The 136,153-nt window shown below is 40.9% G+C and overlaps 5 protein-coding genes and 1 long non-coding RNA gene across 14 annotated transcripts; 4 read left to right on the forward strand and 2 right to left on the reverse strand.

Moving 5' to 3' along the window:
- The first annotated feature begins 2,704 nt into the window (after positions 1–2,704).
- LOC130545368 (uncharacterized) lies at positions 2,705–4,433 on the forward strand. The gene is made up of 3 exons (XR_008961638.1): positions 2,705–3,164; positions 3,557–3,592; positions 3,887–4,433. It is a non-coding gene; the product is annotated as an uncharacterized LOC130545368 (long non-coding RNA).
- Positions 4,434–15,230: 10,797 nt separating this feature from the next.
- plcg1 (phospholipase C, gamma 1) lies at positions 15,231–63,343 on the forward strand. 4 transcript variants are annotated; one of them, XM_057320033.1, is made up of 33 exons: positions 15,231–15,608; positions 16,008–16,285; positions 32,968–33,120; positions 33,241–33,334; positions 33,885–33,932; positions 35,534–35,618; positions 35,944–36,027; positions 36,381–36,403; positions 36,663–36,732; positions 36,988–37,089; positions 37,324–37,442; positions 50,706–50,791; positions 50,989–51,109; positions 51,197–51,365; positions 51,455–51,577; positions 51,658–51,759; positions 51,966–52,153; positions 52,578–52,778; positions 53,211–53,330; positions 53,418–53,598; positions 53,723–53,800; positions 53,895–54,001; positions 56,059–56,152; positions 56,506–56,572; positions 56,851–57,014; positions 57,139–57,235; positions 57,339–57,563; positions 57,647–57,795; positions 59,312–59,426; positions 60,917–61,078; positions 61,242–61,330; positions 61,434–61,678; positions 62,039–63,343. In XM_057320033.1, the coding sequence occupies exons 2-33, from the start codon at positions 16,072–16,074 to the stop codon at positions 62,076–62,078; spliced, it is 3,915 nt and encodes a 1,304-aa protein (XP_057176016.1). In that variant the 5' UTR covers positions 15,231–15,608; positions 16,008–16,071; the 3' UTR covers positions 62,079–63,343. The 4 variants fall into 4 exon arrangements, with proteins under 4 accessions (XP_057176016.1, XP_057176017.1, XP_057176014.1 ...); XM_057320034.1 differs by having other exon boundaries at positions 53,898–54,001; XM_057320031.1 differs by having other exon boundaries at positions 15,232–15,608; positions 61,242–61,348.
- A 111-nt stretch (positions 63,344–63,454) lies between these two features.
- Positions 63,455–81,518, reverse strand: zhx3b (zinc fingers and homeoboxes 3b). The gene is made up of 3 exons (XM_057320036.1): positions 81,362–81,518; positions 65,363–68,651; positions 63,455–64,597 (listed from the first exon to the last, which is right to left on the reverse strand). Exon 2 carries the CDS (start codon positions 68,511–68,513, stop codon positions 65,388–65,390), a length of 3,126 nt encoding a protein of 1,041 aa, XP_057176019.1. The 5' UTR covers positions 68,514–68,651; positions 81,362–81,518; the 3' UTR covers positions 63,455–64,597; positions 65,363–65,387.
- Positions 81,519–82,556: 1,038 nt separating this feature from the next.
- Positions 82,557–85,422, forward strand: rab5if (RAB5 interacting factor). Its single transcript, XM_057319453.1, has 4 exons — positions 82,557–82,785; positions 83,067–83,170; positions 83,268–83,397; positions 84,098–85,422. The coding sequence occupies exons 1-4, from the start codon at positions 82,678–82,680 to the stop codon at positions 84,137–84,139; spliced, it is 384 nt and encodes a 127-aa protein (XP_057175436.1). The 5' UTR covers positions 82,557–82,677; the 3' UTR covers positions 84,140–85,422.
- A 456-nt stretch (positions 85,423–85,878) lies between these two features.
- On the forward strand, positions 85,879–102,695 carry dhx35 (DEAH-box helicase 35). Of its 3 annotated transcripts, XM_057319190.1 has the most exons (22): positions 85,879–85,955; positions 86,242–86,369; positions 87,933–88,025; positions 88,128–88,205; positions 88,292–88,396; positions 91,125–91,186; positions 91,614–91,683; positions 91,766–91,825; positions 92,047–92,159; positions 92,538–92,634; positions 92,772–92,930; positions 93,081–93,291; positions 93,940–94,064; positions 94,676–94,730; positions 94,796–95,004; positions 95,080–95,157; positions 95,825–95,954; positions 98,967–99,048; positions 99,165–99,236; positions 99,311–99,422; positions 101,441–101,518; positions 101,666–102,695. In XM_057319190.1, exons 1-21 carry the CDS (start codon positions 85,916–85,918, stop codon positions 101,477–101,479), a joined length of 2,118 nt encoding a protein of 705 aa, XP_057175173.1. In that variant the 5' UTR covers positions 85,879–85,915; the 3' UTR covers positions 101,480–101,518; positions 101,666–102,695. The 3 variants fall into 3 exon arrangements, with proteins under 3 accessions (XP_057175173.1, XP_057175172.1, XP_057175174.1); XM_057319189.1 differs by having other exon boundaries at positions 101,441–102,692; XM_057319191.1 differs by having other exon boundaries at positions 94,796–94,986; positions 101,441–102,690.
- Positions 102,696–126,858: 24,163 nt separating this feature from the next.
- On the reverse strand, positions 126,859–135,005 carry LOC130544903 (uncharacterized). 4 transcript variants are annotated; one of them, XR_008961602.1, is made up of 5 exons: positions 134,741–135,005; positions 134,096–134,266; positions 133,368–133,786; positions 130,962–131,842; positions 126,859–127,839 (listed from the first exon to the last, which is right to left on the reverse strand). XR_008961602.1 is itself a non-coding variant. In XM_057319072.1 (4 exons), exons 1-3 carry the CDS (start codon positions 134,602–134,604, stop codon positions 130,977–130,979), a joined length of 825 nt encoding a protein of 274 aa, XP_057175055.1. In that variant the 5' UTR covers position 134,605; the 3' UTR covers positions 126,867–127,839; positions 130,962–130,976. The 4 variants fall into 4 exon arrangements, 2 of the variants coding, with proteins under 2 accessions (XP_057175054.1, XP_057175055.1); XR_008961603.1 differs by lacking the exon at positions 134,741–135,005 and adding an exon at positions 134,568–134,582; XM_057319072.1 differs by lacking the exons at positions 133,368–133,786; positions 134,096–134,266; positions 134,741–135,005 and adding an exon at positions 134,568–134,605 and having other exon boundaries at positions 126,867–127,839; positions 130,962–131,363; positions 131,442–131,842.
- Between the last annotated feature and the right edge of the window lie 1,148 nt (positions 135,006–136,153).

The raw sequence follows: 136,153 nt of genomic DNA on the forward strand, positions 1-136,153 counted from the left end.
TTATTTAATCACTTATATAACCAATTCTTTCTTTAATCACTTATTCGCCGATTTATTGTTTTTATTTACTTATTCATGCCTTTATTTATTCACGCATAAGATACGTGTCAACATCATAAAAACATGTCCAAACATGATCTCCGGAGAAGAGAGAAAAATGTTCGGTAACCGTACGGGCAAAAGTTCAAGAGTTCAACTCCAGACGTGGGCAATCCCTCACGACGTGGACAGATACTGTCAAAGGCCAAAAGTTCAACACAGGGGGGCAGTCCCTCGCAATGGGGCGGATATGGTCAAAGGTCAACGCAAAGGGGGAGGGGCCCTCACTACGTGGGTGGTCCGGAAGTAATTCAACCCCCCCCCGCAAAGGTCAATGACCCCATCAATCATTTTGACACTATGACCCGCATATATACTACTATCCATTCTAAATCATAAACATCTTACAGACATCTTCTAGATGTCTATATGACATCTGACAGCAGATGTCTCCGAGACATATTCCAGATGAGCAAACTTTATCTCTATATATCTCTAATCTAGATCTCTGCTTTATCCAGATGTAAATGCAGACATCAAAAAGGCTAGACGTCTGCCAGATGTTTGTGTGCTATCAGGCAAGACACTTGTGATGCAGAAGAGTGCACTGGTTAAAAAAATGTATGTCCTTCACTTTGTCTGTGAAGTATTAATTGTTGTGTGTGTGTGTTTTTTTTACTGTTCTTCATCTTGAACGTTACAGCTGATGAGAACTTCCATGCAAAGCATGCTGTGACTCTGTAACCACCAGAGGGCGCCTCTGAAAACCTTTGAGAAATCAATGAAGAATGTGCAAAGCTAAGAAAGATGTTGTGTCCAAAGCAGGGTGATTTCATGGCAGACATTTCGAAACCTTGATCCAACAACAAATATTCTCATCCTATCTATGTTGTTTGATGGAACACAGGTCTCTACACTTGGTCTTGTTGGAGTGTGTGATGTGTGACTTCTGTGGGTTGTGTTGTGGGCGGAGGAGATGATGACAGTAATGCTGAGGCCAAGTCATAATCATTCATTCCATGCCTTTTCAGAAAAATGCTTTTTCAACAAATGTTTTGTTTTATTGTAAAAAAAAACCTTAAATAACTTGTGTCATTGACCCTGAAATATGAAATATTTTTTTCTTCTGAAGATGCATGCTACTTGATGAATACTGAAGACATTGTATTAGTAGTGCTGGGTTGTTAGACCTCCCTTCAAAGAGGGGAAAAACACGCAGACGGGAACAATGGCCCAATCTGGCCTATTGTTTTCCTCATGTATGTAATGTCCGTGGGTAGGAATGACAGCGGGTTTTGGGTTCCTTCTGCCTCTGTGTCAACGGTCATCGGCTCACCTCTGGGATTATTTTTTGGGGGATAAACTCCCCGCTATGACACAATAGAGCTCTCACCATATTACATCAAAATGGGAGAACCCTTTGTTTTGGAAAGCATGGAAAAATATCCCTTTGACCTGTATCTGTACGATGCCTGAAGAGTTTCCAGAATCCAGAGGGCTATTGACATGACCGATGAGAAGTTTTAAAGCATTCGGGTATCATTGTTCTTTTGACGAATGGTTATCCGGAGTGAGAACATCAATGAATGATTGTTCTTGATTAAAGGGGTCATATGCAAAACGTGTTTTTCTGTGTCTTTGGTGTGTTATAAGTTGCCCATGCATGTATTAGACATGTAAAATTGCAAAAATTAAAAGTGTCGGAACAAAAGATGCATTCTATCTAAAAGCGAATTCTCACCCAGACCTGCCTGAAACGCCTCGTGTAACCACAGCCCCACAAATCTATGTCAGTTCGTGATATGATTTGACTAAGACCGCCCAAATGTACACGCAAGTAAGGTGGCGTACCTGTCAGTACAATTGCTTTGGAACCTTTGCTTTGGAAGGCGTTACATTTCCGTCACATGCTTGATGCACACACACTGGTTAACTGGACAAACATAGCACACCTAGCTTTTCAGAGCCATGAGCTTTGCAAAAAATGTGTGCGTTTCAGAGAGGCGGATCAAAGAGGAGATACAAACATGCACATTATGTGGAAAATACAGCGTTTTTCAATCTTAAATCCTGTATACACATTGCATTACATCTAAAACAAACCATACACAGTAAAAATAAAAGGTTCCTCAAATATCCTGTTGTGTACTCAAAGAACCTTAAACTGTATTTTAAGTGCTCCAAAGCTCTTTTTCTCAATAAAAGGGTTATGGTGGAACCATCTATAGTCTTTGTGGTTCTTCCAGGAACCTAGAAGATTCTTGAATAACCCCATATTCAGTTGTGAAGTTCTGGAGTCACCTTTTCACTACACTGGGACCTCAAAGTGCTTTGCGGGTTATTGAAGGAACTCAAATTCTAAAAAATGGTTCTTGTAAGATCTGTAAACTTGTAAGTGGTTCCTGGAGAATCTCTCTTGTACAAGACAGTATCTAGAGGAACCCCACAAAATTCTGCATGAAATAGGGATTTTTAGTGTCTGATCATTTTGATGTTTTATGAGAATAAGAATAGTCCAAAGTTTGGTTTTTGGCCCCTGCTAAGTGAACACAATTTAAAATCATGCACGTGATTAGAAAAGGCTAAATGTTATTTTGAAAAATTTCAGCAAGCTTTTTAATTATTTTATATTTCTTACTATTTGTATTATATAATTAATTATATTAATATATTATAAATAAACATTTTTATTCTATAAGTAGATCCTAAGTCACTGAAATCTTTTGAAAATGTAAACGTTGTTGTGCTTTCCATCCAAACAAACTGCAGCTGCTCTGTGTGTTTATTGTGCAGTCTCGCCCTCCACAGTACTGTGGCGCTGTTGGCCCAATGTCTCAGCGTCAAGGCATGTGCCATGTGGCGCTTTCGTTAGTATGTGTGTTTAACTTTTTCCAGCTCTGCGCAGACCGATCACTTTATGACAAAAAGCATACGGACTTAGAATAACATCTCTAAAGCATACAGAGCAGTCAGTTCACAAATAGCTCTCACTGTGCTTTGATGTCGCCGATCCGTCTGCGATCAAACATCAGTGGCACGAGTGTTCACCGGTGTTGTTCCGCTCGCGCGACAGGCGGGAATTCAAAATAACGGATCGCAACAACCTCTCGACTGTCCCATTGGATGTAAGTAAAGTCAAAATATATAAATAACTTAAATATACTAACTATATACTATTTATATAAATGTATACTCTGACACGTCTAATTGTATGGCCGCTTTTGGCTGTTTAAACCATTTATTTACACAGTGTAGGCAGCGCATGTTTTAGCCGAGATGCTAACGAATATAAGTTAAGATGAAGCTTGTGGGGCTAACGTTAAATGGGTAACGTTAGTGTTAATGACAAACAATGACTTTTAGCCACTTTTAGCTATTATGTTCACTTTTAGTGAATGTATAGCTCTTTTTTAACTTATTGATGTTTGTGTTGAATGGTTTTCCCACCCATGTTACATAAATTGTCTGTAATTAAATATTTGTATCATTCAGTTCTGTTTTTATCCTTTTAACTCAGAATTTTCAGTATTTTCCAGTTGAGCAGCAAAAAAATGTAAGTATTATATTTATTGTGATTTTTTAATTATTATGTTATTTGTTATATTTGCACATGTAAAAATACTCATTGACAATGGAAAATCTGAATAAAGTGGATTATTACAGTTGTTGCTATAAATAGCCTATTGTACTCCTTAACCATAGACCAAAACAGTGACTTCCAGGCATTGTAATATTTTGTTTATTGTTACATTTGTAAACCAATTTGTGATGTGCTAAATGATTAAATTTAATGTTTTATGAGACGTTATCTAAATCCCTCTTTTTGGTCTCCATGTCTTATTCGCAGGGGCAACCAAGGCCAACAGACCCAGCCCACCCTGATGCTCATCCTTGCACTGCCTGGGACACCTAAGGCCAACAGGCGCAGCTCCTGTTCTCTTTTTGCCATAAATACATATCTACTTTAGCAATGCAAAATTGTGAAATGTACTATAGAAATAATTTTGACTTTGACTACATGGATCCTCACACCACCTGGTAATAGCAGGAAACCCATTTGGAGAGAACAGCATTGTTTTCTCTAGCTCGCAAGGATTTGCTTTTTGGCAAATTACAACTTTACCATGGGTGTAGGCCTTGCTATGAGAGACTACTTTTTTGCTGGACTTTTTTACAATTGTACATTTGTACAAAGTACCTGAAATATTTCTGTATGTACAGTATATTTAAAATTAAGGCAAATTATTTGGTTAGTTTTGTTAAGATAAAGACTTTTCATTTATAACAATATCACCAACACAATATTAATTATACATGTGATTTCATGAATTTAGGATGGTAATGTTCAATATTGACCATTCTGTAAATATTTATTCAATGTAAATTGTTGTTGTTTATCAATAAACTTGTATTTGATTTAGTATTTCTGCTTATTAAAATATTGTGAATAGCAAATATAAACTGAAATGGTGCCTTGAAGCACCCAAGATGGTTCCAGACCATTTAAATAAAAGGGATCCCCAAGAAGCCTTGGAGGGTTCCTCAGAGAACCGCCCTTCATGAAGCGGTGCCTTGAGTTTCCCCTGAGGGTTCCGCCGGCGTGGCAATGTGAAGAACCCCAAATGGTTCCTCAAAGTACCTTTAATTTTTACAGTGTAATATTCATTTTAGCCGTGCCATATGACCCCTTTAAAGTATGTACCGTGCACAGGAAGACTAGAGAGTTTCTCAGTAAATCAAGTGTAAGTCAGGCGTTAACATTTTCGGCTGCAATATGAAATACAGTTTATTTTGAAATTCAGTCAGAGCCACCGGCTGCAGATTATTTTAGTATCAGAAAGAATCAGAAAGAGCTTTATTGCCAAGTATGTTTGCACATACAAGGAATTTGTTTTGGTGACCGGAGCATCCAGAACACAGAAACAGCAACAACAGTACACAGAGACCATAACAATAGAATACAGTACACAATGATTTAAATAAGGGCCTATGGGTATAAAAATTTAAGAAATACAATACAATAAACATAAGATAAAGATATAGAGAGTGTAAAGCTATGTATGTATGTAAATATGTACAAGTAAAAAATAAGAATAGACTATTGTAGTACAAGGTATGTGCTATATACAGCAGAATGAATGAAATATAATTTACAGAAAAAGTTGTATAAAAAATATACAACTTTTATAAAAAAAATGTATCTACAGTATTACTGTATAACAAGCAAGTTAAAATAGCATAAAAAAGTTTGACCTGGAAGTATAACCATACGAGGCGAATGTTGATTTTGTTTCGCATTCACGTAATAGAAACCCAGTCAGTCCTTTCGTTTTCATACAGAAGTTTATGTAATTATTATGCTAATTATGCTAATTATTGTTGACAGTTTCACCATTAACCTTTTCTTTAAAATAGCTGTAGGTGAGGTGGGCTGGAACATATACATTAGCCATTGTTTACAGTATTCTTATAAAACAGCTAAATAATTGAATAATGTGTGTTTATACATGCACTGTAAAAATTAAAGGTTCTTTGAGGAACCATTTGGGGTTCTTCACATTGCCATGCCAGCGGAACCCTCAGGGGAAACTCAAGGCACCACTTAATGAAGGGCGGTTCTCTGAGGAACCCTCAAGGCTTCTTGGGGATCCCTTTTATTAAAATGGTCTGGAACCATCTTGGGTGCTTCAAGGCACCATTTCACAGTTTATATTTGCTATTCACAATATTTTAATAAGCAGAAATACTAAATCAAATACAACAGTTTATTGATAAACAACAACAATTTACATTGAATAAACATTTACAGAATGGTCAATATTGAACATTACCATTCTAAATTCATGAAATCACATGTATAATTAATATTGTGTTGGTGATATTGTTATAAATGAAAAGTCTTTATCTTAACAAAACTAAACAAATAATTTGCCTTAATTTAAAATACTGTACATACAGAAATATTTCAGGTACTTTGTACAAATGTACAATTGTAAAAAAGTCCAGCAAAAAAGTAGTCTCTCATAGCAAGGCCTACACCCATGGTTGTAGTTTGCCAAAAAGTTGTAATTTGCCAAAAAGCAAATCCTTGCGAGCTAGAGAAAACAATGCTGTTCTCTCCAAATGGGTTTCCTGCTATTAGCAGGTGGTGTGAGGATCCATGTAGTCAAAGTAAAAATTATTTCTATAGTACATTTCACAATTTTGCATTGCTAAAGTAGATATGTATTTATGGCAAAAAGAGAACAGGAGCTGTGCCTGTTGGCCTTAGGTGTCCCAGGCAGTGCAAGGATGAGCATCAGGGCGGGCTGGAGCTGGGTCTGTTGGCCTTGGGTGTCCCTACTCCCTGGTAATAAGACATGGAGACCAAAAAGAGGGATTTACATAACGTCTCATAAAACATTAAATTTAATCATTTAGCACATCACAAATTGGTTTACAAATGTAACAATAAACAAAATATTACAATGCCTGGAAGTCACTGTTTTGGTCTATGGTTAAGGAGTACAATAGGCTATTTATAGCAACAACTGTAATAATCCACTTTATTCAGATTTTCCATTGTCAGTGAGTATTTTTACATGTGCAAATATAACAAATAACATAATAATGAAAATATCATAATAAATATAATACTTACATTTTTTTTGCTGCTCAACTGGAAAATACTGAAAATTCTGAGTTAAAAGGATAAAAACTGAACTGAATGATAAAAATATTTAATTACAATTTATGTAACATGGGTGGGAAAACCATTCAACACAAACATCAATAAGTTAAAAAAGAGCTATACATTCACTAAAAGTGAACATAATAGCTAAAAGTGGCTAAAAGTCATTGTTTGTCATTTAACACTAACGTTACCCATTTAACGTTAGCCCCACAAGCTTCATCTTAATTTATATTCATTAGCATCTCGGCTAAAACAAGCGCTGTCTACACTGTGTAAATAAATGGTTTAAACAGCCAAAAGCGGCCATACAATTAGACGTGTCAGAGTATACATTTATATAAATAGTATATAGTTAATATATTTAAGTTATTTATATATTTTGACTTTACTTACATCCAATGGGACAGTCGAGAGGTTGTTGCGATCCGTTATTTTGAATTCCCGCCTGTCGCGCGAGCGAAACAACACCGGTGAACACTCGTGCCACTGATGTTTGATCGCAGACGGATCGTCGACATCAAAGCACAGTGAGAGCTATTTGTGAACTGACTGCTCTGTATGCTTTAGAGACGTTATTCTAAGTCCGCATGCTTTTTGTCATAAGGTGATCGGTCTGCGCAGAGCTGGAAAAAGTTAAACACACATAGTAACGAAAGCGCCACATGGCACATGCCTTGACGCTGCGACACTGGGCCAACAGCGCCACAGTACTGTGGAGGGCGAGACTGCACAATAAACACACAGAGCAGCTGCAGTTTGTTTGGATGAAAAGCACAACAACGTTTACATTTTCAAAAGATTTCAGTGACTTAGGATCTACTTATAGAATAAAAATGTTTATTTATAATATATTAATATAATTAATCATATAATACAAATAGTAAGAAATATAAAATAATCAAAAAGCTTGCTGAAATTTTTCAAAATAACATTTAGCCTTTTTTAATCATGTGCATGATTTTAAAATGTGTGTTCACTTAGCAGGGGCCAAAAACCAAACTTTGGACTATTCTTATTCTCATAAAACATCAAAATGATCAGACACTAAAAATCCCTATTTCATGCAGAATTTTGTGGGGTTCCTCTAGATACTGTCTTGTACAAGAGAGATTCTCCAGGAACCACTTACAAGTTTACAGATTTTACAAGAATCATTTTTTAGAATTTGAGTTCCTTCAACAACCCGCAAAGCACTTTGAGGTCCCAGTGTAGTGAAAATGTGACTCCAGAACTTCACAACTGAATATGGGGTTATTCAAGAATCTTCTAGTTTCCTGGAAGAACCACAAAGACTATAGATGGTTCATAACCCTTTTATTGAGAAAAAGAGCTTTGGAGCACTTAAAATACAGTTTAAGGTTCTTTGAGTACACAACAGGATATTTGAGGCACCTTTTCTTTTTACTGTGTGGTCTTTGATTATTATTCCTAATGCTATTATATAATGAGTATGGGTTTGAGTATTACTTTTTATATGTAGTTTTATCAAAATTATGAATCATTCTGAATTGTATTTTTTAGTTTTTAGTTTATATTTTAGCAGTAATACGTGCTTTTGTGATTTATTTTTTAATGTCAATTGTAGTGTATGTTTCAGTATAGTTTTCATTTTCAGTTAACAATTGCATTGCCTTTACTTAAACTATAAATAAAATGCAGATATTTAGGCCTGTATTTTATTTTATTTTATTTATTTGAACATAAAAGTTAAATAATAATCCTGACACACACAAACAAATAAATAAATAGCCCCATCATGTTGCAAAATAAAAAGAGTGCAAAACTATCAAACAAATGCATGAAATCAAAACAAATAACATAATACCTTTATCTATAAAAGGTTTTTCTGAAGTAGACATTATAGACTGAAGGTTTTGATGTCATATGCACACAAGCCTCGTGCTCTGAAGCTAGCAATCTGCACCTGTGGTTTTGGTTTATAACCTCTTTCTGTATGTAAGTTATAGCAGGAGTGCTGTTTGCAGAACAATATAAAATTCTGACTCTGTCTGGTCTGTCGAGTACCTAAAGGTGTGAACTGAGGTGAGATTTCCTGGGTAAATCAGACAATTACCAAGAAGCTAATGTGGGATTGAACATTGTTAGAAACCATTTGACATGTGACATATACCCATGTATTATAGGGCTGCACGATGAATCGTATTTTAATCATGATATCATGATAATCATGTTCTTAGGTGAAATATATTTTAAAATATATATATATATTTTTAATCATTAATTTTAGCAAAATAATTATGATTATCATTTGACCCATTATGGTGTAGCCCAATCATCAGCTCTTCATTCAACTGTCAAAGCATGTAATGGTAGCATTAATAAATAAGTGAATTTAAATTTAATACTGTAGTATACATGAGGGTTTACTAAAATTAAGTTATACTTTAGTACTATAATAATACTACTTTAGTACTATAATACAACAGTATACTAAATTAACTACAGTTTACTTTAGTAAACCCTCAAGTGTACTACAGTACACTTTGTTGTGTGTGACGTCACCGAGGCGCCATTTTGGAGGTATCGCTGCATTGAGCAGTGAACTGAAAGTATACGGAGCGGTACAGTAAGGACCAATTAAACCGTCATATTGGAGAAACAGAAGCAAACCAAGTACATACAATAACGAAATAATCTCACCAAAGATATCAGGAACCGTAATTTATATAATTTGTCATTAATTAACAACACAGATCCATACTACCTGGCCGCAAAATAGTCAAGTGCCCCGGTGTTGCTGCCTCCAACCTCATTTTTGTTTATTACGATCTTCTTTACGGTATAAAAACTCACATTTACTTATACTTAATTATATGTACTGTATTTGTCTACCATTTATTTGCACACAATTGTAAGCAATATACATTATGCAGGGCTCTAGACTAACTTTTTGCACTGGTTGCACTGGTGCGCCTAACTTTTTTTCTTATAGGTGCACCAGCACAAAAGTTAGGTGCACCCAAATTTTCGACCGCATCGCATTTAACACCGCAGTTTTACCAGTTCATAGGCAAAATTGACTTGTAAATGATTAACTAACAACCTGGTCAACATAAAGTTCTTTATTTGAAGCACAATTCTACAAGAAAGGTAACTTACTGAAAAAGTGTTGGTGCTTAAAGTGCTTCACTGAACTGAAACTTAAAACATCTCAAGATAAATGGACCAGGGCTTGACATAACCTGGGAGGTTGATGGCTCCGTGTCAGAGCATTGCTTATGATTTTCGGACGGATCAGGCCTTAACTTAATATTATTCACGAAAAAGTTGTCAATCGTTATTTTCATCATCCACTCTGTTTAACTGATGGGCCTATAGGCTCCTCCCCTCTCTGTTTAACTGACGGGCCTATAGGCTCCTCCCCTCTCTGTCTGACTGCAGCACACGCATTTTCACACGTACACACCAGAGGTTGCGCTAGACTTTTTTATTGTCCGTCATTTTGACTGACAGGCTCGTAAAAAATCCGTCATAATCTATTATTACCCGTCACTATGGTGCAAGGTGGCGTTAGGTGGTAATTAGTATGTTCGTGACGTCATCACGCTGTACTTGCGTCTCGGAACTTGTTGTATTTTAATACAACTGAATGCCCAATAAAGCCGTTGTTGTTTATATTCATCTATATATTTAATGTTTTAATGTTTATGTTCATATGTGATTCGATCTGGGAAAACCCAACACATGGTGCAAATTTATATATTACAGTTTTTCATACCAAGCCCTTTCCAAATCAGTTTTTATTTTGCTCATTGTATGTATGTAACAAAAGTTATGGCTGAGGTCGGCTGAAGCGCTATGATTTTCAGGAACGGAATTTGGAGGAAAACGGGTTTAAAGTTAAGTGATGAAAATAAAAGCACAACAGTCCAGTATCACAAGTAAAAGTCACTTTACAGTGGTGAAAGACTTACTCTAATAACAATTTAATAAAAAAACATTTCCTAGTGTTGAAGTCTATAAAAATACTGTACAAAACCGTTTGAATAAAGGTGCAGGGCACACTTAAAGAACGAGAGCTCTGCCGTTATCACTACATGAGGAAACTAGCAAACATTACGGACAACAACTAATAAGCAGTGAAGCAAGTTTTACCTTGTTTATCATGTGCATAGTGTGTGGACTTTTGATCATCCCTTGTATGTTTTGCGATCGCGGTCCGGCTCGCATGAGCAGCTCCCGGTGCTGCAGACGATCCGCCATCTCACGAAAACATTGTATGAAAAAAACTTTGCATGCCGTAGTTTACACAGGACTGGCGGGAAATGTGCATTGATACTCCTTCATTCTTCATGTTATGTAGTTTACTTTGATAGGTGAACTGTCTTTCCCGCGTCCCAGCGCGACATCCGACGGGTTTTCTCAGATCGCATCACATATGTCTAGTCGGTAACAATGACGGGTGAAAACACGCACGTCCCTTCGCGAGCATATCACGCTCTAATGAAGGGAAACGGGGAGTTACAAATTGCCATCATTGTAATCCGTCAAAATAGCTGACGGACGGACGGACGGCGTTCAGATTTTTCCGTCACTGGTAAACATTTTTTGTCAATGACAGAGAATTTTCGGTTAACACGACCTCTGGTACACACTTACAGGAAAATCTGGACCACGGCCAATCAGAGGGGCAGTCCGCCCTTCACTATCTCTGATTGGTTTAGACCACGATATGGGCCTAATGTGTGTCTGTTGAATCACAGGAGACTTTTTTTCTCCCTCGAACGGCTGGTTGCACCGGTGCGACCTCAGATTTTTCTTAGTCGCACCATTGAGAAATCAAGTCGCATGTGCGACCAAATTGGTCGCACTCTAGAGCCCTGTTATGTGAGTCTCTAATGTTACCAATAAACCTTACCCTGTTTGTTCAACATTTTCTGTAATTCATTTGGCTGTCAAGTAATACTGATAACAATCAGAAACACATTTATGAAAATTCCATTGTACAAACTTCTAAGCAACACTGGGTTCAAATCAGTTTTAAATGCATAACAGAATGTGTTATTACATGCTGTCCATAATCTTTCTTCCAAGTGGGAAACCTAAACAATCTTTCCTAGTGATGAAGCTTTCTACTGTTTCTATCGTGTGTTTTAGTATTACAACATATTACACAACAAGAACGTACCATTTTATCTCTGAAATGAAGTGAAATTGAATAAAGTAGATAGAACATCTCGATTCTCGACGTTGATACCTTACAAATGGTGGCGATATCCACAATGCACTTTGATTCTCGCGAGTGTGACCTCACCCGACAATGTGCGTACACCACTGCCGTTACAATGGCTGTGTCTCATTTCGTAAGGCTGCGTCCTTCGAGGTCTCATTTGAAGCCTGCTATGTCATTAAGGCTGTCTCGTTTCATAAAATCAGGTAGGACTCTCTGGAGGCACCCTTCAAATGCGACCTTCTTTGACAGGAATTCGGAGGAAAGATGAGCTGTATCCTTCGTTGTTAGAGATAACCCACAATTCTTTGCATCGGCCAACGTCTGTTATTTGAATAAACGGCAACAGCTGCACATTCAATCAAATATGTGGTGTTTAAATGTTAACAGTTTACAATTTGTCAGTCTTGTATAAAGTACTTGAAAGCAATACTTGAGTAAAAGTACACGTATCTTACCAGAAAATGACTTTGGTAGAAGTTAAAGTCACCCTTTAAAATATTACTTGAGTAAAAGTCTTAAAGTACCTGACATTTAGTGTACTTAACTATCAAAAGTAATTGTCTGATATAAAATGTGCTTAAGTATTAAAAGTAAAAATAAAGGTATTTTTAAAAAAAGTGAAAGGTTAGAATTTTGAGGTAATTAAATCAAAGCAAATCTCAAATTCAACAAAATGCATGGTGCTTTTGAAGACGTGAGTAATCCTGAACGCTCCTCTGTAACCTGCCATTAATTAGCCTAATGTGGTCTAAAAAAATCCCCCCACCAGTGTAACGCTAATTTACCTAGGAAATATTCGGCCGCCACTTAGGCTATACCAGAAACCGTTATTAACCATTTCAGTATTATGGTCATGTCTTCAAGAGTTTTGTGTTGAATTAATTCGTAGGGAAAATCATTGGTGTTGTTAAATATCTGCACATTAGCTAATCAAGAAAGTTAACTAGCACACGTTAGCATGGCCATCACGTTAGGCAGATATCTGAACAGGCTTATGATAACTAATTCATGTTAAATAACGTTAACATTAGCTTCATTGAATGAAAATTAATTTAACCTACCTCGATGTGCTTCTTCAGGTTGGACGGGGAGTTTTTGAATGCCAATATAAGGCATAACAAGCCGGGTTTCCATCCAAAGTTGCCAATTTAGCTTATGCGCAAAATTGGAATATCGCATGAAACATTTGCGAATAAGCACCGTTTCCATCCAACTAGTCAACCGTCACTTCCTAATAAACTGGCACTAAATATCAGTAAGAAAAGTAAGAGAAGCCACTGAATATAATAGTTTTCATATACTTGCGCAAGCAGACGATTAGGAAACTCAATAAATGCGGTGCTTTTGTGGATGCCTGCTGTTCGGGAAACACAGCCGTGACAGCTAGTTCTAAGAGGCAATTACAGAAATACTTGACGACTTTGCTCAGGCGTTTAAGAATGACCATCACAACATTTCTGATGCTGTGTCACAAGATCAGTACTCTGGTTAGTCAGGTTACGCAGTCTCATAGTGCAGTTACGGACTTTTTGGAGGAATTTATTCAGCAAATGCGTTTCCATCTCCCATTATTCGCATTAACCCTTTTTCGCAAAAATGAAAAACCACCTCAAGCGAGCGTAAAAACTTTTTTTGCGAATTAAGGGTTTTTAATTCGAAATTTGGCGTTTCCATCACTCGTTTCTGATGCGAAACTTCAAAATGCGAATAAAACCAGTGTGATGGAAACCCGTTTACAGGCACTTAATCCGGTAGGAAGAATTTTTCACTCCAGTGTACGAAAATATTTCTTGCAAATACGGACGGGTGTAACGTTATCTTCGTCACCACCATCGAGTTCACAAAGTTCGCCAAGTCGAAATGCTCGTTATCTGCTACCGGAGTGGTAACGTTAGCAGCAGAGCCTGGTGCTTCCATGATGGCATGCCCGGACAAGCAGGACTTCTTCTTCGTGCTTGGCGGTTGACATGACAACAAACAGGCATTCCGTCACCAACTCAAATTTCTTCTGATTTTAATTTGTAGTAACAGTAACGAAGATGGTTAGGAGAAATGTATCGGAGTAATAGTACACATTTTATTTAGGAAATGTAGTGGAGTAAAAGTGAAAGTTGTCAGAAATATAAATAACGAAGTAAAGTACAGATATGTGAAAATTCTACTTAAGTACAGTAACGAAGTATTTGTACTTCGTTACATTACAACACTGCAATTTGTGTCACGTTTTTTTAATCTTAGCAGGCGTATGTAGTAAATAGGTTTACAACTGTTTAGTGGTTTTTAAACGTTTTGAAACAGTAAGGCAAAATTTTATATTTGTTTAACTCTTTTTGGCATTGTTTAGTGTAGAAAGTAACCAACTTTTTACCTCTTAAATCATGTAGAAATCATTTTAATTAATTTGACAGGTGTGCGAGTGCAACGTGTTGTCATAGCAACGTGGTACTTCCTGTTTCCTTTTCTACCAGTATCAGAATCAGAATCAGAATCAGAAGAGCTTTATTGCCAAGTGTGCTTGCACACACAAGGAATTTTCTTTGGTGTTGGAAGCTTCTAGTACAGACATTTAACACAATGACAATACAATATAATATGATTTACAGTCTAAAAGATTCTAAATTGTGCATATATAAAATAAAGACTATTTTACAGAAAATGGGGGATAATAACATATAAGAGACATTGTACCGGGTAGTATATAGTAGAATAAACATATTAACAGATTGTATGTACACTTGTGCAAATGGATAATTTAGTAAGTAGACGAACAAAAAAGACATAAGTACTAGAGCACTCCAAACCGAGGCAGCCATCCGCGGCGCCATCTTGGATCAACAAGGTACATATCAAGTATGTTCTACGAAGGATGTCTCGTTTAATTCCAAGTTGAGAATCCTCCGTATACCGCACCCTTTAGAGGATGATACCTCTGGAGGACACAAGGAAGCAGTCGAAACGAGACACAGCTAATGAATGGCGGGGAATGCAACGCTCAATATGGCCGCTCTAGCGAAGGAAGTCCCGCCTTCCAGTTAAACGAGCCAATCGTCAATCAGTAAAGACTGACGATTCTCTGGGGCGGGGCTGTCGTGGTGCGCTTGCCAGCCTGTGCGCAGGCGCAGTAGATGAGGCGACCTCGAAAAAGGTGAGTTTTAAAGCACTTTTAGCTTAGCAAACCAAAGTTATGATACAGTTCATGTCATGATTAATTATTGATCGGAAATATGCTGTATAACTGTGATTTTTACTAGCGGTTTTAGAAATATCGGCCTTCCCCCATTCAAGTAGTTAGGACAGTGGACTTGCTCTGACGTAAATAGCTGCCCAGAGGCGTCACAAACATGGCCGCCGAGTGGCACGACTTCCGTAAACGGACTTTGGTAGTGGTCAGAGTAGACCGGGCACAGAGTGCGTAGGCGCATTTAAAGCGAGGCTCTGTGTCTTTAAGAGGCCGTGCGCTGTGTTGTGCAGCGCTGCGTTGTGCTGTAGGGATCGGCTGATGGGGGAAGGGCTTTCACTCACACACGTCGACTCATGGCGGAGAGAGAGCAGCAGATATCAGACTCGGTCCGATCTCCACAGCGCTGCTGAAGCGCGCGCGTCTGATCATGCGGACAGGACGACATGAGCGCAGCTGAGATTTCAGACGGAGCGCAGCGCGTGTTTTCTGCGTTTATTGAGTCGCAGCTGCAGCCGCACACGGTAAGACAAAAGCCAAGCTTTCAAACGACACATGATCTCGTCTGATCAAACAATATCAACGTCTGTCGTGTTCGTGTTATTGTAAAGACTCTCGCTCTGGGTTATTTTCCGCTAAACAGCGTCGCAATATAACGTAAGGTTAGTGTAATGTATTACACATATTCCGAGTTTACAGTAGGACTGATGCCCTGTGAGATTTGTGTGCCTATACTGCTAATACAAATACTGATTCATACACTCCTTATCAATACATTCAGCAGAAAATTGCTAGATTTCTCAGATCATTCCAGTAAATCAGGACACATGTGAATGTTACAGCAGGCCCGTGTGTGATGCTGCCATCATGTCCCGCTGCTGCGCTTTGGTGTTTTTCAGACGCGATGTTTTCTTGTCGTGTAGGTATCCCGCCAGGCCCGGCAGGGTGGGAATTATTCTGAAAGGAACTGAAGAACAAACAGGGGAAATGGCTGCGACCGCCGGCTTCTCCAACGGACCGGTGCCCTGGACGCTGAGCGACACTGAAGTCAACAATCTGTACCGTGATCTAGAGCTGGGCACCGTATTGACTCTCTTTTACGCCAAGAAGTCTCAAAGACCAGAGAGAAGGACGTTTCAAGTTAAGCTCGAGACCAGGCAGATTATCTGGACAAGAGGAACGGATAAAATCGAGGGTGAAAGTAAGTGACGACTTCAGATGACATTATGACTTCAGCTCTTACATCCTCCAAATGTGTTTTTGGCTTTTCTCCTTCAATTTAAAACCTAATCTTGTCCTAACGTATTGTGTCGAAATGACACAAACATTCACTGCCGCTTCGTTCTTTACATACTTAACAATTCACCTGCCGTTTTCACCTTGGGATTTTCACTGGGACGTAACATACTTTTTATTCGATGTTGATAGTTGAGCGTAACACGGTTCTGTCTCAGCTGTATGTCACAGTTCATTCAGAAATGAACATGACTTTTTTTATCATTTCTGACTCTTTCTTCAGTAGAACACATTTACAGCGCCTTCCACTAATATTGGCACCCTTGGTAAATAAGAGCAAAGAAGGCTGTAAAAATGAATCTGCATTGTTTCTCCTTTTGATCTTTTATGCAAACAAATCTACAAAATTCCAAACAACTCATTAAAGTAAAACAATTTGAAGTGGGGGAATATCACATTGTGTGTTTCTTCCATACATGATGGCCACAATTATTGGCACCCTTGTATTTAATACACTCCGCAACCTCAATTTATAAGAAAAACAGCTGAAAAAGTCTTCTCTTGTATGTCTGATGAGGTTTGAGAATATATGGCAAGTCATCAGAGTCCATTCCTTCATACAGAATCTCTTAAGATCCTTCTAATGTTGGTGCTCTTATCGTCAGTTCATCCCACTTATTTTCTATAGTGTTCAGGTCAGGGAACTGGGATAGCTATGACAGGATCTTGATTTTGCGTTCAGTGACTCATTTTTTTGTTGAATTTGATTTTTATTTTGAAACAATGTGCCGATGGAAGATCTAATCGTGGCCCATTATAAGATTTCTATAAGAGCAAGTCATGTTTTGATTTTTATATCTGTTGGTATTTGATATAAAACACGATGCCATGTATCTGAACAAGATGTCCAGGACCTCTGGTATAAAAGTAGGTTCACAACAATAAAGATCTGCTGACATATGTAACTGTGGACATGAGGCATCCCTGTGTGCACCAAACTTATCTTGTGTTATTGCTTCCAAACAACTCCATAGAACCCAGTCCTGTTTGAAGTTCAAGTATGGCAGATTAATATAGTGGAGTTTATTTTTGCATGAGAGCAGAAGATTTGTTTCTTGAACATTGTCCCAAACAACTTGTGCTGATGGAGGTGCAGTTTTCCTTTATTTTTATGTTATTTTTCTGACACTAAAATTCAACAAATTTCTGCAATTGTCCATCTGTGATCTTTGAAAAGTCTTTTGCCACTCAAAATATTCTCTTTGCTGTGCATTAAGACAATATAGACACACATTCTCTTTCAGGCAGATTTGCAACATCTCCAGTCCATTAAAATTTATGAATTATTGCCCTATGCTTCCTATTGGAAATGGGAATTTCAATTTTTATTGTTTCAACCATTTCCTTTTAAATCCACTTTCTATTTTGTGTAGCTCAACAATCTTTTGCTGAACATCAGGGGGCGTATTACAGAAAGATCGTAACTTGAAAATCTTATCCGTGTTTGGTAACCATGGTAATTTCAGTTAGGACCTCATTTATGACAAAAACCATTACAGAACAGCACTTCCTAAGTGCATAATCTTATTTTAACTACAGATAGGAAAGGGGTATTACAGAAGCGTCTTAACTTGACAAATAATCTTTGTAACGGTCTTAACTTTAGGACAACCCCACAGCTGTCCTAACTTCAAAATGATTTAAAAACGAACAGAAAAACTGCTCACAATTGCACTGTCCAACAATGGCATTACATTTATGAATCATTCAAAATGAAGACCGGAGATGTTTAATGGAAGAAAGACTCTTTGAGGACCCTGAAGATGGGTTACAATTTGATAACAAAGCACTTATAAGTAACGTTTTAGCATTGTGTTCGCGTTGGCGTTTGCTTGTTCCCCCTTACGTTTTCTTCATCTCCCTTGCCTGTAGGGCCGCTTTCTTTTTTGTTTCGCTTGCAAGGGTGGTCAACTTTTTCTTCATAGCCTCAGCTGTACGGTTAATGCCGGACACTGCAGACACATTATCCACAACTCTTGCCCATCCCTGTCGTTGTCTTCGTGAGTGAGCGAGGGTGAAAACTTTCCAAATACTATCTGCTTTGCCTTTTCTACCAAACTTATTCAAGTTTCTATTTCCTCGGCACTAAAATGAAACGCTTGCCGGTTTTGTTTTTTATATTTTGTTTACCTCATCAGCAGCTCGCAGTGTTGGTTGCTTGGTAACAGAACTGAAAGTGGATTGCCGAGCTTGATGGGATTTCCTAACTAGAGATAAGATATGATTTTGTAAGATAGGATAGGAATCCCAAATCAAGTTAAGATTTGCTTCTGTGAAAAATCCTAATTTAACGTATCATATCTTAAGACCTCAGATAAGAAACTTTCTGTAATACGCCCCCAGAACTATATTCTCTGCTTTTACCAACTGTGATGAATGATTAAGGGGATTTAGGCTTTGTGTTACTTAATATTATTCTCCTGTGCAACAAGAAGTCATGACTGGAAAACATCGTGTTGGTGTGCTCAGGAAATTTAAATATTAATGGGAATATACTTGGGAAATATTTTACTCGTAAGAATTTCTAGGGTTGCCAATAATTGTGGCCAGGGTGTATTACAGAAGAAAAAAAATCACTGTGATATTCCCCCCACTTAAAATTGTTTTACTTGAATGAAATGTTGGAATTTTGTGGATTTTTTAAATAAAAGATCAAAAGGAGAAACAATGCAGATTTTTACAGCCTTTGCTCATATTTACCAAGGGTGCCAATATTAGTGGAGGGCGCTGTATGCATTTAGCAGATGCTTTTATCCAAAGCGACTTGCAGTGAATTCAAGATATACATTTGTTTTGTATCTTGTGTTCCCTGGGAATCGAACCCACGACTTTTTGGGCTGGTAACGCAATGCTCTACCATTGAGCCACAGGAACACAGAACACAAAAGAAAGAAACTCAAGACAGGTTTGACACGAGGATGAGTACATGATGACAGAACTGTCATTTCTGGCTGAAATATCTCTTGAACATGAGGTGGGTTGGAGCGCAGGAAACGTTGCACCAGCTGCATTCTGCTCCGGATGCACCAGCAGCCACATGAAAAAAAAACAGCCAGTGAGCGTCAGCGTGGTGCGCATGTGTGTCTTTCTCTCAAATAAGACGTTTACTAGATCTCCTGTAAACAAAGCAGACATTGGGTCGATTGATTTTTGGTGAGCCACGTTGATGGGATGTCATGGATCTTATGTAGGGCTGAAACGATTCCTAGAGTAATTTGAATAAAAAAATCATTGAGGCAATTTTTGTTGCCTCGAAGCCTCGTTTAATCCATTTAACTACAGTACACATGGAGCACTGCGTTTCCCCACGGACCGTTATTACTGACGCACAGCCCGCTAAACTCTATTCATGTTACAGGGCTCTCAAGTCTCACGCATTCACCGTGAGACACACGCATTTTACTCTGTTCACACGCTCACACGTGTTTCTCATGCTGATAAATAACTGATAGCTTATTGAAATGGTGAACTGCTATTTTGCTTAGTTTTAGTTAGGGCTGTGCGATTTGGGGAAAATATCTAATTGCGATTTTTTTTGACAGACATTGCGATTGCGATTTGATTTGCGATTTTAACTTTTCTAATTCAAGCTTCAGCTCAATATTGTTGTGTGGAGCACAGTATGGGTATAGTTACCCTGCTGAAAGAAAACAACAAAAAAAATTACATAAATTCTAATTGTTTCCATTAAAACCATTACAAAATTCATTTTTGTAGTGTGTTTTGGGCATTATTCAAATAGGGCTTACTGTTGTTCAATTGGTTCCCAGCTTCAAGATTACATCACACCAATAGAATCCAAATACCAGTGTACACTATTATAGTTTCCATTAAAACAAATACAACTCCCATTGTAACCCTTAAATCCATAACATTTTCTATTGTGTTAGTGAATTATTAAAATAGGTCATAGGTTACATAGGCTGATTTATTATTTTTTAAGTATGTGGGATTTTTTAAAACAAGTAGAAAATGTGCTGAATGTTTAATGTCATCCAAGTGAAAAAACAGTTAGATAGAATTTACATTTGTTTGAAACGCGGAGCTAGGCGTGAGTTGACACAGGGTGCGCGCGTGCGTCAAGGCAACAGGCTGTGTGTGCGCATCAAGTTTAAACGGCTCGTCCACGAGACGCGCACTGTGGGGCAGAGACGCGCGAGTATGAAACAGGCTATGTGTGCGCATCAAGTTTAAACGGCTCGTCCGCGAGACGTGCAACGCGGGGAAGAATCACGCGAGTATGAAACAGGCTATGTGTGCGCATCAAGTTTAAATGGCTCGTCCTCTAGACTCGCAACTCGGGGAAGAGTCTCGCGAGTATGAAACAGGCTATGTGTGCGCATCAAGTTTAAACGGCTCGTCCGCGAGACGCGCAATGCGGGGAAGAGAGCGAGTATAACACAGGCCGTGTGTGCGGTCTTCTGAATTGGATGGTTCTTTAGTATTTATTTGCCTAATATGATCGATCTGACTCTGCAGATGCCATAATAACACACACACTCTCTCTCTCTCTCCCGCTTTCTGTTTTTTTTTTTTTGATTAGGCATAACGGAGGTGCGCTCACTCTGTTGGTTAGCAAGAATGCCACTCAAAGCGGGCTTGGAACAGACGCGTTTCCTACATTTCACATCGTTTCCACATCGCAGCCTCTTGCGATTAGCAAATCGCAACGTCTCGCATCGCGATTGCGATTCGATTTCGATTAATCGTTCAGCCCTAGTTTTAGTCTATTTTGCGAGTGAAACTTGTTGTCCGGCTGCATTGAGTCCATAAAACTAGATGCTAGTGGATGCCAAATCCTGTTATTTACACATGCCATCTGTCTGTTCTGCGTGTCTGAGTGAATGAACTGCACAGTTTAACATGCTAAACGCGTGATGCTCATGAATTTGTCTGCGTCTGCGCTTTATGAGGACATGAACACATGAACTTCATCTCCAGAGTTGCTCTGAGAGTTTATTTCAGAACATTTTACTGAGTGAAGCTAACACACTAAAAAATAAGCGTCTTGCGACGACTTGCCAAAATAAAAGTCTGGTTAACTCTGTATTTTTATGTGGACAAATATATTACTATTTAATATTAAAAAAAGAAACTAAAACTAATTTAGATAAACTAAATGCATCATGCATAAGCTGAAGTTAGTTGTTTACCTTTGAAATGATTCTTTCTATTTTTATTAATGTTTCTTATTTATACATTTGTATTAAGCCTATATTGCATTTTCTTTTCATAGAGAAGCGGAGTGTGTTCTGCAACAAACAAAATCAACCCTCCCCATCGTGTTTTCAGACAGTGTGTCTGAATGTTTTCTTTAGTCCTGTTGTATTTGTGAGGAGGTGATGTGTTGGAATGTCATTGAACTGTAGAGATTAGTGTAACAGACGGTGTAGAGGTGACGTACAACACTTGAGAGGTTCTGTTGAACAGCACATTGAGTTCAAATGTCAGCGTGACTTTGCTCTCATTTGATCTTATTATTAAAACATTGTATTGTTATTATATCTGTAGCCGTTATCGCTGTGACTTGTTTTTTTGTCCGGTAAGTTTGGTTTTTGGTTGGTTGGAGAGCAGATATGAAACACCAGCGTTCCCACAACTCCCTACCAAATGTCTTGCCCAAAAGTTATTTTTGCTTGTTCTAGTGAATCACAAGTTTAGAAATTGTGTTACAAGCTCTTATGGCTATTTCCTTAAGGTGTGTGTGTGTGTGTGTGTCCTGCTGTTGTGTGTTTGTGAGACAGGAAGACACTCGGTAGTGCTGTGCAGTTTTGTGTTTCCTGCCGCCCTGTTTGGAATTGTCAAGCCGTTCTCTCGCACCCGGCCCAAGCTCCTATCTCAAGCCAGCTGCTTTTGTCCTGTGTGTGTTTTTCAGTCGGTGCGGCTTCCTTCTCACCAGTGTTGTGTTTGTACTCGCAAACCTTATCACAGAAAAAGACATGCACCGTAACATTCATGAAGTGTTGTTCATGTAGGAGCGCAACCGTTCTGTTTCTTGAAGAATCTTGCTGCTTGACGGTAGCTTTTTTGGGATTTTTTTTACAGAGACCCTTTTGAATAAATGCTTAATAAATGGTCATATGAGACCTGGAAATATCTGGATGTTTTTTATTGCATTTTATGGTCTCGAGAAGTTTTTACTCGTAAATAATTTACTCGTTTGCATGTCATCCCAGATGTGTTTGTCTTCTTTTCTTCAGCCGAACACAAACGAGTCTATTTTTATAAAAATGCCACCTTGTTATCTTCTCATACAGCTTATATAGAAAACATGAAAATGATCATTCTTAAAATCTTCCTGTTTTTTTATTTATTAATACAGACAGTGTAGAGCAGTAAGAAAAATATAGAAATCTGTTTCTTCTGTAAAGTTGCTTTGCAACGTTGCAAAACTGTTGCTATAGAAATCAATTAGAATTGAATTGAATCATACACTCAAAAAGGCAATAAATGTCCTGTGACATTCGTTTGTGAGAGAAAACCATTCATATGTTCAACTTATCTTGCGATCACACATCCGTGGATACGTATACATCAGCGTGGTCAAATATGGCGGCAGCGGCACATCGATAATTCTGGATTTCATTGGTTCTCACGTGTCTCGTGACTAGTCATATGTGTCTCTCGTCACCCGACGACAACAAGAACCTGTAAGATTTAAAGGTATCGATGTGCCACCATATTTGGGTTGACTGCAATAACATGACGGTATTTTAATAAAAATGATTTGTTTGTGGTGTGTGGAAGAAAAGAAGTCATACACACGAGGGTGAGCTAATGATCAGAAAATGATTTTTGAGTGAACTATTGCTTTAAAGTCTGTGGATTATGTCATGTCTTTCTTTTTGCACAATAACCCCCTTTTGATCTTATATTTATCCATGTGTTTATTTTCTCTGTTAACTGTCTTGAGACGGACACTTGGTTCAGCTGCTCCGTGTCTCTCTAGACTTCAGTGTTAATGTCAGAATCCACAGCCATCTCTGTTATGATGATGAGGCATACAACATCCTCCAAAAGCAACACCACTGATTCTTTAAAAGGTTGAAGAGAAACCTGATGATGATGATGATACGTAGTGTGCCTGTCTGTCTGGTGTTGTGTGGTTCAAGCTTCCAGCCTGGCTTTAACAAATACTATTCTTGCCATGAAGAGGCAAACTTTGTAGTGTTTTTGCACCTCTTATTTGTCAAAAGATCAAACAAAATTGGATTCCTTATGTCTCAAGCTCTTGTTACATGAGTCAGATCAGTTTCTCAAGCAGTGAATCAGAGGTTTTCAAACTTTAGAATGCCAGGTACCCTCCAATATGACAAACCTTTTGGCAGGGCCCCCTTCATAAAATGCATGTCCAATAGGGATGTGCATTTTTGATCAAATTTCATTTCGAGTACTGGACAGGTTTTAAAAGTGAAGCGGGGCATTAGAGGGTGCGGGGCGTGTCCCACATGGTGACAGTGAAAAGACTTGAATTACAACACTGACACAAAAATGACAAGATTGAGTAAATAATGAATTGAAAATTCACTATCAATGTTTTTGGAAATACAGTAAATGTACACATGTAGTGTGAGCGCGAGGTGGGCCTGAGCACGGTGCGGTCGGGCTCGGGAGCGTACACATGTAGTGTGAGCTCGAGGTGGGCCTGAGCACGGTGCGGTTGGGCTCAGGCGTACACATGTAGTGTGAGCGTGAGGTGGGCCTGAGCATGGTGCGGTTGGGCTCGGGCGTACACATATAGTGTGAGCGCGAGGTGGGCCTGAGAATGGTGCGGTTAAGCTCGAGCACGGTGCGGTTGGGCTCGGGTGTACATATGTAGTGTGGGAGAGAGGAGGGCCAGAGCACGGTGCGATTGGGCTCGGGCGTACACATGTAGTGTGAGAGCGAGGTGGGCCAGAGCACGGTGCGGTTGGGCTCGGGCGTACACATGTAGTGTGAGAGCGAGGTGGGCCAGAGCACGGTGCGGTTGGGCTCGGGCGTACACATGTAGTGTGGGAGCGAGGTGGGCCAGAGCATGGTGCGATTGGGCTCGGGCGTACACATGTAGTGTGAGAGCGAGGTGAGCCAGAGCACGGTGCGGTTGGGCTCAGGCGTACACATGTTGTGTGAGCGCGAGGTGGGCTCGAGCACGGTGCGGTTGGGCTCGAGCATACACATGTAGTGTGAGCGCGAGGTGGGCCAGAGCACAGTGCGGTTGGGCTCGGGCATACACATGTAGTGCGAGTGCGAGGTGGGCCAGAGCACGGTGCGGTTGGGCTCGGGCGTACACATGTATTGTGAGCGCGAGGTGGGCCAAAGCACGGTGCGGTTGGGCTCGGGCGTACACATGTATTGTGAGCGCGAGGTGGGCCAAAGCACGGTGCGGTTGGGCTCAGCCGTGGTACACATGTAGTGTGAGCGCGAGGTGGGCCAGAGCACGGTGCGGTTGGGCTCGGGCGTGGTACACATGTAGTGTGAGCGCGAGGTGGGCCAGAGCACGGTGCGGTTGGGCTCGGGCGTGGTACACATGTAGTGTGAGCGCGATGTGGGCCAGAGCACGGTGCGGTTGGGCTCGGGCGTAGTGCTGGTTGGTATGACCAAAAATTTATATAACTGTATTTTCCAGATTTATACCGGTTTCCTGGTACATGGCGGTATTTTATTAACCACTTTTTTTTACTAATTGAAAGAGGAAATAGTGCTGTTGATTGACTTAAAATGCCCTTTTATACTGTCATGGTTACAGTGTATCCTATAATAACTGCAATGTTTATACTTCTTTAACAACTGAATAGCATGCAAAGGTAACTTGCATACATAATATTTAAGCAAATAAATAGAGAACAGGGCTCGAAATGAACTTTTTTTCCGTGGAAGCACTGGTGCTCCCAACTTCAAGAGTAAGGAGCATCCACCAAAAAATTAATAGTTGAAAACAAAATAGTAACAATTATACCATTAAAACATGCAAGTGATGTCTGTTGTGTTTTACATAGTCACAATGGCTTCATGATTTCCTGAAATCATATTTTTTAATCATAAAACAAAGGCTTAATTAGAAACTGAATCGCAAAAATAATGTTGATCATACAATAAAACATAATGTAAATGTGCATCAGTCTCCTGCGGCTCTGTTCACAGCTTTAAACTGCACCTTGACGGTTGGCCTCACTCACCTCTTTCCATCCACTGCTCTAATCTGTCATTTATAACTTTGTTTCAGGACTTCATGAGATGATTTCATTCATTGGTGGACAGAAAACACAAAGCGCCTTAACAAACTTAAATGTTCAGCGCAGTGTTATGTGTGTGCGTGCCGGCTGCGTCTGAGTGCGCATTTCCTTAACGCGATTGTATGCTTAATTTTCTAAACAAGAACAAGTGAAATAAATAATATAAATATGATAACCATATGTAGAGTCTAGTGTTTATTTTCATTTTGTACGTTGATAAGGACAGCCTGCTTTATTAGCGGTAAAGCTAATATTTCGCTTTGCGTGAAGTAAAATGTTCTCTCTCTCTCTCTACTGCTCACGCGCAGTACCTGATGCATTCTCAAGTACCGAAATTTGGCACAGATTGATTTAATGTGAATTGATACTCTGTAGTACCGACGTCCGGTACCCAACCCTAGTGCCCGCCCGGGTGTGCATGGTAAAGAGCTATGTAGGGCTGAAACGATTCCTCGAGTAATTCGAATACAAAAAATCATTGAGGCAATTTTTGTTGCCTCAAAGCCTCGTTTAATCCATTTAACTACAGTACACATGGAGCACTGCGTTTCCCCACGGACCGTTATTACTGACGCACAGCCTGCTAAACTCTATACATGTTACAAGCTCTCAAGTCTCACGCATTCACAGTGAGACACACGCATTTTACTCTGTTCACACGCTCACACGTGTTTCTCATGCTGATAAATAACTGATAGCTTATTGAAATGGTGAACTGCTATTTTACTTGGTTTTAGTCTAATTTGCGATTGAAACTAATTTGCGATGTCACTGTGACATTACTTTGTGACCACGTTCTGAGGACGTCTTTGCAACGTTACGTTTCTTAAAATTGTTGCGTATGTTCCAGAAACGTCCTAGCCACGTCCACAAATAACATCGTGAATTAATCCCATGGATAACGTTTAGCAACGTGATGTACTGGTCTTCAGATATCCTGAACACTGGTCATTTAATTGTATCTGGTCATTGTTGCTAACGTTCCAGAAACGTCCTAGCCACATCCTCAAATAACGTCGTGAATTAATAGCATGGAGAACGTTGTAGCGACGTGATGTACTGGTCTTCAGATAACCTGGACACTGGTCATTTGATTAATGAATCTGGTCATTTCTATTTATTATGTTATTGTATGGAAAATTTATGATCAGAGTAAGATCTGTTATAATGTCAAGACGAATGTAATAAATCCGAATTCTGACAGCTATTAAACAGGAGTTTAATTCGCTACCAACTGCATTTCTATTTATTTAGTGCTTGCGTCTGATATGTGCGCGCACGCGCCTTTTCTGTTCTGCAAAGAGCCGCGCGCTCTCATCATTTAAACGTTAATGGTCATTTCTTTTTTCGTCACTGCCTGATATTCCTTTAGCGGTTTATTAATATTCGTTCTTTACTTTATACCTTACAGATGTGAGCGTAAATACATATTTTAGTGATTTTCGGTCGATTTGGCGCATTTAAATGAACGGACCCTGATGTTTGTGAATGTGACTAAAGAAGCTTGATTTGTTTTTAAAAACGGACAACCTGCTAAACTTATGTGGTAAGACAAGAATATAATGTTAAGCTTAAACATAATGTTTATTCATCTCTTTCAATAAATATCTGCTTTAAATCCTCTATATTGTGTTGAAGTCTTTGATTTTTTTATGTCATGTACTACAGTATAAATAAAATATCTGATTGTGATGTACAGTGCTGTGTTAAGTTATAATCGTTATACTGTGCTTTATACATATTTGAATAGAGAAGTACTCCAATTGTGCATAAAATTGAATCTTTAACGCACAGATTAAATCACAAATTACTTCAATCCTCCATGTGAGGGATGATAATTGTTTAAATTAAATAAAAAATAAAAAACGATTTTAACAAGGTGACTGTTTGGTCGTTAGGACATGCTCATCACGTCCCAGAAACGTTATTTGGTACGTCGCTGCGACGAATATGGTACGTTCCAGGTATGTCTTCAGGAGGTAATCACCACATGTCCCAACAACGTCCAATGTTACGTCGTCACGACGAATGTGGGAATCACAAAGTTACGTCGCTGGAACGTTATTATGGTACGTCGTGGAAACGACTATGGTCCGGTCCTGGTACGTCATCACAACGTAACTGTCAGGGCTCTAGACTAACTCTTTGCACTGGTTGCACTGGTGCGCCTAACATTTTTTCTTAGGTGCACTAGCACAAAAGTTAGGTGCACCCAAATTTTCGACCGCATCGCATTTAACGCATTTAAAATTTAACTGGTTTTACCAGTTCACTTTTTTTTTTAAATGTCCATATAGGCAAAATTGACTTGTAAATGATTAATTAACAATCTGGTCAACATAAAGTTCTTTATTTGAAGCACAATTCTACAAGAAAGGTAACTTACTGAAAAAGTGTCGGTGCTTAAAGTGCTTCACTGAACTGAAACGTAAACTTAAAACATCTTAAGATAAATGGACTAGGGCTTGACATAACCTGGGAGGTTGATGGCTCCGTGTCAGAGCATTGCTTATGATTTTCAGACGGATCAGGCCTTAACTTAACATTATTCACAAAGTTGTCAATCGTTCTTTTCATCTTCTCTCATCATCCGCGGCTACATCCACTAACTGACGGGCCTATAGGCTCATCACATCTCTGTCTGACTGCAGCACACGCATTTTCACACGTACACACCAGAGGTTGCGCTAGACTTTTTTATTGTCCGTCATTTTGACTGACAGGCTCGTAAAAAATCCGTCATAGTCTATTATTACCCATCACTATGGTGCAAGGCGGCTTTACGTGGTAATTAGTATGTTCGTGACATCATCACGCTGTACTTGCATCTCATATTTTAATACAACTGAATGCCCAATAAAGCCGTTGTTGTTTATATTCATTTATATATTTAATGTTTTAATGTTTATGTTCATATGTGATTCGATCTGGGAAAACCCAACACATGGTGCAAATTTATATATTATAGTTTTTGATACCATATTCAAGCCCTTTCCAAATCAGTTTTTATTTTGCTCATACCTTGTGTATGTAACAAAAGTTATGGCTGAGGTCGGCTGAAGCGCTAGGATTTTCAGGAACGGAATTTGGAGGAAAACGGGTTTAAAGTTAAGTGATGAAAATAAAAGCACAACAGTTCAGTATCACAAGTAAAAGCCACTTTACAGGGGTAAAAGACTTACTCTAATAACAATTTAATAAAAAAAACATTTCCTAGTGTTGAAGTCTATAAACTGTACAAAACCGTTTGAATAAAACGAAAGTAAGAACGAGAGCTCTGCCATTATCACTACACAAGGAAACTAGCAAACATTACGGACAACAACTAATAAGCAGTGAAGCCAGTTTTACGTGGTTTATCATGTGCATAGTGTCTGGACTTTTGATCATCCCTTGTATGTTTTGCGATCGGATAACTCCCAGTGCTGCAGACGGGGAGCTCTGTCATCTCACAAAAACATTGTATGAAAAAACTTTGCATGCCGTAGTTTACACAGGACTGGCTTGAAATGTGCATTGATACTCCTTCATTCTTCATGTTATGTGGTTTACTTTGATGAGGTGTCCCAGCGCGACATCCGATGGGTTTTCCCAGATCGCATCACATATGTCTAGTCAGTAACAATGACAGGTGAAAACACGAGCATATCACGCCCTAATGAAGGGAAACGGGGAGTTACAAATTGCCCTCATTGACGGACGGTCGGCCTTCAGATTTTTCCGTCACTGGTAAAAAAATCCGAGAGAATTTTCATTTAACTCGACCTCTGGTACACACACGTACATGAATATCTGGACCACGGCCAATCAGAGGGGGGTCCGCCCTTCACTATCTCTGATTGGTTTAGACGACGATATGGGCCTAATGTGTGTCTGTTGTTGAATCGCAGGGAGACTTTCAGAGTTGCGGAGACTTCTTTTCTCCCTCGAACGGCTGGTCGCACCGGTGCAACCTCAGATTATTTTTAGTCGCACTATTGAGAAATAAGGTCGCATTTTGCGACCAAATTGGTCGCACTCTAGAGCCCTAAACTGTGTTAGGGAACTTGTTTTCTGGCTGCATTGAGTCCATCAAACTAGATGCAGACTTGTGGATGCCGAATACTGTTATTTCAGGGTTTTTCCTAGATAGAGAAATTGGAGGTGGCCGCCTCCGTCAAATGTGGTGCTACCTCAGGCTCTCGCCAAAATTATGTTGTGAGTCTTCACAAGAAATGCTGTGTGCATTTAACAGACTGTCATTTGTAACTGCAGTTGCCACATTACGCCACAGTGGAGGCGCTGTTTCGTTATCAGCACACTGAGGCGCTAATAAGAGTTGCAGAACAAGAGCCAGCCTGTGTTTCACGGCTGTTTGTTTTGCATCCAAGTACGTTTCATTTCTTGAAATTTATTAAACTAACATGACGCACATCATTGTAATGTCTTTAGCTGTGCAGTTGGATCGTTGAATCAGCATATACTGTACACAGCGAGTTCGCCAGTATGAACGCACATTGCGTTCAGAACGACTCGCACACGAATGACTCATTTGAACCGATTCATTTAAAGAGATCATTGAATAATTTAAAGTGAACCACAGAGAATGAAAGATGTGAATGAGCTTAGCTCATTTAGAAAGACTGGTTAATTCAGTTGGCTATTGTGCGCTGAAAAGTTAGTTGAAAATGATAAAAAGCTTTACTTTTATTCAACCAAACAGAAATGTTTTTTTAATCAAATAATGTTTTATATAACTTAATAATTGTCATTTTTATCTAATTTTATTAGAACTTTTAATATGTCAAACTGAAAGTCACTTTGGTTAAGCCACTTAAAGGTACGGTAGGCCTACGTGTGTGTGTAAAAGATCAGGATGGCACCACCTCAGTCTCATTTTGAGCCAGGAAAAACCCTGTATTTACACATTTCATCTGGCTGGTCTGCGTGAATGAATTTAACGTGCTACACGCGTGATGCTCATGAATTTGTCTGCGCTGAATGAGGACATGAACTTCACCTCCAGAGTTGCTCAGAGTTTATTTCACGAACATGTTATTGTTTGAGTGAAGAAACAGACATACTAAAAAATAAGCGTCTTCCGACAACCTGCCAAAATAAAAGTCATAGGCTATATATTACTATTTAATAGTAAAAAAAAGAAACTAAAACTAATTTATATAAACTAAATGCATCATGCATAAGTTGAAGTTAGTTGTTTACCTTTGAAATTATTATTTCTATTTTTATTCATGTTTCTTATTTATATATTTGTATTATATTGCATTTTGAATGTAATATGGCAATGGAATGTACTAAATGGGTTTAGTTTTCACAGATATTATTGTATGCAATTTCAGCAATAAAAACTTTAATTGTTATGAAAAGGAAACAAATGAGTTGTTCATTTTAAGAGACCTGTCTTATTTTCTCTTGTATATTTAGTATTGCTTTTTAATAAAGAAAAAGGACTTACCCGATTAATCGATGGAAAATCAGTATAATACTCGAATAGTAAAATAATCAATAGCTGCAGCCCTAGAGCAATGTGAGCGCAGGCCATCGGGGGAGTGGGGAGGGGGGCAATCGCGCTCAGGCACAGTTGAGAGCAACCGGGACAAGTGAGAGTAAACCCTAAAAGTCCGGTAGTAGTTTTATGTGGACAAATATATTACTATTTAATAGTAAAAAATAAAAAACGGAACTTTGAAAAATTACAACTAATTTAGGTAAACTAAAGGCATCATGGATAAGCTTAAGTTAATTGTTTACCTTTGAAAATATTATTTCAATTTTTATTTGTTTCTTATTTATATACAGTATTTGTATTGTATTGCATTTTGAATGTAAGATGGCAATGGAATGTACTAAATTGGTTTAGTTTTCACAGATATTCATGTATGCAATTTCAGCAATAAATATTGTAAATGTTTCTGAAAAGGAATTCATCCACTGTTAATTTCACTTGCAACATTAGCCATTGTGTTTATGTGAACCTTGTGTTTTTGGCATAATCTTGTGTGCGTTTGACAGCTAAATAGCTAAGATTGGAAAGAGAACTTTGTTCTGTGTCTGTGTGCTCGTGCGTCTGATGTGCGTGGCGCGCTTTTATGTCAGAAGAAATGTCAAATCGCTTGAAAGTTCAAACAGGCACAACTTTAAAATGGATGCAAGTAGTAAACTTTCGTGATGACGAATAACTGCAATGTCTGTGATAGATATATATATATGCTGTTAAATAGTGGAGATGTGGACGCACCCGTGCAGTCATAGAATGAACTGGAAAGAGAACTTTGTTCTGTGTTTGTGTTAGGGCTGCAGTTGTCGATTATTTTACTAATCGAGTATTCTACGTCTCATTTCTGCACAAACAGTGTCTCACAGAAGTGAGTACACCCTCTCATTTTAATAAGTATTTTATTTCATGTGACAACACTGAAGAAATGACACTTTGCTACAATGTAAAGTAGTGAGTGTACAGCTTGTATAACAGTGTATATTTGCTGTCCCCTCAAAATAACTCAACACACAGCCATTAATATCTAAACCGCTGGCTACAAAAGTGAAAATGTCCAAATTGGGCCCAATTAGCCAGGACTAGGTTTTCATTAAGAGTACGTCTCTGTTCTTTGTGCCGTTGAGCATTCCTTCGGTCCCTGCTGCTGAAAAACACCTCGCAGCGTGATGCTGTTCCCACCACACTTATTTACTGTAATGAGCAATGCTTAGTTTCCTCCGGACATGATTCTCTGGTCTGATGAATCGTAGTTTCAAGCATCTTGTTTCTGATCGTTTGAAAGTGTTTTTTTATGTGTCTTGACTGAGGACGCTTGAGTTTGGCCACTCTTTCATAAAGCCCAGATTGTCCTAGTTATTTTGTTTTTTTACTTTTTTTACTTTGTCATTATAAAAAAAGTAATTTACTGCAGTTAGGGGTTAGGACCATAAGGCAGCAACATAAGAAATGAAGGGCATGAGTACTTTTATAGGCACTGTATCTGAGTGACGGTGATAAATGAACACCGGCTTTGACATGTCTCACTAAATGACTGTATGAGTTACTTTCAGCTCCATGCGTATGATGAACATCTCCTGAACATGGCTGCCTTTTCTACATGATTCTCCATCAAGTCATTGGTTTCAAAGCATTTTTTAATAAAACTTCTAGCTCAACTGTTCTCCACACAAGTAATCATAAGGTTCAGATCGAAAGATTTTTTAAGGTCATTTCAGTCAAGTAAACCCTTTGAACGACAGCGTATGTTTGATTAAATCAACAAATAAGAACGCTGGATTACAAGGTATCAGAGTATTTCAAACGTGCTTTTTTTGCAGCAGTATTTTACACACACACACAAACATTCATCCTGACGTCTTTGTGGTGTTTGCTCTTCAGTTGATATTCGAGAGATTCAGGAGATCCGGACGGGACAGAAGTCACGTGATTTTGAGCGATATGTGGAGGACTCGACCGCCCGGCTGGACCAGGCCCACTGCTTTGTTATCCTCTACGGGACCGAGTTTCGGCTCAAAGCGCTCAGTCTGGCAGGTAACACACACACACACACACACACACACACACACCTAACACTTGAAAGGCCGGAGTGTCTGTACTCCGGGACACACCTTCACCTGTGGTGTCATTCTGTTGCTGTCTTTGGTTTGCCAGCGACCTCAGATGAGGAGATGGTCATGTGGGTGAAGGGTTTGACCTGGCTGGTGTCGGATACGTTACGCTCCCCCACGCCCCTGCAGATAGAGAGGTGACCTTTGACCCTTATTCACAACCTGCTCTACAGCCCATTAGATATTGATTGATGATGTCCATTAAGAACACGTGAACTTCTGATCTGTTTTTTGTGGTTTCAGCACTGGCTGATAATAATTTCATAGTAATAACCGCGTTTACTAATATTGGGAAGATTTGATAGAAAACCCATTGTCCGTAACCGTGATGATATATCATGTGAAGAATACTCGCACATTATAATATGGTAAATAACCCAGTGAATGTAAGCATGGAATGATTACAGATATTGTGTTAATGTCTACTGTAATACTGCTTGTAAACAATCAACAGCCTCTAGTTTACAATCCAACACAGTATTTATTTCAGTAAAGTTTCCTGAATCTACATCGTATCAAGATAAACACGACCATATGTTATAATACCATGATTTCTGGCTTCGTCTTATGGTTGGTTTTGCAACCATGAAAAGAAGAAAAGTGCTATATTAATGAAACCGAATTGATGTGTGATGAAGTCTGGACATTAAAGTGAGCGTTGTGTCTGTTGTCTTTGGACACGTTCAGGTGGCTGAGAAAACAGTTTTACGCAGTGGATCGCAACCGAGAAGACAGGTATGTTTGTACAGTATTGTGTTATGTCACGTTACGTATGTTTGCTTCAGACTGTGGATTCCACACATTGATCTAGTGCAGGGAATAACGCCACCGCAGATCACCGTGGCCACACGAATGATGCATCCGCTCGATGATGATGATGAAGCCTTTGTGTATAAATCGAGTTCATGTGATGAATTCAACGTGATGTATCCCATTATAACCCAGAATCCTAAAGAAACCTTCTCCAATCAGGGAAATGAAATCTGTTAGTATGAGAACTTGCAGCGGCGTAATGAGCAACTTATTACTGTAATTACCGTAAAGTCGAGGGATTACATTTTTAAAGAGACGGTTCACCCAAACATTAACGTTCAGTCATCATTTACTCACTCTCATGGGGTTGTAAACCTGTATATGACTCTTTTCAGCGGAACACAAAGGAAGATATTCAAAATGTTTTCTTTTGTGTTCTGCATAAGAACGTCGTACAGGTTTGACATGACACGAAGTTAAGAAAGGAATATTGGAAATTTCTTTCATCCTTTTAAGTCATTTAATTACAGTCACTTATGATGCTACATACTGTATAGACTTTCAACATTTAGTCAAGATTGTGGTGAAAAATGTGTTTGAAATGAAAGTAAGTGTTAGTAAATTTCAAAACGTAAAGATTGAAAAATGTCTTTAGTCCGTGTGGATTCGAAGAAGTAGTGAAGTAATTCATTTACTTAGTGAGTCATTTGAACTGAAAGTTGACAGTGTACGTAGTAGTAAATGACGTAACGCTCAAGTCTGACAGTGTGGTTTTCATACAGAAATGTATTTGCAATAATAGTGTGGTTTTTTTTGAATGAAGATGTAATGAAACGATAAGCGTCTTGATGACATAATTCACAGATATTTTTAACATTTAAATGTAAAGCAAACAGTTCAGTTTAATAGGCCGTCACTTAATATCAGAACACACGGAAAGGTGTGTGTGTGTACAGGTGGCTCCATTTTCCTGTTGTACTGGTGTTCATATTTTAATTGACCTTTCTGTGTGTCTTTGTTACGGTATATGTTCTTAAAGGTGTCTGACTCACAGCCCAAACACACACAAACACACTCCTGTTGGGTAAATAGAGCTTGGAGACAGAACATCCTGCGACAGGAAACAGCCTGTTTGTGTGTGTGTGTGTGTGTGTGTGTGTGTGTGTGTGTGTGTGTGTGTGTGCGCGCGCGCGGGCACTCCCACGCACGCACGCACGCACACATGCACAGAAGGTAAATAGAGAGAGACGCGGGAGGGGTGGAGAGACTGGGTTTGAGTATTCGAGGTCTTCTGTGGATAACACACACAGCCGTGTCAGTTCAGAAAACATCTGTGCTGAAATCAAACACATGACACTCTACACAATGAAACAAACATTCATACAAAAAATACACGTGTGCCTCAGAAACACATTACATGTGTCTAAAACATGAAACGACATGATGACAGGCGCACGTAATATACTTTAACTGTATAGATGTGTGGTTTGAATAAACGTTGTGTGTGTGATTGATGTAAGGTGACGTTGAAGACTGCTGCAGCACACTACAAAGTGTCCTAAACATCTCCCTTTCTCCTGCAGAATTTCCTGTAAGGATCTGAAGAGTATGTTGTGTCAAGTCAACTACAGAGTTCCTAACATGAGATTCTTACGGGAGAAGCTTCCGGTAACTCACTTATTTTCCATGTATTATAGTCCAATGGATACACACACACACACGTTAAACATTCACTTTCAGATATTTTATTTGTGGCATTGTCGACGGTGTTGCTTTCCTGTGGCTCAGTGGTTAGAGTGTGGCGCTAGCAACGCCAAGGTCATGGGTTGGATCCCAGGGGATCGCACATACTCAGATACAATGTATAGTATCATGCGATGTAAGTCGCTTTGGATAAAAGCGTCTGGCAAATGCGTAAATGTCAATGTTGCATCAACCAGAATTGTGTTTGTGTTCATCTGCTTTTTGTATACCACTTCATTTTTTGTGTTAGGATGGAGAGCTGAGGAATGGAGATGTGTCGTACAGTCAGTTTGCTCAGTTGTATCGCAGTCTGATGTTTGACGCACAGAAATCAGTAAGTAGCACTTTGGTGTTATTGATGTGTTATCGTGAGGTTTGAAGCCTTGCTCTGTGAACTCTGAATCACTTTATGCCCCACATCTGTCCCCGTTTGCCCTTCGTCTCAAATGGCCTTCACGTCAATACTCCTCCTTTTAAAAAGCCGCAAGATCACTCGGCTAAAAGCTGTTCGACCGCACACACACCGATCACAGATGACCCCTGCACTCGCGCGCGTGTGTGTGTGTTGATCACTCAAGTCGAGCTGATGATCGGACAGTATATGAATGTGATGTGCTTCAGTTTGTTTACAGCATCACCCATTAAATGTGATTGTCATAACTAACGTGTCTTTATGTTTTCATATAGATGGAGATTCCACTGCTGCAAAGGTATTCTCGCTCGCTCTCTTTTTATTTCTCCCTCTATTTCTCACTCCATCTGTTTTTCAAGAGGTTTAGTTTAAATGTGATATTGATATATTTTTGTAATGTAAAAACACTCAGGGCACAACATTAGCATTTGATTTCATTGTAGAGTTTTATCAAATACAATTTCTATTTTTATCACAAAAAGGAAAAGAACCCAACTTTGTACAATTGAAGACGTTTGTGTCTCAGTTGACTCATGTCTTTGTGGATGTTCCTGCAGGTTTATAGACCGAGCCAATCAGAAGATCTCACTGGAGGACTTTCAGAGTTTTTTAATTGAACATCAGAAGGTTAGCAGGTGTTCTGCATGTGTGCTGCATTCTGGGAAAGTCACACTATTTTAAGACGAAGCATCACTTCTAAACAAATAATGTACAGAGTGTTTGTGTGTTTACATTATAACGGCGGCCTGGCTTTTATTTCATATCGCAAAAAGAAAAAGTTATTGAAAATAAATGTTCCTCTCACACGTAAATAATCTAAATCTTTTTCAAGGAGTTAACATGAATAAAATCATGGTCGGTCACAAGTGTTTGTGTGTTCAGGAGCTCTGGGCCACAGACAACAACAAGGTTCAGGAGTTCATGTTCAACTACCTGAAAGATCCTCTGCGAGAGATCGAGCAGCCGTACTTTCATCAAGATGAGGTTCGTTTACAATTCAATTCCATAGTGTCTTACAAACGCTCATCATCATCATCATGTGCGTTCTCTAGCAGCTGAGCTACAGTCATGTTCAAGAAAGCCACACCACACACTTGGACTTAGATTTCATGTAGAGAACCGCACATGACTAAAAACTGACTTGACAATATAAATGAGATCAAGACTTTGAGTTTCTGTATATGTGCGGTGTTTCATTTGATGTTCTGTGCTTGTCAGTTCCTCACGTATCTGTTCTCGAAGGAGAACATGATCTGGGATTCACAGCTGGATCAGGTGCGACCGGAGGACATGAACAACCCGCTGTCTCACTACTGGATCTCCTCGTCACACAACACGTGAGTCCATCTGAAGAAACATTTCACCTCAAAATCTACTCGGTTCAGTTAGATTTCAAGTCTAGCACTTTTCACAATTTTGCATTGTAGTTTTGAAAAACCTTTCCAAATTTACGTTTCAAATCATGATCATTCCAGTCCAGTGTCTGTTGAATTTTAACAAAAAACAAAATCAAACCTCACTCAACAGCAATGTGAAAGACTGACAGCATGACAGGACCAGTGTTGGGTGTAACTAGTTACTAAGTAATTAGTTACTGTAATTTAATTACTTTCCCCTTGAAAAAGTAAAGTAAGGGATTACTCTTTTTTTCTGTAATTTAATTAGTTACTTCTGATGTAATTAAAGTAAATACTTTGTGTAATATATGTGTGTGCAGAAGAGGAATTTACATCAAAATTCAAAGTCTAACTTCAAAATCCGTGCTTTAATGTATAATTCTCACATTTGTAATTAATAATAATACTTTATTTAGTTTTATATTATTTATTTGAATGAATTAAAAGAGCCGTTTCATGTCTATCCTTGAATCACTTAACTCATCAAGGTTGATGTAGGATATAGAAAGTAATTAGTAATAAGTAATTAAATACTTTTTGAAGAGAGTAACTTGTACAGTAATCTAATTACATTATCGAATGTGTAATTTGTAACTAGTAATTAATTAATTTTTCAGAGTAACTTACCCAACACTGGACAGGACACATGAAAACTGTGAGGAAAATCCAGCTTATCACATAAACAATTATTTAGAACATTTCCTAAATACAAAATCACCTGTATTTTCTGAAAATAGAAACAATATTTTTATTTGGGTCCTTTTATCCATGAATGATGCCGAGAAATTAATTCATGCATTTATTTTTTCTCGACTTGATTATTGTAATGCTATGTATACTGGTTTGCCTAAGGGCTCTGTAGCAAAGTTACAATTAATACAAAATGCAGCAGCATCTGAGTATTCATGAAAACAAAAGGGAGAGATCTTATTACACCAGTTTTAATGGAATCACACTGGCTACCAGTCCACCAAAGAATAGATTTTATTAACCTAAATTAATAAAATTGTACTAAATTCTATTATAAGTCTGTAAGTCACTGCATAACTTGGCACCTACATACATTTCCGATTGTCTGTCGAAATATATTCCAAATCCTACTCCAAGATCCTCTAGTGCTGGTATTTTAGAATATCGCACGGTCAATTTTAGGCCAAAACATTTTTTTTTACCAAACATTTTGTATTGTCTGCCAAATGAAGTGAGAAGTTTTAAAAAAATTCTAAAAACGGCTCAAGACATATCTCTTCAAAATTGCCTATGCTAATAGTGGTCGAAGCTGTGTTTAATCCTTGTCTGAATTGTTACTTTTTCTTTTATTTACTTTTTTGTATTATTATTATATTATGTCATTTGTAATATTTTACTGTTTTTGCACCTGTGAAGCACTTTGAGTAACATTTTATGTATGAAAAGTGCTATATAAATAAATGTTTATTATTATTATTATTTGGGAGGAAAATCGTTAGAAGTTCACAGAATGAAAGAAAAAAAAGATAATTTTACCCAAACACACACCTATAATGAGTACATTTTAAAATCAGAAAAATGGTCTCGGCATTTTTTAAGAGGCTGTGTATATATAGAAAACATAGAAGACGTAAGTGGTAATGCATGGTATTGTCTCAATCTGATGTCCTTTAACTGAAGTTAGTGACTTCAAAAATGTTCTATATGTAGCGGCAGCCATGTTTGCGACTCCTCTGGGCAGCTATTGACGTCATAGCAAGTCCTCAGTCCTATCTACTTGAATGGGGGAAGGCCGATATTTCTAAAACCGCTGGCAAAAATCACAATTATACAGCATATTTATGATCAATAATTAAACCTGATATGAACTGCATCATAACTTTGGTTTGGCTCTAAAAACCACCTTTTTCGAGGTCGCTTCAGCTACTGCGCCTGCGCACAGGCTGGCAGGCGCCTCACATAAGCCCATTATCCATTACTTTCTTTCTTTCTTCCATATTGAACGTTGCACTCCTTTCCATTCATTGTAATGACAGTAGCGCATCTGGTTAATATATATATATATAGATTAATATAAAAATAAAATAAAAATATATATACACTCACCTAAAGGATTATTAGGAACACCATACTAATACGGTGTTTGACCCCCTTTCGCCTTCAGAACTGCCTTAATTCTACGTGGCATTGATTCAACAAGGTGCTGAAAGCATTCTTTAGAAATGTTGGCCCATATTGATAGGATAGCATCTTGCAGTTGATGGAGATTTGTGGGATGCACATCCAGGGCACGAAGCTCCCGTTCCACCACATCCCAAAGATGTTCTATCGGGTTGAGATCTGGTGACTGTGGGGGCCATTCTAGTACAGTGAACTCATTGTCATGTTCAAGAAACCAATTTGAAATGATTCGAGCTTTGTGACATGGTGCATTATCCTGCTGGAAGTAGCCATTAGAGGATGGGTACATGGTGGTCATAAAGGGATGGACATGGTCAGAAACAATGCTCAGGTAGGCCGTGGCATTTAAACGATGCCCAATTGGCACTAAGGGGCCTAAAGTGTGCCAAGAAAACATCCCCCACACCATTACACCACCACCACCAGCCTGCACAGTGGTAACAAGGCATGATGGATCCATGTTCTCATTCTGTTTACGCCAAATTCTGACTCTACCATTTGAATGTCTCAACAGAAATCGAGACTCATCAGACCAGGCAACATTTTTCCAGTCTTCAACTGTCCAATTTTGGTGAGCTCGTGCAAATTGTAGCCTCTTTTTCCTATTTGTAGTGGAGATGAGTGGTACCCGGTGGGGTCTTCTGCTGTTGTAGCCCATCTGCCTCAAGGTTGTGCGTGTTGTGGCTTCACAAATGCTTTGCTGCATACCTCGGTTGTAACGAGTGGTTATTTCAGTCAAAGTTGCTCTTCTATCAGCTTGAATCAGTCGGCCCATTCTCCTCTGACCTCTAGCATCAACAAGGCATTTTCGCCCACAGGACTGCCGCATACTGGATGTTTTTCCCTTTTCACACCATTCTTTGTAAACCCTAGAAATGGTTGTGCGTGAAAATCCCAGTAACTGAGCAGATTGTGAAATACTCAGACCGGCCCGTCTGGCACCAACAACCATGCCACGCTCAAAATTGCTTAAATCACCTTTCTTTCCCATTCTGACATTCAGTTTGGAGTTCAGGAGATTGTCTTGACCAGGACCACACCCCTAAATGCATTGAAGCAACTGCCATGTGATTGGTTGATTAGATAATTGCATTAATGAGAAATTGAACAGGTGTTCCTAATAATCCTTTAGGTGAGTGTATATATATATATATATATATTAGGGGTGTAACGATACGCGTATTCGTATTGAATCGTTCGGTACGAGGCTTTCGGTTCGGAACGCATTACAAACCGAACGGTTCGTTTGACTAATCCTAAAATAAAATAAAATTGCTTAAATTGTGTGAAATATGATTTCTCCGAGCGACTTCTCTCAACAAGGCAACCCAAACGACGTAAAAGGCAACGTGCTGTCTGCCACTCCCACCCACCCCAAAGAAAAACAAAATTACACTTAACCGTTACCCCAGTCAGGCATATTAGCGCGTAGCAATATGGCTAGTAACGTGAATGCGATTACCAGACCAGAAATAGAAGATCCTCCAAAAATCAACAGGTCTGGTTTTTGGGACCACTTTGGTTTCCCTGTAAATTATGAGGGGGGTGGCAAGAGAGTGGTGGATAAAAACACTACGGTATGTCGCATCTGCTACACGACAATAAGCTACATTAGCGGGAATACTTCAAACATGTCAACTCATTTACGCCGACATCACCCCAGTGTGTCAATAGCTGGCAATCGACGAAAACAAGGAGAAACACGCACGCTACAAACTATCCCCGCAGCATTTATGCAGGCATTTCCAACCGATTCGAACAAAGCAAAACAAATCACTGCGGCGATTGGTACATTATAGCCGCGGATATGAGACCTACTCTGTAGTAGAAAACGGGGTTTTAAAAACATGCTTCATGTAATTGAGCCCCGCTACACTATTCCTTCACGAGGCCATTTCAGCAACACGTAATTCCTGCTTTGTACAAAAAACAAAAGCCAAATAGAGAATCAATTGGCCGAGGCACAAGCGGTTGCCTGACAACTAGTGATGGGTCGTTCATGAACGATTCGTTCTTTTTGAACGAATCTTTAAAATGACTCGGGAGTAACGAGTGTCTCAGCGAGTGATTCGTTCTTTTGTGTTGACCGCGATGTGCAACATTGTACCAGAAACAGTAAGAAGTTCGTCTCTCGAGTCATCGGGTCCGAGTCCTTATACCGGAAAGAGAAATGATTAGTTCGTCTCTCGAGTCATCGGGTCCGAGCCCTTTTGTTCTTTTGTCAAATGGTAGCTCCGCAGGCAAACCTGCAGCCTGTACCGGAGTCTTCGAGTCCGAGTCTTTAACGTTACGTGACCACTTCCCGATCATCAGTCAAATGCATGATGTACGTGTTATATGTTGTATTATAGGAAAAATATAAAATGATCAAAAGATATGTGCAATAAACATCTTCTCTAAAACGTACTCGTTCTGTTCTTTTTTCTGTCAGTATATTCATAAATGTTTCTTGTGGATTTCTGCATGTGTTTTTAATTTATCTTAATAACTAACTATTTTGCATAAGAACTGTGCTGGCAAAATATAAACATAAGCAACACTAGTAAAGTCAGTGTTTATGTCTAATGCATATATTACACAAGTGATCTCTTATTAAATAATTGCACATTTAAATGATTTCAATAGCCTATTATTATATACTTTGCAAACTGCATGAGACTTTTAGTAAAAAACAACAACTCTGTAAACCTTATTGCATACCTGAGTGACCCAAAATTGTTAATGAATTATAAATACATAACTTTACAGAAATGCTGTTAGGAAATAATTAAATAACTGTTTCTCATAACGTTGTCCCTATAACTACAATATAAGTTATTTCTTATTATATATCTGATCAAAACTAGCATAAATAAACGTTATGGGTAATTTGGCTATTAACATGCAACATTAATTTAACTCTGCTCGAAAGAATGAACGAAATGACTCGAAAAAAGATTCGTTCATTTTGCTGAACGAGATTCAAACATCCGAATCGCAAAAATGACTCGAACTTCCAATCACTACAGACAACGGACGGCCTCTGTAGTTACATGACTGGCCAAGTAAAAAACACAAATGTGGGATAGACTTTAAAGTTTAAAAGTTTTATATTTTATTATGATTATACAATTCCTTTGTTCAGTTCATCTTTCTGGAAAAACCTAAAAATTGAGTAAAAACAGATATAAAAATTGTTCTTTACTTTGTATTTGTGTCTGTCTACAACAAAATTACATTTCATTTTTTTGTTTTATATGCTGCTGAGAAAACACCACAGACGATGGGTCAAGTATAGCTCATTGTTCAAAGTAAAAAAATCATACTTTATGATGTTAGTTTTAATAAATAAAAATGTGAAAAAAATCAAGGAAATTTTTCTGGCATGTCTTCCTTTTTGCTGTATCGAAAACGTACCGAACCGGGACACCACTGTGCCGTATCGAACCGAACCGTGAATTTTGTGAACCGTTACACCCCTAATATAAATATATATATATATATATACTGTATATCATCTTTGGTAGATCAAAATTTTCGTGAAAGAAAGATTAGTTATTCTCCCAGTAAACCTGAAATGAGATGGACCCTTCATGTTTCCTGAAGTCATGTGAAAGTTTTGTGTGATGTAGCTCCACAGCAGTGGATTCTCACCATCAGGAAATCAAACCCACAGCCTTTGTGCTGTTAACCTCGATGCTCTGCCAGTCGAGCAAAAGCAGCGTGTTTAGAACAGTGGCGTAGCCAGAATTTTGTTTTTGAGGGGGCCTGTCTGTAAATGAGGGGGCCATTTTATATATGTATATAGCCATTTATATTTTTCTATTACTAAACTGATACACCTATATTATACAGCACATTTCACCATTTTAGCAAACATAAACATAGCCTACACTGTAAAAAAAACATGTGTAATATACGGTAAAATACCGGCAGCTGTGGTTGCCAGAAGTTCACCGTAAAATATAAGGTTACAATGTGGAACACTTTACAGAATGCTTTTTTGCAACCGTAAATTCTACAGTAGCGAATTGCTGCTTGTTTACGGTACACTACTGTTAAATAAAACAGATATAATGTAAACCTGTTTACAGTGATTTACTTTAAAAATAGCAGTTGCAAGTGTAAATTTCTTTAATAGTAATTATAGTCTATCTCCGTAATAAACACAATTCAACCGTATGAAATATTATAGTATTTTACTGTAAACTTCAATTTTACAGAAAATTACCGGCAGCTGTGGTTGCCAGAATTTCATCGCAAAAAATACGGTATAACACAAAAGGCATTACAAGTGGTTGCCATAGATTTTACAACAGTCAGTCAGGTTATTGTAAATTACTAAATGAGGTAATAAATGCAGTCAATCAACACACAAATTATCATTAACAGATCATTAACAGTATGCAAAAAAAAAACGTTTTTGCATACTGACACTGTGTTAAAACAGTTTGAGCTGATTCAATAACTTGCAGTGTACTCACAATGTTGAGCTTGGAAATAAAATGTGTCCATATATAAAAGTAAACCAGGGCCACTTGCTCTGTTTGAACAATAATAATAAGTCCACACCTGACTGAAGACATGGCACTAAATCAGTTCGAGAAACTGGAAATGTAGTAAGTACTGCATGGACTGCCATTTTCTTCATCTTTCTGCAGAAAAGAGACACAAAGACAAGTTAGTCCATGAGCATTACAGTATACAGTAAGCTCACAGTATTTTTTTACTACACATAAGCAAGCAACACTCTGGAATTTCACAGGCCACTTTGATAATTAATAGATCAGGGCCTGTGTCACCTATGCCACAGGCCGGTCCCACCATACACAATAGCATTTACACTAGTGTAGAGATCTACTTCAACATACTTATGCTGCAAGTCCACAGGGGTAAAACAAATTATAATGACAACTAATCATTTTCTAGCTTTTGCCCTGACACTCAAGTCATCTTTAAGATTTATACAGGTGGCCTGTGTACCTGAGAAAGATGGATTAAGAGGTTCGAATTAGGGTGTGCGATATCATGATTTCTGAACGTGGATGTTTAAAATGTCTCCACAATCTGCTTAATACCATCATGCAGTGCTTTCTGCAAGTTGTAGTTTTGGCGCTTCTGTTTTAACACATTGTACAAAGCGACATACATTCACATCACATGTTAATACAATGTTAGAGTTCATGTCACAATCATGTGACACTGGCATTCATTGTAAACCAGTAAAGTTAATTATTTGTGCATGTTCTGAAGCTTTGGCGGTTAAACTTTATCATTCATGTGCTTGGAATAATTCACCCCAAAATGAAAATTCTGTCATCATTTAGTCACTCTCATGTTGTTACAAACCTATTTTAATTTCTTGTGTTGAACACAAAAGATGATATGTTCAAGAATGTGGGTAACCTAACAGCTGGTCCCCATTTATTTCCATGGTATAGTATTCCTATTATGGAAGTCACTGTGGACCAGCAACTGTTCTTCAAAATATCTTTCATGTTCAACAGAAGAAAGACCTCAAGTTAGGTTAAAAACAATGTGAGGGTGAGTAAATGACAATTTGACAATTTATTTTTTTGATTAATTATCCCTTAAATGTAAATAAACACTCACTGCTCTTGTCTGAAGATCTTTAATACAGTAGCTTTAATAAGAATAAATGTTTAATTTATACAGTACGTCTGTAAGTATAGTATATGTAATGTTTTATTTTTACATTTGTTAATTAAATTTCTTACTTGATTGCCACTATTAAATACACCTACTGTAGCTGAAAAAAATAAAGCCCTGTTTATTTCATTTGTGTATTTGTATTGTGTATCTTGTTTTAATGTTCTTATTTTTAATAGCAAAGATGAAGTGAAACCTGTAAAAAAATAGATATTTTATATTTTTTACCCCTAGTTTGAATTGAGAGTTGTGTTTTAATCTATGTACTGTTTGATAGACTGAACAATACTACTACTTACCATTAATTATCCTTGAGGTGTCTGAATTACTGGGTCCAGACTTGACTGAAGAGAGGTGGGACAGAGTCTCTTGCAGACAGGTTACAATGATCAGGTGTTGACATGATCCTCTTTGCAGGAAACAAAGAAACAGAAAAGAATGATAGCAGTAATAGTAACTAAAATTATATGACTACTTAGCATTTACACATTAGCTACAGTAAGTGCTTCACTTAGCAATATTGAGCAGATTGTGTTATTTCTAATTTAATAAATTAATCATTATGTAAACAATGTACATAATGTTTTTACAAATTCTACCTCAGAACTTTTTTTGTTACATTTACATTGAGTCATTTAGCAGACGCTTTTATCCAAAGTGACTTACAGATGGGGTAAACAATGGAAGCAATTGGGACAGCATAAGGACAACAAAAAGCATAAGTGCAATCAAACAAGACTGGTCTCATAGAGCCTACCACAGTATACAGAGCTAAGTTAGAAGGTTCTTTTTTCTTTTTAAAGAGTAGAAAAGAAATAGAAGTCAGAACTGATCGGTAAGGTGTTGACGGAAGAGATGCGTTTTCAGACGATTCTTAAAGATGGCTACAGAATCTGCAGATCTTGTAGCAGCGGACAGTTACAGTGAACTGTTTTTACATACAAAGTTCACTAAGATGACAGAATGTGGTGAATAAGCATTGGTTTTGGTAATATATTCCAGTAATATTAATCTGTAAAAGTCCAAGACAACTTTACTAATGTGATGTTAAAAGTTCAGATGTTGATCATATGGTTTTATGTTAGCATAAAAATTAAGCATAAGCATAAGGACAAAATTGGGACATCCACTGTTATACAAGGAAAGATTGTAAACACATTGTGGTTGTAATGAATTACTCTGAAAATTGTAGTTCTGCAATTTTGTTATATCAATGAAAAAAAAGAGTTAGAATAGTTGAACAATCAAGTGGTAGCATGAATGATCTGATAATTATTGATGCAGGGCAGTTTCAGTTCAAAAGCANCTGTAAGTATAGTATATGTAATGTTTTATTTTTACATTTGTTAATTAAATTTCTTACTTGATTGCCACTATTAAATACACCTACTGTAGCTGAAAAAAATAAAGCCCTGTTTATTTCATTTGTGTATTTGTATTGTGTATCTTGTTTTAATGTTCTTATTTTTAATAGCAAAGATGAAGTGAAACCTGTAAAAAAATAGATATTTTATATTTTTTACCCCTAGTTTGAATTGAGAGTTGTGTTTTAATCTATGTACTGTTTGATAGACTGAACAATACTACTACTTACCATTAATTATCCTTGAGGTGTCTGAATTACTGGGTCCAGACTTGACTGAAGAGAGGTGGGACAGAGTCTCTTGCAGACAGGTTACAATGATCAGGTGTTGACATGATCCTCTTTGCAGGAAACAAAGAAACAGAAAAGAATGATAGCAGTAATAGTAACTAAAATTATATGACTACTTAGCATTTACACATTAGCTACAGTAAGTGCTTCACTTAGCAATATTGAGCAGATTGTGTTATTTCTAATTTAATAAATTAATCATTATGTAAACAATGTACATAATGTTTTTACAAATTCTACCTCAGAACTTTTTTTGTTACATTTACATTGAGTCATTTAGCAGACGCTTTTATCCAAAGTGACTTACAGATGGGGTAAACAATGGAAGCAATTGGGACAGCATAAGGACAACAAAAAGCATAAGTGCAATCAAACAAGACTGGTCTCATAGAGCCTACCACAGTATACAGAGCTAAGTTAGAAGGTTCTTTTTTCTTTTTAAAGAGTAGAAAAGAAATAGAAGTCAGAACTGATCGGTAAGGTGTTGACGGAAGAGATGCGTTTTCAGACGATTCTTAAAGATGGCTACAGAATCTGCAGATCTTGTAGCAGCGGACAGTTACAGTGAACTGTTTTTACATACAAAGTTCACTAAGATGACAGAATGTGGTGAATAAGCATTGGTTTTGGTAATATATTCCAGTAATATTAATCTGTAAAAGTCCAAGACAACTTTACTAATGTGATGTTAAAAGTTCAGATGTTGATCATATGGTTTTATGTTAGCATAAAAATTAAGCATAAGCATAAGGACAAAATTGGGACATCCACTGTTATACAAGGAAAGATTGTAAACACATTGTGGTTGTAATGAATTACTCTGAAAATTGTAGTTCTGCAATTTTGTTATATCAATGAAAAAAAAGAGTTAGAATAGTTGAACAATCAAGTGGTAGCATGAATGATCTGATAATTATTGATGCAGGGCAGTTTCAGTTCAAAAGCTTATAAATTAATTGTACTTACTAAAGCTCAGAAACTTGCCAATCCTGTGAATTTTCCAGCTGTGCCAAGTTAAGGAAAGGGATAATTTATTAGTATTTTCAATACAATAACATTTTTGGTTAAAAGTTAAGGAATTAATGTATTAATTAACGTATCTAATCCAAATAATAGACTCACAAGAAAAAGAGATTGATGAGGTCCCTGTCGCATACAGCCTCTTGTAACATAAGAAAAGGAGATAAAAGAAAATACATTTGTTCCTGAATAAGACCAAATTCAACAAAAAGTTCAACAAAGCATATACGGCAAAAATATGTCTTTAAAAGTAATTAAAAAATCTCACCACTCTTTGATGTCACATGAAGTCGATGAAGTTTAAAATGAAGTACATACCCCCTCAATGATTTGACCGACTTGCCACAGAAATTGCAACTAAACATAGCCAAAACTGGTTAAATAACAACAACGAAAGGAAAATAAATAACTTTAACTTTTTAGTTTGTAACAGTATTGTTTGGCTTACCTTGAAAAGAAATGTTGAACTCCCAGAAATCAAAAGGATGGACGAGGATGGCGTATTCCAAAAGCAGCTGCTTGGCGCGCTAAAATGGCGCTGACTGAAATATAAAACGACATCGACCGTTAACGTTATTAATGAATTGTCGTGCTCTCTTAAGCATTTTTAAAAGTAAGCCAAGAAATGGATTAAAAGAAGATTAAAAGACGTCAAAAGTACACTTTGCATTAGCAGTGTATGAGTTTTTAAGCACATTTTTCATTAGCGAGTTACCACGTAACCTTAATTTAAGTGATTTGAAAACGCAAGCTTAAATGCAAGTTGACAAGGCATCAGAATTACACTTTGCGTTAGCAGTGAGCTTTGCAATTTGCAAGTTACCCCGTGGAAAAGTAGCCAAAGGAGTACTCACCACTTGCTGCATGCAGGTCGCGCTGCGCAATTCACAGGCCTAATCTTAGAAGCGGGGAGACGATCTTCTTCCTCTTGTGTGTTTCTTCGTTTGTTCACGCTTTTTATTATTATTTCAAATGCCATTTCGCAAGCACCACTAATAAAAACACAGTTTCATAATTGTTTTAAAATGGTCAAGTTTTTTTCTTATGTTTGAACATTTTTGCTTTGTTCATCCTATTCATAGTCTAGTTGTGGTAATTATGAAATAATGTGGAAAATATCTTTTTAGAATAGCTATGATAAAATTATTTCTTGACTTTCTTCAAGACATTCGTTTTGTCTTCATTGCAATTAGCATTATCAGATTAGATAAATAAAAGAACAATACACAAAAGTACAGTAAATTACAGAGTATTTAAAGTTTTAACTAAAATTGACAAAAAGATAAACATATGTTTAACATCTTGTTACTGTAGGATTTAAGGTATGTGTTTGTTGGATTTTAAACAGTTTTATATTGTATATTCTACAGTACACATTAAGAAAATGTGTAATTTACACAGAATAATACCATTGTTTTTAAGGTAATTCCTTGTTTGTAAAGGCTCAGTATTTTCCCATTAATTTCACCAAAAATTTAAAATTTTACTGTAAGAATCTGTGTTTTTTACATATTAAGAGAGTAAAAATAAAATGTATGTACTGTTTCTTAAATTATGGTAATTTAATGTATGCAATACAGTGATATACTATTTAGCTTTAAAAAGTATTTTACTGTTGCTGTTTTAGAGTTTTTTACTGTAGTTTTCACAGACTTTTTTTACAGTGTAGCAGTTCTTAATCCTGGTCCACGTTGATTTAAATCACCAGCTCGCTAGAAGAGCGTTCCATGAATAAACTGTGTTCCCATTGACATGGTCCCTACACACTGCTCTCTACTCCCTGCACATAGGAAATCAGCTGAAGTTACTTCTGAAGTTAACTTCAGTTCAGAACACGAATTTGCGCTACACGATTGCCTTCACACAGGGACAAAACTTACTATGGAAATTTGAAGGCTTGTTTAACCGCAATCATGAGATTTGCGTAGTAGTCACGGTTCGTGCACTTCAATGCCTTTTATGTCCACTTCGCAAACCCCTGAAGCGGTGAGAGAAGCATACAAAATATGCAGAGCGGGGGGGGGGGTTATGGGATCAGTATTGAACCGCGGTAGCGCGGCGGCTACCAGTCAAACCATTGGCTTACCTTTTACATGACAATGCGGCGTGTTCGAGGGTGAGAAAAGTTTCTGTTGAGAAAAGTCTTTCGACACTACAAGTCATATGCAGTGTAATCGTTATCTCTAGCAGTCTACTCATTTTCTTCTTGCTCATCTTTTCGTAATATATATAAAAACAGACTAATGTGCCCCTGCCATCGCAGCGTATAAATTAAACTCCTGACGCAAAAGATGCTACGCACAACACGTGACATAATTAAACCAATAACTTTGAAAACAGCGGGGAGCACTGATTGGTAGATCAACCAGAGTAACAAATCAACAATTCCTTATTTTAAACTATCAAAGATCTGAGGGGGCTGTACATGTAAATGAGGGGGCCTAGGTCCCCTCAGGCCCCCTCGTGGCTACGCTACTGGTTTAGAATCAGATGATGGTTGTGAGAAGAGCAAAAGTGAGGAAAGACTTCCGCTTTCTCTCACGACCCAAACTCTAGATGTTTGTCTTTGGTTTTGAACTGGTATTACTAGATTGTTGCAGGCATTAGTGAAAGAACTCTGAGAGAACTGGAAGAATTTGTGCCGAGCATCCGTGCGGTGCGACGGTTGATGAGTGTTGTGTGGTGTATGGTAATGCAGACAGGCCTTGACATGACGTTTGCGTTTCTAGTTATCTGACAGGAGACCAGTTTTCCAGCGAGTCGTCTCTGGAGGCGTACGCCCGCTGTCTGCGCATGGGCTGCAGATGCATCGAGTGTGAGTGTCGCATCACAACACGTCCAACACTACTTGACATAGTAGACATATTTACAAATGCTTGCTTTTCTTTAGTAGCGATTTTAGCTAGTCGTGTTAGGTGTAGCAGTGTTAGATGTATGCGATGGACACCCGTGTCTCATTTTAAGGCTTTGTCTGATGTTTTTGTGAACTGGTCCGGCGTGTGTTGTTTGCAGTGGACTGCTGGGATGGTCCCGACGGGATGCCAGTCATCTATCACGGTCACACACTCACCACCAAGATCAAGTTCAGCGATGTGCTGAACACCATCAAAGAACACGCCTTTGTCACGTCTGAGTGAGTCCGTCCTCTCTCTCTCTCTCTCTCTGCGTAAGACGCTCGTCTGTCGAGGAACTGGGTCGAGTTGTGTGTGTTTTTGTACAGCTATCCCATCATCCTCTCCATTGAAGACCACTGCAGTATTGTCCAGCAGAGGAACATGGCCACCTTCTTTAAGAAAGTGTTTGGAGAGATGCTCTTGACCAAAGCGGTGGATATCTCGGCGGACGGGCTCCCCTCACCCAATCAGCTGAAGAGGAAGATCCTCATCAAGGTAAGAGCCCGTTACGGCCACGGGGGGAGGAAAGTAGGGTTTAGGGATTGTACATGCGTCTGCTCATGGCTGGATTTATCTGTGTTCAGCACAAGAAGTTAGCCGAGGGAAGTGCCTACGAGGAGGTCTCGTCTTCGACTCCCTACTCGGAGAATGACATCAGCAACTCCATCAAGAACGGCATCCTGTACCTGGAGGACCCCATCAACCACGTGAGCATGTCGCCGCACGCTCATCTTGCCGTATGCCCTGAAAGGTTCTTTGTCAATGTGCATGACTCTTGTCTCTGCAGGAGTGGTATCCTCACTTCTTCGTTCTGACCAGCAACAAGATCTATTATTCTGAAGAGACGTCCAGCGATCAGGCGAACGAAGATGAAGAAGAACACAGAGACGTGAGGAAATGCATTGGTGTTTGAAGTAACTGTAGTGAATGTTTCGTTGAATTGAATTGAAATGGTCTTCTCAAGCACTCGTGTGCATTGTGTCATGTGAGAATCAGGTGCTAAAGATTGCATTGAGGATAATAACGTCACATTTCCACAGCTCATAGAGTGAAGGGTAAAGAAAAGCACTGTGAACTGTGTCTGTATACCTGTAGATCAGTAACGGTATGGACCAGCACGTGACGGAGAAGTGGTTCCACGGGAAGCTGGGTGCCGGACGTGACGGGAGACAGATCGCTGAACGGCTGCTGTCGGAGTACTGCTTGGAGACCGGAGCGCCCGACGGCTCCTTTCTGGTGCGGGAGAGCGAGACGTTTGTAGGGGACTATACGCTCTCGTTCTGGTAATGACACTTGACTTTACCCTGATGCACAAGTCATAGAAACGCATCCGTTTCATTTCATCTATTGTTGTCAACATGTTAGGGGTGTAATGATACGCCCGACTCGAGATATGTTGAATACGTGAAAAAAAGGGTTGGATTTAACATTTGTGTTAGCCAGTACAGTACGTACAAGGTTTAATTGAACCTGCGGTATGTAAGTTGAAAGAAACTCAATAGGTCCGTCACTGAAAAATAAAACAGAATTTCAAAATGAAGAAAGGCGTGTGAACGTCTTGAAAAAACATGATATGTGTTGTTGACGCAGGTCTACCACTTGGATTAACGCATCGCCATAGCTCTATGACGCATTGTCTTGATGTGTCGCAACATGTGTTTTATACCTGTATGTGCTTGGCTGTTCCTGTGTCTCTCCTCTGCTCAGGCGTTCTGGTCGAGTTCAGCACTGCAGGATTCACTCTCGACAGGAGGCCGGCAGCCCAAAGTTTTACCTGACGGATAACCTAGTGTTTGACACGCTCTTCGCTCTCATCACACATTACCAGCAGGTGCCTCTGCGCTGCAATGAGTTTGAGATGAAGCTGTCCGAACCGGTGCCACAAACCAATGCTCACGAGAGCAAAGAGTAAGAGTCGCTGCAGGGAACACATCTAAGCTCTTCATTTCATCTGTTGTTGTCTTGTATAAGAAGCTTGTCAGTGTTTACACATAACAATAAAATCAACATCCCAGGTACGTCTGTAAGACGTCTGCTAAAGATCTGGAAGACATCTGCTGTGTAAAAACATCTGCTAAACATCTTGCAGACATCTAGATGTCCATGTGACTTATTTGTGAGTATTGCAGATGTAAATCCAGACATCAAATAGACGTCTTCCAGATGTTTGTGTGCTATCAGGGATCGATTCTAAACAAAAACAAGCACATTATCACAAATTACAATGAATGTGTTTACAAATAAAAAATCCCTGATGTTTGGAAAGAAGAACCACTGTTAAAGGAATGAGTTGAAGAGCGTCATGATATGAGTTTGTTTTGTGTGCTGTCTTTCGGGCAGGTGGTACCACGCGTGTCTGTCTCGCAGCCAGGCTGAAAACATGCTGATGAGAGTCCCGCGCGACGGCGCTTTCCTTGTCCGCAAGAGAACAGAATTCAACTCATTCGCCATTTCCTTCCGGTAAAAGCCCCGCTCCCGTTCTGCTGCTTTTTTTCTCCCTGTGAGTCTGCTTTTTCTTTCTCACTGGTTTGGTTTGGTTTGGGTCAGGGCGGAGGGGAAGATCAAACACTGTCGCGTGCAGCAGGAAGGACAGATGGTCGTTCTGGGCACCTCAGAATTTGACAGTTTAGTGGATTTAATCAGTTACTATGAGAAACACTCTCTGTACCGCAAGATGAAGCTCCGCTACCCCATCAATGAAGAGACGCTGGAGAAGATCGGCACCGCTGTGAGTTTACACCATCATCCCAAACAGCAGTCAGACGCTCACAAACATGAAGCGCACTGCTCTTTGTTCATTAGGGATGTTTTAGTGATGATTATTGGTCGTGACGTGTTTTCCCTGTGTACAGGAGCCTGACTATGGATCTCTATATGAGGGACGGAACCCTGGATTCTACGTGGAAGCCAATCAGATGCCCACCTTTAAAGTAGCTGTACTCTTTATACATAAGGAGCTGTTCTCATATCGTTTGTGTCCGTAACGCCGGAGTGTAACTGTGTGTGTGTGTGTGTGTGTGTAAGCAGTGTACGGTACGGGCCATGTATGAGTACAAAGCCCAGCGAGACGACGAGCTCTCCTTCAGTAAGAACGCCATCATTCAGAATGTGGACAAACAGGAGGGAGGCTGGTAAGACACATCTTACTGTTCAATATCATTGAAACATCACACAAGCCTGGAGACCACTGATGACCTAACAGAATCTCAAACAATTCAGTTCTTATACAAGCATTTCATACAGGATCATATCTGGTGATTTAAGTTCCTAGCTTAACTTTTCGTCCTTTGAAGGAATGAAGCAAGGAATTATTTGTGTTAAACATTGCAGAGCACCTGTCAGACTGACGCTCATTGTGTTTATGTTCCTGCCATGAAGCCATCAAAACCAAACGATGTCTCATAGACACGCAACAATAACGCAGACAGACAGTTTACAAGCTATCAGTGTTTGATGGTGAAAGTTGTTGAAAGACTTCAGGGTGCGCTTTCACAGACAGAGGCTTAGCTTTAGCCAGGACTATGCCTAATTGAAGTCGCTGTTATAAAAATACAATTCAATCTTATTATTATAGAACTATTCACAATTTCCGGCTTTACATACATCATAATTACAAAAGGGACAAATTAAAGACAGTATATGGTATTAAGATACATGATATTATGATATTATTGCAAGTTTTTCTCTGTGATGTACACTGATGAAACTTTACTGAAATAAATGCTATGATGTCAATCGAAGTATTGAATAGTCAATATTATTATTTAAAATGTTGTTATCAGGACTGGGAACCTAAAGTTACAATTTGCAATAATACCAAAACGTGCGGAAAGAAAATATTTGTTAAAGTTATGTTAACGCGCAAGTATGTTGTTAAACGAAAGTCGTTTATGGATTAAACAAAATAAGCGGTATCCCAGTGAGCAAGCCAGTGGCAACGGTGGCAAGGAACCAAAACTTCTTGGGAAACTGTGAGATTCCATGGGAATAGTTAGCCGGGCTGGTGAGTGGAAAGACGAAAGAACTAGTGTGGATAGAAAAAAATGGATATTTAGGTCTGTCCAATATTATTCTGGTTCTGTCCAATATTATTCTTGGCTGTAATTGTCACCAAGTGGATTGCCCATCATCACGAGCGTCTGGCTGGACTGGGATAAAAACATTACTGGGGGCGTATTACAGAAAGTTTCTTATCTGAGGTCTTAAGATATGATACGTTAAATTAGGATTTTTAGGAAGCTCGGCAATCCACTTTCAGTTCTGTTACCAAGCAACCAACACTGCGAGCTGCTGATGAGGTAAACAAAATATAAAAAACAAAACCAGCAAGCGTTTCATTTTAGTGCCGAGGAAATAGAAACTTGAATAAGTTTGGTAGAAAAGGCAAAGCAGATACTATTTGGAAAGTTTTCACCCTCGCTCACTCACGAAGACAACGACAGGGAGTGGGCAAGAGTTGTCGATAATGTGTCTGCAGTGTCCGGCATTAACCGTACAGCTGAGGCTATGAAGAAAAAGTTGACCACCCTTGCAAGCGAAACAAAAAAGAAAGCGACCCTACAGGCAAGGGAGATGAAGAAAACGTAAGGGGGAACAAGCAAACGCCAACACGAACACAATGCTAAAACGTTACTTATAAGTGCTTTGTTATCAAATTGTAACCCATCTTCAGGGTCCTCAAAGAGTCTTTCTTCCATTAAACATCTCCGGTCTTCATTTTGAATGATTCATAAATGTAATGCCATTGTTGGACAGTGCAATTGTGAGCTGTTTTTCTGTTCGTTTTTAAATCATTTTGAAGTTAGGACAGCTGTGGGGTTGTCCTAAAGTTAAGACCGTTACAAAGATTATTTGTCAAGTTAAGACGCTTCTGTAATACCCCTTTCCTATCTGTAGTTAAAATAAGATTATGCACTTAGGAAGTGCTGTTCTGTAATGGCTTTTGTCCTAACTGAAATTACCATGGTTACCAAACAGACAGGATAAGATTTTCAAGTTATGATCTTTCTGTAATACACCCTCTGATGTACATCTTGAGACAAAACACTGTCACGGATGTCAAATATATATACTGTATTAGGGCAATTTATTTACTGTTATGACAGATTTTAGTCTGGGACTAACCTTAAGCCTGGTCTGTGAAACCGGAGTCAGTTTTGGTCCGGTAAAGTGCGTGTTCTTCACTCAGGTGGAAAGGAGACTGTGGAGGTAAAAAGCAGCTGTGGTTTCCTGCAAACTACGTGGAGGAGATCAGCCCTACAGCTGCGGAGCCTGATAGATCTGTGAGTGTGTGTGAGTGTGCGTGAGTGTGGGAAGGGTAAACCCTACGGTATGGGGACAAAATGTCCCCACAAAGATGGCAATATCCAAAATCCTTGTCCTTGTGGGGACATTTTTTGGCCCCCATGAGGAAACAAGCTTATAAATCATACGGAATGAACTTTTGTGAAAATCTAAAAGAGCAGACTGTTGTGTGATTGTTAGGGGTAGGGAATATGATATACAGTTTGTACAGTATAAAAACCATTGCGTCTATGGAATGTCCCAATAAAACATGGAAACCCAACGTTTGTGTGTGTGTGTTGTGTCAGAGCTGACCTTTCCCCTCTCTCTCCGGCACGTGTACACTCGGCAGGCCACAGAAAACAGTCCTTTGGGAGATCTCCTGAGAGGAAGTGTGGACGTGTCTTCCTGTCAGATCGGTGTGTTCCCTCCACACACACACCACATTAAAAGAAACAACAAGTATTCCTCCTTGATTTTACAGTGAATTCACGGTCAGGCAACAACTTAACAAAGCCAAACTAGCAAGCCCTGCTGCCACTGAAATCATTTTCATGCTTAATATTTGTCTCGCTTGCTAGCTGAAAACAAAATGACCCAAATCAAGGTTTTTAACCATATATATGCGTGTCTGGAAGTGCTAGTGTGCTGGATGAGGAGGATGTGTTGTGTGTGTAAACGTGTTGATCTGTTGCAGCTGTCAGACCTGAAGGGAAGGGCAGCCGGCCGTTCGTCTTCTCTCTCATTCCAGTAGCGTCTCCTCGCACCGGTCCAGTGCTGGACATCGCCGCCAGCTCGCAGGAGGAGCTCAAGGACTGGGTGGTGAAGATACGAGAGGTCACCATGACCTCTGAAGCCAAGGTCAGTCCATCAGCTCAAAGCCAAGCACCAAACAACTCTGCTGTCTCCTGTCCAAGATATTCTTATACGTCCTTGACGCTGCGTGAGAATGTTGGAGAGCTAATGATGGTTTGTCGTCCATCAGCTGGAGGAAGGTAAAATGATGGAGAGAAGAAAGAAGATTGCTTTGGAGCTGTCGGATCTGGTGATCTACTGCCGACCTGTTCCTTTCGATGAAGACAGTAAGTCTGAGCCCAATGAGTTGAATTTTACCGCTTTGGATCTGATGTCGCAGCCAATCATGAACTATGTTGTGTGACACTACCTGCCCCCCCCCACTTGCAGAGATCGGGACGGAGCGGGCCTGTTTCCGGGACATGTCCTCTTTCCCGGAGACCAAAGCGGAGAAATACGTCAACCGTATCAAAGGAAAGAAGTTCCTGCAGTACAACCGTCTGCAGCTGTCACGGATCTACCCGCGCGGTCAGCGGCTGGACTCGTCTAACTACGACCCCTTACCCATGTGGCTGTGCGGCAGTCAGCTGGTGGCCCTTAACTTCCAGACGGCAGGTGAGGACGCGTTTTGTCGGCCTTTGGCGCTCGTCCTGCTTCCGTCTGCTTACGTGATGATTTCTGGCCTGATCTCCACTCAGACAAACCCATGCAGATGAATCAGGCGATCTTCATGCTGAGCGGCAGGAGCGGTTACGTGCTGCAGCCACCCATCATGAGAGACGACAACTTTGATCCTTTCGATAGACATTCTCTCAGAGGAGTGGAGCCAATCACTTTGATCATAGAGGTAAAACCCACGAGACAAATAGAGTAAAACTGTCCCAACATCCGCCGTTGGTTACATGTCATCCTTCTGAGACTTTCACAAAGTTGGACCTCGGTCATTGATATGTGCTTACTCTGATGTTACATTTCTGTCATCATTTCCCACTGACTCCCATAGTAGGAAAAATGGGTTAGGTTGGGTTCTGTTGAACACAAAAGAAGATATTTTGAAGAATGTAGGACAGCAAACAGTTCTGGGGCACTTTTAACTGCCATTGTCATTTTTCCTACTATGGGAGTCAATGGGGGGAGAAATCTTGTCTGGTTATGAGCATTCTTCCAAATTCAACCAAACAAAGAAATGTAAACAGGTTTAGAATAACTAGAGAGTGAGTCGCTCATGACAGAATCGCTTTAATGATATCAAGGTCACACGTGTTGAATATATGCATCAATATTAATAATGTGCTTTATTGCTTTTAAATTCATTGCAAAACCCCTTCACTTAAACGATTCGAAGCGACATGCAACCATTTATGAAACAGTGACTTTAATAGACATAATGGTGGACACCTTGAGTACAGCAGAACACATCTGATCGGATGATGTGAGTTTGGTGTCAACGGCTTACGGCTTTTCCTTATAACATCGAAGCATAAAGCAAAATGATTGTATTTTATGTTCTGATGAAGTGTGTATGATGGGAATTTTAGGCGTTAAACCTTAACCATTAAACGCACCAGATTCAGCTAATCAACATCTTGAGGATTACTAGAAACTTCCAAACAGGTGTGTTGGAGCTAAACTGTGCAGAGCTGCGGCCCTCCAGTTTGACACCTGTGTTTTAAAGGAACAAGCCCTTTAAGAATCGGATTGCGTTCCATTCCCTATGCCCTAAGTCCTTCGAAGAGTTTATCCTCCGGAGTGAGAGCTTCGAAGGGTGTCGGGGACCAAACAACTGTTTTTTTTTTTTTTAAGTGCCCTTCTGCGTCATCCCGTGCCCATAAGGAGGCGCCTTACACAAAAAATCTTGGAAACTTGAAGTGTCCATCAGTTGTAGCCTTCGAAATCCTTCATTCCGAAGGGCCCTTCGAAGTGGCCAGTTATGAGCACTTCGGTTTGGAACGACCCTTCAATATGGCAGCCACTACGATGTGCCCTGTTTGGAACGCACCGTCCATGTTTGATAGCTAAAGCATCACTCTGTGTGCCCAGACCTTCAACATCCAGGTCATCATCATCCCATCCAATAACTTCTGTGTGTATGTTTGTAGTTGACAAATACACCGTACACGCGCGTCCTATGTTGTGACGAGCAACATTTTAGAAATCATACAGTCAATTATATCATATTTTATATGAATATTTCTAATATGAAATGACATAAGAGAGATTCATCTTCATTGTCTAGAGGACCCATGTGCACTGTGTGTTTCTGGCTTTAGTTGAAACCTGTGACTGTGAAGTGATGTTTCTGCAGTTTATTAGCACTGTTTCTTACAAGTGTTGTGTATTTAGTGATGTGTTTGTGTTTGAAGGTTTTGGGAGCTCGTCACTTGCCCAAACATGGCAGAGGGATTGTTTGCCCTCTCATCGAGATTGAAGTTTGCGGAGCGGAATATGACAACAGCAAGCAAAGGACCGACTCTGAAGGTGAGCTTGAAATGTGACGACAACACGAACACGTTCATGCCACATACCGTGTATACCACATCATAGCTTTGTGTAGGGGGCGTTACAGATTCAATAGCTTTATCAAAAGGTCGATTTTGCTCTGTTGCACACACAAAACTGGAGCTGGGTAGGGTTGCACCAGCCATTCGTAAGTTCTTTCTTAAAGGAGAACGTAAAGTCCACACTTGAGGCTTAGTAACTACTAGCTAGTTTGTAACTATATCTGTATGTTATTCTGTTGCACCATTTGCTCTTAAAGCAGAACGTAGCTAGTAGTTCGTAGTTGACGTTTACCTTCTATAGTCCAGTAGCAGCCTTTAAAGGGGTCATATGGCGCAAATCTGTGTTTTTCTGTGTCTTTGGTGTGTTATAAGTTGCCCATGCATGTATTAGACACATAAAACTAAAAAAATTGAAAGTGTCGGTACAAAAGATGCATTTTATCTAAAAGCGAATGCTCACCCAGACCTGCCTGAAACGCCTCGTGTAACCACACCCCCACAAATCTACATCAGTTGGTGGTCTGATTTGACTAAGACCGCCCAAATGTATACGCAAGTAAGGTGGTCGTACCTGTCCGTACAATTGAAGAGGAACCTGATGTTCCAAATATGGTAAGAGGCGTCACACGCTTGCAGTATTCCACCAATCACTACTTACTGGTTAACTGTCCAATCACAGCACACCTCGCTTTTCAGAGCCATGAGCTTTGTTAAAAATCAGCGCGTTTCAGAGAGGCGGGGCAAAGAGGAGATACAAACATGCAGGGTGTGTGGAAAATGCAACGTCTTTGAACCTTAAATCGTGTATACACATTGCATTATCTAAAACAAACCATAATATTCCTTTTAGCCGTGTCATATGACCCCTTTAAATTCGTGATGAAGTGAAACTTATTTAACCTCACATAGTAACGGTAAAATAAGTTTTATTAAATATAAAACTACCTAATCATAAGTAACATAATATGAATTTGATTAAATATTTTAAGTTAAACAAAATTAAAAAACAAATGCTGATTAAAAATAATACAACATAATACATGACATGTAATACGGGTGATTTCATTTTACAGTCAACCGCCAATGAAATATTTGTTTTATTTTGATGTGCACAACACAGGCAGATTGATGCACACACACGGAGGAGCGCTAGGATGGCGCTAGTTCTTGTTAGAAACGCTAATAATGTTCTGTTAAAAAGGTGTGTGACTAAATGTCAGCTTTATCATACATGTTTAAATATTGAAGAATATTGAGTGAAACTACAGTTTAGTTAGTTCAGCGAGTCTGCAGTTTTATTCCTACAGTTACTCCTGACGAGAGGCTTCCGTAAATACTTGGAGATGATGTCGAGATCCTTCTCGCGGTGTGCTCAAGGCTCACCACCTCTACTGTTTCTCAAGTGATATTCTGCTGCAACCTCTTCTTGATTGTTCTGGAGTTGATCTCTTTCTGTCCATCTTACAGCTGACAACGGTCTGAACCCCACGTGGCCCAGAAAGCCCTTCCGCTTCACTGTGTGCAATCCTTCCTTTGCCTTTCTGCGTTTTGTGGTGTATGAGATCGACATGTTTAACGACCAGAACTTTCTCGCCCAGGCCACGTTTCCCATCAACTGCCTCAAAACAGGTACCGTCACACCCGCTAATACAGCAAACGTCCATGGTGAGGAATGTCAGTGAATATGATGAAAAATGACGCACGCTCTCTTTCTTTGTGTGTGTGTGTGTGTGTGTGTGTGTGTGTGTGTGTGTGTGTGTGTGTGTGTGTGTGTGTGTGTGTGTGTGTGAAGGCTACCGGTCAGTTCCTCTGAAGAACAGCTACAGTGAAGATCTCGAGCTGGCGTCTTTGCTGGTGCACATGGACATCATCAGAGGAAGGGTGGGCTATGAGATCATAGTATGTGGATAAATGCACCGCAGTAATGTAACATACCGTCCACCTGTTGAATGTGCTGTACTGTAATGGTGGTTGTTCTCGGCAGCACGAGAACGGCGAGATGTTGAGTCCCCTCTCGGCAGCAGGGGCCACGGGCATACAGGTGGGCCGGGAGCGAACGGGCGAGACGGGCTCCGTTTCCTCCACGTCCTCCATGTCGCCTCTGCCCTCGTCTCCGGCTCAGGCCCTGGGATGCCGCGGTCGGGAGGGATCGTTTGAGGCGCGGTACCAGTCTCCGCTGGACGACTTGAGAGTGTCGCAGGAGGTGCTGTTGGACCACGAAAACAGAAGGTACGACTGCCTTACGACCAATGATAATCTGCAGGTCAACCATCGCTCGTTTTGACCAACATACGGTGTCGTAACACTGCAAACTCTCTTTGGTTAAAACTGACTTCTGTTCAACATGTTTGACTTAATCTGGAGGTTTAGCGGTCGGTTTCACATTTAAAATATACTCAGACTAGAGTTTGGTTTTATGTGCAGAATTCTAAATGTCACTTTTAACGTACAATTGTGTTAAGTAAAAACAAATCATGCCTGCCTGTATAGGGCACAATAAACCTAAAACGTTAATGCTTCAGTACGGTTTAATGTCGATGGACAGGTGTTCATTTTTTTCATTGGTATGCTGTCTCTTTGCTCTTCAAGGTTGCGCAGGGCTCGTGTCAGCGCCGACAACCGTGCCTAAACCGAGCGGCCGACCGCACGACATGGACCGAAGAAAGCAGCCGCAGGCCTCCTTCAGGGCCGATGATGTCAAGGACAGCTGTTTCTATGGAAATCATCCGGCCAGTATTTTAGGACAGATCTCCCTCTCTCTGTGATGAGCGGCGGGGGGAGCGCGCGGCTGGTGAAGGAGCCACAGAATGAACGACTATCTGCTTAGCTACAATCTGAACCTGCAGCGGACGGGACGGGTGTGTGTTGTGATGCAGTGTCAAACTCGAGGACAGCACTCTGATTGGCGGAGAATGTTTGGCTGTTGAGTGGTGACTGTATCACTCATCGCTTTGAACTCGATCCCAGGTTAACATTTCTGGAGTAATAATACTCACTTTCTTTACTCTGTCTCTCTGGCTTATATTCCAGTATGTAAACGTGTGCGCATGCGTGCGCGCGTGTTCCGGCCTTAATCGGAAATCATCTGCTCTCAAAGAGCCGCTCACTCACAAAATTGTTTTATTTAAACTTTTGTTTTAAACTTTCGTACTGTTGTTTGCTTTTTATGTATATACCAATATGTTTCTAACATGAGGGCTTGGCCTTTTTAATTGTGTTTTCTCAATTCTGTTTTGGACTGAATGTTTTGGAGATCTGTTCCAGGATGCACAAGTGGACTTGAAAAGAAAATCCGCTCAGGTTTGGTTCACAAGACAGTCTTTGGCCATTTGGTTTACGGAACAGAACCGAGGGACCATCTCGTTTCACAATGCTTATCCCTTATTCAATATCTGTGACTATTATTTTATCTTTCTGTTTTAGCACCAATGTTATTCCTGAGATGTTCAATACATGCGGTGTCTGTTTAAAGAAAGCCAAAGGTTAGACGGTGACCAAATAAGTTTGGAGTTGAACCCATGTTTGTGATTTACTGTAGCTGTGGACGAGAGTAAAGGCATCGAGTGGTACAGTTGTAGCTTTTCTTTAGATACGTGCCATGCAGTCGTGGTCACTTTGCCGCCATATCACACACCAGTTCATGTGGAAAATCAAGGCCATATTTACTGCAGGGGCTCTGATGACTTCTGCTGTTCCCATTCAGCCAGTAGAGCTCGGGATTTCGCCCAACCGCACACAAAAATCTTTTCATCTTACGGTCAGTTTTATGAAGCAGGTCGACTATGGTGGGATCAGCGTCATAGCGTTTGTGTCGTGTGACCATCAGGCAATGACACACAGGGACCATAATAACTTTCAAAAGAAAAAAGGCCAAATTCCTCCAGAGGGATTTCAGACCATTTCCCCTGCATTTATTCCCTCGAGTGTTACATCTCTACACTTCCCTTTGTCCTTCTGTAAATGACTTTCTGCTTTCCCTGCATCATCTTTCATGTGCCTTGGTGTATGTATAGTTAAATACATCAACAAAAGACATGTATGCCTTTTCTAAATGCTTTCTTGCATCGATGTTTTGTTACCAATGTTCTTATTTACAAACCAAGCCTTTTCTGTAATGTGCCTATGCTATACTGGAGGAAATATACGTTTTAATTTCGCTTTTCATATGAAACATAATCAAGCCTGAGAATAAAGTACTTATTAAACCAAAGCTGTGTTTTCTTCCTGTCAGTCCTGGGGCCTCATATATAAAACGTGCAGACGCAAAAATCCATGGAAACATTATTTCTAAAAACATTTTTTTGGAGTCTGAGCAGACATACAAACGTTTGCTGGCCCGAGCGCTGCAGGTTTTTGGAAATAGAAGTCATTCTAGCCAGTCATAAAAGAGCACCTGTGAATGTAAATTATATTAATCGGACATTGTTAAAAGGCGTTTGTTGTATGAATATGCACTTTGAGAAATGATCGTAAAATCTAAATCAGGACAGTATCTACACAGCATTTTATAAAAGAGGCCCCTGGACCAGTTGTTTTTCTTTTTATGACTTCATACATTTGCATTTATTTTATATACAATATCTATTGCAGAACAAGTCAAGATGTTCACAAGGGTGAAAGTTTGGACACTTCATAATTATGGTTTTATTTTGCTCTCAGTGATGACATTTCAGAAAAAGCGTTCTGTGTGCTACCGAAGCAACTCCTACAGCATACATCTAAACCTCTTGAGGTGCAATTTGGTCAGTCATAGTTGAAGAATTACAAAAGGGCTCAATAAGAGCTGTGCAGTGTTCGGTACCACTATAAATCCCCTAATGAATGTCACTTCATTCACACTGACACTGTTAGAAAATAACCATTCAGTAAGAACTTTACACTCCTCTTCTTCTCAGATGTCTTGCGGATTTCCCCCTCTGTCCTGTGAAATAGTCAAAGCAACTGGTTGTCTTGTACAGTGAGACCGCTTGTAATTCCAAAGTTAAAATTGTTTTTGCAAAGGTATCCTCCGGTGCTTCTTTTTCAATTTCATCGGATGTTGCCAAATATAAAAGATAAAGGCCACATGTGCTGTAATCCCATTGGGTGATATCCCTTTGCACTTCCAACACGTCCATTTAAGCCTCTGTTCTCCCCTTTAGTCGGACCCTATGGACAAAACACATGTATTACACCAAGGTTAATGATGTGAATGAAATCTAAAATGAACAGAAATACTCATTAAATGTGTTTGGGTTGCAGTGTGGCATTACTGTAACAAACATTGTTAAAAGGATACTCCACCCAAAAATGGAAATTCCGTATAAACTTCCTTGTTTGGTTGAACACAAAGATATTTATAAAAATGTTAGTAACTGAGCTCTCTGAGGCACCATTGACTACCATAGTAGAAATAAATGGTAGTCAAAAGGTGACCCAGAACTGTTTGTTTTCCTAAATACTTCAAATGATCTCATTTTGTGTTTAACAGAACAACAAAAAAAATCAATGTTTTTTTTACTATGGTAGTCAATGGTGCCTCAGAGATCTCAGTTACTAACATTTTTCTAAATATCTTTGTGTTCAACCAAACAAAGAAATGTATACAGGTTTGGAACCACTTGAAGGTGAGTAATTCATGACAGAATTTGTATTTTTGGGTGAACTATCTCTTTAACAGGTTGGCCGCAGATTTTAAGTGCAGTTTCACACAAGATACAGTGAGTGTGACATAAAATTGATTAAAAAAAGTTTTATTTCATTACCTAAAAAATAACAAACGAACATCAGGCTTATCTGTAACCAAACTAAATGTAAACTAATAAGGAATAAAAAACTAAATGAAAAGGTTAGACATTTTTAAATTAGTTCATAAACACAACCTGAGTTCCAATTCATGCATCCAAACAGAGACAAGATGCTATAAAAAATTACCTTGTTTGGTAGATACTTCATTTGTTCACTCTGTGGCTTGATCCTTTGAGATGAGGCTACTTAGTAACTGCTCCACTTCTTCTGGATGCTGGGATTCCAGAGCGGTTTCAGTTGGGCTGGCCGCAGTCAATGACCCAGCCTTACTGTTCTCTAGAAGTGGTACCTTATTCACAAACCACCGTCGGATCGACTCCTCACCTAAGCCACTTGATTTGACAATGTCCTCCAATTTACTCTCATCTAGCTTTCCGTAGGTGTCGAGGTGCTCCTTCAGCACACTGATGTTGGCTTTCTGGAAGTCTTCCTCATCTACCATGGCCTGGTAACTCTCGAGCCACTTGAGCTGACCGTTCTTCGAGACATAACGGCAGTCTCCAAACCAACGCACCACCTCTGGTCGCAGTAGGCCCGTTTTAGCAATGAGCTCATTATACTGGGGACAACTAGGCCAGTGCGTGCGTGCAAAGACTTGTTTCAGCAGGTGGAGCTGTTCGGGTGTTTTTTTCCCCCGGTATGAAGAGGCCTGAGTAACCATTGCCTGAGAGCCGGAAGGCAGCACTTTGGTAGCCTCGGTGGGTTCACTTCCCTCCGGCTCATCTTTTCCATTTGATTCAGTAACTTTCAACATTTTGAGATTGATCTTGATAGGGTTAACTTTTGGCTCTGTACCAGTCTCTTCCTTCTGTTTTTCAGACGGACTATCAGCTTCATGCGTCTCCTCAGTGCTTGTCTTCTCCTTTTCTTTACCGTCGTCGTCATTGTCCCTTTCTGCCCTCTCGGCTTCCTCTTTCTTTTTCTCTGCTGCCACCCTCCTCCGACGCTCAGCAAACCAGCTGTGGATCTCACGGCGAGTCATTTTCGTTTCTGCCCTCAACCTGTCAACTTCTTCGCTACATGGATCTGGGTCTTGCGCAAAACTGGCCTCTAAAGCACGCACCTGGTGAGGTTCCCGCTCTTTGTACCGTATAGCAGTAAAATCTGGTGACGGGGGTCGAGGAGGGCGTCTTGTGGGAGTTGGTGGGGATGTTGTCTGTGAGGGACTGATGGGTGTCTGCTGGGGGGTTTTAGGCCTCTCGGGGGGGGTGCTGTTTTCTGACAGGTCCACAGCAACAAGCGCATCAAACTGGGAACCGCTAGCACTTGCTGCTGCAGTCTGACCACCTGCACTCATCCTCGAGCCCTTCAGATTACGGAAGTGGTACCGTCGATCACTGAACCACTTCCGTACCTCACGCACAGTCAGACCGGTTAGGCCGATAAGTCGATCCACCTCCGCCTGATTGGGAAACTGGCTAACAAGGAAGCTGTCTTTTAAGGCTGCCAGCTGTTCCTGTGACTTCTTTGTTTTGTTAAAGCTGGGGTCCAGAAGGCTTGCGGTGGAGAACATACGAGAGTTCATAGAGACATGACGTGGGGAGTCTGATTTACTTGGTATTGTGCAATCCGTGGTAGTTGTGGATGTGACGGTGGCGGCTGGAGTGGTACTAGCAGCTGCTTTGCCATTGTTCCTGCAGTTACTACTGCTTTTATTATTTTCACCGGTACTTTTTACACTATTGCCGTTGCTTTGAATGCAAGTGTCATTAGCACCAGGCGTATAAGCCCTAACGTCACTGTCGCTGTTCGACTTCGCAGTGCCGCTACAGTCCACACCAATTACGCAAGCCTGGCTGTTTAAGCTGCTTGTACTACTAATACTGCTAGAACTGCTTCCAGTACTAACGCTACTGCTGCAATTTCCACTACTGCTGCTACCAACCGTGCCCAAGACCATGCCGATTCCTTTGTCAGCCACCAGGGCCGCAGCGGGCCTGGCCTGCATCATGGGCTTCGCGGCAGCCTGAGGCTTAGGTGTTACAGCGAGCGTAACAGGGGCACTGCTGACCTGAATGCCATTAGTTATCATAGGCTGGGTGACAATCACCCCTCCTTGCCCGACCAGGCTACCCTGTAAAATCTGAGGGATGCCAGTTGTGCCCAGAACTGTGATAGTTTGCTGAGAGGTGGTCTGGTGGGACAGACGCTGCTGCTGGCTGGAGGAAGGTGCAGTTTGAATGATTGTGTTGAACATCTTCCTGCGGGCATCCTCTATCTCCTCTGGAGACCAGCTGATTCCTTGCTTCAGTCTCTGTGCTGTAAACCAAATCTTGATCTGCTCCTCGGGGTACTTTGTGACTACTGTAAGGTAGCACAGCTCAGCCTTGGTCGGATAAGGGAACTTGCTAAAGGACGTCTTCAAGAAACTGCTATTGTCCATGGATGCGTTGTAGGTAGGAATGCTGCTAAGAGGGATCATTACTTTTGGAAGATTCTTGGTGCTTGAGGATGAGGAGGGCGATGAGGAAACAGCGATGGGCGCAGACTGTGGGTTGACACTTCTATTTTGCACGACAGACACAACTTGTGTAACAGCGGTCTTGAGCAGCGGCAACACCCCAGAGGCGTTAACAATCTGTATGGCTGACGACAGGGCAACCTTGTTGGCTGCTCCATTGTGTACAATAGTGGGAACGTGGGTAACTGTCACAACAGGAGTTTGGGTTTTCTCCAGTGGTTTAGTAACCGAGGAGGAAGGGTCGTCGCTTGCGGGATGAGAAATGACAATCCTTTTGGGTTCTGATTTACCCTTCAGCATTTTCATGATTGGTGTCTTGGAGATGGAAATCTCTGTTTCTTTCAAGCTATTGCTTTCACAAGGTCCTGTGACGAGGCTCTGTTCTACCGCGATCTTGTTGTCCTTCCGTTTTAGCTGAAGCGTGGTGTTCATTGTGCTGTGATGTACACGGGCATTGTGCAGTGCTAAGCCTTCGAATTTGGCAGCCCTTACCCCACAATCCACACAAAGAAAACAAGGGTCAACGCGGAAATCTGGGTGTCCACTGTAGACATGGTCGAGGAAAAGGTTTAGGTCCTGGGTCTCAAAGTTACAAGGCCTACAGGTGTAAGTGCCAATGTCTTTTTGGATATCGCCTGCTTCCTGGCCAGACGAGTTCCCCAAACTGGGACTGCCTATTTTACATGCTTCCTCCCTGAAGGAGAACCCAATGTCCTTGGACAAAGGAGATCGTCTTTCCCGTTCAAGGTCATCCTGAAGATGCATGGTTTTTACAGGAATCATGCATGGAATGGTGGACTTTCTCTTGCTAGCCATTGCTCCTTAAAGGCAGTGTCCAGTAAGACGGCCAATTAAATACTGCTGTTATCCACTCCTGTAGACATCCACTAAGAACCTGGTGATGGACATGGTCATCAGTCCATCCTCAGAGGTTTCTGTGATGATTCTATCAACCTGTAAAAAAAAAAAAGCTTAACAATGAACTACAGATTTCTAAATGAATTAATGCTTTAATGTCTATCTCTGAGGACAGAGGCACCTTTCACACCCTTATTGCCTCTTTACTGAGCAAGGTGGAGTTAAGTTTTGGAGTTAAGTAAATTACATACTCATTTAAACCGGGTTGAAAGCTGAGCTGAAAGTCTAATAGGGGTTTTTAAATGTTCCAAATGCTGTATTGCTGCTATGCATTTGTCTTGACAAAAAAAACAACTCAACTGCTTTCCTGTCTCTATAGGCTCACTAACAGCTGCTAAGACCTACAAGAAATATAGGTCACCTCACTCAAATGCTCTAATCCTAGACTGCAGCAACTAAACATCCAGGAATGGGCCAGCACAGTTTTCAGCTTGTAAGAATATGGCTATTGGGGACCATGATGAGAGGTCTACGGCGATGACGATGAACACAGTATGTCACATAAAAGAGTGACAAAGCATAAAGGTAATTAATGCAATATGCAATAAATGCAAATGATATCAATGTAATTTTCTGGTGTTCTTTTCTGTGATAATAGACAAAATGACTTGTTAAAGATGGGGTATCATGCTATGTCATGCATTCTGAGTTCTTTACACTGTTACTGGCTTCTCATGCTTAACATGGTCAACTTGCTAAAAAACTGGAGTTGGACGTATGACGTAGTATTTCTGTACTTGATACACTCTCCCAGCACTCCAATTTGTTTCGGAAAGTTTTTTTTATAAGTCTGAATCCCTGTTTCGTAACACGGATCGTATTTTTTTTATTGGGCAACTCTCCCGGAAAAACACGCCCACTCCAAGGCGAAAGAAGAGCCCACCCACGTGCCAACCGACGAGCATAGGAAGACCCGCTTATCAAGATTGGCTGCACTGCGTTAAGACTGGCCTGCAGCTCGTTACTCTTGCGATAGTGAAGTTTAGGTGTGTTTGTTTGTTCACGGCATTTCAGTGATGGACATTATATAAACGGTGGATATAACGCTGGATTTGGAGATGGTCTGAAACTGATGGATGGCGCATTAATCACATTTCAGTGCTATGGAAATATCAAAATCAATAAGTAATAATAAGGCTATTTTCTATCCTGGTTTTAAGGCCAGCTGGAGAAACGCACTTTTTTATGGGTGTGCCTTATTGAAGACTTGGAAGTAGACGCTCACTGCTATGATTGGATAGCAGTTTGCGTAGTAAACTTAAGTTGGAGCCTTCTGTTAATTTGGTTAGACACGTAACGGACTTATTTCCCGGATGTGATGGCAAGTGTTACATTCTGGGAAAGCTTTGCGTATAGTTAGTATAGCCTATAGTTGTATGGTGTTTAATTATATATGACCGTACCTGTCAGCATTTGAGACTCGTGATCGCGAACCGGACAGAAGATCACCGCGATCGTGGGTCTCAAATGTTACGAGAGTTTCCATGATAAATAAACAAACGGGAGACTCCCGTGCCAAAACGACAGTGTTGGCAGATACGGATATGACCCAGCACCCGAAATAATACCAAAACAATTCAACACAGCCTCCATTATTCGCAAACGGTGGATAAAACCTTGAAAAATTATATATGAGCCCACCAAATCACAGAGATGCCGATTCGCACGGGCTTAAGATCACAGACAACCTCTGCAATTAATACAAATGACTAGAGGTCCCCAGGTAATACTAATCCCGCGCGAATAAGACTATCAGGGCATATCAAGCGATCTCTAACAAAGCAATAATGATGCATAGTACAAAAATGTTTTACTCACATAAGATTGCTGCGCCATTCCTATCAGATCCAATACTGACTTTACAGCACTGCTTTTTAATTTTAGTCTCTCCACAAAGCCAGCATCGATCTGTGGCTTGTTCACAAGGGAATCTGCGGTAATGTTTTACCCACGTGAGCTGGAACGTCTTTAAAAATAAACTTCAACCACGCATTACTAATGTCGGAATCCGAAGGAAAATTATGCAGCGACTGTGTTCTTCCACAACCAGGCACTGACTGCGCAATATTGTGCGATCTTTAACAGCATGTTTATTGCTTGCTTGCTCCATCTGGATCCGCGCAACTTGTGTTACTTCAGTACTATCATGCGCGAACCAGTGGGCGGGCCTAGAGAAATAGTCATTGATATTTTTCTGTGGAGGCGGTGTTCAACCTATCTATATCTATCTATATAGATAGGTGGGCAATTCCAACGTTATGGATGTGACATTTTGCGTTATGGACGTGACATATAAATGCTCAGAGAATGAATCTGTTACGAATATATTAAACCATCTGTTTATATTTTACTGAACCCTTGTTGACAGAGTCTAAACATCAAAAAATGTCAGTCTATGAAAAAAATTTCCATTTAAAAAAGGGAAATAAACATGCGTTATCGATGTGACAAAAAAAGGACGCGGTTTTTGGGAGATGATAAACTTTGTAGGATTTCTATAAAATAAAATGCACAATCCTGAAGCAATAATACCCAATGAATGGAGAAGGGATGCCTCTTTATAGAACATAAAATAGTTACTTTATATTAATTTTCATGTGTCCATTTATGAGGAATATGTAGCGTTATGGATGTGACGATCCTGAAAATGGCACTTACCTGACTATGAAAAATCATGCACTAAAAATAGGGATGCACCGAATCTAACATTCTTGGCCGAAGCCGAACATGATGTGAAACACTTGGCCGAAGGCCGAATAATACCGAACACCGAATATGGTTTTTGCATTTCTTCTATTTATTAAGCTATTTTTTCACTATTGCACAAACTGAATAGTCAAAATTTGCTTTTAAAAATTTGTCTTGCTTTTCAATAAAATACAATACAACTTAATATAAAATAGAGCAAAACAAAATACATTAAAACAAAAAATTTAATAGCCTATATTAATTAGGCCTATAACTGACTGGTAAAAGAATGTAATGTAAGTTACTCTGTACCCCTACAACAAAACAGTTCATTAAAAAGTGTCATTCCACATTAGGCCTATAACTAAAAATACGAATAAACTAAAACTGTTGGATTATTATAGGCTACGTTGCAAAATGATTGTAAGAAAAAAAAACATCGAACGCAAGCTATTCTGACTGATGCTGACTGACAACCATATCAGTTCACGTCTCTCCTGCAAACTCCGCCCACAAAAGCTGACTGTTCTCTGGTGCACTCGTGGCCGGGATGCACAGAACATACTTTGACAAGTTGTTTAGTACAGGGAACTGTGTGCGCGCGACCACTGTATGATGTCAAAGGATGTCGCGAGCGGCGGGGCTACTGTCAGACAGCCCGCTCCCGTCTGAAATAGCCACAAGTTACCGACCGGTAAAGACGCTTTCATTCGGAAATTTACTTCCGTGCGGCAAGTCCCGTGCTGTGTCTTTCTCTGACACCTTAAAATGCTCCACACACACACTGCCAAAATGTTTGCGGCATTAATAAAGCGCACGTCTCTCTCTCTCTCTCTCTCTCTCTCTCTCTCTCTCTCTCGCTCTCTCGCTCTCTCTCTCTCTCCGCTGGTTGCTAGTTGATCGTTTCTCGAGTCATGTTCGGTAAAATTATTCGGCCATTTCACATATTCGGCCGAATACCGAACATGCGTTTTTTGCTATTTTCGGCCGAATATATTCGGTGGCCGAACATTCGGTGCATCCCTAACTAAAAATAAAACAAGTGCTTTACAAATTTGAAGAGAGATCTCACATGGGTATTTGAACCACCAAATGTTAAAATCTGTGCTATTACCATAGTGAAAACCGCTGGTAAAAACTTTCTTTTTTCGCGGTAAGGTTGACATTTTCACGGAATTGCCCAGGTGCATTCCAGGACCTGGCGTTCGCTGGGCCTGGTGTCAATAACAGTTGTTATTTCAGTAACAAGGGCGTTTTCAGTTCTGACAATTACAGGATGTTCGCTTGAATACGATTCCCTCTTATATAACAAAAGCTTGGGTTAAAATTGAGGTCTTAATTCATTGCCCCTTTAAAATTAATGATTGATGACGTTGTTGTTATTATTAGGGCCTATTTACAGTGGCAAGAAAAAGTATGTGAACCTTTTGGAATTTCATAGTTTTCTGAATAAATTTGTCATAAAATGTGATCTGATCTTCAACTAAGTCAAGGGTATTGACAAATAAAATGTGTCTAAAATAATAACACAACATTTTTTTGATCTTTCATGTCTTTATTGAGAACAACCAAAAAAACCTGGTAGTGCTTGTGGAAAAAGTATGTGAACCCTTGAGTTAATGACCTCAAAAAATCTAATTGGAGTCAGGTTTTAGCACACCTGGAGTCTCGTTAAGATAACGAGATAATAAGTTTAGAGGTGTGGACTACAGCTACTTTGACTGATAAAAACCCTTAAACTTTTGGAGTTCGCTCTGCACAAGAAGAACATGCTTATGTGAGCCATGCCTCGCCAAAAAGAGCTTTCAAAGGATCTACAATCAAGAACTGTTGATTTACATAAAGCTGGCAAGGGTTACAAAGTTATTTCAAAGACTTTAGAAATTCACCAGCCTACAGTTAGGCAAACAATCTACAAATGGAGACACTTTGGGACTGTTGCTACTCTACCAAGAAGTGGGCGCCCAGTCAAAATGACACCAAGAGCACAACGAGGTAAAGAAACAACCCTGAATGACAGCCAAAGATTTGAAGGCATCATTGGAACTTGCTAACATCTCTATTCATGAGTCTACAATACGTAAAACACTGAACAAGCAGGGTATCCACGGCAGGACACCACGAAGGAAGCCACTGCTTACTAAAAAGAACATTGCTGCACGTCTGAATTTTGCAAAAGAGCACATTGACACTCCACAGCGGTATTGGCAAAATGTTTTGTGGACTGATGAAGCTAAGATTGAACTATTTGGAAAAAACACACAGCACTAGATCTGGCGTAGAAAGGGCACGGCATATCATCATGAAAACATCATCCCAACTGCAAAGTATGGTGGAGGAAACATCATGATTTGGGCCTGCTTTGCTGCATCAGGGCCTGGCCAGCTTGGAATCATTGAGGGGAAGATGAATTCACAAGTATATCAGACAATTCTTCAGGATAATGTGAGAATGTCTGTACGTCAGCTGAAACTGTGTAGAAGGTGGGTGATGCAACAGGACAATGACCCAAAACACCGGAAGCAAGTCCACAACAGAATGGCTTCAGAAAAACAAAATCCGCCTTTTGGAGTGGCCAAGTCAGAGCCCAGACCTCAACCCAATAGAGATGCTATGGATTGACTTGAAGAGGGCCATACACATGAGACGTCCAAAGAATATGACCGAGCTAAAGCAGTTCTGCCAGGAAGAATGGGCTAAAATTCCTCCTCAACAATGTGCAGGTCTGATCCACAGCTACAGGAAGCGCCTGGTTGAGGTTATTGCTACCAAGGGGGGTCAACCTGTTATTCATTCTAAGGGTTCACTTACTTTTTCCACTGCCATTTTGAATGTTGAATGAGTGTGTTCAATAAAGACATGAAAGATCAGAATTTTTTTGTGTTGTTATTTTTAAACACATTATGTTTGTCAATACCCTTGACTTCTACCCTTGACCCTTGAGATCAGATCACATTTTATGACAAATTTATTCAGAAAACCATGAAAATCCAAAAGGTTCACATACTTTTTCTTGCCACTGTATAACATTTCCATCTATATACTGTATTTACTTAATAAAAGTAAACCAAATAAATGCATCATATATAACAAATCTTTATACAGCAAATACCTAAATAATTTGGGTCATGTTAAAGGAACAATACAGGGTTTTTAGAAGGATCTATTGATGGAAATGCGATATAATATACAAAACTATTTCTTCAGAGGTGTATAAAGACCTTACGTAATGAACCATTATGTTTGTAATTAGGGCTGTCACGATTATGAAATTTGGCTGACGATTAATTGTCTAATAAATCATTGCGATTATGACGATTAATTGTCTGTTTTAGAGCTTTGACTTTTAATTCTCATACATTTTTTATTCAGCTTTGAAACGACCATATTGTTCTGAATATAAAGACTATGTTCTTTTTCTTGGAAATACATAGGAAAAAATTGGGTCATCATACTGAAGGTTTAGGCTTTTACCTGTCAATAATAATACAACCACCAAATACTTGTAAATGAAGTAAATTGATCAGGAGTGAATTGAAGCCACCATTAAAATGCTATCAGTCATAGAAAAGCTTCTAGTCTGTTTTTTTCTCACTTGCAAGACTAGAATAAAAGTTTACTTCTATGTTAATGAGATTTTGGTAGACTGGTTTTCACACTGAAATAATATTAAATTGTACTGCAGGTTATTTTTATGATATATGCTTTAGTTTTTTTCAAGTGATTGTGTTGTGGTGGTACATTTTACAAGTATTACCATGCTTTAGTTACAATATATATAATAAAATATGCAATATGCAGATGCACTACAGCTCCCCCTAGTGTCTTCTATAGAGATGTGCAATAATTGCGATGATCTGAAACCATCGCGATGAGGTCAAACAATCGCGATGAGACGATTATTTAATAATCGTGACAGCCCTATTTGTAATACCTTAGAATAAGCTGTTTATATCTACATACAGAGCGGCCCTACATACATTGAATTCGCCGCCATGTTTTGTACAGCAGCCCTAAACGGACAAACAACTCTACAACGCGCGTTTCCTCTTCCTCTCCGCTGCGGTATCGTGGTGAAACAGAGTACTCTCCGGTGCGGAACGCATGTGACCCGCAGATTAACTGAAAGTTTATTCATCATTGAGTAAAAAAGTAAAACGCGCTCTCGCTCGCTCTCCAGTTTCAGCTCCAACGCTCTCTCTCCCTCCACGAATTTCAGGTAATTCAAATAGACCCACAATTTTAGGTTAAATAAAAGGCCTCAAGCTGGAGGTTCAATCTGGGCTGTTTTTATTTTCACCTTTTTGAGTGGTAGATCTTGCCTTTCATCAATTCCTTCAAAAATGTTGGTGACCACTGGTATACAGTAGGTACTCGAGATTAATATGAGATTGGCAGAAACTGCGTGTGTTACCCCATCTTTAAGAACAAATTTGATTAGAAAAAAAACAATTTAATATTATTGTAGCCACTAGACAGCATGCTTTCTTAACCCTTTAGCTGTCGGTACCATTTTTTTGAGTGTGCGTCTTAAAGGTGATTTCCACTTTATTATTATTACAATTAGTGTAACTCTGGAAAGCTTTGGTCTAGACAGCTAATTTTGGTCTCATTTTAAAGAAGACACTTTTTTATGAAATTTAGTGCATTTGAACAACATGCACTAAAAAATGTTATAGCAGTTTAAGTTAATTTGAATAAAAAAATTTTTTTTCTAAAATTAAAAAAACTTTATTCCTATATAAAATATATATGATATCCCCTAAAAATGCCATAATATCAAAGGCACGAGTCTTATCATGTTTTGTTTCAAATTTGAAAATGATATCTATAATAATGAAGTCACTATGATATTTTAAAATTCAATACAAACGTTTGCCACTAGGTGGAGTTCACGCCTAAATGGTGAACCAGAGACACTTGGATACCATTTGATTTTACAACATGTTGAGACATTTTTTTATTCATAGACTTGAACACAGGTTTGTAAAACATTTCAAAGAGGGTTTACATAGTTTTTACATGAACATATAATAGTAAAACAATTAACTAATTATAATAAAACCAACTATAATAACTAATAAAGTTAAAACAACAAACTCATCAAACAAGTATTTCCACATCTTTTTACAAAACTATTTACACACTTTTACATTACATTGTAAAACTACAGTCCGAGTGCTTTCCTGTGATATATAGTTTGTCAATATTTATTTAGTTTTAGAAGAGAATATTACAGTTTTTTATTTGTAATACCATGTTTGGCCCACCGGTGGAGCAGGTGACATTTCAACACAGTAACACTTTTACTACGTTTGACCTATCGCAAAAAGGACAAAGGATTTGAAAACTAGAGACATACAGCTTTCCAAAGATATATAATTTGCCAGGGTTCCTTTATGTTTTCAGTGATGGTTTGTCAATATTTATTTAGTTTTAGATGGGAATATTATTCTTTTTTTCTTTGTAATAACACTTTTGGCCCACCGGTGGTACATGTGACATTTTAATTAACACTTTTGCTATGTTTATCCTATCACAAATCGGACAACGGATTTGAAAACTAGAGACTTTGAGCTTTCCAATGATATATCATTTTCCAGGATTCCTTTATGTTTTCAGTGATAAATGGTTTGTCAAGCTTTATAGTTTTCGTGGAAAATCAGTGTTTTGTTTTGTAATAACACTTTAGGTGCACCGGTGGTACAGATGACATTTCTACTAACACTTTTACTATGTTTGTCCTATTTAAAAACGCAACAACGGATTTGAAAACTAGATACTTACAGCTTTCCAAAGATATATAGTTTGTCAATTTATTCAGTTTTAGATGGGACTATTATTGTTTATTTCTTTGTAATAACACTTTTTTGCCCACCGGTGGTACATGTGACATTTTAATTAACACTTTTGCTATGTGTATCCTATCACAAATCGGACAAAGGATTTAAAAACTAGAGACTTAAAGCTTTCCAAAGATATATAGTTTGCCAGGGTTCCTTTATGTTTTCAGTGATAAATGGTTTGTCAATATTTATAGTTTTTGTGGAAAATCAGTGTTTTGTTTTGTAATAACACTTTAGGTGCACCGGTGGTACAGGTGACATTTCTACTAACACTTTCACTACTTTTGTCTGATTGCAAATCGGACAAAGGATTTGAAACCTAGAGACTTAGAGCTTTCCAAGGATATATAGTTTGCCAGGGTTCCTTTATGTTTTCAGTGATAAATGGTTTGTCAAGGTTTTTAGTTTTGTAGAGAATTAGTGTTTTGTTTATAATAACACTTTAGGTGCACCGGTGGTGCAGGTGACTTTTTTACTAACACTTTTACTACGTTTGTCCGATTGCAAAATGACAAAGGATTTGAAAACTAGAGACTTACAGCTTTCCAAAGATATATAGCTTGTCAACATTTTTTTAGGTTTTCTATAGGATATAGGGTTTTTACGATATAAAAACACTTTAGCCCATCTGTGAGTCCTTAACATTTTCTAAAGTAACTCTCACTACGTTTGACCTATCACAAAACGGAATAATGATCTGAAAACTACAGTCTGAGAGCTTTCCAATGATATATAGTTTGTCAATATTTATTTCGTTTTAGAAGGGAATATAATGTTTTGTTCTTTATAATAACACTTTAGGCGCACCGGTGGTACAGGTGACATTTTAATTAACACTTTTACTACGTTTGTCCTATTGCAAAACGGACAACGGATTTGAAAACTAGAGACTTAGCGCTTTCCAGGAATATATAGTTTGTCAAGGTTTCTTTAAGTTTTGGCATAGAAAATTAGCAATTAAAGGGAAAAAAGGGTTAAAATGTACCACACGTGGGACACCGACAGCTAAAGGGTTTTAAACATTAACCTCTTGCAAAACTAAACCCCATACCAAGCCTTATTTGTGAAAAGTGGTGTTTTTTCAGCCAATTTTGTTGACTACACAAATATGTTTAAATACGGTCACATTTTCTTTCCTAAAATATGGAAATGTAGAAGCACACGTCACGCACACACACACTGCCTGCATGTCCACAGTTTCATTTACAAAATCAGTGGGCATGAATGCCACCGTGGGAACGCAGTTTAGTTTGATTTTATGCACTGCTGATTCATTTAAAGTAACAGTAACAGCCTGCTGGAAATGTGACTTTTAGCCAGTTTCTGAGCTGCATGTGAACAAACACACGCAATCATCCATAGTGTGGTTTTTACGTCAACTAAAATCACACTGTCTGCTACCCGTTACTCAGCGCTGCTGGGTCAACACCGAGTTTGTGCAGTAGGCAGGACCTGGCATCCATCACGTGGTTTAGGCCCTGAAGATGGAGAACCGATGACACGGGCGGGTGGGGGGTTCGAGGTGAGTGTGTGTGTGGGGAAGTCTGGGAGGGGTGTAACTATTGCAGGATGCAGTGAGGTGTTTCAGCGAGGGAATTTTTTGCCTTGATACTAAACCCCCCCATCCCACACACCCTTTTTCCCCACCCTCACCAACAATCAGACAACCGTAACCCCCATCTCCTCCGCTCACTGCGAAGACTCAGGAATGTTCCAACACGGGCTGTTTAGCAAGTGGTCAATCTCAGAGCTGAGCTTCCGTTTGCCTTCAGCGGCCCTGCTCTGTCTCTCGAGTACTACAAAACCCACCCTGATTAATATAGGAAAATGTAACCAAATACGGGGATGTAAACTTGTAAGAACTGGCAACAGACATCTTGATCAGCTACTGATCAAGATCTAAACCCCTAAAAGTGTTTTGCATGCAACAGCAACACTAATGTATGCATATTTGTTTTTCTCTTTTTGTTGGGGTCTTCTGAGCAAACGATAGATAAGTGCTTGAAGGCGGAAATAAATGAGTATTAAAGGTGTTTTAAGAGTGTACAGACAGTGATTATCTCTGTTTCTCTGGAGGACGTCACATCACGTGTCCAGTGCCTGAACTGACCAGTTCTTCTAAACCATGTGCTCACAGAAAAACTGTTTTCACTCAAGAATGACTGGCTGTTCTCTATCCTTGTTTTTACACTGCTTTGGCGAAAACACATGAATCCCACCATCAGTGTGCCTGCTCGCCTTCACCTCCCCTCCCCCACTCCCTCCCTCTCTCTCTCTCTCTCTCAACAAGTTCAGCCTAGCCTGCAGGGAGACGGGGTTGTCAGCACCACTGGTGTGTTACTATCCCCATGGCAACACCCCTTACACACACAGACACACACGCACACACACACACACACACACACACACACAGTGGTCAGCTCACAGACAGTGTTGGGTTCCTGGCTCTCGCTGGCTTGTTTTTTCCGGTCGCTGCTGTGAGAGAAGGCCCTGATCTCATTTCTCGGTGTCTGATTGCGTCGTACTCCTCGTTCCGGTGTGGCAGATTTAAGAATGTTGGCTTTTTTGGACACAAGCATATCTTACTTCAGACCGGTGAAACGCGACTTTCAAGAGACTTTGTCCAATTTGTGTTTATTTCTATTTGCTAAATATTGTTTTCAAAAACAAGATCCCTTGGTCAAAGAAAACGAGTGGCGTGGACTGTGTGTGTGTGTATAAAGCTTTTTGATAAGCTCTGATTGCTCAATTCAGTTTTCATCGAAAAAACAACCCCAACCGTTAAAAGTTGAAAAGTGCCAAACAACATTTGGCTTTTTCAACTGCGGAGTGACGTGACCAGCACTTAAGGTGTTAAAGCCCAGTTAAAAATGGAAGCGCAAGGGGGAGAAAAATGGCAGCACACGGCACGCTCTGCTGTCCAACTTAAAATGGCTGACATCACAGTGAGTTAACCGGCAGCGAGGCAGTGCGATGCCAGCTCCTGCTGACCAGAACCGCTAGAACACGCGGAGCACGGACCTGCTGCCCCGCTCCTGGTTTCACACCGCTGCACGCTCATCCTGAGCCAAAGGGTTCGTTTGGGAATAGTTTAGCACCTGGATGCTGGGAGAAAGACAAGTCAAGTAACAAAAGAAAGGCATCCTAATGGACCATTTCTCTTGGTTTCTTATCTATGGCCCATCGCTATCGTATTGTTTTCTTACGTCTTGATTAGACCTTTACACATGACGTATGGTTTTATTTCCTCCTACAGCAGAGAAATGTACATGAAACATTGAGAGACTCAACATAATCAACTGCACTCACATTCATTTCTACCCTATCAGCAGTGAAATGCAGAAAGAGCCGGGTTTCACTAAACAAGACCCTTTGCTGACGTGAAAAGAATCGAACATGATGTTCACCTCACATAGGATGGGGAAGTCACTTCATGGTTTGAGACATTTATTTCTTTGTATATCGCTTTCATATGCCGTACAACTACAACCCAATTTAACTGTTAAAGGTCATTCATACAGTCCTGAACTACTGTCCAATATAGGCTGTTCGCTGGATGATTAATGCCAGGACTGTTATCTAGAGAGCTGTGTGACCAATGACTGACATATGTAATGTTGGGTTGTTCACGTAACTTCATGCGCACTTCATCTGTTGAGCAAGCATTAGATTCTGGATGTGACAAGGGGGAAGAAGTCACATTTTGGTTATTCGGACATCCGGGCAAAGCATCTCAAAAGGATCAGGGCTCCTCAATTTCTGTATGATTATTTACATGCCTATTTATTTCCACTTTCTGCCTGATCCTATGAACCTCGTTTTCACAACAGTGTTTAAAATGACTGACCATTTGGACAGTGTGAACATGTGACCTGGGACACACGCTATAACACATACATACTTTAATGATCAGTAACTATAATGTAAATTCAACTATAACGATAAACCACAAATGAAAACCACAGTTACTTGTTGTATGAGTCTGATAACACATGTGACGTCTTACTGATCAACTTTGAACGATTCTAAATTTATACAGTGTAGCTGCAGCACATCATTGAACACCACAAACCCAAAGTACTCGTGTGGCCATCACACACACTGACAGAGCAAAAGTCAATCACCTGAAATGTATCAATTTAGTTTAACTGTAGACGTGATGACGATACATTGTAACGTTGATGTGGAACAATAAGTCAAACACAAACTCACCCGCGCGCACGAGCACGATCCCGCGTCCACACGCACAATGATTCACAGTAATGTCAGCGTATGCTGATGAATGTAACACAAAGGCCTCGCGCTCTTGTTTATGTCCACTCGAGCTCAGTCAGTGTCTGTGTAGCTGTGTGCGCGTGTGTGTTCAACACAGACGGGCAAAGAAACTCACTCACTACGTCACCATCAGCAGTGTCATGTGACCCTACGCGTCACTGGCGTGCGTTCCTCTTTTAAAAAAGGACATAACTTACACTGATGATTATTTATATTCAAACACATAATGAAACAGTCAATTAAGTGCAATTTGTGTCACAAAAAATACAAAGAGATAAAGTTCAAAGTCGTTTCATAATCATCCACATATAGCCAGATTTCATCGTTGCCAATAATTATAACGTTACTCCAAGAACCTAAAACAATCGAACTATCTACGGCAAACGCATTTGAGCAGTGGAGTCAAGTTTAGACCACTTTAACTTAAGATACCATATCTCATGAAGCATCGGTGTACCGGCCGTGGTCATTATATATATATATATATATATAACTATTATATATATATATAATATATATAATATATATAATACTACTACTAACCCTATATATATACATGTTCCGCATTAAGTGTGTTATACTGCTCAGGCACATCTTGACTTACATGGCTTTTAAAACGTGGTGGGGACAAAACCACGCCTGTGCCGATCTCACAGATGTATGTGGATTTATTGTGTAAAGAAAAAAGACATCCCTGTCAGTCTTTTCCTAAACTGGAAATATCTGATTATTAACAATCTTAATTAAACGTGCTCGGAGGAATTACGCGAATATAATGAGCTGCTTGTTATACTTTGTACAAAATACATATTTGGATAGTAGTCTATTTAAAGATGAGAGAGCATGGATTTGTATTGACTGACAATTAAATAACATAATAACATATTACACATAAAAAAAACACCCAAAGACATAAACACAGACGTATTTACAATACTTGTATACAATACTTGTAACTTTATTCATTTACCAACATTGACTGTCTCGTGTTGCCATTGCCATCACTCACCTGCAGATGGCACAACTCGATTAGACGCGAGAGCCATTCTGCGTTCTCATTGGCTGAACGTGAAGACGTCGCATTTACTCATTGGATGCGCTGGCAAGGTCATGACTCCTGTGCGCATGCGCATCGTTACTTTCCCGAGCCGTGTCAATGTGGGGAGAATCTGATCGACAGCAGATCTCACAAAACACATCAAGACTTGATTCAATAAAGCGTGTGTTTGACTGACTTTATACAGACAGCAGACATGACGAGCAACCAGAAGCGGAAAGAAGAGCTGCACGTGTCTAACGGAGGAGTGAAGCAGTCCGCGTGGAGTAAAGCCATCAGCTGTAAAGCAGTATGGGACGAGAAGGTCTGGCACACGCACACACTCGCAGCTCTTTAAAGGATTACACTTCATTACTACTTTCTACTGTTAGCTCTTTTGTGGCACGTCACACAGAAATATCACGGTTCTTTGCTATATTATACCATATTATTCCACGACACTCGAGGGTACCATACTCCTCACATCCACTCGAAAGTATTTACTTATTCAGTGTAGACGTTGATTTTTATAAGATAAAAACGTTTTGATGGTTTGCTTTGGTGACAGATCTCTTCATTTGAATGCATTTTTTCACACCTCCACAGGATGAGTTTTTAGATGTCGTCTACTGGTTTCGACAAATTATCGCCATCATACTAGGGCTTATATGGGGCGTTGTGCCGCTGAAAGGGTTTCTGGGTATAGCCATGTGAGTACCCCAGTCCTCCGCCTCAACATGATCTCATTCGTTTGAGTCGTCTTGAGTGATGTTTGATCTTCTGTCCGTCTGTCTTTGTTTCCTTCAGATTCTGTGTCATCAACGCTGGAGTTCTGTATGTGTACTTCAGCAGTTTCCAGCAGGTGGATGAGGAGGAGTATGGAGGAACATGGGAGCTCACCAAAGAAGGCTTTATGACATCCTTCGCTTTGTTCCTGGTAAATATCTATTTACAAACAATCCGAATCAGAAGGAGTTTTATTACCAAGTATGTTTACACACACAAGGAATTTGACTTGGCTGACAGGAGCTTAGTGCAGAAGAAAGTGTACACATGGTGCAAACATGAAATCTGAAAATCAAAACGGAAATCTGCTACGACAGAGACACAGTGTAGTATTAAGAATGGACTGGGGTTGCTTAAATTCTTGTCACGATATTGTCACAGTGAATAAAACCCAGAAAACTTTGTCAAATCTTACCGCAAATTAATAAAGTGAAGTGGATACATAGAAAACATGCACTGTATGGACGAAAGTATCGTGACGCCCCCTTCTAATACACGTGTGTCTGTTACAGCATATAATACTATATGAAGGAATTTTGTTTGTGTCTTTGTTGCAAGGGTGTTTTTTCCTCTTGTGAAATGACCCTAGCCCTGTGTACAAAAAGTCATTGATGGGCATTTGGCTCAAAGGTGTTCAGCCAGGTTCAGGGCTTTTATTCGGACCAGTCATGTTCCATGCCTGGGCATTTGCCTTGTGCAGATAGGTGTCTAGAAACGTGTGAAAGGCATCAGGAGAAACCGTATCAGCGGTCGGTTGGCTGACGCACAATGTTACTGGGCTTACCTGTGGTAGTCCGTTTAACACATTTCCAGTAATGTAAACCCAGTGCTGATTTGTGTTTTGTTGTCAGGTGGTTTGGATAATATTCTACACAGCTCTACACTACGAGTGAGGATGTGCCGTAGACCTGGCGAGAGACATTTGATGTAATGTTATACGGAAGGGCTGGAGCGTTAAGGCACTGCTATGTTACCAGCAGCATGGACGAGCCTGGAAGAGCTGGTGCATAGTGGCTACATGTGAATAACCTTCCTCGACCCAGGGCTCATTGAATTTTAAGCTAATCTTGTCCACTGCACTGCCACGGCTAATGGGTTAAAGCTGTTATTTCTGTTAACTTCATTTTATGTTTCACGATTAGCTTCCAACACAAATTGTCTTACTCTGTTTTGACTAGTAAATCAAATAGTAGTGTGTAAATTCTGTACAATTTCATTTTATTCAATCCACAATGTATTAAAGTACTGTATGCATTTATTATGTCATCGTCGATGTAACATACTTCTCAGTATTTTATAGCGTATTCACGGAAATGTGAATGTTCTGTATGCTTGTTATGATTCATAAGACACAACTGAGGCTGTTGAGAGACTATTTTCTGGCTGGAATGTTTTGAAGAATAAAATCAAATTTGGGTACTGTTTGCCCCAAACTTTTCAGCTGATGATCTACTGATGTGCTGCTTTGAACTCTTGTTAAACGTTTACAGTAGGGTTGTATTTGTAACATTAATAAATGCATTAACGCTTCTGTTATGTGCTAATATCAGCAATGATTTAAAGTGCTAGTTCACCCAAAAATAAAAATTCTGTCATCATTTACTCACCCTCTTGTCATTTCAAACCTGCTTGACTTCCGCAGAACACAAAACAAGATATTGCTTGTTAACTGGACACCATTCACTTGAATTAGGTTTGTTTCCATACGATAGAAGTGAATTGTGCTGTATGGATACCTTGTTTTTTTTTTTTAATATCTTCTGTGTTCTGCGAAAGTAAGAAAGTCATAAAGGTTTGAAATAACAAGAGGGTGAGTAAATGATGACAGCATTTTCATTTTTTGGTGAACTATCACTTTAAAGTGCGGTTATCTTGGCCCCACGAATGTTTTAATGTGCGATTAAATACTCAAATTTAGTTTGTTATTTTCTCACATTTTACCCATGTAATATTTAAAATAAAATAAATATTTTTAATATTACCACAAAACTATTTATTTGTAGTTACATTGGGTTGTTGTGAGTTCTTGCAGAACCTTCAAGCTGTCAATTCTCATAGATTCTTGAAACCAAAAACCTCACGCCATCATCATGTCCTACTGAAACCTTGTATATCCATTTTTTTGTTGTTGTTGCCATAAATCATTATTATTATCAGTCAGCCTTTATGTTTGTCGCTGGGTTTTGCAAATAAAAAGTGCTTGTCAACTTTGATAAGGCAGTATTATATATCATTTGTATAATAAGTACAGTGTTTTTTCCCATTCACTGAAAAACAGTGAATTTGGACATACAAGGCTTCAGAAGGACAGCGACTGACTATTGCATTGGGGACAATTTGACCCCGTTGTCTAAAATGATCACAATTTCTTTCCCTGAAAAACAAGCTGTCCATTAGCTGTGCGTTTTTATGCAAACATTGCATAATGTTGCCTGTTTTTTTTTTCTCTCAAACAATTCAATTCAACATAATTACATGTGTAATGAAGACAATACTGATAAAACTAACAACATAAGTCATATTGAATAAAGAAAAGAAACTAGGGTTTCAATGATGAAGAATGTTACTTACGATCAATGAAATGAGGTGATGAGATAAGTGGTCTATGTCGCCCTCTCGCGCTCGAGGTAGAATGTAACGCTCTGGTGACGTCAGTGACGTATAGCATCATGGCGGCGCCCCACTCCACCGTGAAATTCTGGAAGCCCGGTAAAATTCACAGCACATCTAACACAAGCGCGATGTTTTATCATTTGTGTTTTCTTGATGCGGCCTGCGCAGATAATGTTAGTGTGTGTGTGTGCGTTGCTGCAGTAGCACAGTAACAACATCCAGATCCGTTGTGCTGTCAGCCTTTATCATATTTCACCATCATGCATAAACGTGTATGAACCTTGGGTTTACGATTTCTATTACCATACGTTTACAAATGTTCGTAACGGGACTGAATGGCACATGGTGCTGTTGGCATTGTTTTGATTGATGGTTTTCACAGGCTCTGATGCTCCTGGTGTGCGCGAGGAGAGGGATCTGTCCACTGAGACCACCGGATCTCCCATCATCTATAATCCACACACGGCTCTCTCAATAGAGAAACAGAGGCAGAGACTGCCGGTCTTCAAGGTACCGCTGACATCTTCACAGCATCACACAATGACACAATGTTGTGTATACGACTTATGGATGGTGAAATAAAATGAAAAGAAAAACAAATCCAAGGCCAAAAGAAAGGTTTGCCATGGTTAGCTAAATAAGGATTTACGCCAAATCTCGTGGTTGATATTTGAATAAGGATTTAAACAAGTGAAACCTTTAAGCAACTTCATTATACTGTACTGTAATAACACCATTTACATAATTTCTCTGAATTTATATTTACTTCTAAATCTACTGTAAGTATTGTTAAATTGGTAGTACTGAACCATTTAAAACTAACTAGACTGTGAGTAATTAATACAACAAAACAAACATCAATATCTTAAATATAAATGTACAATTGTATCTACCAATTTTATAATCTAAGAAATCTTCTAGGGTAAATCGTGAACATAAATTGCATTTAATTTCGAATATAAACCAGACAGTAAACCTTGGCACCACATTGTCTGGGCATTTCTGTGTGGCTGCCTGCCGAGGTGTTCTGACTGAGTGTTTTAAATCAAGGTGGTGTCTGGGTAGGTCTGGGTGTTTAGCTCACCCCCTGCTGAGGTCGAATCATTTCGAAAAATATCACAAGCCAGCTGTGGAATGGATGATTTGTGATCAAGCTACAGCTAAGAGCTCTATCACCTGGGCAAGAATTCATTTCAATTCACGGCACCCACCACAGCTGATGCTTATTTTTGCTGAATCAAAACGTTCTGTGACTCTTATCTTCATAAAGACAGAAGGATGACATTTAAAGACATTAATGTACCTAAATAAAAACAGAACGTCAGTGTTTTCGGAAGAATACGGTGCCCTCCACTAATATTGGCAATTTGGCACCCTTGGTCAATATGAGCAAAGAAGCTGTAAAAATAAACCTGCATTGTTTCTCCTTTTGATCTTTTATTCCAAAAATCAACAATATTCCAACATTTCATTAAAGTAAAACCATTTGAAAAATGTTTTTCTCTTATACACCCTGGTCACAATTAGCACCCTTAGAAATCTAATGAGTAAAATATCTCCCAAGTATATTCCCAGTGATATTTACATTTTCTGAGCACACCCAAGGTGACTAGAAACATGACTTCTTGTTGCACAGGAGAATAAATATTAGTAACACAAAGCCCAAACCCCCTTAATCATTCATCACAATGGATAAAACCAAAGCATAATCACCGCCCTTTAATGTAGATTTACATTTTTAGATTTTAAATTTGAGCATGTAGTAAAATACAGTCTGTGACAGTTGAGAGTCTAGAAACCAAAGCAAGTCGTCTGACTCTGAAGTGATGATGAGATGTTGTCACAAGAACACAGAGAATGTTTAAGCTTCAGTCTTAACTGAAATCAACCTGCTTTGACATATTCTAAAATCTATGATTGTCAACGTTTTGTCTCAAGATTCAGCGCAGGCACACGTTTCTTACAGTAAATGTCTTAATTTCACCAAGGCCCAGTGTCTGTGAAACCTGGACTAACTGAAGCAGAATTTCCGTGTCTGTTGATCATAAGTGTTGTTGTTTGTTTTGAACGCAGCACAGAAACAATATCCTCTATCTGGTGGAAAGTTTCCAGACTGTGGTGATTGTCGGAGAAACCGGATGTGGGAAAAGCACACAGATTCCACAGGTTGGTCCAATGTCCTCAGCCAATCAGAGACAAGAGGCAGAAATGCTTCCCATTTTCCCAGAATCCTTCAGTCGTGTAACTCGAGGTGTTTTGTTCTGCTAGTATTTGTTGGAGGCCGGATGGGCGGCAGAAGGGAAAGTGATCGGTGTCACTCAGCCTCGACGTGTGGCAGCTACATCTGTATGTATCCGCTCTTGTCATTTCTCCACCGTGAGATCTCTCCGAGATGTGACGCTGGCCGTGTGTGAACGTGTGTGTGCGTACAGGTGGCCGCTCGTGTAGCAGAAGAGAGAGGGGCGTTTCTAGGCCATGAAGTGGGCTACAGCATCAGGTTTGATGACTGCTCCGACCCCCAGGCTACACGGATTAAAGTAGGCACTCATGGCACACACACACACACAGTGGATGCATCCCGGAACCTAAAAAATAATAAAGGACGTCCTGACCGCTCTCTTCATATAACACAAGTCATTGGGTCTCTTTCACTAATAATTGTATTCGTATTATACAGGTGCTGGTCATATAAGGTAGCTTTGGTACTGGTAGCTTTGGCACTGTGTGCAGGTGCCAAGTCCTGTTGGAAAATGAAACCTGCATCTCCATAAAGTTGGTCAGCAGCAGGAAGCATGAAGTGCTCTAAAACTTCCTGGTATACGGCTGCGTTGACCTTGGACCTCAGAAAACACAGTGGACCAACACCAGCAGATGACATGGCACCCCAAACCATCACTGACTGTGGAAACTTTACACTGGACTTCAAGCAACGTGGATTCTGTGCCTCTCCTCTCTTCCTCCAGACTCTGGGACCCTGATTTCCAAAGGAAATGCAAAATTTACTTTCATCAGAGAACATAACTTTGGACCACTCAGCAGCAGTCCAGTCCTTTTTGTCTTTAGCCCAGGCGAGATGCTTCTGATGCTTCCTGTTGCTGACCAACTTTATGGAGATGCAGATTTCATTTTCCAACAGGACTTGGCACCTGCACACAGTGCCAAAGCTACCAGTACCTGGTTTAAGGACCATGGTATCCCTGTTCTTAATTGACCAGCAAACTCGCCTGACCTTAACCCCATAGAAAATCTATGGGGTATTGTGAAGAGGAAGATGCGATATGCCAGACCCAACAATGCAGAAGAGCTGAAGGCCACTATCAGAGCAACCTGGCCTCTCATAACACCTGAGCAGTGCCACAGACTGATCGACTCCATGCCACGCCGCATTGCTGCAGTAATTCAGGCAAAAGGAGCCCCAACTAAGTATTGAGTGCTGTACATGCTCATACTTTTCATGTTCATACTTTTCAGTTGGCCAAGATTTCTAAAAATCCTTTCTTTGTATTGGTCTTAAGTAATATTCAAATTTTCTGAGATACTGAATTTGGGATTTTCATTAGTTGTCAGTTATAATCATCAAATTAAAAGAAATAAACATTTGAAATATATCAGTCTGTGTGTAATGAATGAATATAATATACAAGTTTCACTTTTTGAATGGAATTAGTGAAATAAATCAACTTTTTGATGCTATTCTAATTATATGACCAGCACCTGTACATTTGAACTTCTCCGCCTAATTCACAACACGTGCGTACGCACATGAATTTTACAGAGTTTACAGAGTTCTCGTTAGCCGGCTGTAAAAGCGCAGCTCGAGCTTTAGTCTAATGCAGCTTTTCTTGCTCTTTCACTGGATATGATGAAATCATTTTAAATTGAAATATACATCTAAGCATCTATTATCCTAAGATGAAACATCATTTTTCTCATTTTGTCTCCGAGAGAGAGAGAGAGAGAGAGAGAGAGACTGGGGATTTTTGCGTGCGTGTGCTTTCAGCTGTTCTTTTGAAATATTTAGAATCAATTTTTGTACAAAAGTTTTAGTGAATCATGATCTGTTTGGGAAAACGTTCGTACGCAGGTTTCACGCACAAATTTGTGTGTACGCATGCTTAGTAAATGAGACCCAATGTCTTGTTGAAGCTTGACTACAAACCTGCGAATCATTTTGATTGAGCGTCTAGACCAGGGGTTCTCAAAGTCTACATTCAAAGGTCTCATCAACGTCAAAGGTCCTGTACCATTGTTATTACAAAACTTGGATTTAATAAACATGAAAAACTTTAAATAACAAATAAACTCTGTATATGAAGGTCTTTTTGTATAGTGTTATCATGTTTTTATTGTGTTTTATTGTGTTAGTTTGCTGTATTTTCTATTAATACGAAAGAACCCAAGTGCAGTTTCGTTGATATTAATTGGAATGCATGACAAAAACACGTTTTTTGAACATCTTAAGTTCTTTGCTTTTGCAAATGAACTCTCCATATGCTAATTATCATATTTATGGTGTCATCAAGTCGTACTTGCGTTTACTGTCCGAACTGTTACATACAGTAAATAGTATTACAAGTGTAACGGAGGCCAGCTAGTGAAGAGCTGTGCAGTGTGTAAACCTCACTCCCCGACCAACAGAGACGCTCTAGCGACAGACGCTAGAGACTGCGGTCTTTAGCCTCCTCGTTAGAGCGCCCGTCTCCCATCCGGACCGTCGCCGGTTCGAGGCCCGCGCAGAGCGGGGCGAGTAGGACCGGTTACATTGGTGCCGTGACCCGGATGGGAGTGAGGTTTAGGGGGGTGAGTGTAACGGAGGCCAGCTAGTGAAGAGCTGTGCAGTGTGTAAACCTCACTCCCCGACCAACAGAGACGCTCTAGCGACAGATGCTAGAGACTGCGGTCTTTAGCCTCCTCGTTAGAGCGCCCGTCTCCCATCCGGACCGTCGCCGGTTCGAGGCCCGTGCAGAACGGTGCAAGTGTATCCGGTTACACAAGGTAACCTGCAGTCACTTTAACTTATTTGCAAAAATGCAGAATTATAACTGCAATCCACTGTTATCATTTGATTTATTTTATTTCATGGAACGTCCGTCTGGGCAACAAATGACGCGCATACATTCATGTTCATACGCCCAGACATGCACAGTGACAATACAAAGTGGAGGTGGGTCCGGACCGAATTCCCTCCGAGTCCAGACTTTGAGAAGGGCTGGTCACTGACTCTGTTTGTGATTCTTTTCATTCCCGCTTGTTTGTGTTGTTCAGTTTCTGACAGACGGGATGTTGGTTCGGGAGATGATGTCTGACCCTCTGTTAAAGAAATACAGGTAATGCTGCTCCTTTAAACTCCTTTATTGTTTCAAATGTATTTCGTCATCTAGCGACATTAATGTGTCATTAAATGTTTGTTTTATTCACCTTGAATGATTTTAGAGCTGATTTGAGTTTTCTTCATATCATGTTAAACAACAGTGAATACAGATATCCGAGAGAATGGACGAGTGTCTGTGAGCCATTAAAATATCAAAACAAATGTTTTACATCAATTTGTGAGTAGCGGCCTAAACAATAACAGAACCTGCAGATAGATGTGTTGTGACGCCCGTTCTAAAAAACATGTTTATCTATTACCATCCAATAGCATATTGGTGCTGAACTGAATTTGCAGTGAACTAGTCTTGTAACGTTGCTATGCATTGTGAAAAGCACTATATTCAGTGAAGAATGGGTTTGTCATGTCACGTGTCTCTGCAGTGTGTTAATGTTGGACGAGGCTCACGAGAGAACGCTTTACACCGACATCGCCATCGGGCTTCTGAAGAAGGTGGGTTTATTTTCAGTCATGTGCGCCTTTTCTGTCACATGTGAGCGTGTTCTTGTGATTGAAGGGTTTTTTCCTCATACAGATTCAGAAGAAGCGGAGAGACCTGCGTCTGATCGTAGCTTCGGCCACCCTGGATGCCAAGGTAGGTGTGAGCTCTGAAGGAAGTTCTCCATTTCTTCTGGAACAGTAATGATGACGATTCAAATAAATCTGAGGAATGAAAATCTACGTATCAAAAGCAGCTCATCCAACGAAGTGACTGATGTGTTTACAGTGCGGATCATTTAAGCCATCTGATGATTTGGTCCTTTTCGTGACAGTTTTGCGGGGTGTGATGATCTAACACAGTTATGTATCTGACAGAAATTTCAAGATTTCTTCAACCTAAATGAGTCCGGAGACCCAAGCAAAGACACCTGTGGCATTTTGACGGTCGAGGGCCGAACTTTCCCCGTGGATATTTTCTACACCGTCAGGTGAGTGTTTTCTATTCAGAGGAGATCGACCCCTGCCAGGAGTCATACAGAAAAGCACTGCGTGGCCATAAAAAAGCGGCACACTAACCATAGCTTCCGTTGCGGTGCCGTTGTTTCAACCGTCTTGTGCGTGCTCGCATGGTTCACTTTCACATTCATTTATTTGTGGAATCGATGTCTTCTCCAGCTCGTCTCAAATGGGATTCAGATCAAAACTTAGCTTGATGCATCTTGTGAAACAGGGCTAATGTGAAGCTGAAGCACACTGCACTAATCAATTGGCAACTAATTGTTTTTTTTTGGCCAGACGGTGTACAACTCTTTCTCTTTGTGTATATAGCGATGAAGGCAGCTAATTTTCAAAGGTTTTCTCTGCAGTCCCGTGCCGGACTATGTGAAGGCCACTGTGGAAACTGTGCTGAAGATTCACGAGACCGAGGATGATGGTGATGTGTTGGCCTTTCTCACAGGACAGGTGTGTGCTTTCACACTCAACATCCCCATATGACTGTTAGACTGCGTTTTGTTAACCTCGATCCCCTAAGCTGTACATATTGTGTGTGTTTTCGGTGTATGGAAGCCCTGAGCCTTTGAAACGCTCTGTGTGTGCAGGAGGAGGTGGAGAAGGTGGTGTCCATGCTCCAGGAACAGGCCCGAACTCTGTCCCGCTACGGCATGAAGAAACATCTCGGTGTGCTCCCTATGTACGCCGGTCTGCCTTATAAAGAACAGATGCGAGTGTTTGAGAGGATGGCCCCTACTGTCAGAAAGGTAAAACACGCAGTTATACCACATGAACATGTGTGTTGATAGTTGAGGAGAGAAGTCTACAGAAGGGAATATGCATGTCATACTCATGGCATGTTGATATCAAATGAATGTTGTTTTCATGGAGTATTACGTCGTTTCCTCTGGTTTCAGGTGGTGGTTGCCACTAATATAGCCGAGACGTCCATCACAATTAATGGCATAGTGTTTGTCATTGACTGTGCTTTTGTAAAGCTGAGAGCGTATAATCCCCAAACAGCCATCGAATCACTGATCGTGACGCCCATCTCTAAAGCCTCCGCCTGTCAGAGGGCTGGGAGAGCTGGACGGAACCGCGCAGGGAAATGTTTCCGTCTCTACACAGGTACTCTGAGGAAGAGGCTCTGAGATAACTTCTGTTATAGTGTGCTGTACTAAACAACATGACACACAACTCGCAACAACGCAACGCAACGCAACACAAGACACACAACGCAACACAACAACACAAGACAAACAATACACGAAACACAACGCAACACAACAACACAAGACAAACAATACACAATGCAACACAAGACACACAATACACGACACACAACGCAACACAAGACACACAACGCAACACAATACACGACACACAACACAACAACACAAGACACACAATACACGACACACAACTCACAACGCAACACAAGACACACAACGCAACACAACAACACAAGACAAACAATACACAACACACAACGCAACACAAGAAACATACAACACACAACAATACATGACACACAACTCATGACACACAATACACGACACACAACAACACAAGACACACAATACATGACACACAACGCAACACAACACAACACAACACAAAATCTTAAAACATAATATAGTGACATTGAAATATCCAGCACAGTGGTTCTTGTGTAACATTGTGGAAAATGAAAGAACTAAATGACAGCGTTCTGTAGTCTCTGTGTATTTGAGTTCTCTGTGCCTCATCGTGTGGCTCTGACTGTCTGTGTTACAGAGGAGGATTTCCAGAAGTTACCCGCGTCTACAGTGCCAGAGATGCAGCGCTCCAATCTGGCTCCTGTCATTCTGCAGCTGAAAGCGCTGGGCATCGACAACGTTCTCCGGTTCAGCTTTCTGTCTGTGAGCGCCAACTACTGACAACATACACCCACGGGAAAAAACTAAGAGACCGCTTCAGTTTGACCTTTAATCATCATTTCTGCATGTTGTGTCAATAGACTCTATGACGTACTTCCACTAAAATCTCAGCCAGTTAAACCACTTCTGCTCTCATTGGGCTGAGGTCATTTGTCACCAAGCGATAAGTTTACAAATAAAACTTTAAATTTCAGTGAACTGACAGCACTGCCGCTGAGCATTGTTGAGTGCCTCTGTGATCAAGCCTTGAGTAAGAGCAAAAGTTTACTTTGTTTTTTTCATATTTGTGGATGTAGCTTGAAACCGATAGCCTTGAAGCATTTCCCCTTTTTGTTGTCGATGTATGATGTAGTGTTTGCAAATGCAAATAAAACATTTGGAATTTGAGAGAACTGTTGTCACTCTAGTTCACAGAAAGAAACAAAAATGATGATTTTACTTAAACAAGCACCTATAGACAGTAAATTCAGATGAACTGAAAATATTTTCGGAGTGGTCTCTTCATTTTTTCTCTGTGTCTGTGTCTGAACACATTTCTGCGTCATTGCTCTTCAAGAGTGAGGTGTTTCTTTAGTCTTTGTGATGTTTTTCAGCCTCCGCCGGCCCAGTCTATGGTTCAGGCTCTGGAGCTGCTCTATGCTCTTGGAGGTAGGTGGACACCGCGCACACTGTTTCTTGTGATGTTGTCATGTGGTAAGCTCTCGTTCTCTCAGGTCTCGATCAGTATGGGCGTCTCACGGACCCGATGGGCGTCCGCATGGCCGAGTTTCCCCTCAGCCCCATGTTCGCCAAGATGCTGCTGGAATCGGGGAACTTCGGCTGCTCCAAAGAGATCGTCACCATTGCGGCCATGATGCAAATTCAAAACATTTTTGTGGTGCCGCACAATCAGAAGAAAGCGGCCGTAGGCGTTTTCATTCAGGTTTCAGTCATTTCTACCAACAAGCCTTTATTATGTGCTTTACTTCACATGCACCTGTTCTGTGTGATGTTATAGGCGCGTGAGCACAGAAAGTTTGCCGTGGCTGAGGGAGATCATCTCACCATGCTGAATATTTATGAAGCCTTCTTAAAGGTAATGCCTTCATTTAATATTTCATCTATTTGGGGTTTCTTTGGGCAGTTTCTTTTTTCTTGTAATCAATGCAAAAGAAGCCTATGTAAGGCATACTACTGCTGTCAAAAACAACACATTAACACAATTCATTTTTTCAGATAAAAAAAGATTTAATGCAATAATCGCAGCATCCGTTGTTTCGATCATCCTTTATATCCTTGTTTAAAAGCAAAGGCTTTTAAACAATTTTGAACCGGTTGCTTTGACGCGTCCAGTAGCTGAATATAACTTGCCCAGAAATATCTACAAATAGATCATTGCCATTGTTTTGTGTCGAGATGCGTGCCAGTAGTTTTCTAAGGCGTTTTTATAAAAGCCACTTAAATACAGTATCTTAATTTAACTAAGGCATAGTCCTGGCTTAAACTAAGCTGTGTCTGTGAAACCGGACCATAATGACTTATAATATCAAACTGATGAGGTTTCTGACAGAATAAAAAAAGATATACTATATATTATTGGGCGATATATCAGGGCGTGTTTAGTTTGCATCGTTCTAAGCACTCACACAGTTTTAATTACAATAGGACTCTTGCCTGGGAGCCACCAAAACAGACTGGACTGGTTTAAACCGATCTGACCGTTTAAAGCATGTTCATGAATTTGTAATCGGTGTGTCCTGTAGCATCAGAAGAGTTCTCAGTGGTGTCAGGATCACTTCCTCAACTACAAGGGTCTCCTGCGTGCCATGACCATACGTGAACAGCTGCGACACCTGCTCAACAAGTTTAAGGTGCCTCGAACATCCAGTGAAGGTCAGTTGTGATTTCTCTGGCCTGTGTGACATATCAGTATGGGCGCATCTTATAGAGCGTTCCCACCAAACGCGACTTGCGTGAATAAATCGTGCTATTCCCGCATAGTTGGACGCTTGAACATTTCGAGTTTACTCGCTTCATTCGCACGTGAAATTCACTTCACAACAGACGCAAATTCGCGTCATGGGTGGGGGCTTCTGCCAGGCGGCTCCAGTCTTGTGTATATATATACAGTATATATAGCTCAAATTGAGTAAAGATCGTTTTTTTACAATTTACCAGATTGTCCGACCTCCTCACTCACTTTCTTCCAAGCAAGATCCCTTTTATTCCTGTTTAGATAAAAGTAAGAAGATGTATGTAGAGAACTAAGGAACTACAGGCCTATATCGAATCTACCTTTCATATCTAAAGTTCTGGAAAAAGTAGTTTCAACTCAATTATGCTCCTTCCTCCAAAGGAATGACATCAATGAAGAATTCCAGTCTGGATTTAGAGCATGTCACAGTACAGAGACTGCTTTGATCAGAGTTACAAATGATCTGCTATTGGCGTCTGACCGAGGTTGTATCTCGTTATTGGTGCTGCTAGACCTTAGTGCTGCATTCGATACCATTGACCACAGCACACTCCTACATAGACTCGAAAATTATGTCGGCATTAAGGGAATAGCTTTGAAATGGTTTAAATCTTATTTATCCGACCGTTTTCAATTTGTAGCAATAAACAATGAGGTGTCACGCAAATCGCAAGTCCAGTACGGTGTACCACAGGGCTCAGTCTTAGGGCCTCTGCTCTTCGCATTATACATGCTACCTCTAGGAGATATAATAAAGCGACACGGAGTTAGCTTTCACTGTTATGCTGATGATACTCAACTTTATATTTCCTCGAAGCCTCATGAAACACAGCAGTTCCATCGAATAATGGAATGCATAGTCGATATAAAAAACTGGATGAGTAACAACTTTTTATTACTGAACTCGGACAAAACGGAAGTGTTACTTATTGGACCGAAAACTGCTATAAGTAACAACCAAGAATACTGTTTAACTATTGACGGATGTTCCATAAAACCCTCGTCGTCAGCAAAGAATCTTGGCGTTCTATTCGATAGTAATCTGTCATTTGAGAGCCACGTCGCCAACACCTGTAAAATTGCGTTTTTCCATCTTAAGAATATATCTAAACTACGTCATATGCTGTCAATCTCAGATGCAGAGAAGTTAATTCATGCATTCATGACATCAAGACTAGACTACTGTAATGCACTGTTAGGTGGTTGCCCTGCAGGCTTATTACAAAAACTCCAATTGGTCCAAAACGCGGCAGCTCGAGTTCTTACACGTACAAAAAAGTATGAACATATTAGCCCGGTTCTGTCAACCTTGCACTGGTTACCTATAAAGCATCGCGTTAACTTTAAAATCTTGCTTATTACCTATAAAGCCTTACATGGTTTAGCTCCTCAGTACTTGAATGAACTCCTTTTGTATTACAGTCCTTCACGTGCATTACGCTCTCAGGCGTCCTGTCAGTTGGTAATACCTAGAATTTCAAAATCAAGTGCAGGTGGTAGATCCTTTTCCTATCTAGCGCCTAAACTTTGGAATAGTCTTCCCTGCACTGTCCGGGAGGCAGACACACTCTGTCAGTTTAAATCTAGACTAAAGACGCATCTTTTTAATCTTGCATACACTACTCTTCCATAATATAAATCTTCTGAGGGTTTAGGCTGCATTAGTTAGATCAACCGGAACCAAAAACACAACTGATGTACTTGTTGCATCAAAGAGTACAGAACAGTACTCTACTCTCAGCCAGTCTTGTCTCATTGTTCCAAGGTTACCACAGCGAGCAGGATGCAGTTCATGGCCTGACCTGATGGTAGAGCGGAGAATGGGAAGTGGGGACCTGACAAGAGCTGAGATGATAGAGCTGGATAAAGAAGGACGCGGTCTCTTGACATGTCTTCACCACAAAACTTCAAATGCTATTAGATTATTAATGATAATCTTAAACTATAATTTATTTTATTATTAAGTTTATTTATTTTATTTAGCCTTGTTGTGCAAGTTCTCTGGAGCTTGTGCAGAGGCAGCAGCTTTTGCCAGAGGGGAACTGGAATCCCCTGGTTGGGCCTGGGTTCTCCTGAGGTTTTTTTTCTCGATTAGAGTTTTGGGTTCCTCGCCACCGTTTGCATACTGTTTTTGCACTATCTGCCTGACCGGGGGGGCTGCTTTAGAATTTTAAAGTTTTACTTAATTAATATTGCATATAGGAATTTATAGTCTGTTATATTTGACCTGTGCTTCTCTCTCCTTTATCCTAAATGTGTGCTCTCACTGAGCGTGTGTGTGTGTGCATACTTGTCTGTGTACGTACGTGTGTGTCTGTGCGTGTGTGTGTGTGTGTGTGTGTGTGTGTGTTGTGTGTGTGTGCGTGCGCATGCGTGTGTGTGTGTGTGTCTCTATGTCTATGTGTGTTAGTACGTGTGCATATTGTGTGTGTGGAGTGTTTTGTATGTGGGTATGTCTGTCTTCTGTGTTTTCAACCTTTTCTTGTTTCTGCAGGTACAACTTTAATTATTTTGCTTATAGTCAATATGTCTCATGTACAGCTGCTTTGTAACAATGAAAATTGTAAAAGCGCTATATAAATAAAGTTGAGTTGAGATGTATCGTACAGCTCCGGGTATCCGCATACAGCGATGATGATTTTGTCTATCATTGTTGGTTCGGATTTCTGCCTCTGCTCGCTACGTCACAATCACGTCACTACTAGAGCAAGCTCCTGATTGGTCAAACGCCCGAAATGTTCAATTCGCGCGGCAGGATGTCCTATCGCATCTTTGCATTGACTTAACATGTAAATCACTCGCGCTTAATGCTTCATTCGCGTTTGGTGGGAACGCAGCATTACTCTCATGCGGACCATTGTTTCATCAGTTTGACTCCCTGTCTGTTGTTACGGATCAGTTTTAGTCTCATTTGTCTCTCTGCTCTCTAGGTGACCCCGATGTGATTCTCAGATGTGTCGTTTCTGGATTTTTTGCGAACGCAGCGCGCATGCATCACTCCGGCTCCTACAGGTCAGTTATCCAGAGCTGGAAACCTTCTGATTTCTCACTCAGCATGTATCAGTATTCTACTGTTAATGTTGACGCACATACGTGTGTATTTGACAGCGTTTGTTTGTCATGCGCAGGACTCTACGAGATGACCGAGAACTGCACATCCATCCCGACTCTGTGCTGTTTGGAGAAAAGCCCCCTAAATGGTACATGCTTCATCTAAGTGCTTTTATTCAGTCAAAGAAATCATCTAGTATTAACAGAACATGACGTGTCTCAGGGTCGTCTTCAATGAGTTGGTTCAGACCAGCAAGTACTATATGCGAGATGTGACGGCGGTGGAGTCCTCCTGGCTGGTGGAGCTGGCTCCTCACTTTTACAAACAGGCCAAGGTAAGACACGCCAAACTGTCCTGCACCTGTTCTCAGAAATTGTTCTGGAGTGGATGTGGTTTGTTCTGCGATGACAGATTATAAAAGTATTAAAGGGGTCATATGACACGACTAAAAGGAATATTATTGTTTGTTTTAGATGTAATGCAATGTGTATACAGGATTTAAGGTTCATAAATTATGTATTTTCCACATACTGTGCATGTTTGTATCTCCTCTTTGCCCCGCCTCTCTGAAACTGCTGATTTTTGACAAAGCTCATGGCTCTGAAAAGCGAGGTGTGCTATGATTGGCCAGTTAACCAGTGCGTAGTGATTGGTCGAATACTGCAAGCGTGTGAGGGAAATGTAACGCCTCTTACCATATTTGGAACATCAGGTTCCTCTTCAATTGTACTGACAGGTACGCCCACCTTACTTTACATATACATTTAGTCATGTAGCAGACGCTTTTATCCAAAGCAGCTTACAGAGAGTTCAGGGAGCAATAAGCAATATGTCATACAGGAGCAATAATGCAATAGGTGCTAATACAAAGTTACTGGTTTCAACAAAAGCTAGACCACTACCTGTTGAGAGAAAGAGAGAGGGTTAGTTTCTGTCAAGTATTCACAGAAGAGATGGGTTTTAAGTAGTTTTTTGAATGTTGTGAGAGATGTGGTTGACCGGACCGAGTTAGGAAGAATGTTCCACCAGGAAGGAGTTGTGAAGGAGAACGAGCGGGAGAGCGATTAACTGCCCTTTTGAGAAGGCAGTACAAGACGCCACTGGTTTGCTGAACGCAGGGATCTTGATGGGTTGTAGGAGGGTGTGGAAGTATGCCGGTGCAGATCCGGTGATAGACCTGTAGGCAAGCATTAGTAACTTGAATCTGATACGGGCTTCAACCGGTAGCCAGTGGAGAGAGATGAAAAGGGGAGTCACACGAGCCCTTTTGGGCTGTTGGAAGATATATGAATATGAACCTTACTTGCATATACTGTACATTTGGGCGGTAATTTTACGTGTCTAATACATGCATTGGCAACTTATAAAGACACAGAAAAACACATGTTCGCGCCATATGACCCCTTTAAAAACTAATGTTTGCATGCTTTAAAACTAAAGTCAGAGCTTCAGAACGTGCTTATTAAATCTGAAGTCTGGTTCATTTGAGATATCATCGTGGTTGTGTATCAGCTCATTAACATGAAGAGATCAGCCAATCATAACAGAGTTTATTTACATATTGATGCTGTCAGGCAGAAACCTCGGACATCCAGAACCCCTACTTTTCAAAGAAAAGAACACCACTGCTTTTAAGAATGAAGCCCTGAGTTGTCAAAGTTGATATAGTGGTTTTATATGTACATTTTAGACATTTGCATGTGTCATTAGATTATATTACATATAGATGATGTTTTTTGTGCCCAGAACCCAAATCTAACTTTCTGAGAAACCACAAACTAACAGTCTATTTCTGTAAAGAAAACTTGCCTGGATATCCAAAAAAACCTTCTGGACGGGAAGGCAAAAACTTGAATGTGCAGGCTGATGGTTGTTATTGCAGAGTAAACCCCGACAGCGTGATGCGAAGTGATAACAATCATGTCTGGCTGTACATTAATCCCACTTTTGACCTCATGAGGACTTTATTAGATATTCAAAATTGATATGAACAAACGCAGACCCTCCCAGACTCTACTTTACTTTCAGTTTTAAGGCAAGACACAGAGTTCAAACAAGTTCAATCATTTGTTTTATTTGTTAGGCACTTTTTTATGTTACACACAGCTTCCACTTGATATATGACATTTCAGATACACACCTGCTTCCTGTGATACATGGGATCAGTTCATTCACTGGCCACGACTGTGCGAACATACATTCATGTTTACACGTCTTTCACATTTACAAACAGAGCTAAAGAGAAGTTGTTAATATCTGTATTTCATGTAAGTGAATAGACCTACAGAGATCAGTTGTGAATGTCCTCAGATGTCCCATTTGACGCCTGTTTTCCCCTCGTTTGTCTCGTAGCACGGATCTCTGAACAGCAAACGGGCCAAAGTCTTGTGATCGGAGCCGGCCGGATGAACACTTGCAGAATGAGAAACAGTGAATACATTTGGAACACTGTGTTACTTTTCTATGTATAAATGTATCATACATTTATGCTCTCCCGGCCATTATTACCGTATTTAACTGCTGTTTAGTAAAGGTAGAGAGCCATGGGAATAACTTGACTGTTTCATTGTTCTCTAGGCGAGCGTGAAAACCATCTGTTGAAGGATTCATGGACAGAATGCACGAACCCTTACCAATCATATTAATATCCAATATTACAACAATGATTTCAAACCTTCATCGGAGAAATACTGTGTAGTTCAAACGTAGTGGCCTTTTTACCATGATGTGCCGAATACGATGAAGTCATGGAGCATTACCTGCTGTACATGGAATGTGCCGTAAAGCGTGTAGTTACACTGTCAGCATGTGACGATGAAGTGCCATTTTTATATCCCTCCTTCAAAATGAGCCTTGTTCTGCACTGTGTCAAGTAGGTGTAGTTATTCGTTTCATTCAGTCATTTCCTAAGGAAAGATGAGCCATGACTAGTTCTTCACGTATGGTGAGAGTAAATAGCACAGTGAATGACCTTTGCCTCAGGGAGGGGTTTATTTTATAAAACAAAAACACAAGGAAACGTAAAAATGAACGGAAATCCAAAACCTCTGGCTGCGCTTGTGGACGTGGCTTTCGATGGGAGTGCCCAGTCTGTGTCACATGAATGTAATGTTCATTACACTTGAACGTGGCAAACTTTACTGTCTCGTGTTGGGTTGTTTCTCCTCTGCCAACAGTATATGATTCACTTCCAAAGAAAAGTGCTTCACATCTATTTACAATAAAAGACCAATCTGCTTTTTTATGACCTTTGCCAAATCTCTTGACGTCAGTATACATGGATGGCAGTATGGATTCAATCCTGTAGATTTAGCTTTGCCCCGGTCAAATTAGATGCATATGAAACCAGTTTATACAACTCCTGCATGCGTTCTACAATACGTTTTACAGGGAAATAACTTCTTTAGATGTAGAACATGTGCAAAATGTAATCGTACCACAGCTCTGTCTCGGTCCTGATGTTTCTCTCTCTAAAGCTCTGGACAAGCATATAGTCAAATAAAGCCTTATGTTCATACAAACATGATTTGCAGTTTTTCATATGCGTTACTTTTTAATATAACGTCAAATCTGAAATGGAGTTTCTCGTTTGAAATTGAAAATGAATCAAAACTTTGCGCTGCCTTACAAAAGAATACTTCTCTCTCCTTTCATTGTTTACTAGTGTAGATTTATTATTGAAAGTTCATTTAAACCATAAAACAATGAAATACTAAAAGTGAAGTACCAAACCATTGTTTTTGTCAACATCTCATGTAAAACACATCGTGGGAAATTGTGTAAAAATGCCATCAAATAATGCCTTATATTCGAAACTGTTCAAACTCACTGACACTTCAGTGGCATCAGAAACTCACCAGCAGATGTCACTGCTCCTCTTCATGTGCATTATATTAGAATATTCAGACAAACTCAGATTTGATTAAAATAATTCCAGAAATTCATCATTTGAGCAACCTTACAACATGAGACGACTCAATACCAGTCATTTCATATCTTTCAGTTCGATTGGTTAATCAAGACACATGGTTGTGTTCTTCAAAAGTACAAAGTGTTTACTGTGATATACATTATTATGTGTGTGTCTGAAAAACCAGTTAGCCAATAGGAAAAGCCCTCACAAAGCATGATGGTTTGACCCAGTCTATATTTTGCATTGTGTGATGTCATTTACTCTTGAAGCACATGGATGAAACACCATTTCCCAAGTTTTGGTTAAAAATAGCAAACCTGTCACATGCGTTTTAACAAATGATCAGTTGTAGGCTTCCATGTTTCCATGTTACTGTCCAATGTGTTACCCTGTAAAAGTATAAGGTCAAGATAAAAAAATCCAAAACCATGTAAGCCTGATATTGGCTAATGGAATAAGTGTTGGACAAATATTTAAAGGTGCTGTATGTCATTTTTTGGAGGATCTATTAACAGAAATGCAATTGACATGATGTGTTCAGAGATGGATAAGACCTTACGTAATGAGCCATTTCTATCTACACACACCAAGGGGTCCCCCTACATGCAGTTCATCATGCTCTTTCTACAGTAGCCTTAAACAGACAAACTATTCTACAGAACGCGTTTCCTAAGTACATTATCTCAGTCGGCAAAGAAGCAGAAACGCGACGACCTCTTTGTCCTGTAAGAGCCGTTATAGTGCTGAGAGGGGGGGGGGGGGGGGGGGGGGGGGGGGGGTTGGAGGTGGAGTCGTCCGTTGGTTGCAATTCACAACCTCACCGCTAGATGCCGCTAAATTTCATACACTAGAGACCTTTAAGGCTGTTGTGTTTTGAGAAAAAAACGAAAACTTTAGAACAACTATATCGACACTTCAGTGCAGAAGGGATCGAGGGACTCCAGGGATGCCAGGCTGGAACATACAGGAGCAGTTACACAGTTGACAGTCGCATAATTTATGTCATGCTTTTAGTTACGGCAGCGGCAGAGCTGTGTGGTCTCATTCATTTCAGTGGTGGCTTGGTGACACAGGCGACAGTGACCGTTGGTGGCAGGAATTGCTCAACTTCATGGCAATGATGAGCGACTTTCGGGAGCGACCAATAGGAGTAAAGCAGCGGAGCTCACGTCATCTGTCTCTCGTCAGTTACTGCAGGGTTTGTTTGTGGCTGTTGCTGGAGCGACCGGGGCTAGGAACACCTTCTAACCACCTCACAGCAAGAGACTGGTTACACATAGTGACTCACACCGCTTGATGATGACTACAGCCACAACCTACAGTCATCCAGAACCTTACAGTTTACAGTAATCATTGCAGCAATGCTGTTTTAATATGCCAGAGGAGAACTGACTCTCCCGGCTGAGTCTGGCCTCTCCCAAGGTTTTTTTCCTCTCCTCTCTTACACACATACATATACATCTATAGTGAAGTTTTGGTTCCTTGCCACTGGCTTACTCGCTGGAAGACCGCTGCCTTTGCTTAATCCATAAATATAAACAATTTACCTTTAACAACTTTATTCTTTCTGCACGTTTTAGTATTATTGCTAATTTTTCTGGTATATTGTAATTTTAGATTTCCAGTCCTGAGAACAATATTTGAATAATAATATACCTAAATTAAATATACTATGATTGAATAATTGACAGTTTCTGCATTTATTTCAGTTAAGTTTCACCAGTGTACATTGCAAAAAAACTTGCAATAATATAATTGTATCTTGATACCATATACTGTCTTTATTTTTTCCCTCAAGTACTACTTAATATTTTTTAAATTATGATGTATGTAAAGCTTCTTTGCAACTGGAAAGCTCTATATGAATAAAATAAAACTGAATTGATTGGTTGTTAAAAAACAAAAAATGTCATATTTCACATCTTGGAAACTTCTCATATAGTTGACAACAATGAAAAAATGACAACATTTGCCATATTAGAGAAGTTTGTGAATGATCTTGGTGTCAGAGAGACCAATAATTGATTAATTTGCCTTGTAATTGATTAATAATAATTGATTAATACCTGATAACTCATGCAAAAATACTCTTAAGGGTTATAATAGGTAAGATGGATATTTTTTTCAGGTATGTAAAACGAGAAACAACAAAAACGATGTATATCAAAACCAAATAACAAATAGTGATTTAGTGCAAACATGCTTATGATAATAATTTAAGTCATCTTTACATAATACTTACAATCGGAAACTGACCACTGTCACCACACACAGATACATATACTACAGTATAGGCTAATATAAACATCGTATGTGCGTAAATGATATTGTGAATGTTGTTATTTTTGTTAAAAACGCAAGCCAATTATGTAAACACATGCGTTATTGGTTCCATAAATACAATAAGTAGCATATTAAACGTACATAGCATGTATGCGGAATGTTCGCCGGGAGAGAGGGATGTAATCAGTCGCTGAGTCACCCCAGCTCTCAGCCCGGTGACAAATCGAAAGTGTCTCGCTCTAGTTTATTGCCCTGATCAGGTCAAACGAAAAATATTGGAGGTCCGGGCGAGGAGACAGTTCCGTCTGCCGCAGATAAATGGACTGATCATTTCTTATTGAGAAACAATTTCTAAAAGGTAGTTTACAGCATGACTGAGGGAAGCAGGCGGCGCGGATGCTCGTGCCCTGACCCGCGCCGCACCGCGCCTCGCCGCTCGGATTAAATGGATAGAGAGAGCGCGAGTTTCTGATGGCACAACTCCACCGCACAGACACTCCATTTATTATGAGCCAGAGCCTTCTGATGAAGTGTAGGCAGAGGGCTTCTTCTTTATTTCTTTCTTTTCTCTCTCTCTCTTTCTCAGGTGAAGTACAAGGCTGGCCTTCAGGCTTCTACTCTCTAAATGGATAGAGGGAGGCAATTGAATTTTACACTCGCCTGGTTATGATTAATGCCCGTCTGTTTCCGTGTGCGCGCGCAGTAGCGGCGCGACGCCGCAGGGTGACGCTGCTCATCTTCTCCGCGGCCTTTACTACTCGCGGAAAGTGTGTACTTAACTGGCGATGGTGAAGTATTCAGAAAGCAAAGTTTGACTGGTAAGCAGTGCACACTTACATTACGTTGAAGTAGCTGACTACACACCGACATATTTACTGTACATTTACATTTAATAATAATGTGAAATCATAAATAAGACATTTCAGATGTGAAAGGACACTGTGATGTGTCCAGCTTCTTCTGGTGCTTGCTGCCTTCATGTGAACCTGGGAAACTTGTGCAGACGACATGTCATAATTCGTTTATGACGTGCACACTGGTATCAAATAAAAATATGTAGTTATCATAAGCTGATCCATACATTGCACATGTAATCATGTAGTGTAAAATAAAGCATGCAGAATTGAAATACTTTTGCAAAATCATTTATTACTATTCACAACACATTTCTTTCCACTGTCTTGGGCATCGCCAGTGGCACAACTCAACACCGTGTGTATCATAATCAGGGCCGGCCCTGTACATCTGGGGTGCTAAGCAGGATAATTGTGGGGTCCTGCTTTGCAGTGAATAGTGGAGTATTGCCATCAGAAACCAGCAACTGTATACAATTAACACATTTTGCACATTTGATCTGTACCTCTTTTAACGTGATTGTCCACAATTATTATTTTTACTATGCAATTATACATTTTTTAATATTATTATACAATCACGACTGTTGATATTTTAAACCTTCACAGCATGGAGTGAGAACTTTTCACCTTTTATAGCTACATTCTTTACTAAAATGTTAAAATACGAAACCTCAGTCTATAGTCAGTCTATAAGTCTAGTGCACTGTTCTCTAAAGCCTATTCGTAGTATTTTTCAATCATTTCATTTCCAATTCGGTTCTAATACAGTAGCATGAGATTTGTTAGAACAATAAATAACAAACTTATTACAAAATGATTACTTATAACATAGTATAAAGGTTGAAATTTTGTTATAAATCTGTGAAGTCATATTAATAAATAAACATTATAGCCTATTATTGAAATGGGATATTTCCTTTAACATTTTAAGATTAACAATGCAATGTTAGTCTTGTTAGACTTGATTTGTTGAATCACTAAACGTGTTTTACTCTAGTAGAAAATGTTTACTTAAGGCTTTCTTTGTGTATTTCCCCTGGTGTTAAAATCAGGTACAAAATAAACACCAGGAAGCCCACATCCGTGCAAAAATTCCAAGAACAGCTGGTTTATAGACAAGTTGTAAGGATCACTGTCGAGTCCAACTGCTTTAATTTCAGTAACTAATTGCGTGTTTTAGTCCCGTTTTGTTCGTTTCTCCTATTGAAAGTAGCCATTTTGCGGAATGTTTTGCCACTCAAGGGGGCGTGTTCCGGCATGTACCCTCGCTACATCTAATGTCAAATGACCAAACCGGAAAACAGGTCTCATTACATCCACTTGTTAACAAACCCTAAACTAAACCCTGTTTAGTTAATCAGCTAACCTATAGCTAGTTGTTTTTATTTTTAGCATTCTATTCTTTTTTAACCTTTTCACATGTTTAAAATCTGTTAAGTTTTATTTATTGTTTACTTACAGTTTCTTTAAAAGGTTTGAATAATTGTACTATGGTTTAACCATAACGTCATTCAGGGAGTAGTGAACACACACACAAACGCACGCACAAACACAGCACACACGCACGCACGCACACACACACACGCGAACGCACGCACGCACGCACGCACGCACGCGCGCGCACACACACACACACACACACACACACACACGCACACACACACACAGATTATTTTCATCTTTGGTAGAGCTTGTTTAGGCATTTTGAGTAAAATAGCTGTAGGAACCGGATGTGATGAGAACATGTTTCTACACGTGACGTTTGGCAGAAAGCCTCTGCTCTGGGGTCAGTGCTCAGAGAAAATCTTCCCTATCTTGTGTGTTTCATGTACATGCAGTTCCCTATCGAGAGCGGTCTCTCGACATTGCGGAAGCTACCGCATATGGGAACTCCTCCCTTCTTCCCTTCTCACCTCTCTTGAAGTCTTATTGGTTAACGCCAGTGAAACTGGCCAATTGTCGCGCTCGCAACCGAATGTAATTACTGGCGACCAGACAGTATAAATACAGTGCACAGCGACAATACCTCAGAATCTTCTCTTTCACGCTGCCATCGTTGATATCGTCAGAAGCTTCTTCATCCGATGGCCGCCTTCTGTTGTCTTTGCGCAGGTCCCATGGACCCGCAGGATACGCACGAGCATTGCATCGCCTGCCTGGGCCTAGCCCACGCTGAGGCGGCGTTCGGAGAGTCTGATTGCGCGCACTGTGCTGACCTGCCGGCGTGTGTCTTGAGGACTCGCAGGAACGTTGCTCGAGGATTATTTGGGTCGAGGCCCACTGCCGCCAAAGGGCCGCTGGTGGGCCCACCCATGCCACGTGGTGGCGGCGGCGGCGACGACGACCCGGCTCAGGGCCGCCGTCCTCTGCCGTCGCCTCGTTCCCCGGTAATTTTCACTGAGGAGAGCCTTCGTCCCCCTCCCGCCGTTGCGGATGCCATTTCCTTCGGCCTCGACGAGGAAGACGACGACTCTATGTCCATCTCAGCCTCGGTGAAGGACTGGGCGGAGTCGGAGCGGGACCGCAATGACTCTGAGAGCACCCCAGACCTCCAGGAGGAGTTCGTGAGGGTGCTGGAAAAGGCCATTAAGGAGCTCGACCTTAGCTGGAGCGCCCCGGAGGAGCCAGCTAAAAGTAAGCTCGATTCCTGGTACTTTCAAGCGGGCCGCCGCCAGGCTGCACCGAAGAGGAGTACTCCTTTTTGCCCTGATGTGCACGAGCACGTGGTTAAGTCGTGGACGGCCCCTCAATCGGCGCGAGTCCACGCTGCCACACAGGCTATGTTCGCCCACGTGGACGGGGCGGAGGCCCACGGTTATACCCGCATGCCGCCCGTGGAGGAGACCCTCGCTGTACATCTGTGCCCCTCCTCCTCTTCGCTGAGCGCGGGACAAGGTCTGCCGTCGAAGCCGTGCAGGTTTACCGCCCACCTCGCCGACAAGGCGTACACCTCCGCCGGAACGCTTCGCGGAGGTGCAGAAGCGCGCAAAAGCCATGAGCCTTCTCCTTCTCGCTCTTGCTTCGGCAAAATGCATTGGGGATTTCATTCGTTTTGGGGCCGGCGACTGCAGCGTCACTCTATGGCCGAAGGCGGGTTATGTGCCTAAGTTCCTGTCTACCCCGTTCAGAGAGCAGGTTATTTCGTTGCCCGCTTTGTCTTCCGAGTCGTCTGCCTCATGTGATGCTGACGCTCAGAGGGCTGTGTGTCCGGTTAGGGCTTTGAGGGCTTACATTGATCGAACGGCCGGGTTTCGGCTGTCTGATCAGCTCTTCGTGTGCTACGGCGGGGGGACTAAAGGTCGGGCTGTCTCTAAACAGAGGCTCTCTCACTGGGTGGTGGACGCTATCAACCTGGCGTATGAGAGTCAAGGGCAGGCCTGCCCTTTCGGCGTCAGGGCTCACTCAACTAGGGCTGTTGCCTCTTCGTGGGCTTGGGCTAGAGGCGTTTCTATTAAGGACATCTGTTGTGCGCCTGGCTGGTCTTCACAGAACACCTTCGCCAGATTCTACAGGCTGGATGTATCCTCATTAGCCTCGCATGTCCTCTCGGTGAGTACGGACAGCTCAATGTTACCTAGTTGCTGATCTCCTATATTGTGCAGTTGTTACCGTGTTACTGTTAACTCTGTGCTTGGTGTTACTGGACTTGCATTATATCTGCCCGGATTCCGCGCTGATTTTTACTATTGTGGTGTCTGCCCTGTCTCAGTGCAGCCCGCTCATTTCTTTGGCTGAGATATGCAAATTTTGTAGAAGACCGTTCTTGCAGCTCATTGGTCTGTCTCAGCCAATCAGATGCGGGCTCTTCAAGGCGACTTCGCGATTGGTTAATCTGTGTGCTTAACACTGGTGAGTGTATGCGGTCGGTTACGGCTGTCTTGCTACTCTCACGGCGGGATTGTATACAGTTCCCATATGCGGAAGCTTCCGCAATGTCGAGAGACCGCTCTCGATAGGGAACGTCTCCGGTTACTGTCGTAACCTCGGTTCCCTGAGAAGCGGGAACGAGACATTGCTCTAGCCGCCGTGTTCGTCGCGTGTCAGCCTTGGAGGCGTTCTTTCGCAGATTCTGATGTATTGTCGCTGTGCACTGTATTTATACTGTCTGGTCGCCAGTAATTACATTCGGTTGCGAGCGCGACAGTTGGCCAGTTTCACTGGCGTTAACCAATAAGACTTCAAGAGAGGTGAGAAGGGAGGAGCTCCCATATGCAGCAGCTTCCACAATGTCTCGTTCCCGCTTCTCAGGGAACCGAGGTTATGACAGTAACCGGAGACGTTTTTCAGAAAACACTTAATCCCATAGTGACAGAGAGGACTAGAACCCTCACAGTAATTTACAATTAATGAACAACTACACATTTTTTTATTTTAGTTTTTTTACAGTAATTTTCATTGCAGCCCTGGAATTTCAGGATTTCCCCCCATATTTTTTTCATCTTGTGACTGTAATTGTTTGTACTATATTCAAAAAATGAAATTGTAGCATTTCAGATTCAATGGTTTTATATTGAATGTACATTCAATAAAGTGAAAAGTGGTTATTCTATATAAAATACTGATTCATTCAAACTTCAAAAATAAATTACGTTTATGTAACGCTCCCTGTTGTTAGGGTTTTTTAGGTCAGTGTGTTATGAATTAAATGTGTTTTCTGAATGAGAATTGTTGCAAGTGTTATGTTGCAACCAGCTTATTTTGAGACATATGAAATGTTTTGTTGGTCTGAGTGAGTTTTGGAGGTGAGATGAACTGTGTTGGTAATACAGACTTTCTGAAGAGTTTTGAAAACGTGGCTTCAGTATTGAAAAAAGCTGTAATAATGCAGAGCACAGCACAGCACAGCACGTGTATGTGTGTGTGCGTGCGTGTCACACACTCACATAAAACTCTGCTATCCAGCTATTCTTTTTGCATACTGTGATGTCATACAAGCACACGAATGACAAACTAGAAGGCATATCCTCTTTTTTTCCCCACATATTGGTTAAAACAGCAAACGCATGTTAAGTTGTGGATTCAAACGTACTGTACTTCAAATCAACTACAAGGTTGATACAGAAGGGAAAACAGCAGGCAGGAGACTGTAACAACTTCTCAAGCAGACGGAAGGACGATGCCACACAGGGAACTGAAGGAGACTGGTGATAGTTTAATGCAGGGAACAGAAGACAGGCAAGTAATTCCACAAACAACAGGTAACATCCACTGGTAAGTAAATCTAAAAACAACTGGTAAGTACAAAGTCGGCGCTAGAGCAAACATAATACAAAAAGACCTAACCAAGAACAGAACAAAACACAAGGAATATAAGTCCAGGGAATGACAATCAGGTGTGGGTGCAATCATGAGTCTCAGGTGCGGGTGTAATCAAAGATGGTGACGAACTGGTGCAAAGGACTATGGGGAGTGTAGTCCGTGACTGTTAAAGGTGTGGTGAATAAGAGTCCATGGAGTGAAAACACAGGGAAAGCTGGCAGGGGAACACACGGGGGCAGACAGGACCGTTACAGTACTCCCGGGGAGGGGGCATCCTCGAGGCTCATGTGGGATACAAGGGACAGGGAGCCTACAGGACGGTGCTACCGGCACACGGGTTCATGGGGTCCAGGGAAATGCCGGCAGCTCGGGCGGTCACAGAGGGACGTACCAGGAGCCAGACAGTCAGCGGAGCTGGGAGGCGAGGAGCAGGGAACGGCGCCATGGTGCCGGAATCGGGAGACGAGGAGCAGGGGCTGATGGCTGCATTGGCGGTGTTGCCGGGGAAGCAGGGGCTGATGGATGTCGTGGCCGTGACGTCAGAATCGGGAGACAAGGAGCAGGGGCTGATGGCTGCCTTCGCGGTGTTGCCGGGGAAGCAGAGGCTGATGAATGCCGTGGCAAGGAGCCTAACATCACCACAACCACGGCAATAGCAGCAGGCTTGCGTTTCCCCGGTTTGGTGGCCTGGAGCAGAAGTACCGGTACGGCCACTGCAGACCGGTACTGCACCCCCCAAAAAAAATTCCAGCGGAGACCCCCCGGTCGTCCGTACTGCCCAGACGGCCGGAGGGGACCGGCTCGAAGGCCTCTGGAAGGCCGGACGGGACCGACTCGAAGGCCTCTGGAAGGCCGGACGGGACCAGCTCGAAGGCCCTTTAAGGACATGCTACGGCATCCACGCCGTTTCCCACAGCGGTGAGGATTTGTGGAGGAGTGCCGGGCAGTGGAGGACTGAGGCATGCACCCCATGTGAGCTGGAACAGACCCCCAATTTGCGACTGGGACTGGATAACTACTGTGCCCGCCCCCATCACTCCCCCCGACGGAGAGTTCACACCCCATAGCCTGGATGATTAGGTTGAGAAAATCCTCCAGGGGGTATGCATCTGCATCTGGGAGCATGATGAGCGTGAGCAGCTCATCATCCAGCCCAGTCAGGAACAAATGGTTAAACTCTGGGTCGCTCCAACTCACCAGTCTGCACGCCTCCAAAAAGTCCTCCACGTATCTCTCCAGAGACATACCATCCTGCCGGAGTTGCAGGAGTTGAGTCTCCCGAGAGAAGATGTCCGGGTCCGTTGCAGTGTGCACATCGTAGTTTGGGTCAGATCTTCTGTAACAACTTCTCAAGCAGACGGAAGGACGATGCCACACAGGGAACTGAAGGAGACTGGTGATAGTTTATTGCAGTGAACAGGTGAACAGAAGACAGGTAAGTAAATCCAAAAACAACAGGTAACATCCACGGGTAAGTAAATCCAAAAACAACTGGTAAGTACAAAGTCGGAGCTAGAGCAAACATAATACAACAAGACCTGACCAAGAACAGAACAGACCAAAACACAAGGAATATAAAGAGTCCAAGGAATGACGATCAGGTGTGGGTGCAATCATGAGTCTCAGGTGCGGGTGTAATCAAAGATGGTGACGAACTGGTGCAAAGGACTATGGGGAGTTTTTTAGTTGTTTTTAGCTCAGTACAGTTGATGGTAAAAAAAAACATCATGTGATTTTGGTATTCATAAATGAACAGTAAAAATGAAAGCGAAACACAACTATTTTTTTTTAAATTGTGTAATCTCAGTTGTGCTTCAATGCTCAGTCTAGCTTCGTCCGACTTCATCTGCAATAGGTATTATTATACCATGCAAGACAGTGGAAAATAACGGTTTCAAAACATTACTATGAGATGGAGACCATTGGAGACTCAAATCTACAGTACTTATAAAGACAATACAGCACCCAACATAAGATTAAACAATATTAAAAATAAGGACAAAATGTAACAAATAATAAAATGATCAAATAAATATATGATAAATGAAATGTGATAAATGCATAAAACTTAGTAAATCATGTAATTCATCATAAATGGAATAATGTAATGAATAAAATGGAATAAGAAAATAAAGTAAAATAAGAAACAGATGTATGTTTCTACTCAGATCTATGAAGGTGACTAATGAACAGGATTTTGTTAGTTTTGAAATGACTGTGTGACCCCAAAGCGGCCCAAGATTTGGTGAATATTCCTCCTGTCGTGCCAAGTCCTTTAATCGATGCTGCAGGCCGACACTAAGTGGTTGATGATGTAGGACAATGGACAGCGCAGTCTTTGGAAGGGATACGGGCAGATAACCGCACATACAAACAATGCAAAAGTGACGGGGCTAAGGGTGTCCAGATTGAGGGAGAAATCAATAGAAAATCAGTGTTTCGGGAGGGCCGCTCATTTATCAGATGACACGGTTAAATAGCGTTAAGACACTAAAAATGAGAAAAATATGTCCTGTCCCAGCCATCGAATTGATCACGCACGAATGGGCCGGTGGAAGGTTGAAGCTACTAATAAAATAAGACATATCTGAAGGTGAATCAGCCAAGAATCGATCGGTGTTGTGATCAAGGCCAAAAACATCTTCACTGGGATTTAAACCCTGATCCTCTGACCCCACACACAAAAGCATGCTTACACACCTTACACCACATGGTTTAGCTGGACGGTTGACAGAGGCGATTCTTCTCCACCGTTCTGCCCGGCTTCACTGCCAAAAGCCATAAGATCCACAGAGCTCAAGGTTACTGAGAAACCATCAACACAAACAGAAATCTTCTGCCACATCACGTCTGTCTGGATGGAAATCATGTGCAAAAAACCTGCACGGCTATGCAAAGGTGTTTTTAATCTGGATTGTGAACATCTAATCCCTTCAAGCAGCAGATACGGCCGGCATCACGGCTAAACACTGACTCAGCTTGTTTTGAGTAAACCCTATAACTTTCCTAATGATCTCAGTCTTTGTAATAATATATTGTTGTAATATTCATAATAATTCAACATCTGACCCATTAGTACAGTCTTTACTTCTTTTCTACTTTCCTACCCCCCCAAAAAAAATCTTAGCTTTGTATACTGTGATAGGCTGACTGAGACCAGTTTTTACTGCATTGTTGTTCTTTTGTTGCACAAATTGCTTCTGTTGTTTTCTCCGACTTTGTACGTCGCTTTGGATAAAAGTGTCTGCTAAATGACTAAATGTTAATGTAAATGTAAATTCAATTTTATTTACATAGCGCTTTTCACAATTTTTATTGTTGCAAAGCAGCTTTACATACATTATAATAACAATTTCATAAAAATAATACTAGGGGGAAAATGAAAGAGAATTTACAGTATTAAGATACATGGTATTATTGCAAGTTTTCTCTATGCAATGTACACTGATGTCAGTGGATTGTCAGAAACTCTAAATTATTCAATATAAAGTATATTTAATTTAGGTGTAATATTGTTATCAGGACTGGGAGCCTAAAATTACAATAAGCAGTAATACTATTAATACAACTAATAAATGGTTTTGGTTTGGTCTGATTGATGTGCTCTTTGTGTGAAGGCCGGAGAGGAGTTGGTGCTGATGAAAGTTTCTCTAAATCTTAGCTTGAGAGAAAACATCTGATATCTGCTATATTTCGGAGATGATAGAAGGATGATTTGCCTGTTGCTTTGAAATAGTGGGTAAAACTAACGTCAGACTCACCAAGATTTTGGACTTGCCAGTTTGGTTGTCTTTCATTATTTGAACATTGCGGGCCTCAATACCAGAGTTATTATAGTTTTCATTTTAGTTTTATTTCGTTTTTTTTTTTTTTTAATTAGCTTTTATTTTTAGATCTTTAGTTTTTATGTTAAGTTTAGTTAAAGTTTTAGCAATTTTGGTATATGCTTTTGTCATTTTATAATTTATTTGTTTATTTTTTATGTTGCTATATAATATTAATTAATTTCTATTTTAGTTTTATTTCAGTTTTTGTTTATTATTATAATTTTAGTGCTTTAAACTTATTTCAATTCATTTTTGAGGCAACATTTAAATTTTTCCTTTAGTTAAGTTTTTCCCCATAATTTTTAGGTCAATATTTTATTTGATTTCAACGAACAGAGACGTTTTCAAAGTTTTAATTTTAGTAAACTAAAATAACCTTGCTCCATACACACATCACAGATGTGATTTTAAATGTAAAACCGGCCCTTCGATGAGATCAGGGAGCAGAGAGACAGAAGTTCATGTTTAATGTGTGTCAATGAACAAATGAGAGGAAATCCTCAGTTGAAAGAGCAGTAAAGCATGTGAAATAAGCATCATCATCTAATAGGAAATGATTTTCATCCGATCTTGCGGTACATGTAAAACTGTGCCACAAGACCACCAGAGGATTGTTTTTAGAAAAGTTTAGGGTCACTTGAATGAAATCTTTCTCTTGACCTTATAAAAATCTTTTGGGACGGCACAGTGGCTGGGTGGTTAGCACTGTTGCCTCACAGCAAGAAGGTTTTCGGTTCAAGCTCCGGTTGGGACGGGAGGCCTTTCTGCGTGGAGTTTGGAGATGCTGCTATGAATAAACAAATAAAAAAATATTTGACCCGGAGCTGTTTGCTTTAAATATCTGCAGTTGGTTTTATAGACAAAACATATTCGTCCAAATATATCCATTTGTGCCATTCCAAAATAAATGTGTTTTCATGTTAGGACGTATCCCAGATAGCACAGGTACATCTGTAAGATGTCTGATAAAGATCTGGAGATCTGGAAAACCTCTGTTGTGTAAAAACATCTGCTAAACATCTTAGAAAGAGCTGTTGTACATCCATTCTAAATCCTACACATCTTACAGTCGTCTTCTAGAGGTCTATATGACATCTGACAGCAGTCGTCTCAGAGATGTAGGGCAGATGAGCAAACAACATCTGTCAGATGTCTTGCAGATGAAAATTCAGACATCAAATAGATGTCTGCCAGATGTACATGTGCTATCAGGGATGATACGTGTGACCCCAAACCTCACCCCGAATCACAGAGAATATGCTCATCTCAAAACTCGCTGCACTTTTGTATGTCAGTGAGGAAAAACAAAACGTTGTAAAAGTATATCCATTTCAGATCATCCAAACAGTCCGTTTCTATGTAAGCACATGGGACAGTGGTGATGCACACAACATCTTACTGTATAAGCAGATCTGTTCGTGGCAAATCAAACAAGATGTCATTACACTTTTTGTAAATGAGTTTCTGTTACAGGACCGAATGAGAAAAGCATCCGCCGGGAAAACGATAACGTTGGTCTAGGACCACCATAAGGTCATTCTGACTCATTTCAGCCGTTCCGCCTTCTGTCGATTGTCTCCTTCCAAAAGTTAAGAAAACACAGCAAGTAAAGTGGTGTGATAATCCCACACAGGATCAGATCAAGCAGAAAATATGCAATGCTAAACATCTACGTTAGGCAAGCCGTCAGCAGAAGAAACAGCTTTTATACATTTCTTTATGCACAACTGTTGTGAGCTATATGCTTTCCAAGAGTTCTGTGTTTGCAAAAAAGGACATGCGGGCGGGTGGGGTCGAATCCACCAGCTGGTCCGAGAAATTGAATATACAGCTTCATTCCACAGTTTTACTAAAAATGTTTACCGTGGCAAAATAAATCCTGCTTGGGTTATGAGTTTCTGGAAACGTGTCCTGATGATGATTATGAAATCAGAAATCCAATAGGAAAATAATTAGGTGGAATCAATAACGTTTTTATTTTTATTTGGTGGCCGAGACCCTCGTTCCAGATGTCACATATTGAGTTGTGGGCCACTCAGAGCAATCTGCACTAGACCTCTCCTTTGTGTATTGGACTGCGAGCATTTGAGATTTGTTGACTGCTTCTCAGTGCTCCCTCTGCTCTGCTAGTGTTTGCTCATTCTCTCTCATTGCTTTATGTATTTTTATTGAAAACATTCATTAACCCGCTCACTGAAATCGTCTTTTATCTCATTCAACACTCCTCTTCACATATGAAGACGCTAAAGTACTGGACTTTGCTGAATTGCCACACTCCCTTTTTCTTTAGCGAGATGAAAACATTTGTGCTTTCCGGAGTGTCAATAGTGTTAACTGTTATCGGCTGAGCAGCTGTGTTACACACCTCAGTCTGTCATTGCTGACACTTAAATCTCTACCGAGGTTTGGGGGTCCAGTGGAATCAGGCTCAGTTCTCCGGTCTCGCCAGGGTCGGGCACGTCACGAGGCCGGGCACGTTCAGGGCGAGACCCGGATATTCATGGACGTCCTCGTCCCTGATCCTTGCACGTCTTGGCCCTCAACCCATCAGGCTGCGTGGAAGTGGGCCCCGTTTTCAGTGGACAGAGCCGTGGTGTCTGCGGCCGGCCATTTGTCCTTGTCTAATTACGGCAGCGGGCTGCTGCTCCCTGCATGCTGATGAGTAATGGAGCGGGCCAGCGGGGGGGGGGAGCAGCGGACGGGCCAGCGCAGGGTGATTTGTGGGCCAGGCGCTCTGTCATCGGCTCGCGCCCATTTGTCTTGTTGAGGCCGGGGGAGGCAGAGGAGATGGGCCGGGGGTGAGGGCTGCGTAGCACAAGCCGCTCCTGAGCAGAAAATAGTTTGGGATTACTTTCCATTTTACGCCGCTTTACGCTCTCTCCATTTCGGACGGCTGCTCTTTTGTCTTTCTGCAGTCAGCATGAGGATGTGTTGATCTGTGGATTTCAGATGAATGGCAGTTGTCCGTCAAACGCGCAAAATAAATAATACCACCCATCACACTGCCCTCGTGTCCTTTTTCTTTACGTAAATGTTTCTTTTGTTTTAAACTGACATGACTTATATTTAATGATCAAGTGTGCCACAAAAAAGAAATAATGCACAGTTTTGGAACATTTTCAACTATATCAACTATTTTATTGATTTGGGATATTTCCTATTGTCCTTTTGTCCTAAAAGAAGAAAGCGATGTTGATATTTCAGATGATACAGTAGCGTTGGATAGCGTAGCTCAGTTAATTGAAGTCTCTGACTTCGGTTCGCTAACAGTTTAACATCCAACAATAGCGCTCATTACTGCAGGTGTCTTTTGATGAAATTGCTGAAATAATTGGAATATTCATGTGGGATTTTCAATATCTCCAATAAATCCAAACCTCACATGTTTAGAATCTCCACGAGCGCTCGGGGCCTCTCTAAAACCTTATGAAAAACTCTCATTGGGGGCATGTCTCTGTAACTCCTGTATTGATTTTCAGGACTTTTTCCACTGCCACCCTGCTGCTCTCCTCCATTTTTTTCCCCAAGTAAATAAACACCAGATTTGTCATGTGCATGTCGGTGGAAAAGGGGATATAGGGGCTACCAGGCCCGGGTCAGGTCCGGGTCAGAAATGATTCATACTACCATCTTATGGGTGGAGAGTTGGAGGCCCAGCCTGTGGCACTCCTCTCCTGACCCCGACTCCCCGAGCCTCTCCGGTGCTAAATCAACTTCTGTCAGCCGCCTTACGGAACAATGCAGTCCCGCCGGCTGCCGCTTTCTTCTGGTGTTCGAGCAGAAGAGGCGGTTGGGGCTGGCTCTACGCCCTGTGCGCTGCCTCCTGGGACAGCTTCTAGGGCAAGCTTTTGGGGAAGGAGGATTCCCGAGCCAACCTGCAGGTTCACCTGGAAAGTCTCAGGCACACATTGATCACGAGTCATATCGAGGGTCAATTTTTTTATATTTCAAACCCGTGAATACACCTGCATCACCTGTATGATTTATTCATGTCATTATGCAGGCATGAATTCATTTGCATGAGCAGAGAAGGGCGTGTCACAACTCTGTGTTTCCTTTAGGCTCTGCTATATATACAGTATATAACTGAGAACAGAGAAACAGGAAGGACTAAATTAACTGAATAAGTTGGCAAATCATCCATCTCTTTCTGACAATTGTGAGTTTCTCACTGGGAAAAAAGAACTTCACTTAGGCCTTTTACAGCTTCTGTTGCATAAGAGCTTTTCTGTATTCCCGCTTTTTGGAGCACTTGGTTTTTCAAATTTGCTCCGGGAGCCCAATCTATCACGTCTCCTCAGTAGCAGGCAGATCAATATGTCAGAACCCAAACACCACGAACATGCTGTTATGATAATGTTGGCAGTGATCGTGTTACATTGCACTGAGCAGAGGATCGAACCTGAGCTGTCAAACGGGCTGACGAAAAGCATGAATCACTATTAGAATGGCTGTGTTTGCCCCTCCATCTCTTTCTTGCACTCCGTTATTTCTGCATGTTAGTGAAATGCAACATTTGCTGCAACACATGCACAAACATGAAGACTCAGAAAAAAGGCAGATTCCTAAATGCAGCAGATGTTGGTCTAGAATCATTTTACAAGCCTACAATGACTGAGCACAAGGTGTGTTAAGAAACACATTTGGTAAATTTTGGTCACATTTTCTAATCTGTGCAGCACTATTGACAGTCGATTAATCCACCCTTTTCTATATTTTCTATTTCTACATATTCCTGTTAGTTTAATACAAAAGCATCACCACACAAGTACTGATTTACATTGTAATTAGGTCTGTGAAGTGATTAATTTGTTAAAAATCGAATTAATTACATAATGCAGCGATTAATTACTCTAACTAATATAAGTTAATCACACATCCAATTTGGCTGAGAAATCACCCCCAAACGAGAAATTCATGTCATTATTATGTAAACCATGTTTATTCCAAAAAGTAGCTTTTGAAAGATATATTTTGACTGGACATAGAATTTATTAAACACAAACTTTTAACATAAATGCATTAATAATTTTAACATGTTACTTTTTACCATAATAATGAATCTAGTTAATGTTTTGCTATAGTCATAAGTCATAAGACTGTCCTCCAAAAATGACCCTATAGGTTGTTTGAACAAGCACCTTATTACTAACACCAGTTCCATCTCAAGGATGAGTGCCCTCAAGCACCAGCGGCCTATTACGACCTACGGTTACGTTTATTGACGTGCAGGCTATTCCATTGCTTAAGGTTGGTCACTTTTTATGCATTTAACACTTCTCATCCATACAAAATCACAACACACGAGTGAAAGTACAGTCACAGGTACATTACAAACAACTTGCGTTGCAACCCTTCTGAATTGAAGCCATAAGATAACTTTGTACAAAGATATCTGTGAATGCAACGCACACAGTCAGAGCTCCTTCAAATGCCATGACACAATCCTTCACGAAAGTCAATGACACTTCACATTCAAAGCTGTGATAATGACGTAATTGGTCACGAGCTACAGGTGAGCCAATGTCATTTCACAACCACAGCTGACGTATCACTTCATCTGGCGGTAATTGTAATTGTGTGTTTCACCCAGGAGTTAACCGGATCTGAAGATTTACTCCAGACTGTGCTCACTTTAGTCTATTTTCCTTAACCCTTTAAAACCGGATGCGTCGTCGCCCGACGCATTTTACCAAGCAGTATTCATTTAACCGTAACTCTTAAACCAGTTCTCTTTTTGTCGGTCTCTCGACGTTGTGTCGAGCCGACAGATGGGGTTCGCTCTTGAGAACCTATCGCTTCTGACTATTTTAGAAAAGGCCAATGAAATTGGTGAATGAAATTTGCATGCCGGACTCCGCCCCCAGATATCCGGGTATAAAAGGGAGATGGCGTGCTGCATTCATTAACCTTTTGTTCTTCGGAGCCTTCACGCTGTATCAACTTCGAGACTTCAAATTCTACGCCAAATTACTGCTGGAATCTTACGACGTGGTGCAGCGGACTGTCCCTTCTCCTGCAGCGACTTCCCCTGGGTGTCTCGGCAGTGCCAGAAGTGTTCGAGTTTTTTTCTCTAAAAGAGCAAATTTCTCCAGCGTGGCATGTCCCGCTGTTCTCGTGGGTGCAACACACTCATCGAGGAGGGGGACGGATGCGATGTCTGCTTCCAGCACGCTGGGGCAGACGTTGTGGATACGTCCTGCCCGCACTGCGGGCGGTTGACGATTCAGATGTTGCGTTCATGGGTGGCTGTGTTCCCACGGGACTCGTCTGCTCCCCGTTCCGTGACGGCAGGACTACGGCCCTGCCGCCCGCTACGGCAAGCAGCGAGGGTGATATGAGGATTACGGTGAGCTTTAATCCGCCAGCCACTGGCTCACGGACCGTTCGCACCTCGTCTCATTTGTCTGACCGTTCCCCAGGAGATGGTCCCACCGTCTTGTTCCTCAACGACGTATTCGGACACGGTGCGTGATGATGATGAGATGTCCCTTGCAGCATCGAGGGGTGACGTACTGCCATCCGACTCCGATGATTCCTCGGAGCTCCCTCCCTCGGGGTGTCGAGCCCAGGAAGAAGCGGACGTCGAAATGTCAGCCATGCCGTGAGCGTTGGGTTGCAGTGCCCGCACTGCCTCTCCCAGCGCTCACAGCTGGATACATGGTGCCTCGGGTTTGAGCCCGGCTCCAAGCCATGCCCGCCCCCAGTGCTGTGTTTACCGGAAGTGCATGAGGAACTTAATAAGACCTGGAACTGCCCCTTTCCAGCGCGTCCACATCAAACAAGTTCTGTCACCCTCTCTTCCCTTGAGGGCGAGGCAGCTAGAGGATACGTCGATGTCCCCCAGGTGGAGTGTTCCACCGCGGTGCACTTGTGCCCGCAGGCGGCGGCCACCTGGGGGGCTCGACCTAGACTCCCGTCCAAAGCATGTAGGGTTTCGGCATCCCTGGTGTCGAGAGCTTACATTGCTGCGGGCCAAGCTGCCTTCTCTCTCCACTCTATGGCCATCCTGCAGCAGGTTAAGGCGTTGAGAGAGCTCCACGAGGGTAAGACCGACCCAGCACCTATGCAGAAACTCTGCGCCGCCACCGACTTCGCTCTACGGGCGACCAAGGTGACCACGCGGGCCCTGGGTAGGGCGATGTCCACACTTGTGGTCCATGAGAGACACCTCTGGCCAAACTTTGCGCAGATGAGTAACGTCGAGAAGGTCCGCTTTCTTGACGCACCCATCTCGCAAGGGGAGGGGGGCTGTTGGTGATACTGTCGGGCAGCAGTTCTTGACAGTAAGGAAGCGGGCAGCAGTTCTTGACAGTAAGGAAGCGGGCAGCAGTTCTTGACAGTAAGGAAGCAGACGGAGGCTATCAAGCATATCCTCCCCCACCGCAACTCGGCCGCCCTCGGCCGTCGAGTCCCATGCAGCGTCTGCTTCCCAGGTCTTGTGCAAGGTCAGGGAAGAGGAGCATCAAGTGGTACTAGTTGCGCCCTATTGGCCCAACCGGACTTGGTTCTCGGAGATATTGCTCTTGACAACAACTCCCCCCTGGCCGATCCCCCTGACGAAGGACCCGCTTTCCCAGGGGAAGGGCACATTACAGCATCCCAGGCAGACCCCTAGAACTTCCATGTCTGGACGGGACGAGGAGATCCTGAGTGGCCTACCCCCTGCGGTGGTTGAGACCATCACTCATGCTAGGGCCCCGGCCACTAGGCGGCTATACGCCCATAAGTGGCGCCTCTTCTCGTCCTGTGCTCTTCTCGAAGTGAAGACCCGCGGAGTTGCTCGATCGGGAACGTGCTGTCCTTTCCTCAAGAGAAACTGGAGAGTAACCTCTCCCCCCTCCACACTGGAAGTGTATGTAGCCTCCACTGCCGCTCATCACGACCCAGTTGCTGGGAAGCCTCTGGGACAGCACGACCTGGTCATTAGGTTCCTAAGGGGCTCGAGAAGTTTACCAACCTCGTCCGCGCTCCGTACCCTCTTGCGACCTAGGTGGCGGGCCTCAAGAGGCCCCCCCTTCGAGCCCCTCAGAGATGCCACTCTTTCTCACCACACGATAAAGACGGCTTTCCTGATGGCGCTCACTTCCAAGAAGGTAGGTTACATACAAGCACCCTTTGTGTCCACAGATTGCCTAGAACTCGGGCCCGATGATTCTCATGTTATCCTGAGACCCCGGCCTGGCTACGTGCCCAAAGTTCCCACCACTTCCCCTAGAGACCAGGTGGTGAACTTGCAGGTGCTCTCCACTGGGGAGGAAGACCCAACCCCATCCGTGTTGTGTCCAGTACGCGCACTGCACCTCTACTTGGACCGCACGCAGAGCTTCAGAAGCTCTGAGCAGCTCTTTGTCTGTTTTGGAGGTCAGCAGAAGGGGAGGGCTGTCTCCAAACAGAGACTGGCGCACTGGATCGTGGATGCCGTCGCTATGGCATACTGATCTCAAGATCGCCCCTGCCCGTTAGGAGTGTGGGCACAATCCACTCGGCGTGTAGCCTCCTCTTGGGCACTGGCTCAGGGCGCCTCTCTGGCAGACATCTGGTACATTTCGCGAGGTTCTACAATCTCCGCGCAACAGGTAAGACCGGCGACCGGTAGGGCGTATGCCTGCAAAAGCACCTTCCCCCCCTAGGTGGGTCAGCGTGCTAGTTCCGCCTCCCTTCTTTCCCCACTGGGTAAAGAACAGGCATTCCATCCATCACTAAGCACCTTCTGGGGGCCCAGGCTGAGCAGAGCAGCCCTGCCCCCTTAGGCCAGGGAACAGTTGAGTTATGTACTACATAGCTCTAATCGGACCTAGTGCTCCAGACGTGGTAACCCCCCCACTGGGTGATTCCGTCTGATGTATCCTCATGACTGGTTCCCACCTTGGCAACCCATGACCTCCCTAGGTGGACTTCCACCTTGCGGTTAACTCCTTCAGTCCGCACATTTTCCCATGAGTTCTCCCCTTATGGTGAGACCATGTGGTGTCTCCACTAATTCCTCCCTATGGCAGGTAGTGGTCTCTGTAGCGTTTTTCCCCCAGGGGGGAATAATGCTTACCCAGTGGCCCGTAGTGTGCCGGGCGGCTTCTCGCTGTTAGAGAATCAAGGCCTCCACTCGTGACGGCCGGTGGCAGGGGCTTTACACCTTTTCTTCAAAAGCTCTGGGACCCCCTACCTCTCCAGTGGACAGTTACAATTTCGCGCTAGCGCTCACGTCTGACTCGCCCAGGCCAATCAGCGTTGCTCCGCTAGAGATTGTGACATGGCACAATGCTGTGGCATTTTCCATAGGAACCCCATCTGTCGGCTCGACATAACGTCGAGAGACCGACAGAAAGGGAACGTCTTGGTTACGGATGTAACCTCAGTTCCCTGATGGAGGGAACGAGACGTTGTGTCCTTCTTGCCACAACGCTGGCTGCTCACCGCAGGTGAATGAATGCAGCACACCGTCTCCCTTTCATACCCGGATATCCGGGGGTGGAGTCCGGCATGCAAATTTCATTCGCCAATTTTATTGGCCTTTTCTAAAATAGTCGGAAGCGATGGGTTCTCAAGAGCGAACCCCATCTGTCGGCTTGACACAACATCTCGTTCCCTCCATCAGGGAACTGAGGTTACATCCGTAACCAAGATGTTATGCTATCAAAAAAATGTTAGCTTTTTGAACATGTATGTATTACAGTAATCACTTGCATTTCATCGGCCAATTGCTGCAGTTTTCGTGGTGAGCGGTAGAGGGCAGATATGAACCGAGAGTGACGGAGTGCTACAGATTAGAGAGTTTTTGAGCAAGTAAAATAAAATAAAAATAGGCAAACAAAACATGGCGAAAAGGAAAGATACAGCATCAGAGACGATTGAGATGCTTTTTGATCATGAAACTGATGGTGTGCGAGACTCAACAAAGGATCGGATCGCTTTCCTGACCTGCAGGATCCCAATATCTTCAACTACCTCATCAACTTTTCATCGTCCTACTCCGGAGACTCTTAAAAGCCTGGAGTTGTGAAAATTGATGTGAATTTTGTAATGGATATTCAACTTTAGAGTATGCCGGCTTCAACCTGTTTTGTCCTCATTGGAAGAGTAAGTCAACTGTGTTGTTAGCTAACGTAATCGACCCTAGCTGTCCTTGTTTGTAGGTAGCCAGCATAGCTGTATCACTGATCTTGCAGGTAAAACGTTCCCAAAAAAACTAAATTACCCCCCATTGAAGCCATTGGTGGTGGCCAGACACGATGGGGTTGTGTTAGGAGCTCACTGCGATTGCAAAGCTGGACTAGGCGAGTGTTGCTGTCATGTGTCTTGTTTAGGATTTGGCAGCAAAATGACAGAGAGGAAGAGACAGCAGTGACGTGTTGGATAGCACGTTTTATTTCAGTTAACCCTTTAACCGTCTATCGGGGATTCGGGATCCTTAGGAATATGATAAAATGATTTGGCCTTTTCTTTTCCCTGCCTGTTCTGGCATCCGGGCGCACAGCAGCTGTCTACCATGTTAAAATAGTACGATTTGTAAAGTCAAAACAGCCTGTTTAAATTATTGTTTGACCGCTGTCTCCCTCTTTCAGCTCCACCATCTGGAGTTACGGACCACAGAACAGGTTGTTGGAAGTGTTCTGGGTTCCGGTTGGTCTAAATAATGAATGAATGAGACATTTATATAGTGCTTTTCTGTATACCCAAAGCGCTTTACAATCATATGAGGGGGGTCTCTCCTCAACCACCACCAATGTGCAGCATCCACCTGGATGATGCAACGGCAGCCACAGTACAACGGCACCAGTGCGCTCACCACACACCGGCTATAGCTGGAGAGGAGAGAGAGATAGAGCCAATTCAGAGGGTGGGGAGGCCATGATTGACAAGGGCCAGTGGAGGGTATCTGGCCAGGACACCGGGGTTACACCCCTACTCTTTACGACAAGTGCCAAGGGATCTTTAATGACCACAGGGAGTCAGGACCTCGGATTAACATCTCATTCAAAGGACAGTGCTTTTCATAGTCCCCATCACTATCCTGGGGCATTAGAACCCATACAAACCACAGGGTGAGCACCCCTTGCTGGTCTCACTAACACCTCTTCCAGCAGCAACGTAGCTTTCCCAGGAGGTCTCCCATGCAGGTACTGACCAGGCTCAGCCCTGCTTAGCTTCAATGGGTAACCAGTCTTGGGCTACAGGGTGATATGGCTGCTGGCTTAATGCATATCATAATGCAGCCTAATAATCCCTTAGAGAATATGTATAATAGAAGTGTTGTGCACGCTAGGTTGAACAGATGTGTCTATAATCTAGATTTAAACTGACAGAATGTCTGCCTCCCACACACTATTCGAAGACTGTTCCAGGTTTTGAGCGCTAGGTAGGATAAGGATCTACCACCTGCACTTGATTTTGACAAAAGCTTCTCCTGCTACTGGTAGAGGAACTAATGGTGAATGGTCCAATGTGTCATATGGAGGACAGGTTGTTAATCATACAATACATATTCTGTCATTTCTACATACGACAGGAGTGGGATGAGAGTAACGTTGGACACATTTGGTTAATGGTGGACTTTTAAGATCTCGCCCATCTTGCGCATTGCCTGGACAGCAGCCTATGCAGTTTTATTACATGGGAGTTAATTCAATTCAATTCAATTCAATTCAATTTTATTTATATAGCGCTTTTCACAATGTGCATTGTTCCAAAGCAGCTTTACAGGAGCAAATAAGAAAAACACAGAAAGGTAAAACACAGCACAGTGCATGGTGTTTATAGACCAAGCAAGATCATTATAATAAATAATATCTAATAAATAAATGAATAAATAAATAAATAAATGCAGTCTCCCGGTGAGCAAGCCAACACTGCACTGCTCTGCTGTGGCGAGGAACCCAAACTCCAATGCTGAATAATGGAGAAAAAAAAACCTCGGGAGAAACCAGGCTCAGCCGGGAGGGCCAGATCTCCTCTGACGTGTCATAGCTGCACTCAGTGACCCCGACCAAAGCCACCGAGCAACGTCCACGAAGAACAGGGAGAGCCCACGAGCCGCGACCCAGGAAGCCCCACCCGCCGAAACCGTGCAGGTCCAACCCGGTCCCATTCCGCGATCAACAACAGACAACAGAGGAACAACCAGGGAAAAGTAGTAATGGCATAATTAACTTTATTCCTCTGTTGTCCGACATCGACCACAAAACAAGACCAACCAGACCAGACCCACACAGTCCCAACAAATGAAACGCCCCGAACCACAACCAACAAGCCCCCCCCACTCCCTACAACACCCACCCAGCTACCTCCAATCAAAGTCACTGAGTGCAGCCATAACTTCAAACTGCTGTCGTGTGATGTAAGTTTAGCATTAAATACCAAGTATTGTAAATTTAGCATTTATGTGACAGGTAGTCCGTCTTTGCTCTCGGCTGGGGATGGAATTGTCTGAGCTGGGCCGGCCAGATGGTCGCCTTTTTCTTGGGTGGTGATGGAATTGCCTTGGATGGAGCTGGGATGGTCAGTCAGTCCGCAGGCTCTCGCAGGAGGATGGCACGGGATTTTCCGATGTAGCTGGCGTAATCTCTAGTTGTGGATGGGCATATGACGTTCATCTGGGCCTGGCGGAATCTCTCCCTACCTCGGGATGGGCATCCCGAGGCGAGGGCAGAAACAGAAAGAGAATAATTAGCGTAGCTGCTGTTCATTAGCTATGTATTAGTGAATGCTTGGCTGAAAAGATGTGTCTTTAATCTAGATTTAAATTGGGAGAGTGTGTCTGACCCTCGAATAGTATCGGGGAGGCTATTCCAGAGTTTAGGTGCTACGTATGAGAAAGCTCTACCCCCTTTGGTGGATTTAGTTATTCTAGGTGTTATCAAAAGTCTGGAGTTTTGAGATCTTAGAGAGCGTGATGGGTTGTAGTGTGGTAGAAGCTCTGTTATGTAGGTAGGGGCTAAACCGTTTAAGGCTTTATAAGTAATTAAAAGAACTTTAAAGTCAATACGATACTTAATGGGTAACCAGTGAAGGGTTGATAACATTGGGGTTATGTGATCGTATTTTCTGGACCTGGTTAGAACTCTGGCAGCTGCATTCTGAACTAACTGTAGTTTGTTTATTGATGCTGCAGGACAACCACTAAGCAGTGCATTACAGTAGTCAAGTCTTGAGGTCACAAATGCATGAATAAGCTTCTCTGCATCAGCCACACATAAAATATTTCGCAATTTGGCAACATTTCTAAGGTGGAAGAAGGCTGTTTTTGTGACATTTGAGATGTGATTTTTAAATGACAGGTTGCTGTCTAATATAACGCCAAGGTCTTTAACTGTATTTGTTGGAGTAACAGTGCAGCCTTCAATTTGCAGGTCATAATCCGAAATATTCTGCTCACGTGTCTTTGGTCCGATAAGTAATATTTCTGTTTTATTAGAATTTAAAAGAAGGAAATTACAAGTCATCCAATGCTTTATATCGTCGATGCACTCTGCCAATTTGGATAGTTGGAAGGAATCATCTGGTCTTGATGAGATATATAGCTGAGTATCATCTGCATAACAGTGGAAGCTAATTCCATGTTTTCTAATAATGTTTCCAAGGGGCAGCATGTATATGGAGAATAGCAAGGGTCCTAAAACCGATCCCTGAGGTAATCCATAATTTACTTGCGTTAGATTTGATGATTCCCCATTTAAATGGACAAATTGATGTCTGTCTGATAAGTAAGATCTGAACCATTGTAGTGCCTGTCCCTGAATACCGGTATAATTGTGTAAGCGATCTAGAAGTATTTTATGGTCTACAGTATCGAACGCAGCACTAAGGTCGAGCAGGACTAGGAGTGAGATGTTACCTTTATCTGATGCTATAAGCAGGTCGTTTGTAATTTTAACGAGCGCAGTTTCAGTACTATGATGCGGTCTAAAGCCTGACTGGAATTTTTCGTGTATGTCATTATTTTGTAAGAAAGAGCACAACTGAGTGGACACTACTTTTTCTAGTATTTTAGACAGGTAAGGGAGATTTGAAATCGGTCTATAGTTTCCTAGTTCATTGGGGTCTAAGTTTGGTTTCTTGATAAGAGGCTTAATGACGGCCAGTTTAAAGGCTCCTGGGACATGGCCTAGATTAATTGACGAGTTGATAATGTTATAAATGGGCTCAATTGCAACGGGTAATAACTCTTTTAATAATTTAGTTGGTATGGGGTCTAATAAGCAAGTTGTAGGTTTAGATGTTGCAATAAGTTTAATTAAATCTTCCTGTTTTATAGGTGAAAAACACTGTAGCCTTTCTTTTGGGGCGATGGTTGGTACTAATTTATAGGACAGACTTGGAGGTTGAGTTTTTACTATTTTGTCTCGTATGTTTTCGATTTTCTCTGTAAAAAAATTCATGAAATCATTGCTACCAAGGTGCGGCGGAATACCCAGGTCAGGTGAAGTCTGTTTATTTGTTAGTTTAGCAACTGTACTAAATAAAAACCTTGGATTGTTTTTGTTAGTTTCTATGAGGTTACGGAGGTGCTCAGCCTTTGCTGCTTTTAGTGCCTTTTTATAACAGTTTGCACTCTCTTTCCACGCAATTTTAAAGACCTCTAATTGGGTTTGTTTCCATTTGCGCTCCAGTTTACGTGTTTCTCTTTTAAGGGCGCGAGTGGTGCTATTGTACCATGGTGCTGCGTTTTTCTCATTAATCTTTTTTGACTTCATAGGTGCGACAGCTTCTAATGTATTAGAGAAAATAGTGCCCAATTTGCTGGTCATGTCATCGAGCGATTCTGTATTTATTGGTATGGTTATTAAAGGAGTCAGATCTGGCAAGCTCTTTGCGAAACTATCTTTAGTAGTCGAGGTAATTGTTCTACCCTGTCGATAACGAGTTAAACGGCTGATTTCTGCAGTGCGCAGTGTACATGTTATAAGATAGTGATCAGTGACATCGTCGCTTTGAGGTATAATATCTATATTGGTTAGATCGGCTCCGTGAGATATAATCAAGTCTAGTGTATGATTAAATCGATGAGTGGGTCCATTGATGTGTTGTGTTACTCCAAAAGAGTGTAATAGCTCTGTAAACGCCACTGCTAATGCATCGTTAGCACTATCTACGTGGATATTAAAGTCTCCGACAATTAGTACTTTATCAACGTTAACCAATAGGTCCGATAGGAAGTCCGCAAACTCTTTCAGAAAATCAGTGTAGGGACCAGGGGGTCTATACACTGTAGCCAACGTACAAGAAAGCAATGGTTTTTTACTGTCAATTGGAACAATTATGTTCAACGCAAGCACTTCAAATGATTTAAATTTATGCTCCGTTCTCTGAGTTACAGTAAGAAAGTCTCTAAAGATTGTTGCGACACCGCCACCTCGACCAACCGGACGTGGCTCATGCATATAACAGTAGCTTGGTGGTGTACACTCATTTAGACCGTAATAATCATTTGGTTTAAGCCAGGTTTCGGTAAGGCAAAGTATATCAAAACTGTTGTCTGTGATCATTTCATTTACAATAACTGCTTTTGAATTTAGTGATCTAATATTAAGTAGGCCGAACTTTATGAGTTTGTTTTGGTCGTTTATTACATTGTCCTCAGGTTTAATCACGATTAGATTTTTTCTCTGAGATTTGGCTATTTTGTTATTTTGTAGTATTATTCGGGGGACAGACACAGTCTCTATGCATTTGGAAGCAGTAACATTTCTAACAGATGAGTGGGAGGAACACAGACTATGGTTGAAGTTTTGACTTACCGCTGGGAGACGTAGTCAAGCGGTGCGTAGCGTCTTTGAGATGTTGTCAGACAGAAGAACCGCTCCGATGCTGCTGGGGTGCAGGCCGTCAGGGCGGAAGAGCCTAGGTCGCTCCCAGAACAGATCAAAATTATCAACAAAGAGCAGCTTCTGTTCAATACACCATGACATCAACCATTTATTTAGAGCAAATAGTCTACTGAACTTTTCATTCCCTCGTCGGTAGGTAGGAAGCGGCCCTGATACGATGATCCTCGCTGTGGGCGATGCGTTGCGTACCGTCTCGATCAGACTCCTGAAGTCCCTCTTCAGGATCTCCGACTGCCTCATCCTGACGTCATTCACCCCCGCGTGCAGCACGACAGCTCCGACGTTAGCATCGTCCTTCAGGATCGCAGGTACCTGCGCAGAGACATCAAGAACACGGGCGCCAGGAAAACAATGAGTGTGCACCTTACCTTTAGTGGAGAAAGCGCGTACGTTCCGGACGATTGAGTCTCCGATGACCACAGCGTTGCATTCCGTCTCGCAGAGGGCGGCAAAGCGGTTCCTGGTCGGGATCTCGAAGACCGGTGGCGGCGGTTGGGTCATCGCTCCAGTCCTAACTCGAGCCTTTCGCCGTGGGTGTGCCGGTGCAGGAGTGAAGTTCATTTGGGCTGACCGTGTTCTCGAAGCGTGGGCTCTGTGCAGAGAAACACGCGGAGTAGAAGTGGAAGGAGTATTAAAATCGCGATGAAAACTTACCACGGATTTGCGAGCCTCAGCTCTGGATGTTTCCAGCGCCGTTTTTCGTTCTCGCAGCCGTGTCTGCTTCTCTAGTAGATCCTGGATCTGCTTCTCCACAGCCTCCAGTTCCGACTGAAGTGCGATCGTTTCCTCATCTGCACACAGAGGTACAAACACATCTGAAACATTAGCCATTAGTGATGTAATAATGAAAACAGTGTGTTAAGCAGTAAGCAGGCAGGCTGGGAATGCTAACAGCCTGAGGCTAATAGCGAGTGATCCGATAAAAATAAATTATCTGTGCGTTTAAGTACGATTTTTGGTATGGGATATATTTAAGGATATGTTTTACCCTCGGAGAATAACAATTTAAAACACAAGTCTTAAGATATAACAAGAATAAACGATGCATTAAGAATAAGTTTGAAAGAGCTCCGACTCAAACCACGCGCTCTCAGCAAACAGGAAGTCAGGAAGTTAACACTTCCTGACAAAGGCTAAGCTGTCCGGCATTGTCCTCTAGGAAGTCTCCGGTAATGCATGGCTTTTCGCAGTCTCTTTCTCCAAATTTGGACCCAACTCAGCACAGAGCTCCAAGAGGATAGCCCTTGGAAATCTGAAACGGCTGATTAGCCAGTCATCATCGTGGTCCAGAAAATAATTGTGGTCCCTAAAAACTCGTTCTCTTTGGATTCGGCCATTGGCAATGTCCTCTAATAAGGCCAACTCTGCCATTGTCATAGACTAAGGGTTGTTTTAATAAGCTCATACTTTTGTATGTTCTTACTTAATTGCATAATTGATAGAATACTCCCATAAGGTTCGTGTGACAATAATATGTCATTAATTTGATCAATTACAAATTAATAGCAATGTTTCTCACAGGTGGGGGTGCAATTGACGTGTCTAATAGTTTGATAGTTTAATGTCTGCAGCTTCACTTCATTGCCTCTAAGATTGGCCAATGGACAAAAACCACCAGAAATGTACGTACGCCAGACATGAAGTTGGCATAGAGGAACACACATTCTCACGTTAATTTCATTGTTAGTACATCCGACCTTGAGCGTGAAAGCTGAAGTATGTAAAGTTTTTGCGTTGACACATGAGGCCCCAGCTCTCCTCCAAAAACATTTCCAAAATACAATTTTGCGTTTACATAATATACTGTATGTCTGTGTACTGTGCATTTTTTGTATATTAATATATAATTTGAATTATTATATAAATATAAATACATACATGTAAATATTTCCTAAAAATGTATATGTGACCCTGGACCACTTATGGGTCAATTTTTCAAAATTGAGATTTATACAAAAAAAGCTGACTAAATAAGCTTTCTATTGATATATGGTTTGTTATGATAGGGCAATATTTGGCCGAGATATAACCATTTAAAATTCTGGAATCTGAGGATGGGAAAAAATCTAAATATTGAGAAAATTGCCTTTAAAGTTTTCCAGAAGTCCTTAGCAACGCATATTACTAATAAAAGGAAATAAATGAAACTTACACCATTGATTTACCACAACTAAACCTTTAAACACACATTTCATAAAAATAATTTACCAGGAACATACAATTTTACACTTGACTTTTTTACATTTTTATCACATTTTTGTCATATGCTCTCAATCAGGGATGAGGTTACGATTTAAATCTCATATCACATCTGACCTTAAACAGTCCACAAAGTGTTTTTATTGTTTTGCCATTATCCTAGTGGCCTAGTGAGGGCTTCGACTCCTGTCTCTCGGTCGCTGACCACACCCCCGGTCACGGCCCCACGCACGACCCAGTTCAGCATCCTTAGACCAGGTTCATCGCAATGTCTATTTCTCCAGCACTTTTGTCAGAATCATTAAATAGTAGGACCTCGGGCCTTGGACAAATAGTGTCCTTGTAGGGATCATCAACAAAAGGGCGGATGTTCTTATACAGGTACTGTTGCCTCTGGAGTGATAATTCAGGAGGAGTCAGGATAACCGGTTCTCCATCTGGGAAATCCATGCCTTGCAGAAGCATCTGGAAAGGAAATTCGTCACTGCCTGCCTCTTTTTTTGACAAAAAACATTCCAGGATGCTCATCATCAAACCTGAAAAATGAATGAGACAATGAGAATTTTAGTTCTCAGAAACATAGCAAGTGACATGGGGGTTCTGAAAGTGTCTTGACATCAGCACAAAATGTATTTTGATACAGATAAATTAAAACATGTTCCAAACAAGTGTACTTGTACATGTGTTGACACTATCTTTTCTGGTATGGTCTGGTTCATGTTGCTTATTATGAAAAAGTGTCATTAGAAAGTTAAGTAACTAAAGTTCCTACATGCAGATCTAGTAGTGGTTTGCTCAATATAAATACACTGTACATGCCATTTTACTTAAAGTTGCACACTTACCTAAAATGTTGATACCTTTTTATAATTTTAAAGTATCTCGGCATAACTGCTTTCCATCCAGTAGAAGGTGCGCTGTCGCTGACGGGGGGTTTGTTCCTTCTTTTTTGATGAGTTTGTGGTCTCAGTTAATTGAACACGAAATCTTCCCCAGGAGGATAAGCATTTGATCCCCTAAAATGAAACAGCAATTTTGAAATGAGCTAAAATACTGGGTTTTATGGATCCGGATTTTGCCAGAGAACGGCTTACATTATTGCATTTTATTGTTTTTCACTGGACAATGACAAAAATCTATTCTGTTCTGTTCTATATTCCTGACATTATGTTTGTTAATAAAGGAACAGTTAGAAAACCGATTAACCTGATTGAAATCTTAGCAAGCAAGAGGTATATGACGATTTATAAATTTGTCATGGCAGTGACCTATCTGTACAATTTTCATGAGTATACATTTTACTCCTGGCATACTAACTGGATGTCAATTCTCTCATGGCTGCTCTCCTATGCATCATTTCCTCTGGAGAGAAGAGGCGATGGCATGGCTGCCCATCATTGTACTGACAATTACAGCTGGAAACAAAACAGTTTCACTTTGTTGAATAAAGGAGCTGGCAACGAATTTAAGAGTGTTTGTGACTGACTCACCTGAACTTTGAGGCCTTTTCCCACTCAAGCTGGTCGAATTCACAGTCCGTAGTAAAAACGTTGTATTCCTTCATGGCGTCATTTTCCATAACGGAGTCGAAGTGATCCAAACATTGATCGAATTTGCCAAGCTGGTCTCTGGACATTCTGTATCATCTTACCAATGATTTGCGAAAAAGTCATTTACTAGGTTTGTTAAATTATTGCTGTCATTAGCGTTTAGATTGAGCAAACGCGCTATATCTCAGAATCCCTGTCTTGAACCGTAATCATGACGGATTGTGTGCGCTGCGCACGTGACGAAGTAGCCAGCCAATCAGAGACGCTGTAGCAGGCCGTTGCTAAGAAGAAACAGGTTTGTTTTAACACTCTCTATAGGCCCTTTTCACAATGACGTCACTTAACTTCCGCCTTTTCGCAAAGCAGTGTATCATAACATCCGTCTTGCAACAAACAAAAACCGTCGTGCTGGAATTTAACAACAGTGAAAAAAAACTGACAGAACACGTATTCCTACTTATCCTAGCACCTTCGCTAACACAAAAAGAAAACAAAACACTTGCCTTCATAATCAAATAGGTACTGTTCATCGAAGAATTTGTATCCTTTCTCTAGCTTTGATCTTGTCGTTAGCGAAAATTTGTCTGCAAGACATTGTACATCATCTAGATGTATTTGTGGCAGATGTGCAAGGGACTTGGTAAACTCTGTCGCTACCCGATCCGTCCCAGAAACACGATTTGTTCCGCGCATGCGCGACACTGACACCACTTCCGGTCGATACAATTTACGGCAGTTAAAAAAAAAGTTCGTTCCATACCGGAAATAGTTTTTAAATAAACTCTTTATTGAACATTGCATTTAACATCAAAAGACATTAAACACATTACAATTTGTAATGGTTTGGAGAAACGTACAAGGGATACATTAAGAATCCTGTTTAGAGTTGAAAATAGTTTTTTCTATTATTTTTGTTATTTATGTTGCTTTTTATTTTATTTTTTAATACCAATGAAAATACAATATGACAAAATGTTATATGTCAGGAGTGAGAAATAGATTTTTATTTATAAAACATTTTTTTGTTTATAGTAAAACTAAAAGTTTATATTTTTTATGAATGATTCTCTTCTTAAATACTTTTTTTGGCAAAATATGTAAAGGTTAATATGTGGCACAAATTGTTACCCCAATTAAATAATTGAAAAATTAAATACAAATGTTAACTATTAAGTTGAATTTTAAGACACCATTTAGTAAAGTGTGTGTTTTATTTATATGTTATGCTCTACATATTTTAGCATACTTTAACAAATGTCTGTATTTAAGAAACACACAGAATTTTCAGAATTCATTCAATTTATTTATTTATACATTTGTTCCTTCTTTTCTTTAGTCATTCATTCACTCACT

This window comes from Triplophysa rosa, linkage group LG21 (assembly GCF_024868665.1).
Source record: "Triplophysa rosa linkage group LG21, Trosa_1v2, whole genome shotgun sequence".
Classification (NCBI taxonomy): Eukaryota; Metazoa; Chordata; class Actinopteri; order Cypriniformes; family Nemacheilidae; genus Triplophysa; species Triplophysa rosa.

Bases quoted from the DNA above. Each gene is read 5' to 3' on its own strand.
- plcg1 (XM_057320031.1), top strand. From the start codon at position 16,072: ATGGCTGCGACCGCCGGCTTCTCCAACGGACCGGTGCCCTGGACGCTG. The intron at 33,933-35,533 runs GTATGTTTGTAC...TTTCTCCTGCAG, and splicing joins GATCGCAACCGAGAAGACAG to AATTTCCTGTAAGGATCTGA. The intron at 51,578-51,657 runs GTGAGCATGTCG...TTGTCTCTGCAG, and splicing joins TGGAGGACCCCATCAACCAC to GAGTGGTATCCTCACTTCTT.
- zhx3b (XM_057320036.1), bottom strand. From the start codon at position 68,513: ATGGCTAGCAAGAGAAAGTCCACCATTCCATGCATGATTCCTGTAAAA.
- rab5if (XM_057319453.1), top strand. From the start codon at position 82,678: ATGACGAGCAACCAGAAGCGGAAAGAAGAGCTGCACGTGTCTAACGGA. The intron at 82,786-83,066 runs GTCTGGCACACG...ACACCTCCACAG, and splicing joins AAGCAGTATGGGACGAGAAG to GATGAGTTTTTAGATGTCGT. The intron at 83,398-84,097 runs GTAAATATCTAT...TTTTGTTGTCAG, and splicing joins CATCCTTCGCTTTGTTCCTG to GTGGTTTGGATAATATTCTA.
- dhx35 (XM_057319190.1), top strand. From the start codon at position 85,916: ATGGCGGCGCCCCACTCCACCGTGAAATTCTGGAAGCCCG. The intron at 94,731-94,795 runs GTAGGTGGACAC...TCGTTCTCTCAG, and splicing joins GCTGCTCTATGCTCTTGGAG to GTCTCGATCAGTATGGGCGT. The intron at 95,158-95,824 runs GTAATGCCTTCA...TGTGTCCTGTAG, and splicing joins TTTATGAAGCCTTCTTAAAG to CATCAGAAGAGTTCTCAGTG.
- LOC130544903 (XM_057319071.1), bottom strand. From the start codon at position 134,604: ATGCATAGGAGAGCAGCCATGAGAGAATTGACATCCA. The intron at 131,843-134,567 runs GTTAGTATGCCA...CTCTGTGTGCAG, and splicing joins CATGAGAGAATTGACATCCA to ATGAGGAAACGATCGCACTT.